Genomic DNA, 121,896 nt, shown 5'->3' on the forward strand with positions numbered 1-121,896 from the left:
AATAAATTCTTCTTTTTCTTCAAATCCTTCTCCCCACCCCAATGGTACATGGGGCACTGCATCATAAAAACACAGTGTTATATTGATAGATAAAACATGAAGGAAAGGTGACCTTCGCTGGGATTCGAATATGGGACCTCCGGGACGGTAGCAGAGCGTGATGACCGTTACACTATATATATATATATATATATATATATAGATATATATATATATATATATATATATATATATATATATATATATATATATATATATATATATATATATATATATATATATATATATATATATATATATATATATATATATATATATATATATATATATATAATATATATATATATATATATATATATATATATATATATATATATATATATATATAAATTATATATATATATATATATATATATATATAATATATATATATATATATATATATATATATATATATATATATATATATATATATATATATATATATATATATATATATATATATATATATATATATATATATATATATATATATATATATATATATATATATATATATATATATATATATATATATATATATATATATATATATATATATATATATATATATATATATATATATATATATATATATATATATATATATATATATATTTATATATAAATATATACATATATTTTCAGCTATGATGTAATAGTAGGAAATATTCCTTAAATTTTGCAGTACTGTGTACTGGTTTCACAATATCTATTTAGCTTTGATTATCGTACGTACGTACGTTATAATAATACCGGAGGTCACGGACTAAAAAACAGGTTATTGTTGTAAAATGTTAATCTCTCGCGGCGACCGCTCCGGAGATGTTCTCTCAATGTGTTGTTCTGATATTGTTATCTCTGTGTAGAAGTGTCTTCTTGCTAGATGAAGGTTAGTTTTAATATTTTTAATATTTTTATTTCTTCCTTTCCTTGCTACGAGATTTATCTCAATTCATTCCTATGAATGACCCAAAATTAATGCGGAATCTAAATAGATTTAGCATTTACACACATTTCACACACACATTTAATTACATATCCTCTAATTAGAGTCCTGTGTAATAGGTGACCCGATAACTTATTTTGCGAATTTAACTATGAAAAGGGATTTCAAAAGTTGCATTTCGGATTGCACATTACGTAAAAAATATTCCATACTACTTTTGGCCTTCAACCAGAACTCAAAGTTTTCGGAAAAGCCATTTTTCCGCTTTATCAGCTGTCATTTCGTATTTTAGCAACATAGGCAGTATAATTTAATGTTACGATATGTAATATACTTTTTTTATATTTTATACGTTATGTGCAATCCAAAATGCAACTTTCTTGATATCTAAAAAATATTTTTTTTCATACATCAACGGCCCACTCCATTGTGTAATCCTGTGATATGTTTATTCATCGCGTTTAACCTTTTCATAGCCGCAAATGAATTAAGCCTCAGGCGCAGGCCAAGTATTTTTTAGGAAAAATTAAAGGTTTTTTAAATGTTTTTCGCAGATACTTTGTGGCACATTTTATAAACTTTATAAAAATAAACAACTTTGTTTTTTTACCTTGTCGTCAGCAGGGTTTATTAAATACTATAAAATGTTCATAGTTTATAACATTCCCTTACCAAAAACTTCCACACACTCCGTACACCATATGATAATATAATTTCAAAATTACGTTTAGGAGTTTTTAAATCATATTTTTTTATAATATTTTTAAGTGTTTTAGAATTTAATAAACCCTGACGATGACAAGGTTCTTATCGAAACCGGTTGGTTAAAGTGTACTAATAATAAAAATGTGGTTAAAACAAAGTTGTTTTATTTTATAAAATTAAAAGTGTCTAAATTTGATGTGACAGAGCCGTGGTTTCAACAAGTTGGCGCAACATGCCACGCGGTGGGTGCCACCATCAATTTACTGCGGGATATTTGAATTTGAATACCTCTAAAAATATATCCTACTTCCGTTGATTTATTTTAATGAATACCGCAATTGAATTCAGTTTAATGCCGATATTTGGTAATATGATAAATATGTATTAACAAATATTGACATTAAACTGAACTGAACTAAATTGTATTCGTGTTTCAGGAGATAACTGCTCGCTAAAGCATGCGAATGAAAATGGAGTTTGCACACATATTAGCAATTGCCCTAGCGTATATGCAGAATTAAAAAAAGGCATACTTCCAAAACATGTAAGAAACTATTTTTTTTAAATGTTAATAATATTAGCAGGTGGTAGTGATAATATTTGTAAGAAACATTTATTTGATTTATTTTAACCAACTACAAACATAAGTCACATATCACTCACTTCTTTCAACAACGTCATATCGCTCACTCCTTTCAAGAACGTCATAAATCAAAATTCGTCAATTTTCAGTTGGGTATGTTTTCGGAATGCCCAGAAAATTTACTATATCCCAGCAGAAGCGGCATATTTTTAACGTAATATTTACCCGCCACAGGGCAGAAAGTGTTGTTTTTGCATTTTGAAGAAAATGTATTGTTTATTTATTTTTTTAAATAAACTAAATATTTTTTAAATGGAGAAAAAACCTTCAGGTTTTACTTAAAAAGATCTGTTGCACAGTAAAAAGTTCAGTAAGTGCCTTGATATTTATTTTTAATATATTGTATTATATTTTTAAACTTTAAAAACGTTCTCCTGAAAAATCGAGTTTTTTGATTTATGACGTTCTTGAAAGGAGTGAGCGATATATCAAAAATCGTAAATTTTCTGTTGCGCATGTTTTCGGAATGCCCTGAAAATGTATATATCCCAGCAAGAGTGGCATATTTTTAACTCAATATTTACCCGCTACAGGGCAGAAAGTGTTGGTTTTGCATTTTGAAGAAAAGGTGTTGCTTAATTATTTTTTTTAAATATACTTAATATTTTTCAAATGGAGAAAAAATATTCAGGCTTTACCTAAAAAGATCTGTTGCAAGCAAAAAGTTCAATAAGTGGCTTAATATGATTTTTATTACATTTTATTATATTTTTAAACTTTAAAAACGATCCCTTGAAAAAACATTTTTTATATATGACGTTGTTGAAAGGAGTGAGCGATATATGATATTCCGGATGAGTGATTTCCATTTCTTAGTTTTGGACATAGGATTAAGGTTAACAAGATGGAAACAGAAATAAGAAAGTTTATGAAAAAAAGATAAAAAATTAAACAATTCTTACACAAGACAAAATATTCATTTATAAACGCGTGTAGTAAATAAGCAATTAAAAGAACATAAGGTAAGAAGCTTGTTTAAAGGAAAAAATAAAGCAAATCACTGCCACAAATATATTTCCATGAAGTATTTTTAATTCAGTTAATTCGCCTATAACGGTCGTAAGCCCTGTATTTACGGGGCTGACGACCCAGATTATTTATTATTAAAAATAATTGTTGGTTTTAAAAACAGAAAAATGCAAATTGGCAAATGCCAAGACTTCCATATTTTTCTTCATCTATGTTGAGATGTCAAAAAATAGCCGTGTTTACATTGATAAACTCAAAAAAAAAATTAACGTATGATTTTTTTAAGATATGCAAATTTATGGGAACTATTGCCATAGTGTGTTGTGCAAACCCTTCTGTACGACCAACGCCTGCTCCAAAAAAGCGTAAGTATCTATTTATTTATTTAAATTTTAAAATAAAACAAAAATATAATTTTCAACCACTTTTATTTTTTGATATATTTTCTATTTTTTTCGAAAAGCACCTCATCATCTTCTTCTTCTTCTTTCTTCATCATGAGCTCTCTGACCTGCATTGCAGGATATAGGCCTCTTCCCCTTTTTTCCATTTCTGTTCCAGTTCTGTCGTCTGAATTAGACTTACAGACGACAGAACTACTGCTTGTATTATATTAAAAGCTACCAGCTATGAACCCGATATGAAAAAATTGGCATATATCATTCAACATAAAAAATCTCTTATTTAATTAATTTTTCGCTCAGCAAATACCACTATTTCTTCAAATTTACTGTGACACGTGTTTCGAAGCATTCCGCATCATTTTCAAACATCGATGCATTCATACCGAATTAATTAATGAAACAAAAATCTCACTAATTATGAATTTAAAGGGTTCTACTTTTTTTCAATTCTTTTATTTCGTCATTAACAATAACTTAATTTTTTTTCGATGTATTAATGCTTTGTTTATATTAAAAATCCGAAGTTATACAAACATTTGATGCATTTTATTTCTATGGCATGTGGCGTGCGACATATTATTATTTTGACAAAAAAAATGTCACTCAGGCTCAAAAAGGTTGGCCATTCCTGAATTGGGTTTTATTTTGGTACCTTGTTTCGGGTCACGTGTAATTTTTGGATGAACAGTACAGGAAAGGTTAATGGAAATTAAATAAATTTGTGATTTCAGGAAGACTGATCTGTTACTTCAGCAGTTGGTCCGTGTACAGGCCTGAAGGAGGAGCTTTCGATGTGGAAGACATCGACCCGACTCTATGCACCCATGTAGTATATGCCTTCGCCGGATTGAGCGATAATGCTGGAATTAGGGTTATAGATGAATGGAACGCCCTGAGTGATAATTATGGCAAAGGTATGTATGAGCTTAATTACTAAACACAATTCTCTGGTAAAAATGTTCACGTTCGGCCAGTTTCAAGTTACAACATTTTGAGTGTGTCCATATACTTGTTCACAATATCTGGATTATCTCCAATTACATGTGTTATTTTCATATTATTTTTTGACATCTCATCAAAGATGAAGAAGAATATGGAAGTCTGGGCATTTACGGGGCTGACGACCGTCATAGGCTGGTTTAAGTGATAACTTTACACACGTGTAACATTCACCAATTCTACCCATTGTTGACAACCACACTACTCAAATTTTTGGAAGTTCTATATATATGAACCAATTTAGAAACGTTGTTCTTGAATCACTAGAACTTCACTAGAGACATCTATTAAGAATATAATATAATATAAGAGTCTCTGCTTAATAAAAAGCTTATTTACATCTCAACAATAGATGTCAAAAAATAATAGTTTCAAATTAGCCCAATCAGTAAAAATGCGACTTAACGATGGTCATTTGGCGTTAATTCTTGCACGAGCTATATTTTATAGGCACGTAAGCCAAGATACTTTTGTAAAATGTTCCACGTAGTCGAAGAACAAAGGTTGACAAGTTGAGAACGACGACGAATCGACATTTCAGCGTCTTCTTTAACACTTAGCGCTACAGCAGGATTATTCTCTTCATATTATTTTTTTGACATCTCGTCAAAGATGAAGAAGAATATGGAAGTCTGGGCATTTACGGGGCTGACGACCGTCATAGGCTGGTTTAAGTGATCACCTTTCACACGTGTAACATTCACCAATTCTACCCATTATTGACAACCACACTACTCTAATTCTTGGATGTTCTATATATATGAACCACTTTAGAAACCTTGTTCTTGAATCACTAGAACTTCAGTAGAGACATCTATTGGTGAGATATAAAGAAGCTTTTTACTAAGCAGAAACTCTTATATTGAAAATAACTCCTGTAATTAGAGATAATCCAGATTTTATGAACAAGTATTTGGACACACTCAAAATGTTGTAAAAATGATTTTCTTCGTTACGCACATTTCTTTGTCTTGCTGGTTGAATCGAGAATTAAGTAAAATTAGTGCGAAAACAATCTATGACTGCACGAATTGCTTGCTCACTAGGTCGATTGTGTTGACCGTAAAAAAGACGAAGTGAACTATGAACTTAGGGAACAGATTTTTTTTCAGAAAATAATTTTCCACTGAGATATCGACAAAAAATATTTGTTATTATTTTTCGATGACCTGTATGTATAAGTTAATTTATTTTTCAGACGCGTACACTAGATTTGCTGACTTGAGAAACAGGGCTCCAGGAGTGAAAATCCTCATTGCTGTTGGGGGATGGGAGGAAGGCTCAGTCAAATTTTCGAGGGTAATGTACTCGTATCCATGACGTAAATATTTATCTTTCGAAGCACTAACTTGTGATATTTTTTTTAATATATAAATAAACACAAATTGTCTTTTTTATAAAATAACTATAGGTACATCTTATTAATTATAATTTCGAATGTACTCGTATGCATCACGTAAATATTCAACATATCGTTGTCATACAGGAGAAAGTGACCAAGTTCATTTTTTACAAAAACGTGATTATTGACTGCATGATATCTCACTAGCTCAATATTGCCCTAAAAAATCCCAAAGGATTTTAAACTTGGAAGTATAATATATTGACTTGTTGAAAATGACTAGTTGATGTTTATTTTCTTGCAAAGCAAGAGTGACTTAAATGGCCCTCCTGAACATTTTACGTTTTGTTAGTTGATCACTTTCTCCTGCACGACTACGATATATAAATATCGAAGCACAAACTTGTGGAATTTTTTTATTTATAAATAAACACAAAATGATTTTTTTATAAAATAACTTTAGGTACATCTTATGAATTATAATTTCTATCAGTTTCCATATATTCGATTTATGTTTCTAACATATTCTTCCTCAAAAATGAATAATACTCCCTTACATTTGTACAAGAAGGTGACATAAATGTGATGAGGCAAGTCATTTCGTAAATTGGAAAATGGAGTATCACGAAATTTACAACCTAAGTTTTCTGTTATAATGATAATAATAATTAAAATCACATGTAATCACTCGTATGTGATTATAATCCAGAATTCAGACCTCACATACTAATATAAGAATTTCTGATCAATAAAAAGGTTATTTTATTCTCAACAATAGATGTCTCTAGTGAAGTTCTAGTGATTCAAGAACGATGATTCGAAATTGGCTGTCAATAATGAGTAGAATTGGTAAATGTTACACGTGTGTAAATTGATCACTTACATATAAAGAAACTAGCGTATGACAGTCGTCAGCCCCGTAAATGCCCAGACTTCCATATTCTTCTTCATCTTTGAGGAGATGTCCAAAAATAATACGATATAATTACGACTTTATTTTTGGCTAGTATCGGAACAAACAACAACTAACCAGTATCTCAAAAATCAGACCTGATAGAAAAAATCTGGTGACATTTTTGAAATTAAAACACATTAAAAATCAGTTGTTTGATTTCCGGCACCAATTTTTTTTTTTAATTTTGGGTGGTGTAATCGGTTGTGTGATCCTTGTTTTCATTTCAACGCATTGCAGACCTTTCGGAACGTGACTCAGCGAGAAACCTTCGTGAAGAATGCGGTGGATTTCATCAAGTCACATGGATTCGATGGCATGGACTTGGATTGGGAGTATCCGGCCGAGAGGGGTGGTGCTGTAATAGACAAAGCGTCATATATACAAGTTCTTAAAGCCCTGAGGGAGGAATTCGACAAACACGGATATATACTGTCCGTCATCGTCTCACCCCTTAACTACTACATTTCTAAATCGTACAACATTCCGGCTATGATGGAGTGAGTACCCCATGAAACTTTATGATTAATTTTTACATATTGACATTTCAACATACATGGAGAAGAATTTGGATATAAAGGTATTTATTTATTTACAATACTTTGAGTGTGATACGAATAAAAGATTTTCTGTAATCAATAAAAAAGCATCTTTATCTCACCAAAAGATGTCTCTAGTAAAAATTTTAGTAATTCTAGTACAATGTTTCGAAATTGGATCACATACATATTTAAAACTTACAAGAATTTGAGAAGTGTGTTTTTCAATTATGGGTAGAATTGGTGGTAGAACAACTTTTAAATTAGACTTAGCTAATAGATTTATATTATCCACTGACACTTCGTGATGGAATTGCATTTTTAATTTATTATTAGATTAAAACCAATATTTTTAGCTTTTCCACTTTTTTATTTGACCAGCGACCGGGTTTCGTCGTTACCGACATCATCAGACTGGTGATGATGTCGGTAACCAGTCTGATGATGTCGGTAACGACGAAACCCGGTCGCTGGTCAAATAAAAAAGTGGAAAAGCTAAAAATATTGGTTTTAATCTAATAATAAATTAGACTTAGCTAGTTAGCTTGATGGTTAGTTAGTTTTTAGAATAAGTGTGAGTGTGTACAAATAAAAGAGTTTTTGATCAATAAAAAAGCATCTTCATCTCACCAAAAGATGTCTCTAGTAAAAATTCTAGTTATTCTAGTATAATGTTTCGAAATTGGATCATATACATTTATAGAACTTCCAAGAATTTGAGTAGCGTGGTTGTCAATTATGGGTAGAACAACTAAACTAAACTTTTGTCTAAAATTTGTTTTCTTGCGCCAACATTTATTTCCTAAAAATAATAATAAATCTAGCCAAAGAATGAATAATTTATAAGAAATCCCTTTTTGTAAATCCAGACTCGCGCAAAGGCACTCATTTTTCTTAGCTCCCAAGCTGTTAAATTTATTCTACAAAGACTATATGTTTGATGTTAATTACCTAAGTTTGTTTAGACTTAAAATTTTGCTTTGATTGTTTATTGAAGAGACAGATTTAAACTCCTTTTTCTTGTAGACGTATCACTCATGAAGTACAAGCTTGCTAACTTTTTATTTTTTCATCATTTTTGTTTTTAAGTTTTTTATTTTTTTATTTTTTTATTTTTTTGTTTTCTGATAGTCAAGTATTTTGTATTTTTTGTATTTTATATTAACACTTTTATTCTTGTTCTACTTCTTATAATATCTATTGTATTCTTGCCAGCGTCTTTTACTATGACCTAAATTATATTGTTTACCTACACACAGGCCATGCCTTTGTGGGATCTTTTTTGTATTTATATTTTGTTCATATTTTTTTGTATTAGAATATATTTCATGTTTGTGTAATGCATAAGAATTTAAAATAAAGAAAAAAAACTTTAAAATTTTGACTTGGCTTGTTAGCTTGATGGTTATTTAGTTTTTATAATTAACACGAAAAGAAGACTGATTTAATTTGAGAATTATCATTATCAACGGAAATTATTTCAATAATTAAAGAAAACACTTTGTTTTTTACCACTTGAGTTTTTATTAAAGACTACATGTTTCAGAAGTTTAACTTCCATCATTCAGGTCTGTATAATAACTTAAATATAAAATATAAAATATTTCTATAAATAAGGAGAGGGGAAAGTAAGGGGAAGGGGTTAGTCAAGGAACGGAGTTTGAAAACAAAGGAAAAATTTAAAGCAATGGCGAAGAATTTTGAAACAATATATTATTTAATAAATTATTATTAGAATTCAGGTTTTTTTGTATTTCTAAATTTTCAAGATAATTCATAATTTGGCCTTTATATGGAACAAGGTGTAATAATTTTAATTTATGAGAGTGAAATGAGTGATTAGTATCTATTATATGATTTGCAAATTCCGAAAATTATTTCACTGACTCATTGACTCTTATTACTCATCACCTTTATACGTAGTATGTAAAGTAAACCATGGTCTATCTTATCTACTTTTTTTAATAGTTTGGAACATTTATATACAATATTTATTTATAGAACATTTTTGTTGTAGGTATGTGGACTTTATTGATATGAAATCATTTGATTATCACGGAGCTTGGGACAATATGACTGGACACGTTACTCCACTTCATAGGGCACAAGATGAAGTTGGAACGCCGAAAGAAACATTCAATATTGTATGTGGGTCAAATAATTCATTAATAATTTAGTAGTAGACTCCCAACTCACATGGTCCGAACACATTTACTTTTCCCGTACTGATTACCCAAAAATTATACGGGATCTTAAAAGGGGTACTAAAAGATCCAAGTTCATATTTGTATTGAAATCGTATGTGGAGGGTCTCACCAAAAAATCACATTTCCAAAATTGCACAAAAAATCCCTTAAATGCATATCTGTTCTGTTTATTGTATTATATCGCTCACTCCTTTCAAGAACGTCATAAATCAAAATACTTGATTTTTCAGGAGAAAGTTTTTAAAGTTAAAAAATAAAATACAATGCATTAAAAATAAATATCAAGCCACTTACTGAACTTTTAACTGTGCAACAGATCTTTTTAAGTAAAACCTGAAGGTTTTTACTCCATTTGAAAAATATTTAGTTTATTTCAAAAAATAATTACAATACCTTTTCTTCAAAATGCAAAAACAACACTGTCTGCCCTGTAGCGGGTAAATATTTAGTTAAAAATATGTCTCTTTTGCTGGGATATAGTACATTTTCTGGGCATTCCGAAAACATGCACAACTGAAAATTGACGATTTTTGATTTATGACGTTCTTGAAAGGAGTGAGCGATATGGAAATCTTAATTAAACTTGCGACAAAATGTGACCGATTCGGTATTAAACCAATGATTGAAATCATTTAATCGCACCAAAACGTAACAATTTTACAAACCAGAATTTCTGATTAAATAAAATCATTCATATTAGAAATGTAACGTTTCGGTGAGGACCTCCACAATTGTCTCGCCCTCTCCTTATGACAATAGCAACTTCATTAGAGTAAATGAAATAACATGTCGCTAGCAGACAAAAATTAAAGTCTTTGTATATAAATACGTTAAACTAGCGATGCCGACTAATTGTAGTTTTAATCAAAAAATAAATTTTGAAACACTTAACAAAACATTTTGTTTGATTTGGTGTTCCCGAAGGCTCTCGTATATGGGTCCCGTCTAAGCTTGAATTCATTAAAAACAAAAAATATCCTCCATTTTAGCAAATAAATTGTTCAAATTAAAAAAAAAAGAAAAAAAATTTGGCATGTAAGATTGGTTTTAACGTTCTTTTTCATTTTAGGATGACAATATCAAGGCATGGTTGGATAACGGAGCGATTCCTGAAAAACTGAATCTTGGATTAAGCATGTATGGAAGGACATACACCGTGGCTTCCTCAGAGTGTAAAGTAGCTCGCTGTCCTATCAAAGGATATGGGACAGCTGGCGAATATACAAAAGTAGCAGGATTTTTAGGATACAACGAAGTAAGCCAAAAATGTTTTTTTCTTTTTAATCTATATTTAAATATTTGTGCTGGAAAAGAGTGTCAATCATTAAGCGGATTTTTGATCTTCTAACTAAATAAATATGTTTTTATTTGAATCTGTGTTAGGAACAGGAGGAATAATCTAGGGTGGTCTAGTGAGGAACTAAGCCTTTGCTTAAAGTTTAAACATTTGCTCATTGCTGAGAGGAAACCACATTACACTCCTATGGAGAAGGCGGACTGTTGACTGTCATCAGCAGACCTTCCGTTCCACTAGAAGAGTGTTCGGCATTTTGTGTCCTAGCTTGAATGTCAGTGCTGTTGGTCTTGTGATGAGTGTCCTGCGTGCGCGATTAACAGGATGCTAAAGTCCTATTGTCAGGAAGCAGGATGGAGGCGTAGTATTAACTAAGGCGTGGTATTTACTTACCGTGCCAAAAAATCCACGCGTTCCTGTGCTGTGTAGTCAATGCACATGTAAAAAAGAAAGATTTAAAATCTGAAAAAAATTGTGTTCTTAGATAATCACCTGAATTAATTATATTTTAGATCAAAAGTAATGTTTATTGAAGTTCGATTGTTTCGAATTGATTGATTGATTGTTTTTGATACTGCGTGGTTGTCAATCATGGGTAGAATTGGTGAATGTTACACGTGTGTAAAGTGATCACTTAAACCCAGGCTCCCATATTCTTCTTAATTATAATTATTTTATTGTAAAACCTTTCTACTATAAATTGTTATTGTATCTATTGTATATTATGTAAGAAATCTAGTAATTAAAAAATAAATATTTATATATATATATATATATATATATATATATATGTATATATATATATATACATATATATATATATATATATATATATATATATATATATATATATATATATATATATATATATATATATATATATATATATATATATATATATATATATATATATATATATATATATATATATATATATATATATATATATATATATATATATATATATATATATATATATATATATATATATATTTATATATATATTTAAAAAAAAAATAAAATACGAGTAGGTGTTGAAATAAAATAGTTACATTTTACTGTCGGTAAACTAAAAGTATTTTTTTAGATTTGCAAGTTGGAGCCTGAAGGCGATATCAAATATGATGACGAATCCCATGTACCGTTCTTGGTTAAAGACGACCAGTGGATTTCGTACGATAATACCAGATCTCTACAAGACAAGGTAAAAATATCTGAAAAAAAATCTTAACTTCAGCCCGTTCCCCGCAAAGGTTTGCAGAGACAATAGAACGCCACAGCCCTCTGTATTTGTAATCTTCGCTTTTTCCACATTCATTGGAAATATGTTCAAGCATAAGGCACGATGGAGCTGTGGTTTCAACAATATGGCGCAACATGCCACACGGCGGATGCCACCATCAAATTATTGCGGAAATTTAGAATTTGTATACCTCAAAAAAAACACTTTTAATTTTACACCTTTTTTAAGATATCGCTCACTCCTTTCAAGAACGTCATAAATCAAAAATCTTTAATTTTTAGTTGTGCATATTTTCGGAATGCCCAAAAAATGTACTATATTCCAGCAAAAGAGGCATATTTCCAACTTAATATTTACCCGCTACAGGGCAGAAAGTGTTGTTTTTGCATTTTAAAGAAAAGGTATTGTTTAACTTTTTTCTTAAATATACTAAATATTATTCTAATGGAGAAAAAACCTTCAGGTTTTACCTTAAAAGATCTGTTGCACAGTAAAACGTTCAAAAAGTGGCTTGATATTTATTTTTAATACATTGTATTATATTTTTCGACGTTAAAAACGTTCTCCTGAAAAATCAAGTTTTTTGATTAATGACGTTCTTGAAAGGAGTGAGCGATATATTGTGGACTTTCGGCTTTAACAGACACCTCCTCCTGCAATTAGTCCATTATATCGAGGTTTTACTGTAAAAATATTAATAATAACAATTATAGCAGATGGCTTTACTTCAACCAGCGCATAAATCTTCAATCTCTCACGCTACTTTATAATATTCTTCATAATGCGCCCAAATATCTTGCTGAAAATTTTATATACCTCTCAGATAATGGCCAATCACTTCATTCTTCTTGAGAAAGAACACTTTCCATTCCTCGCCATAACACATCATTCTTAAGTAATTCCTTTTCTGTCCAAGCGTCCAGACCATGGGGTAAATTACCTCTCCTTGTGAAAATGCACCTTCTCTAATAACTTTAAATAAAAGTTAAGGACATTACTATCTATTATTAGAATCCTAACTGTCCATCAAACTTCCTTTCTTAGTTTTTCCCTCTATCTCCTTCCCTAAATTCCCTTTTCCATTTGCTTTCCTCATTATCATCAATTTGTAATTTATTTATATTTTTTTAATGTTCAAGTACTCTCTACCCTCTGATTGCAAACAGCTATATATAGTCTTGTGAAGAAAAAAAACACAAATAACTCCATTTTAATATATGTATTAAATGTTAAATCAATCACTGCCTTTTTTGAGTATACATAGTTGTATTTTATTATTGAAAAAAAAAATTACATAAAAATCAGTTTTGTGACAATTTTTTCGCCTAGTTATGGCATTTTCATTTGTTTGAAAATGCCATAACTAGGAGAAACAATTGTCACAAAATTGATTTTTACGTGTTTTTTTTTACAATACAATACAATAAAATACATTTTGTAGACTCAAAAAAGGGCAGTGTTTGATTTAACATTCAATACATAAATTAAATTGGATTTCTACCAATTAAACGCTAAATTTATAAATTACCTGTATTTATATGGAATCAAACGTTTTAACCAATATCACTAGTCTGTTTTTGGTTAGTTGGAAGATATTGCGTTTTAGCAATAAGCCCACCAATGTACTTATTTATTTTTCTGTACATAAAGTTTAAATAAATAAAAAAATAAACAGAGATAACTGAGCTGAAAATCTTATTTTTCTTTGAGTGATTTTCTTAGGTAATAATTGGCGTGTTTCTTTTCACAGATTGACACTATTCAGAAACACGAGTTGGGAGGCGCTTTAGTGTGGACTGTGGATACAGATGACTTCAGCGGCGCATGTGGAAAAGGAAAATTTCCTCTTTTGACTTATTTAAAAAACAATTTGAATAAATAACAAAAATTAACTACTACTTTGAATGAAAAATAAATTAATAAATACCTTATAGCTATGACGCTGTTGTGTAGCTGCAAATTAAATACAGTGGAACCTCTTATGACGAGCATAATTCGTTACAGCATCTTACTCGTTAAGCGAAAGACTCGTTATGCGAAACACTCGTTATACCAAACACTCGTTAAGCGAAACACTAGTTAATCGAAACACTCGTTAAGCGAATCACTCGCAACGCAAACACTCGCAAAGCGAAACACTTGTTTATCGAAACACTCGCTAAGTGAAACACGTCATGAGAGGTTCCACTGTTCAGTCAAATCCATATGACCTTCAGATCGATTATATAAATGTCTACTTACCTAACCATTTTAAAGATAATAATCTGAAATGTGACAACAATAAAGTAACAAATTTAAGAGTTTCTGTTTAATAAAAGCTTCCCTTATCCCACCAGAGATATCTCTATTGAAGCCTCGCACACTGTGTTTCGAGTTTTATCAACATATCTAAATGTTTCAAGAATTTGAGAAGTGTGGTTGTCAATCATGGGAAGAATTGGTGAATTTTCCATGTTTGTAAAATGATTACTTAAACCAGCCTATGACGATTGTAAGCCCCGTAAATGCCCATTCTTCCATATTTTACTTCATATTTTTTGAGATGTTAAAAAAAAATTATCGTTACAGTTTGAGCATGTGAATTGAATGAGTCGAAAAAAATAATACAAAAAAAATATATAAGGCGAATCTATTTGGTAATCGAAGCAGAGGAAGACTAAAGAAAGCTTGGCGTGATCAAGTATTTCAAATACTTGAAACTAGTCAGGTCACGAGTCGGAATAAACGGCGGGTACTTATGAGAATGCATGCATGTGGATGAGGCGAGGAATGATTGCAAGGACAGAATTGTGTCGTTCTATTCTCTCTGCCTACCCTGCGGGCAAGCGAAGAAATGATTAGTTTGTAAGTTTTTAGAAGGACGTATTTTCAAAAATATTAATTTAATAAAAATATTAATAACATCCTACCCAAAGTCGAATCTTTCATTCATTATTTTGTATTTGTCTCTTAAGGCAGCGTATCCTTCTCTTATGGGGATATTCGCTAACACAGAATTCATTCCGCCGGAGACCACCGGAGAGGTCACATAATGAATAAAATACTCGCAATAATAAAAATAATAAGAAATAAAAAAACTTAAAATTGAATTTACTTTTAAAACCACTTGTATGTGACGTTTGAAACTACTAAGTGTATTTTATATATTGTTTCGGCATTAACTTTGTGGTAAGACAAGTTACAATGATTTAAAAAAAACACTTGTTTTTTAACCACTTGAGTATTATTGTAGACTACATGTTTCTGTATATGTTTCATGTATATGGTTCCATTCTCCTCACATAGGTGAGGAGAATGGAACCATCCACACTCTCCTAAATTGCACAGTATGGCCAACCCCAAAGTAGACGAGTACTGGGGAGACCACAAGGCTTACACCAAGCAGAAGAAGAAGAAGAAAAATAAGTTCCCACTTAAAGAATACTGGGTCTTATATCTCGTTTAGAATACCTCTAACCTTTTTGTACTTTTTGTAATATGACTGTGGAATTTGATTTTTTATTATTTTTATTATTGTGATATCGCTCACTCGTTTCAAGAACGTCATATATCAATTTTCAGTTGTGCATTTTTTCGGAATGCCCAGAAAATTTTCTATATCCCAGCAGAAACAGCATATTTTAACTTAATATTTACTCGCTACAGGGCAGAAAGTGCTGTTTTTGCATTTTGAAGAAAAGGTATTGTTTATTTTTTTTTTAATATCCTAAATATTTTTCTTTTGGCTTGGCCATGTGCTCGGCACTCCTGAGAGCCTTAATCAAGCTTGCCTCTTTTACAAGGCATCAGGTTCGCGCCGCCCAGGACGACCACTGCTGACAATTCGTCGGCAGTTCTCGTCAGAACTTCGGGACGCGGATCTGACTTGGGAGGATGCAAGGGAGCTGGCAGCCGACAGAAAAGCCTGGAGATAGTTTGTGGACTCCATATTCTCCACCTAGGGAGCGGATATGGTTATATAATATAATAATATAAATATTTTTCAAATGGAGAAAAAACTTTCAGGTTTTACCTTAAAAGATCTGTTGCACAGTAAAATGTTTAATAAGTGGCTCGATATTTATTTTTAATACATTTTATTATATTTTTAAACTTTAAAAACGATCTCTTGAAAAATCAAGTTTTTTGATATATTACGTTCTTGAAAGGAGTGAGCGATATATAATGGACTTTCGGCTTTAACAGACACCTCCTCCCGCAATTAGTCCATTATATCGAGGTTTTACTGTAAAAATATTAATAATAACAATTATAGCAGATGGCTTTACTTCAACCAGCGCATAAATCTTCAATCTTTCACGCTACTTTATAATATTCTTCATAATGCGCCCAAATATCTTGCTGAAAACTTTATATACCTCTCAGATAATAGTCAATCACTTCATTCTTCTTAAGAAAGAACACTTTCCATTCCTCGCCATAACACATCATTCTTCAGTAACCCATTCCAGTTCTTGTTCTACCCGTTTGGCTTACAATATGTTTAAATTTATACTATATATAATACCAATGGATCTTGGATTCGAAACAGGTTATTATAAGCCAAACTCTCGCTGCTACTGTTTCAAAGATGTTTTATCTGTGTCTTGTGTTAGTATTGTTGACATTGTTTAATGGTTCTTTGGCACTAGATGAAGGTAAGGCGTTAATTTTTGATGGATAAAACATATTTAAAAAATCAGTATGCTTTTTGCTGCGGTATTCCATATTGGAAGTGTGCAAATATGGCTTTTGTACCTGTCTGCAGTCGCTTTGGATGGCGACTTGGTGCCATAATGGAACTACTCTCTGTAGTTCGTAAACGTTTCTCCCCAAACTTGCAAGTTCTAAATTTGCTTTAATCTGTTTCTATTTACATATTTATATATTTATATTTTTTTTTAATTAGTGGAAGTTCATACAATAAATTGCTATTTTTAATAAAAGTTAATACCAAACTATCTACCAATTTCTAGATTTCAAGATTTCAAAGGCTCTATTCTTTACAAAACGCTCACTCCTTTCAAGAACGTCATAAATCAAAAATCGTCAATTTTCAGTTGTGCGTGTTTTCGGAATGCCCAGAAAATTAACTATATCCCAGCAACAGTGACATATTTTAAACTTAATATTTACCCGCTACAGGGCAGAAAGTGTTGTTTTTGCATTTTGAAGAAAAGGTATTGTTTAATTATATTTTTAAATATACTTAATATTTTTCAAATGGAGAAAAAATATTCAGGCTTTACCTAAAAAGATCTGTTGCAAGCAAAAAGTTCAATAAGTGGCTTAATATGATTTTTATTACATTTTATTATATTTTTAAACTTTAAAAACGATCCCTTGAAAAAACATTTTTTATATATGACGTTGTTGAAAGGAGTGAGCGATATATGATATTCCGGATGAGTGATTTCCATTTCTTAGTTTTGGACATAGGATTAAGGTTAACAAGATGGAAACAGAAATAAGAATACACTAAATATTTTTCAAATAGAGAAAAAACCTTCAGGTTTTACCTAAAAAGATCTGTTGTACAATAAAAAGTTCAATAAGTGGCTTGATATTTATTTTTAATACATTGTATTATATTATTGAACTTTAAAAACGTTCTCCTGAAAAATCAAGTTTTTTGATTTATGACGTTCTTGAAAGGAGTGGGCGAAATATTTATGGTATTATTTATTTTTAAATGTTATATTTCAATAGCATTCATATTTATCTAATTTCATTTTTCTTATTATGATATAATATTTAACATATTTAACGAGGAGACTAGTTTTTTCCTCTACTAAGTTTTCTCTATTTCTTTCCCCACTATTAATGGATTTTTTTAAATCTATAAAAGTTCAGTCAATAAATTACTATTTTTAATAAGGGAAATGCTAATTTCTACTTATTCATTTGATAAGTACCTAAGATTTGAGGCAAAACAAAGGATTTTTTCTTAACAAAATATCATTATAGTGCACTAGTTTTTTTTTGTTTTATTCCAGTTTTACTTGGTTATTACCACAAATTCTTTAAATCTATTATGACACATCTGTCGTATTTATAATCAATAAATCGCGCACTTACGAAAACTCATATACTGCGTCATTTTAAAAACAATAAAAAACACTTAAAATTAACGAAATAACTGTGACTTTAGCTTCCCTCCTATTGTCTTTGTTCCCACTGATAAAAAAATATTAAATAAATACGGAAAAATAAGAAACAGCTGCCCCCTTCATCCTTCATCAAGGACACAACTCAAAAAAAATCATTTAAACTTCACATACGATGAAAATGATAGGGAATGCTACACGTCTCATAATGGATTTTGGTATTTACCAAGTAAAACTTAAATTAAAAATAAAAAGATATTACCAAAAAGTGACTACCGACTCAATCAATATAATAGTTTTTAATTTTTAATTATACCTTAACAGCATTCATATCTATCCAGTCTTCTTTTTCTTTTGTTTATAGCAAAACAAGGATGAAAATGTTTGAATGGTGAAATAAGGAAATTCAACGTTTTTAGTGCGTCCAAATGCTTGTTCACAAATCTGGATTATCTCCAATTATAGGAGTTATTTTTCATATTATTAATAATATGAAAAATAACTCCTATAATTGGAGATAATCCAAATTTGTGAACAAGTATTTGGACACACCCAAAATGTTGTCAATAAATTAACTGTTCAAATTATAAGCTAAAATAATAAAAATGAAAATGATATTTTCTGGCGTTTCTCATGTGTGTGATTATAATCCAGGATTCGGACCTTACACACTAATATAAGAGTTTCTGCTTAGTTAAAAGCTTCTTTACATCACACCAATAGATGTCTCTAGTGAAGTTCTAGTGATTCAAGAACAAGGTTTCTAAATTGGTTCATATATATATGTATATATAGAATTTCCAAGAATTGGAGTAGTGTGGTTGTCAATAATAGGTAAAATTGGTGAATGTTACACGTGTGTAAAGTGACCAGCCTATGACGGTCGTCAGCCCCGTAAATGCCCAGACTTCCATATTCTTCTTCATCTTTGATAAGATGTTAAAAAAAGGAAATAACGCAAGTCGTATTATTGACGTGTTGGTTGGGCCTTATTTTATACAAATATTATTTATTTATACATACATAAAACCGGAATCTATTAATGAAATTAATATACTGGAACATTTTCTCTTTTTTTGGCCTTGGATTCGTTTGATTTATTATTTGAGTTATCAATAGTTGTATTGTGATGTTTTATTTTTTAGGAGATAACTGCTCGATCAAAGAAACGAATGAAAATGGAGTTTGCACACATATTAGCAGATGTCCCAGTGTGTACGCGGAATTAAAGAAAGGCGTCATTCCAAAACTCGTAAGATATATTTCGTTTTAGTTCTCCAAAAAACGTGTTTTTACCTGCGACATGTAAAAGCGACTGTCACGAGGGTATTTGAATGCTTTTGGTGTCAAGGTAACTTTAAGAGACTTGAGATATTGAATATTTATGTTTATTTATTTATTTATTTGGGTCAACAACAGCAACATATATAAAACAAAACAATAAATTAATATATCGTAGTTATACAGGAAAAAGTGACCAATTTCATTTTTTACAAAAACGTGATCATTGACTATTTGATATATTCTAGCTTAACATTGCCCTGAAAAAAATCCCAAAGTATTTTAAACTTGGAAGTACAATATATTGACTTGTTAGAAATGAATGACTGCATTGATGTTTATTTTCTTGCAAAGCAAAAGTGACTTAAATGGCCCTCCTGAACATTTTACGTTTTGTTAGTTGGTCGCCTTCCCCTGTACGACCACGATATATTAAACAAGCCAATTAAAGTTAACCACAGAAGCATAAAGATAAGTACAAAATATTTAGTATAGATCTAGCAAATGAACACATGTATCTATAAGAGAAAATGTTGCGTGTGTGAAGTGTGTAAGAGGGTGTGTGTGTGATGTTGTTCTAGTGGGGGGACATATATACAATGCAGAGAAGGATAGTTTTTAAAGATCCTTAGTTGATCCTGTACTGATTCATTGATATGGATTTTTTTTTTTTTTAAATTTAACTAAAATAAATTAAATTAGTTATGGATTTAAGTTTTGTACTGACATATCTCGGTGGATTTTTTTTTGTCCAACAACTCTTAGGATTCCTGAAAATTCTGTATGTAAAAAACCTGACATGAAGATCGGCAGCAAACCCATCATGACATATGAAATCAAAAGTTCATATAATTTGTTATACATATATATATATATATATATATATATATATATACATATATATATATATATATATATATATATATATATATATATATATATATATATATATATATATATATATATATATATATATTAATATATATATATATATATATATATATATATATATATATATATATATATATATATATATATATATATATATATATATATATATATATATATATATATATATATATATATATATATATATATATATATATATATATATATATATATATATATATATATATATATATATATATATATATATATATATATATATATATACATATATATATAAATATATATATATATATATATATATATATATATATATATATATATATATATATATATATATATATACATATATATATAAATATATATATATATATATATATATATATATATATATATATATATATATATATATATATATATATATATATATATATATATATATATATATATATATATAAATACCGAAATAAACCCGGAAACCCGGTCGCTGGTCAAATATAATTTCTGGAAAAAACTATTTATTCGAAAAAAATTTAATATACATATTCATGTTAATATTTATAACATTTTTATTTTTATGTTTCCGTTTTTTAGATATGTAAATTCAAGGGGACCGTTGCTGTAGTGTGTTGCGGAAACCCTTCTGTGCCGCCGACACCGCTGACACCGCCAAGAGTGCCCAAAAATCGTGAGTTTATAAAAAAAATAATGTTACCATTTTTATAAATAAATTTTGACTTTTATATTTTTTTACAAAAATGCTAGTTGTATTATGTAGTATATAACCACTCACCGAGATTTTTATGTCAACCGGTTTCGAGACCTACCCATTTCTTCATCAGGACAATACTTTAGCATGCATATTCTTCTACATCTATGATGAGATGTCAATTTCTTATTTATTTATTTATGTAGTTGTTTATAAAATTAACCAACTTTGTTTAAACCACTTTTTTATTATTATTACACTTCAACCTACCGGTTTCGACAAGAATCTTGTCATCGTCAGGGTTTACTTAATTCTAAAACATTAAAAACAATAAAATACACCTAATTAATTACATTCCCTTACCAAAAACTAAATCTTAAACGTTTTTGGGAATGTAATTAATTATGAGTATTTTGATGTTTTTAATGTTTTAGAATTTAATAAACCCTGATGATAACAAGGTTCTTTTCGAAACTGGTAGGTTAAAGTGTAATAATAATAAAAAAGTGTTTTAAACAAAGTTGGTTAATTTTATAATGTTTAAAATGTGCCACAAAGTATTTGCGGAAAACATTCAATAAATGATCGATAATCCACTTAATGATTTACACTCTTTGCCAGCACAAATATGAAAACATAAATTAAGAAAAAAAAACATGTTTTTTTGGCTTACTTCGTTATATCCTCAAAATCCTGCTACTTTTGTGTATTCGCCAGCTGTTCCATATCCTTTGAATGTTTATACTTATAAGTTTATAAAATGTGCCACAAAGTATCTGCGAAAAACATTCATGAAATATATAGTTCTTTTTTAACAATACGTGTAGGATTTAATTTAATCATGTGTACGGTGATAATTATTGTGTTTTTATGAAATTAACTGTGTTTTTTTTTTTAATTTTCAGATCGAATTGTTTGCTATTACAACAGGTCGTCCACTTACTCCCGCCCTGAAAGCGGCGCCTTCGACTTTGAAGACTTCGATCAATCTTTATGTACCCACATAATTTATCAACGTAAGTCAATGTCCGAGCTTCTTTTTACAGTCACGATGATGGTAACTGTGCCCAATTCAAACTACCTCAACCTTCGTCAGTTTTTACTGCGGAATGCGTGGCTTTAAAGAGAAACTCTTTCCTACATTATGACCAAAAAGTTTGAAAGGTGCTTCATTTTATCCGACTCTCTAAGCTCTCTTCAAAAAATTAGCAGCAATCCCTTCAAACAAGCCCAATCCCATTTAATATTCCAAATTCGGGAGAAATTATATTTACTCAAAGAAAAAAACGTTCAGGTTTCTCTCGCTTGGATTCCAAGCCACCATGGCATTCTGGGAAATGAAAAAGCCGACTCTCTAGCTAAGGAAGCCGTTTTAAATGGAAGTGCGAATTTCTCTAACTACCCATCTGATGACCTTTTGACAATTCCAAATATTGATGTGTCTTCCAGCTGGTCCCTCAAATGGAACACCTCCAAAATTTCAAAAGAAAAACATTACTCTCTCATTCAGCCTACTGTCCCGTCCCGTCTTTGGTTTAGGAAAATTTCGATGAACAAGAAAGATACATCCACCATTTGTCGAATGAGGATGGGACATTGCTGTACGAGAGAGCACCTTGCGAGGATTGGTGTCTTTGACTCCCCCATTTGCGAGTGTCGTTTTGAAGAGGAAGACCTCAACTCTGGCCCCGCTTATTCCCCTCCCTACAGATATCCATCTCATCCCGGCGAGCAGGAACCCAATTATGTACAGACTTTTAGTTGTTTTTTTTTAATTGAATGGAATACATTTATAGTTTAATAATAAGTCTATCATATTTTATATGTAAGAACAATATTCAATTAACTTGACATTGGCAAAAGCAATGTATTTCACGAGCAACGCCATTCTATGTATATTTAAAAAAAGTCAATGTCCGCCTCCGTAGTCTAATGGTCAGCACGCTCGGCTACCGCTCTGGAGGTCCCTGGATCCGTGCAGGAGGCAGAGAGAAATATTATCCATGTTAGATGGCGAGCGTGCCTTTGCTGTTGCGGGCCGACGGCGTGGAATGCTCTTCCACCAATGCATTGCAATGGTTAGAAATAGTGAGAGTGAGATGATCTTTAGAAAAAAAACTAAAAACACATTTGTTTGCTAAATCATTTCCACCATAACATTTTCCCCAATTCATTCACAGTGAAGCGCCCTTGAGGTATTATTTTACGAAAATGGCGCTATAGAAGTTATCCAAATTTATTTTTATTATTATTACATGCTTTAAAAATTGATTAACACAATTTTGAGTGTATCCAAATACTAGTTCACAAATCTGGATTATCTCCAATTATGTGAGTAATTTTTCATATTATTTTTTGACATCTCACCATAGATGAAGAATAATATGGAATCTCATCAATTGATTCAGCAGTCACTTTGCGGGAAAAATCTATCCATTATTAAATAAAGTTTTACATAGTAAATACCACTTTTTAATATTTATTTATTCAGTTGTGGTTGTCAATAATGGGTAGAATTGGTGAATTTTAGAATTGTAAAGTGATCGTTAAAACCAGCCTATGACAGTCGTCAGCCCCGTAAATGCCCAGACTTCCCATATCTTCTTCATCTTTGATGAAATGTCAAAAAATAATATGAAAAACAACTCCTATAATTGGAGATAATCCAGATTTGTGAACACACTCAGAATGTTGTAATCTTTTGACACTTTTTGAACTTTTTACTGTGCAACAGATCTTTTTAGGTAAAACCTGAAGGTTTTTTCTCTATTTGAAAAATATTTAGTATTTTTAAAAAAATAATTAAACAATACCTTTTTTTCAAAATGCAAAAACAACACTTTCTGCCCTGTAGCGGGTAAATATTAAGTTAAAAATATGCCTCTTTTGCTGGGATATAGTACATTTTCTAGGCATTCCGAAAACATACACAACTGAAAATTGACGATTTTTGATTCATAACGTTGTGTCATCGAAATGTCAGGCGTTTACTCTATTTTTGTGTGTTTCTAGCTATACACAGATGTACCAGAGAGGATACCACGTGCATGGGGTTTGAACAATTAAGGAAAAAACTGCCGAATGCGAAAATTCTTGTCACCATTGAAGCCGGAGGTGATTTTGATATAATGCAAGTATGTATATATGTACAACATTTTGAGTGTGTACAAATACTTGTTCACAAAATCTGGATTATCTCCAACTACAGGAGTTATTTTCATATTATTTTTTGACATCTCATCAAAGATGAAGAAGAATTTCTTCTTCTTAAATAAATTATCTGGTCAAATTATAAGCTTAAATAATAAAAATGAAAATGGTATTTTCTGGCGTTTCTCATATGTGTGATTGAGATCCAGGATTTGGACCTCACATACTAGTATAAGAGTTTCTGCTTAATTAAAAGCTTCTTTACATCACACCAATAGATGTCTTTAGCGAAGTTCTAGTGATTCAAGAACAAGGTTCTAAATTGGTTCATATATATATATATAGAACTTCCAAGAATTTTAGTAGTGTGGTTGTCAATAATGGGTAGAATTGGTGAATGTAACACGTGTGTAAAGTGATCACTTAAACCAGCCTTTGACGGTCGTCAGCCCCGTATATTCCCAGACTTTCATATTCTTCTTCATCTTTGATGAGATGTCAAAAAATAAAATGTATATATGTCATTATTTACAACATTTTGTCCTAATACTTATTTCTCGAATGTATGAATATAATTCAGGATTCGGACTTGGAATACAAATGAAAGAGTCTCTGCTTGATAAAAGCTTTCCTCATCCCACCATAGATGCCTTTAGTGAACTCTCTCATATTGTGTTTCGAGTTTGATCAATCTATAGTGTAATACAAGCAAACAAGGTGGCTTGGTGAGTCTCTGCAAAAAAAAAATTTTTTTTTTTTAAATAAAATAAAATAAAATAATAAAAATGGTCAGCCCGCTCGGCTACCATTCTGGGGGTCCCGGGTTCGATTCCCAGGAGGGGGGGTCAAATATTTATAAGTGTTTTTTTTTCACTCTAATATTTATTTAATATTACCTTGGACTGGTACCTGAAGCGGAAGGCTGATCATCTTTCCTTCATGTTTTAAGGATCAAGATAACATTGCGTTTATATGATGCAGTGCCCTATGCACGATTGGGGTGTGGATAAGGGTTTGAAAAATAATTTTTCATCTCACCAATAGATGTCTCTAGTGAAAGTCTATTGATTCATGTACAATGTTTCGAAATTGGATCATAAATATAGAACTTCCAAGAATTTGAGTAGTGTGGTTGTCAATCGTGGGTAGAATTTGTGATTGCTGCACGTGTGTAAAGTCACTTAAACCAGCCTATGACGGCCGTAAGCCCCATAAATGTCCAGACTTTAATATTCTTCTAAATTCATCTATGTTGAGATAATAAGTCAAAAATAATGTTACTATCATCATTGTTGTCAAATACCAATGGCTGGCTTAAGTGATCACTTTAGGCACATGTGTAAAGTCCAGCATTCTGTCCATTTTTTATGTCACTAACTTCAACCACATCCCGAATCGTTTGGCTTGCTGCTGGTTAGGGTTGTGGACGTCTGTTCCGGCCAACGTCGAGTCGGAATCGAATCTAGCTGACTAATCGAACTAAACGCTAACCCCTTTCACTGCCTACACTAGGGTACTTCTAGAAAATTTGGTGATGGACTTACAATCTTGTTTTTATTTAGATTGGCAGTGACAGGTATATTGAAAGCTTTTAAATGTAAATTCACAGTAAAATCGGGAGACAGTTTTATATCGTTTCACATTTTCAATAAATTTTGCAACTTTGTTTTAAAAAAATTGCTTACCAAGAGCAGATCTGTCAGGAAGTCTAGATGCTTCTGTATCAGATCTGGACATGCGGTGGGACAGCTTTCAATCCCGAACGTTTAATGATTGACTAATGAGTGACAACTCTAATATTTTCATAACATTCCAGGTGCTTCAAACTGAAGGAAAGTTAAAAGATTTTATGCAGAAAATGACAGAATTCATTAAAAAATTTGGGTTGGATGGGGTGGATGTGGATTGGAACTATGAAAATGGGTATACCATAGATGCTCAATCATTTACACGATTCCTTAAAGAAATAAGGGGAGAACTTGATAAACACGGATATATGTTGTCTGCCACCGTCTTGCCTAAGAACATACATATTCCGAAATACAATATATCAGCTATCATGCAGTGAGTATCCCTTTTACGTTCCGAAATGGTACAATATATCAGCTATCATGCAGTGAGTATCCCTTTTACGTTCCATAATGGTACAATATATCAGCTATCATGCAGTAAGTATCCCTTTTACGTTCATAAATGGTACAATATATCAGCTATCATGCAGTGAGTATCCCTTTTACGTTCCGAAATGGTACAATATATCAGCTATCATGCAGTGAGTATCCCTTTTACGTTCCATAATGGTACAATATATCAGCTATCATGCAGTAAGTATCCCTTTTACGTTCCTAAATGGTACAATATATCAACTATCATGCAGTGAGTATCCCTTTTACGTTCCAAAATGGTAAAATATATCAGCTATCATGCAGTGAGTATACCTTTTACGTTCCTAAATGGCACAATATATCAGCTATCATGCAGTGAGTATCCCTTTTACGTTCCATTATGGTACAATATATCATATATCGTGCAGTGAGTATCCCTTTTACGTTCCTAAATGGTACAATATATCAGCTATCATGCAGTGAGTATCCCTTTTACGTTCTAAAATAGTACAATATGTCAGCTGCAATGGAATTTTAAAATTAATTTTTTCAACCCTAATTTTCTTGATAATCTTTCAGTGAGATTCAAGTTTTGATGGTTGAATAAAAAAAAATCTATGGTATTTAAAGAATAATTTGTCAATTAATACATTTTTTTTGTACTTACTACTTGCTGTGGATAATGTACTTATTTTTTTTCTGTACATATAGTCTATTTATATATTATTTCTTACTGTAGATATGCGGACTTCGTGAATATGAAAACATTTAACTATCGCAAGGCCTCGAATAGAGAAACTGGACATGCTTCTCCGCTTTATAGAAAAGAAGATGAGGTTGGAACAGAAAAGGAAACGGATAACATTGTAAGTTATGTAATGAAGAGAAACTTAGAATCTAAGGGCTGTCAGAAATAACCTGTCGTGTAAAATTCAGTTGAATTTTCATTAACAATGTTTTCATTATTAAAGAAAACACTTTTTTTTACCAATTTAGTTTATTTATTATTTGAAAATAAAGGAAAAATGGAAAACAAATTCCGCCCCTTGGCAAACTCCCCCCCCCTCCCCTTAACGTACTTCTCCTTCTTTACAGAAAAATTATTTATTATGTTTTAGTTTACATTTAGACCTGAAGATGGAAGCTTAGTTTCCGAAACTATTTGTCTTTAATAAACTCAAGTGGTAAAAAAACAAGTGTTTTTTTTTAATAATTTCAACATGTCTTACCACAAAGTAAATGCAGAAACAATAAACAAAATACAATGTTTTCGATGAAAATTAAACCAGAAATTGAAATATGAAATAGATGTCGTTCGTACAATTTTCAATCAAATGAGAAAATTTACTAATATAATATTAATTTAATGAATTGAGCAGAAACTCTTTAATTTGTATGTGAGGTTCAAATCCTGGATAATAATCACATATCGCTCACTCCTTTCAAGAAGGTCATAAATCAAAAATCGACAATTTTCAGTTGTGCATGTTTTCGGAATGCCCAGAAAATGTACAATATCCCAGCAAAAGAGGCATATTTTTAACTTAATATTTACCTGCTACAGGGCAGAAGGTGTTGTTTTTGCATTTTGAAGAAAAGGTATTGTTTAATTATTTTTAAATGGAGAATAAACCTTCAGGTTTTACCTAAAAAGACCTGTTGCAAACAAAAAAGTTCAAAAAGTGGCTTGATATTTATTTTTAATGGATTGCATTATATTTTAAAACTTTAAAAACATTCTCCTGAAAAATCAAGTTTTTTGATTTATGACGTTCTTGAAAGGAGTGAGCGATATATGAGAAACACCAGAAGAAAAAAATCCATACCTCATCATACATACCTCATCCATACATACCTGCCAATCATTTTGACTCCTAACCTGACCGCTTTCAAGTATTTGGCATAAATGATTGTGCTAAGTTTTTCATGCAAAAATAATTTGTTAATCTTCTTCTTCTTGATCTGGTAGGCCTTGTGACTTGTTTTTAAGAGGGATTAGCCTCCTGGGTTGTCGATTCCCAGCTGTCAATATATCACTTTGGTGGTCTGCTTTGGGGTTGGCCGTGCAGTGCAATGTAGGGAAGTTTGGATGTATCCATTCTATTACCATTGTCTTCTTCACTGTCTTCCCCACCTAATGACATATTCCATCTCAAATTCCCAGACTTCCATATTCTTCTTCATCTATGTTGAGATGTCAAAAATAATATGAAAATTAACTCCTATAATTGGAGATAATCCAGATTTGTGGACAAGTATTTGGACACACTCAAAATGTTGTAAATTAATATTACTTTTTTTTCTAATATTTTTTTAGCAAGACAACATACAAGCATGGCTAGATAATGGAGCTATTCCTGAAAAACTGAATCTCGGGATAGGCACCTCCGGGAGGTCATATACCTTGGCATTTTCAAGGTGCAATGCAGCTCGGTGTTCCACTAAAGGACCCGGAGAAGCTGGTGACATCACAAAAGACGCTGGATTTCTGGGATACAACGAAGTAAGCGACATTTATTAAATAACAAAATAAATAGGATATTCTTCTAGACGTATACAAATATAAATATCTTGAATAAATTGATGATGGCACCTGCCGTGTGGCATGTTGGGCCATCTTGTTGAAACCACAGCTCTGTCGCATCAATGCCATTCAACTGAGGTACGAAGAAGTCAGTAATCATGGTTCTGCAGCGCTCTACATTTACCGTAACATTTTGACCGGCATCGTCTTTAAAAAAATATGGGAAAATGACTCCATCTGACTATAAAGCACACCAAAAAGTAACTTTTAATGGATCTAAGGGCCTCTCGACAAAGACTGGGTTTTTTCGACTCCAAATTTGGCAACTCTGCTAATTGACATAGCCATTTAACCAAAAATGTGCCTCATCGGTGAACAAAATTTAGCGTTGAAAAATAGGGTCAAGCTGAATGTTATTTTCAGGCCATTCACTGAACCTACGACGCTCATAGCGGTCATTCAGTCTATTCATGGTGAAATGGCAAAACGTGCTGACCACTGTCAAATTTATGTATGTCTGTCAAATCAAAACAAATCAACTGTATTTCTACAGACTGTATTTTTTTTTCAATAACCTAATAAATATTTATGACAGTGTAACGTACAAGTTTAAACCAAATTTTTGGTATTTGCGACTGGTCTCTTGCCAACAGTAAATGCTTTACACAGTACCAATACAGGTTAATTACTTTAAATTGGACATTTTACAAACCAAATTGGAAGCCCTACAAATCAAATTATATGTTATACAAAACAAATTCGAATTTTCATTGTATTTACTGAAATACTTATATGTTAATACAATTTTTTTTATTATTATTAGATTATATACATTACATACAATAGATACAATAACAATTTACAGTATAAGGGTTTTACAATAAAATAATTACGCCTGGACTTTAATTAATTAACTTTCTTAATTGTTCCTTCCAACGAGAATATACATATCGCTCACTCCTTTCAAGAACGTCTTAAATCAAAAAAACTCGATTTTTCAGGAGAATGTTTTTAAAGTTTAAAAATATAATACAATGTATTAAAAATAAATATCAAGCCTCTTACTGAACTTTATACTGTGCAACAGATCTTTTTAAGTAAAACCTGAAGGTTTTTTCTCCATTTGAAAAATATTTAGTTTATTTTAAAAAATAATTAAACAATACCTTTTCTTCAAAATGCAAAAACAACACTTTCTGCCCTGTAGCGGGTAAATATTAAGTTAAAAATATGCCACTTCTGCTGGGATATAGTAAATTTTCAGGGTATTCCGAAAACATGCACAACTGAAAATTGTGGAATTTCGATTTATGACGTTCTTGAAAGGAGTGAGCGATAAATAACTCGACACTGGCTATAACACCCAAGAATGGTGAAAAGCCATCAAAAAGAAGAAGAAGAGTGAGCGATATATAAAAAAGTATTTTTAGTTTTTTCAAACTTTTTTTTATCAGTTTTTTTACGCACAATATTTTAATGTAATTTCCATCATCACAGTAGATAGTAAATTATAATGTAAACTATGTTTTTTTTAAAAGATATGTAAACTGGAGTCGGACGCTGATATACAATTTGATGATGAAGCCCATGCACCGTACTTTGTTAAAGGAGACCAGTGGATTTCTTATGATAACACCAGATCTCTGCAAGACAAGGTAATCTCATGAAATATTATTTAAATATACAGGGTGTCCCATAATCCATCGTATTCCTTTTAAGTGGTGTTAGGCCAGCTTATAACTCACCAAAAAATGAAAAAATTAACTCAGTAAAAGTGCCTTATTTTTCCAGATATTTCCACTTTCATGAATTTTCCGAACATCTACGCCTTAGATCAGTTTTTGAGTGCCACTTCTTCAATTTTTCATATTTTAGGATTCAAATTTTTGTTTCATAATACTCTATAACAATTCTGTTGATTACAGTCCAAAATATTACAAATACTGGCTTGCCTTGGCGGAAAAAAAATATTAATACCCGGTCAATGATTTTAAAATAAATTTTTAGGTGACTTTGACTCTTCACCCTGAAAAATAAAATATATGTCGCTAACCTGGCAAGTTATATCAAAAGTTTGTTTAATTTATTTCATTTTGAAAATAGTAAAACAATTACTTTATTTATTTATTTATTTACTTTTTTTATTTTTTTATTAATTATTTTTTTGAAAATAGTAAAACAATTACTATATTTTGTCCGCCTCCGTAGTGTAATGGTCAGCACGCTCGGCTACCATTCTGGAGGTCCCGGGTTCGATTCCCAAGGGGGGTAAAATAAATATAAGTGATTTTTTCACTGTAATATTTATTCAATATTACCATGGACTGGTACCTGAAGCGGAGGGCTGATCACCTTTCCTTCATGTGTAAACGATCAAGATAACACTGCGTTTATATGACACAGTGCCCTATGCACCATTGGGGTGCGGATAAGGGTTAAAAAAAATTACTTTCTTTTACTTGAATAAAATACATTGCTCTTTTAATGCAAAATGAGCTGATTTTATAATTATTTCATTTATTAGGAATTCCGATGTAAGGAAGTGCTTTGTTTTATTAAAGTGAAAACTGTTTATGTTTAATTAAATAATTATTGTGTGTTATTGTGAAACAGTTATTTTTTTATATGGAATGGCGTTGCACATGAAATACATTGCATTTGCCAATGTCAAGTTAATTGAATTCTTAATTATAAAATATGATAGACTTATTATTAAACTATAAATTTATTCCATTCAATTTCAAAAAAACAACTTAAAGTCTGTACATAATTGGGTCTCTGCTCGCCAGGATGAGATGGATATCTGTAGGGAGGGGAATAAGCGGGGCCAGAGTTTTAAAAAATGTTGGCATTTGGTCATTTATTGGGCAAACAAAGAATATGTGGTTAAGGTCTTCCTCTTCAAAACGACACTCGCAAATGGGGGAGTCAAAAACACCAATCCTCGCAAGGTTCTCTCTTGTACAGCAATGTCCCATCCTCATTCGACAAATGGTGGATGTATCTTTCGTGTTCATCGAAATTTTCCTTAACCAAAGACGGGACGGGACAGTAGGCTGAATGAGAGAGTAATGTTTTCCCTTTGAAATTTTGGAGGTGTTCCATTAGAGGGACCAGCTGGAAGACATCGCTCACTCCATTCAAGAACGTCATAAATCAAAAATTGTCAATTTTCAGTTGTGCATGTTTTCGGAATGCCCAGAAAATGTACTATATCCCAGCAAAAGCTGCAACTCTTTTACTTAATATTTACCCGCTCCAGGGCTGAAAGTGTTGTTTTTGCATTTTGAAGAAAAGGTGTTGTTTAATTATTTTTTGAAATATACTAAATATTTTTCAAATGGAGAAAAAACCTTCAGGTTTTACCTAAAAAGATCTGTTGCACAGTAAAAAGTTCAATAAGTGGCTTGATATTTATTTTTAGTACATTGTGTTATATTTTTAAACTTTAAAAACGTTCTTCTGAAAAATCAAGTTTTTTGATTTATGACGTTCTTGAAAGGAGTGAGCGACATGTCAATATTTGGAATTGTCAAAAGGTCATCAGATGGGTAGTTAGAGAAATTCGTACTTCTATTTAAAACGGCTTCTTTAGCCAGAGAGGCGGCTTTTTCATTTCCCGGAACACCATGGTGGCTTGGAATCTAAGCGAGAGAAACCTGAACGTTTTTTTCTTTGAGTAAATATAATTTCTCCCGGATTTGGAATAGAAACATTAATGAAAATCCTAAAATATGAAAATTTTAAGAAATGGTACTAAAAAAACTGATTTAAGGATTTTTGGAAAATTCATATAAGTGGAAATATCTCGAAAACTAAGGCACTTTTAGTATATGTCATATTTTCATTTTTTGGTAAGTCATGAGGTGACCTAACACCCCTTAAAAGGAATATGGGACACCCTGTAGATATAAAGACACATTCTCACAAGTGGTATTCAACGTCAGGGGGCATGTTGTTTGCATGCTGCGTTAGTGATTGTCCTGGTGAAGAGACGGGTACGTCTCGAAACCGGTAGACATTAAAATCTCGGTGAGTGATTATGTACTAATATTACTAACATTTTAGTAAAAAATATAAAAGTAAAGCTAGCTTTAGTTTATTGTAATCGTGGTGTTAATTTTTTCAGATTGACTTTATTCACAAACACAAGTTGGGAGGCGCTTTTGTGTGGACTGTGGATACAGACGATTTCAATGGGGCTTGCGGAAAGGGAAAATTTCCTCTTTTGACTTATATAAATAAAAATATAAATAAATAATCTTAATAATATATTGCCTATAACATTTCTCTCTGTGTCAACTTTGAAATAATCATTAAATAATAAAACTTTATCTTAAAGAAAATCTACAACACTCTTTGATAAGCTGTGTATGTAAAAGATAACTCAATTAGATTAGATATGGAATAAAATATTTGAATAAAACCACTTCACTTTTTTTATCGATTCCAAAAATATATGCTGGGAACAAAGTGAATGGTGCACTGAAATCAGTTATAGCAAATAAAAACCTATCAGCGGAAGCTAAACTGGCAGTGCACAATGGAGTCCTGGTTTCAACTCTGATGTATGGAAGTGAAAAATGGAGTTGGCAAAAGAAGGATGAAAGTAGACAGAATGCAGTCGAAATGCGATCTCTCAGAAGAATGTGCGACAAAACGATGTATGATAGATGTACGAATAGTGAAATAAGGAAGGAATGCAAAGCTGAGATAAGCATTATCGATAAAATTAAGAAAGGTGTGTTGAGATGGTTTGGACATGTAGAACGAATGAGTGAGGAAAGAACGGTAAAACAAATTTATGAGGCGAATGTTAGCGGGAAAAGAAGCAGAGGAAGACCGAGAAAAACATGGCACGATCAGGTATGCCAAATACTTGTCAGATTAGGAGTCGTAACAATCGGCGGGTATGTATGAGGAGATGCATGAACGTGGAAGAGGCGAAGAATGTTTGCAAGGACAGAGTGGTGTGGCGCTCTATTCTCTCTGCCTACCTCTGCGGGGAAGCGGCGTGATGGTTAGTTAGTTTAGTTAGTTAGTTTTTAGTCCATTCGCCAGGAACTACACTTGGATGGGTTGACTCTGGCTAATGTCTGTACACGACGGATTCTCCAGTTCTTTGAGCACGTTGTGCGTGGCAAGAGGATAGCCTGGAACGACTGGTTATGATCGGTAGCCTGGGGGGAAGAGAGGGAGAGGAAGATCCCCACACGATGGACCGATCAAGTCAAGTAGGCACCTCGGTGGTTGGAGCGCTGCGTGCAGTGCAGTCAAGGGATAACTAGAGAGAATTCATGCTTCCACAAGGGTCATAACCCTCAGCAATGAGGAATAAGACAGAGAAGAAAAAAATTGATACAAATAAGAAACTTTATTGATCCTTTATAGCATTATACTTCATTATGAATTTATAAAATGATTAATTGCATGTAACTTTCTCAGGGAAGTTACAGACATTACGAACTGTGTCGAAAACTAATGTTCCACCACAAGTGAACGTGGTGTATTTGTATCCTCCTTTTCCGTTATTACTGCAATGGTAGAATATTTTACAGTTCACCGGATCTCTGATATATCCTAATCCAGTGCAGGGATTATTCGTAGGAGCGGCCGTTGTTGGGGCAGCAGTTGTTGGAGCAGCTGTTGTCGGAGCAGCGGTTGTTGAAGCGGCAGTTGTTGGTGCGGCAGTTGTTGGTGCAGCAGTTGTAGGAGCAGCAGTTGTAGGAGTAGCGGTTGTTGGGGCAGCAGTTGTCGGAGCAGCAGTTGTCGGGGCAGCAGTTGTCGGGGCAGCAGTTGTCGGGGCAGCAGTTGTTGGGGCAACAGTTGTCGGAGCAGCAGTTGTTGGTGCAGCAGTTGTTGGTGCGGCAGTTGTTGGAGCAGCAGTTGTCGGGGCAGCAGTTGTTGGAGCGGCAGTCGTTGGAGCGGCAGTTGTCGGAGCAGCAGTCGTCGGGGCAGCAGTTGTTGGAGCGGCAGTTGTTGGAGCGGCTGTCGGAGTGGTAGTCTAAAATAAAGAAAAAAAGTAAATTTATGTTGCTTTTAGATTCGTTTCAATTTTAGTAGTACAAAACTCTTCTATGAATATGCTTATGTTATCTGAGTAAAGATAAGGTACGTTGCTGATAGTATAAAAGTAATAATATGTTTTTATTTAAAACACCTAATTTGTGATTAACAAAATAATTCTAATGAAAATTTTCATTGGGTTTTTTGATAAGTTAGAGAATATATAATTATATACTCACTCCAGTGTTGATACCATATCTGACTCCAGTGCTCAATAAGCTGAGAAGAGGGAATCTTCCATTTCCACATTCTCCCTTGTGGTCATCAGTGTCCACACTCCAGACCATAGCTCCTCCCAAGTTGTTATCCAGGATATAATTAACCTAACAAAAAATCATAAAAATAATGCATATTCAAGAACAAATATATCAAAATAACACCGCAAACGCCTTGTAAAAATACCTTTATTTGAACTGATTTCAAGTTGTCATAGCCAACCCATTGATTTCCTTTGACAAGGTATGGAACTTGTGCTTCTTCATCGAATGTAACTACTGATGTAGGCTCCAATTTGCAAATCTAAAATATAACCAAAATAATATGTTAATGGATGAAATTTCATGAAATATTAAAGAATAAGATAGAGCTCTCGTCAAATATCAAGGTTTGTAAGATGTGAGACCTAGGCCATATGTGGAGGTCCTCAACAAAAAGTTACATTTCCAATGTTGCTCAAAAAGTCCTTTAAATGCAAATCTGTTCTGTTTACTGTATTCTATCGAAACCTTAATTAAAGTTGCGACAAAACGTGACCAATACCGTGTTAAACCAATATAAAATCATTAAATCGCACCAAAACGTAAAAATCTTACAAGGTAGAATTCCTGATTACTTAAAGTCATTTATAATGGAAATGTAACGATTCAGTAAGGACCTCCACATTTATTTCATAGAGAAAATTATCACATTTTACATTTTTGGGTAATATATCCAAAATTAAACAGGGTTATTGGATAAAATTCTTTTTTTATTTACTTACATCGCTCACTCCTTTCAACAACGTCATATATCAAAAAAATTGATTTTTCAGGAGATCGTTTTTAAAGTTTAAAAATATAATAAAATGTATTAAAAATAAATATCAAGCCACTAATTGAACTTTTTACTGTGCAACAGATCTTTTTAGGTAAAAACTGAATGTTTTTTCTCCATATGAAAAATATTTAGTTTATTTAAAAAAATTATTAAACGATACCTTTTCTTGACATGCAAAAACAACACTTTCTGCCCTGTAGCGGGTATATAATAAGTTGAAAAATATGTCGCTTTTGCTGGGATATAGTACATTTTCTGGGTATACCGAAAACATGTACAACTGAAAATTTACTATTTTTGATATATGACATTGTCAAAAGGAGTGAGCGATATATGATAATATGTGACGCGTTTCGTCTTATTAACACTGACACTCTAAAACACCTTATTTAACTTTGGATTTACTACCCAAAAATTTCAAATGGAATTCTACTAACTGTCTGCAGTTACAACAAACTACCTTTTACATTCAATGGGATGAGAAAGACAGAAGGACTATTAGGAGCTGGCAGAAATCAAATATCTTGATTGAACTGAGATAAGACGGGTAAAGGAGTTGTTCCGGATGATGCAGAACCGCAAAGCTTTCGGTAGGATGATCGCCAACATTGAAGGCAGATTGCAGATTTTATATGGAGGATAACGAAACGCCAATCCACATTCTCTACAATTGTGACGCACTCGCTCACAAACGAAGTCACATCCTTGGAGGACCTCTACTGCACTCCGAGAAGGTGAAGCTCCTACCACCAAGACAGGTCGTGAGTTACATGACTCATGAAGATCTTGGCAGTGAGCTGTGATACGGAGGGAGGTCACAACAGACCTAATATGGTCGCAGTGACATAAGGGATGCAAGATCCCTTGACTCAAAAAAAAACATGCAACAAGGAGAGAAATAATCCAATCGAAATTACCTCGCTGTATCCCATAATACCCTGTTCTCCGGTGGTAGGGCCAGCCCATCCGGGAGAAACCATAGCACAACGAGGTATAGTACAGGAAGTAGATGCCAATGTGAAGGATCTGCCATAGAGACCAACTCCCATGACCAGCTTGCTAGGGTCTGCTCCATATCTCAACCACGTCTTGATGCTGTCATCGATGTTCAGTCCTTCGTTCTCAGTGCCGACTTCAGCAGCAGCTCCATACAGAGGAGCGTTGTGTCCAGTCACCTTCTCCCAGGCTCCGTGGAAATCGTAGGTCATCACGTTGATGAAGTCCAGATACCTGATAAGGAATAAAATTAATTATTTTATGAGACATTTCATTATTTACTACTCAAATTCTTGAAACTTCTAGATATATTGATCAAACTCGAAACACAGTATGCGAGGGTTCACTAGAGACATCTGTGGTGGGATGAGGAAACTTTTATTAAGCAGAAACTCTTTCATTTAAAAAAAAAATATTATAATAATAATAATAAAACCCTTATCCGCACCCCAATGGTGCATAGGGGACTGCCTCATATAAACGAAGTGTTATCTTGATTGTTTACACATGAAGGAAAGGTGATCAGGTGCCCTCCGCTTCAGGTACCAGTCCAGGGTAATATTGAATAAATATTACGGTGAAAAAATCACTTTTATTTATTTGACCCCCCCTGGGAATCGAACCCGGGGCCTCCAGAACCGTAGCCGAGTGGTACCATTACACTACGGAGGCGGACAATAATAATAATAAAACTGAAATAATGAAAATAAAAAGATAATCCTTATTAGAGATAATCCAGATTTGTGAACAAATATTTGGACATACTTAAAATGTTTTAAATTTAATTCTTACTTAGATAAAGCCGGGACGTCGTAGGACTTTGACATGGAGAATTCCGCAGCTGCGACAGCGGCAGTCAGGAGATAGCCATGTTTGTCGAACTCTTCCCTCAGGGTCTTGATGAGTTCCGTGAAGGCCTCCTTGTCGGAAGCTGCTCCTCCTCTCTGTCCAGGGTATTCCCAATCCAAGTCCAGACCATCAAATCCATACTTTTTGATGAAAGCGACAGCGTTCAGTGCAAAGGTCTTTCTGTTACTAGCAGATGCAAAGGCCTAGAGATTTCGAAAATAAGAAAATTATACATTTAAATACCACAATTTATTAGATTTAAGTTTTGTACTGACATTTCTTGGTGGAACTGCGTTTTACAGAGTAAAATAACAACTTGGTATTTTTTCCACATTAATTTTATTTCACCAGCAACCAGGTTTCGTCGTAACCGACATCATTAGACTGGTGTGATGCTAGACAAAATTCTGTTATATACACAACAAGGCAGGAGTTAGAGAACATGATTTTATACAATGTATGTAAATATATATGCATATATATATATTGTATAAAGTCATTCCAACTCATGGTTTACAACTGTTGTGTATATATGTGACATTTTGTCTAACCTCACACCAGTCTGTTGATGTCAGTTCCGACGAAACCCAGTTGCTGGTCAAAAAAAATGAATTTGAAAAAAATTACATAGTCGTTATTTTATTTTGTACCACAATTTTATTTACGGAGTACTAAATTAGGAGAGACAGCTGGTCTTCCGCCTCCCAGGAGCGGACCGGAGAGTGACAGGACATAGACCTAACAAAAGAAGAAGAAGAAGATATATATTTTACCTGTGAATATTTGATGGAGCCTTCATTCCACCCTCCTATTGCTACCAAGGTTTTAAGTCCTGGTGACCGATTCCTCAAGTTCACAAATCTGGTGAAAGCACCTAAAAAGTTTAAATAATATTAACATCAAATATAAAAACCCCGACACTGCAGGGCGAGTGGTATGTTTGCCACAGCACGCCTACCACATTGGAATGGCCTGTTAAGGCACCGAGTGGCAGGCTTCCGGGAGAGGCTGATGAAGAGCTCCAACCTCATCATAAAGCGGCTTGTGAAGCACAGATGGGGGCTGGACATGTGGCGGCAGTGCTGCGTTTGCCAGCGAGCTAATGTTCATCTACATCTCTCCAATTTTTTTTTTCTTGACTGTTTCTTTTCATTATTTTAATTCTTATTTGTTTATTATTTTTAATTTTATTGTATACAAAAAAAATGTTGTAAAACATATATGGCTGACTAAGTATTGCACCCACTACTTAGTCAAGCTGGATGAAAGAGTTATTATTTTTATTATTATTATATGTTTTCTAGTATTATAAAGGAATATACAGTAGACACCGTTGGCACAAAAAACACGCTTAGCATCCACATGGTGCATAAGGCACTGCATCATATAAACGCAGTGATATCTTGATCATTAACATACGAAGGAAAAGTGATCAGCCTTCCGCTTCAGGTACCAGCCTAGAGAAGAAGAAAAAATATTGAATAAATATTAGAGTGAACAATCACTTATATTTATTTAACCTCCCTACTTGGAAATCCAACCCGGGACCTCCAGAACGGTAGCCGAGCGAGCTGATCATTACACTACGGAGGCAGATAAAATATAAAGCAATATAAATGGCAATTTTTGGATTCACTTTCTTGTAATAATTCAACTGTTGAGAAGATAAATTCAAAATATGTACATACCCTTTCCCCAATCGTCGTAAAGATCATTCCATGGATCGATGATCTGTATTCCCGGAGCACTGCTGAGTCCGACGAATCCATACATGAGATGGGTGCAAAGTGTGGGATCGATGTCTTCTACATCAAATTTACCTCCGTTCTGTCTGTACACTGACCAACTACCGAAATAGCAGACCATGCGCTCTGAAATACAAATAATGACACTTTTAGACCAAAAAAAAGTTTAAAAAACTCTCTAACCAACCATCACGTTACTTCCCTGAAGAGGTAGGCAGAGAGAATAGAACACCACACCACTCGGTCTTTGCAAAAACATTATTCGCCTCTTCTACATTCATGCATCTTCTCATACACACCCGCCGATTATTCTGACTCCTGACCCGGTCGCTTTCGAGTATTTGACATACCTGACTGCACCAAATTTTTCTCGGTCTTCCTCTGCTTCTTTCTCCAACAACATTTGTCTCATAAATTTGTTTTATTTGTTCTTTCCTCACTCATACGTTACATGTCGCTCACACCTTTCAACAACGTCATTTATCAAAAAACTTGATTTTTCAGGAGATCGTTTTTAATGTTTAAGAATATAATAAAATGTATTGAAAATAAATATCAAGCCACTTATTGAACTTTTTACTGTGCAGCAGATCTTTTTAGGTAAGAAGGTTTTTTCTCCATTTGAAAAATATTTAGTATATTTATTATAAAAAAATTATTAAACAATACCTTTTCTTCAAAATGCAAAAACAACACTTTCTGCCCTGTAGCGGGTAAATATTAAGTTAAAAATATGACGCTTTTGCTGAAATGTATACCATTTTCTGAGCGTTCCGAAAACATGCACAACTGAAAATTGACGATTTTTGTGATATGACATTGTTGAAAGGAGTGAACAATGTGTCCAAACCATTTCAACACACCTTTCTTAATTTTATTGATAATGCTTATCTCAGCTTTGCATTCTTTCCTTATTTCACCATTTGAACACCTATCATACATCGTATTATCACAAATTCATCTGAGGGATCGCATTTTGACTGCATTCAGTCTGCTTTCATCCTTTTTTTGACCACTCCATGCTTAACTTCCAAAAAACTTTATAGCAATAAATTAAATAACATTTCATTACTGTTTGTTGGTCCACTTCCAGAACTGCCAGGAGGAGGCTGTGGATCCACTGGAGAAGCTTCTTCTGGGATAATAGGTGTCGGATCAGGCTGAAAAGAAGAACATTTGTAACCAAGACAATATTCATTGTCGCAAGATATGTTTTTCGTTACATTTTTCTAAATTAAAGTCAGTTTCTTTTCTAAAGTTGTGGAGGTCCTCACCAAAACGTTACATTTCCATTATAAATAATTTTAAGTTATCAGAAAATCTAGCTTGTAAAATTGTTATATTTTGGTACGATTTAATGATTTCATATTGGTTCAACACAGGATTGGTCACATTCTGTCGTAACTTTAATTAAGATTTCGATAGAATACAGTAAACAGATTTGCATATAAAGGATTTTTTGTGCAATATTTGAAATGTTACATTTTGGTGAGGACCTCCACAGTTGTCTTTATACTTACTCCGGTACTAATTTCATATTTAACTCCGCCGCTTAGAAGGTTCAGAAGTGGGAATCTTCCATTTCCACATTCTCCCTTATAATCATCAGTATCCACACTCCAAACCATGGCGCCTCCCAAATTGTTATTGTTAATGAAGTTCACCTAAAAATTCGACAGTCAGAATAACAGAACTAAGTGGTAAAAGATGTTGTTAAAAGGATTGAGTGATTGAGGTGGGTGAAGGAAGGAAGTTTGTAAAATGAAGCATCAAAAACATTCACTTACAAGATTGATGGATGGAAAAGAAAAGAAGAAAGGATGGTATATAGAAGAATGAACAAAATAAAAATGAAACTAATAAGATATTACCTTTATTTGAACAGATTCCAAGTTATCGTAGCTGACCCATTGATTTCCCTTAACAAGGTATGGTACTTGGGCTTCAGTATCAAACGTTACTTTTGAAGTAGGCTCCATTTTGCAAATCTGTGATCAAAAACCAAAACAGAATCATTATATTTAATTTAATGTATATTACGCATACCCTGCTACTTCGCCTCATAAATTTGTTTTAGCGTTCTTTCCTCACTCATAAGTTCTACATGTCCAAACCATCTCAACACGCCTTTCTTAATTTTATCTATAATGCTCATCTCAGCCTTACATACTTGAAAGCGGTCGGGTTAGGAGTCGAAACAATCGGCGGGTATGTATGAGGAGATGCATGAAGGTGGAAGAGGTGAAAAATGTTTGCAAAGACAGAGTGGTGTGGCGTTCTATCCTCTCTGCTTACCCCTGCGGGGAAGCGGCGTAATGGTTAATTTATTAGTTAGTTTATTATTAAATATTATATTATCCGCCTCCGTAGTGTAATGGTCAGTATGCTCGGCTACCGTACTAGAGGTCCCGAGTTTGATTCCCAGGGGGATGATAATAAATATTTTTGGTTAAACGGTTAGTTAGTTAGTTAGTTAATATGTATTTTTTTTAGATGGGTATTGCATTTATTATTTTCCTTGCTTATTATGTACAAGGTTAATAGATCATTAAGAGGATTTTTGTTTCTTGTAAATAAAATTTGTTTTTATTTGAATCTGTGTTGGGAACAAGAGGAATAGTCTAGTGTGGGCCGATCAGGAACATCTTAGCATTTGCTCAATGCTGGGAGGAAACTACGTAAAACTTCTCAGGAGAAGGCGGACTGTTGACTGTTATCAGCAGACCTTCTGTTCCACTAGAAGAGGGTTCGGCATTTTGTGTCCTAGCTTGGTTTATTCCAGCATCCTACCCACTATTTAAAATCCATATTACATTAATTTTTGAGGTAGATTAATATTTTGAACTGACAATGATGTAAAAAAATAAGACTAGTTACCTCGCTATATCCCAGAATACCCTGTTCTCCAGTAGTAGGGCCAGCCCATCCGGGAGAAACCATAGCACAACGCGGCTTGGTACAAGACGTAGATGCTAGAGTGAAGGATCTGCCATAGAGACCCACTCCCATGACCAGTTTGCTAGGATCTGCTCCGTATTTCAACCAAGTATTGATACTGTCAACGATGTTCAGTCCTTCGTTATCAGTTCCGACTTCAGCAGCAGCTCCATACAGAGGAGCGTTGTGTCCAGTCACCTTCTCCCAGGCTCCGTGGAAATCGTAGGTCATCACGTTGATAAAGTCCAGATACCTAATAAGAAATGAAATGAATTTTTTTATGAGACATTGGATTATTTATCCTTTAGATCAGAGGTGTCAAACTCAAAAGGCAAAACCATGGGCCGCATAAGGTATTTTAGGTATGCCGGCGGGCCACATAGAAAATCTCATTTTCATTTTCATATAACTGTAAGTGAATAATTTACTATCAAAGAAAGTCACATGAGGTACAGTACGGCTGTCCAAACTCAAAACAGTGTAGATCCAACTTAATGATATTGTAAAAGAACATCATATGTTTGTCCGCCTCCGTAGTGTAATGGTCAGCACGCTCGACTACCATACTGGAGGTTCCGGGTTCGATTCCCAGGGGGGGTCAAATAAATATTAGTGATTTTTTCACTGTAATATTTATTCAATATAACCCTGGACTGGTACCTGAAGCGGAGGGCTGATCACCTTTCCTTCATGTGTTAATGATCAAGATAACACTGCGTTTATATGATGCAGTGCCCTATGCACCATAGGGCGCAGATAAGGGTTTGAATGACATCATATGTTCCAATACAAAAAAATGATTTCAATGAAGAAGTAAAATTAATGGAAAATATAACCGCGGGAATCCCCGGGCCGCAAAATAAATACTCGCGTGCGGGGGCCGCGAGTTTGACATGCTCGCTGTAGATGATACATCAATATGTATCCCAAAAAAACTCGATTTTTTTTTTCTTCAAATTTTACATGTATCTAAAAAATTTAAATGTCATTTCAGGCTCTCTCTCCTGGAAATTTAAGTGAACTATTGCGGAATGAATCTCACATATCGCTCACTCATTTCAAGAACGTCATAAATCAAAATACTTGATTTTTCAGGAGAGCGTTTTTAAAGTTTAAAAATAAAACACAATGTATTAAAAATAAATATCAAGCCACTTATTGAACTTTTAACTGTGTAACAGATCTTTTTAGGTAAAACCTGAAGGTTTTTTCTCCATTTGAAAAATATTAAGTTTATTTAAAAAAATATTCAATCAATACCTTTTCTTCAAAATGCAAAAACAACGTTTTCTGCCCTGTAGCGGGTAAATATTTAGTTAAAAATATGGCGCTTTTGCTGGGATATAGAACATTTTCTAGGCATTCCGAAAACATGCACAACTGAAAATTGACAATTTTTGATTTATGACGTTCTTGAAAGGAGTGAGCGATATGCTCAAATGGAGTAAGTCACAGGCTATGTGGAAATCGTAGGTCATTATGTTAATGAACTCCAGATATCTTTTGTGGACAAATATGCAAAAACCTATTTTACTAGATACAGCATTCAGTTGGTAATCAGAATATTGATATATTTATATAGTTCTTACGTGGATAAAGCTACGACATCGTAAGATTGCGACATGGAGAATTCCGCAGCGGCGACAGCAGCTGTCAGGAGGTATCCATGTTTATCAAACTCGGCCCTCAAGGTCTTGATGAGTTCAGTGTAAGCTTCCTTGTCGGAAGCTGCTCCTCCTCTCTGTGCAGGATATTCCCAATCCAGGTCCAAACCGTCAAATCCGTACTTCTTGATGAAAGCGACAGCATTCATTGCAAAGGTATGTCGTTGGCTAGCAGTTGCAAAGGCCTGGTAATCAAATAAACGTATTACAGGAATGGTAGCACTACTGTCTAACATTTTACATTGTCTAAACTGTATAATATTTTGGTTGAATTATTTTTATTGTAATAATTGTATTTTGTTAATTATGTTATTGTATAATATTTTAACGTTGAGTAATATTTTGGTTGAATTATTGTATTAAGCAAATGTCTCTAAAATTAAGTAATGTCTCTTCGAGATATGGAAGAGGAAAATATGTGGTAACTAATAGAGAAAGGTCCGCCTCTGTAGTGTAATGGTTAGCACGCTTGGCTACAGTTCTGGAGGTCCCGGGTTGGATTCCCAGGGGGGGTTAAATAAATATAAGTGATTTTACACTGTAATATTTATTCAATATTACCCTGGACTGATACCCGAAGCAGAGGGCTGATCACCTTTCCTTCATGTGTTAACTATCAAGATAACACTGCGTTTATATGATGCAGTGCCCTATGCACCATTGGGGTGGGGATAAGGGTTTGAATGAAATTAATGAAATACAAATTTTACTTGGTAAATATGACTTTATCTTAAAATGTATTGTAACACATCTTCGATGCATTCCGCACCATTTTCAAACACCGTATGATGCGGAATGCATCAAAATACGTGTCACAATAGATTTTAAGGATCAGTAGTATCTTCCAAGTAAAATTTAGATTTCAATGGATAGATATTACCACAAAGTGACCGCCAAATCAAGTAATGAAATCAATTTTAAATAGCTGTTTACCTGAGAGTATTTGATGGACCCCTCGTTCCATCCGCCAATAGCTACCAAAGTCTTTAGACCGGGTGCTCTATTTTTAAGGTTCACAAATCTAGTAAAGGCACCTAAAAGTTACAAATTTATTTATTACTGTTTAAAATGAGATTTGATGAGTTATTTGAACAAAAGTAAAAGAAAACTCATGTACCCTTTCCCCAATCATCATATAGGTCGTTCCAAGGATCGATGATTTGTATTCCCGGGGCAGAACTCAGTCCAACAAATCCATACATCAAATGGGTGCAGAGTGTTGGGTCAATGTCTTCCACGTCGAACTTGCCTCCATTTTGCCTGTACACAGACCAACTACCGAAGTAACATACCATGCGCTCTAAAAATCAAAAAAAAAAAATCAAAAAAGATTGACAATGATGAAAACCAATTAAGGTTTTCCTCCCTCCTGTTCCTCTTCCAGGTATGTTTATTAAATTACATATCACTCACTCCTTCCAACAACGTTATTTATCAAAAATCAATGATTTTCAGTTGTGGATATTTTCGGAATGCCCAGAAAATGTACTATATCCCAGCAAAAGCGGCATATTTTTAACTTAATATTTACCCACTACAGGGGGGAAAGTGTAGTTTTTGCATTTTGAAGAAAAGGTATTGTTTTATTATTTTTTTAAATAAACTAAATATTTTTCATTCGGAGAAAAAACATTCAGTTTTTACCTAAAAAGATCTGTTGCATAGTAAAAAGTTCAATGAGTGGCTTGATATTTATTTTTAATACATTTTATTATATTTTTAAACTTTAAAAACGGTCTCCTGAAAAATCAAGTTTTTTGATATTTGACGTTGTTGAAAGGAGTGAGCGATATGTAAAATTTTGTAACTGGAATGTTACAAATACCTGTATTTTGTTACTCATTTATGTAAATGTAATTAATGTAACTGTTCAGTGAAATTTCCAAATAAAATGAAATTTAAAAGAATATCTATAACTTACTCGCTGCAGATACTTCTGAAGCAAATGCACTGAAAAGTGCAATGCACACAAATATCCCTAGAAACTTTCCCATCTGATGAAGATTCTTGAATTGTCAGAAGAAGAGAGATATAATTTTTTTTGAAAAACTCACTGTTTTTATAGCAAAAAGGAAGCCGTAAATGGTAGCTATCTTTTCTGTTTTTATTGATATCATAAAATTCACACCCACTAGAAGTTTTTTGACTTAGCATACTGATTAGACGATTAACATTTTTATTGTCAATTGAGCCATTTCATTATTAACTGAAATAAGGGACCTATCAATAAAAACTGTTCATATTTTTATTACATTACCTGATAAGGAAATTATAATAGGTTTCAGTGATCACTTTACACATGTGTAACATTCACCAATTCTACCCATTATTGACAACCACACTACTCAAATTCTTAAAAGTTCTATATATATATATATATATATATATATATATATATATATATATATATATATATATATATATATATATATATATATATATATATATATATATATATATATATTAACCAATTTTAGAAGCCTTGTTCTTGAATCACTAGAACTTCACTAGAGACATCCTCATCCAGATTTTTGAACAAGTATTTGGACACACTCAAAATGATGTAAATAAATTAACTGGTCAAATTATAAGCTAAAATAAGAGAAATGAAAATGATATTTTCTGGCGTTTCTCATGCATGTGATTATAATCCAGGATTCGGACCTCACATACTAATATAAGAGTTTCTGCTCAGCAAAAAAGCTAATTTTCATCACCCGCTTCTTTTTTCCGCTCTTTATCCGGCATTTAGCTATAAAGGCCATCTTCAATTAAGGCAGGTTTTCCATTTACGGCCTAAAATATTTCGATATAACGACAAAATAAACTTTTTTAGGATATTGATATATCTACATGTTACCAATCTTGTGCAAGCGCAATCTAATATCAAAAAACTTGTCGAAAGCTTTTTCTTATCTCAAACAAGGAATAAACATCCTCCTTGAAAACAATCCTGACGTCAAATGTAGAGCTAAAGTTTCTCAAGAAATTAACTTAGCCATTAGCTGTTATAAATCACTGACAAACGAAATAGACAAGAAGGCAAGAGACAAACAACGTTGGAATATTTTTTAAAGCCAGGCCAATTCTTACCAGCGAAAAATGATAACGACAGTGATCTGCTGGTTTGCATTTCTTCATTGCTTCAGATTAAAGCCATTTAAAAAAAATATGTATGTCTACATACACATATTTTATGAAACATGAAGTTGTTTTATTTTTGTTTAAAGATTATTGTTGGTTTTTGGAGTCTGTTATTATTTTATGTACAAATGTATGTATTTGTTATAAATACACGAGGACATAACAAAATACATGTGGAGCCGATAAACACTACTAAATTTTGAGTGAGGTCCTTAAAATATATTGCCTATACCCAAATTAACCAGCTGCCTGACATGTATAAAATAGAACCCATTCGGGTATCCAAAATAAATGATTTGAAAAAATACTTTATGGAAAAATGTAGTGATTAATCATATTTTCTTATTTTGTTTTTACCTTATGTTTTTTCTATTTTCTCATTTGTTTATTTTAAATATGCTTCTTACCTTATGTTTTTCTCATTTATTTCTATTAAATATGCTTCTTATGCCTATTTATTATACTTGTTTATTGTTTTTGTATGTTGCCTAGTTTTGGTTATTTAAAAAATCTTTTTTGTAACTTTATTATAAGTGTTCCAGTCTTGTTAACCTTAATCCCATGTCCCAAAATGAGAAAAAGACATCACTCATCGGGAATATTATATATATACGACTTACGTATGTAATATGTTTTGAAAAATAAATACCTAAATGTATTTTTGATTTAAATGAAATTAAAAGATAAAATACATTTTGAATGATAAACCATGTTACATATTTAACAAATTTGAAACCGATCCAATTGAATTTGTATGGATTTGTATTAGAATAATTGATTCCTTACACGGCTTTTCACTTTGCGGCCAGGTTTCGTGGAATATATCTACGCCGTAAAGCGAGGTATGGGCGTTTGTGAAGTCAATCATAGAGCGTCGTGAGATTGATCATATAGAATGGTGAAAGGTACATGTCGCTCACTCTTTTCAACAACGTCATTTATCAAAAAACTTGATTTTTCAGGAGATCGTTTTTAAAGCTTAAGAATATAATAAAATGTATTAAAAATATTTATTTATTTATTAATTGAAGGCTGAAGCCTTTAAGATAATACATATAATACATATATACAGTATCTAATATAAAAATTTAAAAAATATCAAGCCACTTATTGAACTTTTCACTGTGCAACAGATCTTCTTAGGTAGAGCCTAAAGTTTTTTTCTTCATTTGCAAAATATTTAGTATATTTAAAAAAATTATAAAACAATACATTTTCTTCAAAATGCAAAAATAACACTTTCTGCCCTGTAGCGGGTAAATATTAAGTTAAAAATATGCTGCTTTTGCTGGGATACAGTACATTTTCTAGGCATTCCGAAAACATGCACAACTGAAAATTGTCGATTTTTGATTTATGATGTTGTTGAAAGGAGTGAGCGACGTGTGTAAAGTGATTATCTTACCAACCTACAACAGATCGTAAGCCCTGTGAATACCCATACTTCCATCTTCTTCTTCATCTAAGTTGAGATGTCAAAATAATCTCAAAGGGGCTTGAGAACGTCATTTTCAAAGATTTAAGTATTGTGAAGTAATTTACGATCGATTAATTTTAAATTACGAGTAGATTAGATAGAGTGGTTTGTTTGTCAATATGTTTTACAACCATGTCATATAAAACAATTATGATATTGCAATATTGTCATTAAAAGCACATAGTAATATTTATGACGATAAATTGCCTTCTGAACAATAACAAAGGCGGGTGTGTTTGACAAATAAGCACTTACATATTATCTCTACTCCGCCATAAATAACTCATCATTGAAATAAGTAGTGTCATTTTATTACGTTTTTGGATTTTTCGTTTCTTTTTCTTTTTCTTTTAGGAGCAGTCCAAATTTCATATGTATTTTAACGGTGTGTTACCTAATATTTATTCAATATTACCCTGGACTGGTACCTGAAGCGGAAGGCTGATCACCTTTCCTTCGTGTGATAACGATCAAGATAACACTGTGTTTATAATGCAGTGCCCTATGCACCATTGGGGTGCGGAAAAGGGTTTGAATATTGAATGAATATCTTGATTGGTACTTATATAGAGGCAAGGTAATCCCTCCTGCGCTTTAGGGACCAGTCCAGGTTAGTATCAAATAAATATTAGTTTCCCACCGTTTTTCGTCGGTCTCCGTGGTGCAATGGTTAGCGTGTTTAGCTACCTTCCTGAAGGTTCCGGGTTCGATTCCCAGGAGTGTTGAAAATAAATATTAGAGATTTTACACTCTAATATTTATTTAATATTACCCTGGACTGGTCCCTGAAGCGCAGGAGTGATCACCTTGCCTTTATGCAAGTAACGATCAAGATAAGACTGCGTCAATATGATGCAGTGCCCTATGCACCATTAGGTGCGGATAAGGGTAAGAAAAAGAAGAATATTGGTTTTAAATTAAGAAAGGTGTGTAAAGATGGTTTGGACATGTGGAACGAATGAGTGAGGAAAGAACGATAAAACAAATTTATGAGGCGAATGTAGTTGGAAAAAGGAGCAGAAGAAGACCGAGAAAACCTTGGCATGATCAGGTATGTCAAAAACTTGGAAAAGCGTTGAAATAATATGTATGAGATTTATGAATGTGGAAGAGACGAAGAATGTTTGCAAAGACAGAGTAGTGAAGCATTCTATTCGTACCCCTGCGGAGAAGCAGCGTGATGGATATTAGAGTTTAAAATCACTAATATTTATTATCCGCCTCCATAGTGTAATGGTTAGCATGCACGGCTACCGTACTGGAGGTCCCGGGTTCGATTCCCTGGGGGGGGGTGAAATAAATATTAGTGATTTTTTCACTTCAATATTTATTCAATATTACCCTGGACTGGTACCTGAAGCGGAGGGCTGATCCCCTTTCCTTCATGTGTTAATGATCATGATAACGCTGCGTTTGTAATGCAGTGCCCTATGCACCATAGTTTGGATGAAAAAAAAAGTTATTATCATCCCCCTGGAATCAAACTGGGGACCTCCAGTACGGTAGCCAAGGATACTGACAATAACACTAGGGAGGCTGACAATATAATATTTAATAATAAACTACCCATCATGCCGCTTCTCCGCAGGGGTAGGCAGAGAGAATAGAATGCCACGCCAATCTGTCTTTGCAAACATTATTCGCCTCTTCCACATTCATGCATCTCCTCATACATACCCCCCGATTGTTTCAACTCTTAACCTGACCGCTTTTATTTAGCATACCTGATTGTGCCAAGTTTTTCTCGGTCTTCCTCTCCTCCTTTTTCCAATTACATTCGCCTCATAAATTTGTTTTACCGTTCTTTCCTCACCCATTCATTCTACATGTCCAAACCAACTAACACACCTTTCTTAATTTTATCGATAATGCTTATCTCGGCTTTGCATTCCTTCCTTATTTCACTATTCCAACATCTATCATACATCGTTTTGTCGCACATTTTTCTGGGGGATTGCATTTCAACTGCATTCAGTCCACTTTCATCCTTCTTTTGCCAACTCCATGTTTCACTTCCATATACTAGGGCCGGAACCAGGAACCGTTAGGAACTCCTCTCCAAACTTGGCAATTCTGCTTATTGACATAGCCATTTAACAAAAAACGTGCCTCATCGGTGATTGAAATTTTGCATTGTAAAAAAGGATCAAGCTGATTATTGTTTTCGGCCCATTACTGAACCTACGACGCGCATAACGGTCATTCAGTCCACAGACTAACTATTTTATATAAAGACCGCCAACTACCTCGATTTTTTATGGCTGGAAGTGATATTCGCCAGCGGCCGGAAGTGACGTAAACGGCTAGAAGTACTAAGCTCCCGGCTGGGCGTGACTTCGCCGCGGCTGAATGTCAAATCCACCCGCCGAAATATTTATCATTCATTTTTCAGGTTAAATGGTATTTATATTGAAATTTGTTGTATGACATATTTTCAAAATTATACTATTAATATTACAAAGAAGATATTTCACTATCTAAATTTATTTATTTCAGTGTAAACAAAAATAGAAAGGTCACGGCTAAAACGCGACATTTATAAAAAGAGTTCAGGCGATTAATAATGGTTACTCAACTCAGCCTTACAATGGTAAATGGTAATGGTAACTTTTTTGAAATTATTATCCCAAACTATGTATAAATATAAGGCTTTTCAACAAAAACAAAAACGATAGAATTTTCAAATTACTATATTATATTTAAAATTCTAGAAAATACAATATTTTAGAAGGGCGGAAGGAGTGCCCACCACTTTCTGAAGTTATGTTTCTTAACGGGGGTGCCAGCGCCCCTTTGTGGGCGTTTTGGAAGTCTGGCTAGGCGTTTTTAAATTTTTTGCATTTGGGGGGTGCTGCAGAAGTTCAAGGGAGCGTTGTGTTAAGTAAGAAAAACTACACTTTCATACGCAAAATTTAACTTTAACTTTGGCATAATACTCAATATTATGAAGTTCTTCATAGACGGATTTCTATTTTTTCTATCGATAATTGTCTATAACCATAGTCTGTCTATATTTATTTGAAATATTTGAACAACTTGTTGGTATCTCGTATTTTTCGTTCCCGTTTTGGTGTTTTTGTTAGTGTATTAGTGTGTCTCGTCATTTTCTGGTCGTTTTTTGAACAATCTGACGTTTACGAGTCGACCCCCCCTGATTCAGTCTATTCATGGTGAAATGGCAAAAGCACAGACTAACTATTTATATAAAGACCGCCAACTACCTCGATTTTTTATGGCTGGAAGTGATATTCGCCAGCGGCCGGAAGTGACGTAAAAGGCTACTAGTACTAAGCTCCCGGCTGGGCGTGACTTCGCCGCGGCTGAATGTCGAATCCACCCGCCGAAATATTTATCATTAATTTTTCAGGTTAAATGGTATTGATATTGAAATTTGTTGTATTACATATTTTCAAAATTATAATATTAATATTACAAAGAAGATATTTCACTATCTAAATTTATTTATTTCAGTGTAAACAAAAATAGAAAGGTCACGGCTAAAACGCGACATTTATAAAAAGAGTTTAGGCGTTTAGTTGAGTTCAAAAGTTCAGTTTAATAATGGTTACTCAACTCAGCCGTACAACGGTAAATGGTAATGGTAATTTTTTTGACTTACTATAATATACAATATATAAAATTCCAGAAAACACAATATTTTAAAAGGACAGAAGGAGTGTCCACCACTTCCTGAAGTTATGTTTCTTATCGGGGGTGCCAGCGCCCCTTTCTGGACGTTTTGGAAGTCTGGCTAGGCGTTTTTAAAATTTTCGCATTTGGGGGGTGCTGCAGAAGGGAGCGGGAGGTTCAAGGGAACGTTGTGTCAATAAAGAAAAACTACACTTTCATACGCAAAATTTAACTTTAACTTTGGCATAATACTCAATATTATCAAGTTCTTCATATAAAACAAGGGCCCATTAAAAAAGACATATAGTATCATAGCCACATTAATGCCCTTATCGAAGATATGATAATACGGTTCAAAGACTAACAGGAACTTTTGATATCAGCTTGGTTAATCAATCCATTTTTATCAGACGTAGAAAGTGTTAGTCCAAATTTAAAAGAGTAATTTATTGATCTGCAAAATGACTGTGAAGCCAAAATAATATTTTATGTATTAATTTTAAATCAAACACAGATTTTTTGAGTCTACTAAGTTGTATTTTATTAATAAAAAACACATAAAAAATTATACTGTGACAATTGTTTCGCCTTGTTAGGGCATTATCAAACGAATGATAATTCATGGATAACGAATGGTCATTCGTTTGATAATGCCCTAACAAGGCGAAACAATTGTCACAGTATAATTTTTTATGTGTTTTTTATTAATAAAATACAACTTAGTAGACTCAAAAAATCTGTTTGATTTAAAATTAATACATAAATTAAAATGGAGTTCTACAAATTAAACGCCAAGTCAATAAATAAACCAAAATAATATGTAATCAATGTGTTTATATTGATTTTTGGGTACGTTTTCGTCATCAATACCTAATTCTGTGGGAAGAATTGAAATTACCTATAATAGCCTTTCTATCTTCATATTTAGAAGAGAAGGGTTTTAGTGCAGTAATGCATATATTTAAAAAAAAACGCGAATTTGATTACAAATAACCCGAAGAGGAGATAAACTTTAACCAAATAAAACGAAATTGGCGCAATCTCATGACGCTCAAGGATCTCTTTAATTTTTTTAAGTAAGAAAAAAAAAATTTAAATACATGTTTTATTTAAAATTAAAAAAGGTGTTTTATTGTGTATTTCGCAATAATTTTTATTTGTAGAAGGAAATCCATCGCATAAATACTTACAGGTAAGTAGGTAGTGGGTACGTAAATACATACATAGAGAAAAGTGTAGTGTAGTGTTAAAAATTTATAAAAGCATATGCAGACACGGATCAATAATTTTATCTTTAAAAAATCCTAATGAATTCCGGCAGACCGAAAAAGATTAATAAAGATGTTTAAGGCATTGAAAATAAAAATAGACGTATAAAACATATAAAAATAGAAAATAAAAATTAATCAAAGCAGATGTATGTAGAGGAATAGAGCAAATCTCAAAGCGAAATCGATTTCCTAACAATATCATGGCAACAGTAAATATAAAAAAATATTGCAAGCAACATAATAAAACCGTAATCGATGCTCCCGGCTGAAGGTACTTAGCTCCCGGCTGGGCGCGGCCGGATCCACCCGGCGAAATTTTTACCATTAATTTTTCAGGCCAAATGATATTTATATTAAAATTTGTTTTATTACATATTAACATAATTATAATATCAATATTAAAAAAAGGAATTTTATAACCAACATTTATTTATTTCATTGTAAACAAAAATATAGAGGTCACGGCTAAAACGCGACATTTATGAAAAGAGTTCAGGCAATTAGTAGTTTCTAAACTCAGCCGCTGAATGATAAATTACATTCGAACCCTTTTTACTTATTCGTCACTCGCCGAATTGCTAAAATATTTTTCTTTTTTTTTATTCTACGGTCTTTCTTATTGAGGCTTCTGTTCAAATAATCAGACTTATTAACTTTTTTGAATGTAAAATAATATATATTTATATATATATATATATATATATATATATATATATATATATATATATATATATATATATATATATATATATATATATATATATATATATATATATATATATATATATATATATATATATATATATATATATATATATATATATATATATATATATATATATATATATATATATATATATATATATATATATATATATATATATATATATATATATATATATATATATATATATATATATATATATATATATATATATATATATATATATATATATATATATATATATATATATATATATATATATATATATATATATATATATATATATATATATATATATATATATATATATATAAATATTTTATATAAACATATATACATTTATACATATTTTTTTATATATTCACTAAATATTACACACTCAAACTTGTGTGATACATCGTTTTTTTGAATTACCTAACGTCCAAGTGACTCTGAAATCTAGCTACGGCTTATGCAACACCGTTTATCATGTCCCTACTCAGGCTTCAACTTAAAAGTTTCATAGCCTATGCCTACTTGTGAGTGGATTTACTCTTTATGTTTAAAGTTACTATAATTTCATGTAATTCATGAGTGAAAATTCTAGGCAAAAACACTCGCAATGTGTGATACATCGCAATCGATACAATGCTTTTAAATAAAAACAAAAAAGGGAATTTTCAAATGACTATATTTCAGACAAAAATTCCAGAAAAACACACAATTTATGTTCCTTCTGCCCTTTTAAACAAAAAATATATAACAATTTACAAACAAGTATATTACAGATACAATTGTACAATTCTCTAAAAACAACTTATTGGTATCTCGTATTGGTTTCTCAAACAACTTGTTGGTATCTCGTATTTTTCGTTCCCGTTTCGGTGTTTTTGTTAGTGTATTAGCGTGTCTCGTCATTTCTGGTCGTTTTTTGAACAATCTGACGTTTACGAGTCGACCCCCCCTGGGCAAAAGGTACTGACTAAAAATCAACTGTCAACTGCCAAATTGACAGTATGTAGAAAAAATGTTGCCAGTTTAAAAACCAAACCTCTAAAAAAACACCTTTATAATTTTATGTAATAATAAATGTCTTCTTCAGCCATGTTTTTAAAATGTTTTCCTCCAAATGTTTTTCTTTAAAATCTTTTTCAGATTTCCTGGAATTTTGGATTTTCACCGTATGTTAAATTAGCAAGGTAAATTACTAAGGTGAATACCATCAAAACTTGTGTAGACACTACTTAATTTTAATATATCGCTCACTCCTTTCAACAACGTCATATATCAAAAATCCTCAACTTACAGTTGTGCATGTTTTCGGAATGCCCAGAAAATGTACTATATCCCAGCAAATGCGGCATATTTTTTGCTTAATATTTACCTGCTACAGGGCGGAAAGTGTTGTTTTTGCATTTTAAAGAAAAGGTATTGTTTAAATTTTTTTTTAAATGTAGGTACTAAATATTTTTCAAATGGAGAAAAAACATTACCTAAAAAGATCTGTTGTACAGTAAAAAGTTCAATAAGTGGCTTGATATTTATTTTTAATACATTTTATTATATTGTTAAACTTTAAATACAATCTCCTGAAAAATCGAGTTTTTTTTATATTTGACATTGTTGAAAGGAGTGAGCAATATATGTATTTTCAATATTTAAAGCATTAACTTTGTGGATCATTGTAATATATTTTGGAGAAAATAAACACCTTGTTTTTTTAACAAACAAATAAAACAAACCCTGAAGAGGGCAACAGGTTGTTGCGAAAAAAAATGTGAGTGGATCAAAAAACAAAGTGTTTTATTTCTCAAAAATATAATACATGTGTTTACAAAAAAACATTCAATCAAAATATCTGACATGACATTCTTGAGGTGACACTAGATAAAGAGCACATCAATAAAACTTATTTAAACATCAATAAAACACTTATAAATTTTACATCTAAAATGAATAGTGCATGCAATAAATAAAATAACTCAAATTGACGTTATCTTATCAAAAGGAAAGTAAATTTTAAATGTCAAAAATACACGAGAAAAATTTACTAGATAAAAAATATCTATTTTTAAATGTGTTTTTTTTTAAGAGGTATATAAATTCAAATTTCCCACAGTAAATTGGTGGTAGCACCCGCCATGTGGCATATTGCGCCATCTTGTTGAAACCACAGCTCTGTCACAACAATGCCATTCAACTGAGGTAATTTTATTATTTTTTTAATTAAAGAGTATTTTTTTAAGAGGTAGGAAGAAGTCAACAATTATGGTTCTGTAGCGCTCTACATTGACCGTAACATTCTGTACATAATAGCCTTTTGAACAGTGGTCCTTATGCGGTTTAAAATAGTTTTTTTTTCTCCCATTTTCAGCATATGTACACACAGTGATTAATTGAAATAGAACCTTGCCTTCATACAATTAATGACCAAGATAACACTGCGTCGATAAATGCAGTGCCCTATGCACCGTTGGGTGCGGAAAGGGGTAATAAGAAAAGTAGGAAGATAAACAATAATTATGGTAGGTTTCTATGGAAGTTCACTGATTTTGTGAATTTTCTACAATGATTTCCATATTACACCCTAAGGACGGGTATTTTTTACGCATGGAGAGCGGTGGCGACGGGATTCGATAATTGTGTACATATAGTTAAGACTTTAGCAAAGAAATTGGTACATAATGTTGATTTAAAAACTTAAATAATGCCTTCTTTTCTGACTTAGAAATGAGGCCGGCGCAGAAGGTAAAAAATACCCTTCCCGTCCTTAAGCATCAATCGACCGAACGGGTAAAAATACCTTTCCCGTCCGAAGTGTGTTAATACCATTGTCATTTGAAAAATAGGTTAGTCACATTTTTACTTAAAAGTTTTCAGAAGATGATGTATATGGAATAGCTTATACATATATATTTTTTTTTATGTAATATAATGATGAGAATTGTGATGTACTTAAAAGAAAATAAATAAATAAATGACAAATGACGCTCCTGTCACACCTTCATTACCAAAATTTTCCAAGTAGAGCTGATTCAATTATTAGTACATGCGTACTATAGAGCACTCTATCGTATATAAGTAGTAATGTGTACTATCTACTTTTTTATATTATTTATTGATTCAGCATCGACTTTGTGGAATGACATCAAATTACTTTTTTATCACTAAATTATTATCTAACATTATCGCTAGATGTCAGCGCATTACGATGTAGGTTTGAATCTTGGTAATTTCTCCCCCAGTTTTTCAACTTTCAGTACCTACTAAAATGACAGGTTTGACAAAATGGAAGAAGCCATGATTTTATTTCCATATCAGGTACATGTGAGGTACTGGCAAAGGGTCAAAATATTAACCTGTCTGGGAGTGAGTTTCTGCAGACAAAACTGTATCTGGGGAGTGAGTTTTTTTCTGCAAATTTTTTAACACCATTAATTTTTTTATCATAGTCGATGCTATAAGCAACACTTTTCTTGAATAAAAAAAATGTTTACAACTGTAAACATGTATTTTATCAAAATCATTGATGTTATATTTCATGGGTTTTCTTTGAAAGTATCATTACGATGACATCACACAAATTCTATTTTAAGTTGAATGTTCTGGGTAAAAGAGAAAAAATAATGTGACATGTGGTTTTAGTGTTCAAATACAACCACAGATGGCAGTACAAGTGTCATTTTAGAAATAAATGTAACCGGGCTTTTGTTATAAGCGTGCGCGTTCATGTACGCCCATACTTCTTAGAGGAAAGTTTTGTTTGGATGACCATGTACGGTCACACTCCCAGACAAGTTAAAGAATAACCTGCAAAGCCCCTAAATTTACAGGATTATCTGCAGGTAGAATAGTAAGGACAAAAAAGAAATTGTTTTTTTAATATTATATTTCTATTTTTTTTTTAATGCAAACTAAACATCTACATATTATACAAAATTTATGCTACGGGTGCTTTATTTAAAGGATCAATCTTCAAATCATCCGAGTCTTTACTAATCCCAAACAGTTTCTTCACTGCGTTTTTGTATTTATTCATTTGATAATCATTCTCTCCAATGTTCATGATCTCCGAAACAGCCTCCTTCAATTCTTCCCCTCCGACGACTGATCTTTCATCAAAATTCAAGACAAAATCTTTGTCAAATTCGTCGTGACTTTTTCCAAAATGCGCATATTTCACAAGGGCCGCTTTTGACGCATTTTTCTTCCAGTTATATTCCTCCATATCCGATTCTTCCTTTTCCGTCTCCCAGTGTTCCAGGTTCCAAGCCTCGTGGTATATGGCCGTGAGAAGGTAGTTGGCGTAGTCCAGGTTCTGCTTTCTCATGGGACAGCGATCCGTTACGATGGTCAGATAGTCTGTTTCCGGGTCGTAACGCTCGCCAACGAGGCGGAGTAGCTTGTCCTTGGCGTGCTTGTCCAGACAGATCTTGGAGAGCTTGATTCTGATTGACACAATACGGCACAGAGGATCTCGGATGGAAGGATTGCTGTGGCAATAATCCGATGTGATCACCTGAAACCAACAATTTATATACTTAAGAAAAAAATTAAAGCTCATTATATTAAATTTTGAAAAAATATACAAAAAAAAATACATTATACCATTTGTTATATAACATTAAACCATGAGTGTAAGTCCCTCTCCAAGCACAAGAGCTCAGTCTCTTTTTTGGAGAGGGACAGCGAATTGAAATATAAAAGTTTTCCATATGTATAAATGTTTCAAATGCATTATGTTATAAATTAAAATGTAAATATATTAAATAAAAAATAATAAATATTAATAAAAAATAATATTTTTTGACATCTCATCAAAGATGAAGAAGAATATGGAAGTCTGGGCATTTACGGGGCTGACGACCGTCATAGGCTGGTTCAAGTCATCACTTTACACATGTGTAACTTTCACCAATTCTACCCATTATTGACAACCACACTACTCAAATTCTTAGAAGTACTATATATACGAACCAATTTAGAAACCTTGTTCTTGAATCACTAGAACTTCACTAGAGACATCTATTGGTGAGATGTAACAATTTAATCTAACAGAGCTCTAAAGGATTCAGATGACATATCGTTCATTGCTGCAACGATATATTTACAATACTTTGAGTGTCTCCAAATACTAGTCCACAAATCTGGATGGTCTCCAATTAGCAGTTATTTCAAAATTATTTTTCATCACTTCAAACTAAGCCTATGACGGTCGTAAGCCCTGTAAGTACCCAGACTTCTGTAAATTACATTTTCTTCTTCATCGATGTTGATATATCAACCTTACAGATACTTACCAGAGCTACCGTTACAAAATTGTTACATTTAAAATTAAACATTTAAACTATGGTCAATAGAAGCAACATTTAAGATTATTGACATTTTTCCTGTTTTTAAACCAAATTTTCATATGGTGTACAAAATACATCCGTAGTGTAATGGTCAGCACGCTCGGCTGCCGTACAGGAGGTCCCGGGTTCGATTCCCAGGGGGGATCAAATAAATATAAATGATTTTTTCACTCCTATATTTATTCAATAGTACCGGAAGCAGAGGGCTGATCACCTTTCCTTCATGTGTTAACGATCAAGATAACACTGCGTTTATATGATGCAGTGCCCTATGCACCATTTGGGTGCGGATAAGGGTTTTTTTTAATATGGAATGGCGTTGCACATGTAATACAATGCATTTGCCAATTTCAAGTTTATTGAATTCTTAATTATAAAATATGATAGACTAAAAATTATAAAGATAAACTATAAATTTACTTAATTTAATTTCAGAAAAACAACTAACAGTCTGTAGGGAGGGGAATAAGCGGGGCCAGAGATTTGAAAAAAATTGGCATTTGGTAATTTATTGGGCAAACAAAGAATATATGGTTAAGGTCTTCCTCTTCGAAACGACACTCGCAAATGGGGGAGTCAAAGACACCAATCCTCGCAAGGTGCTCTCTCGTACAGCAATGACCCGATAAGGGTTCGAATGAAATAAAAAATGTACATAATACGTATCACCGGTGCACGCGGAAGTTTTTAGCACCGTAAGGGAAGGATTTCTCACTGATTTTAGTTGATATTTCAATCAAAAGGATAATTCTATCATTACAGGGACATCTTTGGTCAAGTGTCGTCAATAAATTTGTATTAAAATTATAAGAAATAATGCATTACAAAAAGCTTTCTTTACTGATTTGTAGTTATCACACGAAAGTATCTTTATATTGTTTTTTGACATCTCATCATAGATAAGAAGAATATGGAAGTCTGGGCATTTACGGGGCTTACGACCGTCATAGGCTGGTTTAAGTGATCACTTTACACACGTGTAACATTCACCAATTCTACCCATTATTGACAACCACACTACTCAAATTCTTGGAAGTTCTATATATATGAACCAATTTAAAAACCTTGTTCATGAATCACTAGAACTTCACTAGAGACATCTATTATATATATAGAACTTCCAAGAATTTGAGTAGTGTGGTTGTCAATAATGGGTAGAATTGGTGAATGTTACGCGTGTGTAAAGTGATCACTTAAACCAGCCTATGACGGTCGTAAGCCCCGTAAATGCCCAGACTTCCATATTCTTCTTCATCTATGATGAGATGTCAAAAAATAATATGAAAATAACTCCTGTAATTGGAGATAATCCAGATTTTGTGAACAAGTATTTGGACACACTCAAAATGTTGTAAAGTATTTTTATATGAACTACCACGAATGGGCGCGTGGCTTAAACGGCGGCTGATTTGCAAATGTCAAAACATACCTACCGCTTACGGTTGGCGGCTGATAGGCCGATGGGTTAAAAGTTTAAAAAAATAATAATAAAATATACCTCCAACGGGAAGGCTTCCTCGCACTTTTCGTCGGTAAGGCCCCGGGGCCAAGGAGTGCAGAACCGGGCCAGGGCGGCCGTGTGCGCGGCCACCGCGGGCGGTGTCAGGTGCAGGAAGTTGGGGATCTTCATGAGCTCCGCGTTGCTCTCGGCCCCGGGCGGCGCCTCCCCGAGCGGCACGTAGCCCTGCCGCAGCGGCAGCGGCACGCACGCCGGGTGGAAGGTGCGCGCCCCCGGCCACACGGACGCCCACTTCTGCGGACACAAATGTAACAATTCAATTCAATTTATTTAATTATTTTTAGTTAACGTACACATTACAAACTTAAATTAAAACTGCATACATTAACAAAAATAGGAAATAAGCTAAAATACTATTGCTAAAGGTGTAGAAGAATACCGCTTCGGAAAACTCCTTCAGACACATGGAATAGATCAATATCCAAGAGATATTGTTCAACATAGCGGTAGCTCTTCCTATCGGCATAACCATTGGCAGGTTGGTCCTGTGTATAGGAATATGAAACAATCTATGTCGACGCTGTCTTAGGTAACTATCAGGACTGTGTATAGGAATGTGAAACAAACAATCTTTGTCGACGCTGTCTTAGGTAACTATCGGGAACATACAGACCAATGCTCTGGATAATTTCAGGATTTTCGATCATCCCGCGCAACAATCGATAAAAATGCGAAATCAAATACACATTCCTTCTAGTCTCTAAACTATCGTAGCCAAGCATACCCTGGAGAAACTGGGTCGGGTAGAGCCGAGGATAATAGCCGTACTCTCTCACGTAGAGATACCTCAGAAACTTCTTTTGGACTTTCTCTACGATAAGAGAGTACTTAAGCTCGTGTGGCCCCCAAATCATCGAGCCACTCTCGAGTCTACTTCGCACCAAGGAGTTATAAAGAGTTCTCAGCACGCGGGTATTTTGGAAAACCCTGGCAGTACGCAGAACAAATCCAAGCATTTTCAATGCATTACCACTGACTGCCTCTATGTGATGGTGAAATGCAACACAAGCTTGAGTAGGCACTTTATTATGATAGAAAGTCACAGATAAGTTTCTGAGGTCTCTCTCTATGAGGGAATAGCTCTTCATGACTCCGATGTGCACTGCCTGTTTAGCTTTCGGGGAAAAGTTTTTTCGGTGCACCATTCACTCTGTTCCCAGCATTCACTCTCCTTTCTATATCTTTATCAGTATTTCCATCCCTAGAAAACATACTTTCCAAGTATACAAAATCATCTGAGTGAATAGTAGACTGAGTAAATGATAAATCAGTTGCAGCAAATAAAAGTCTAACAGTGGAAGCTAAATTGGCAGTACACTACGTCCCGGTACTTATCCTAATGTATGGAAATGAAGCATAGAGTTGGAAAAAGAAGGATAAAGTAATAAAGTAGTAAGTAATGCTTACCTGATCCACCCGCATTTGTAAAGCCCTGGGAGGGGCAACGGGCGCCTTTTTGAACTCCTTTCTTTGGAGTTTCTCCCGTTTAGCGGTGAAATTCAACACACGAAACTCGTCATCGTCCTGCAACTTTGGCTTCTCCGATACAAGAGAATACGCTCTGCGCGCATTGTACGATGCCCCCTTGGACACACTGTTAGGGGACAGCAACAATGAACCTATACGAGACATATTTCACACAATTATTTTGATTTCTTGCACATTCAACTGACAGAAAATCCCACGGAACCCCGGATCAGAAATACATTTTTGAGGTTATGTTTTATGTCATTTTCACAGCGTAAGGCTACCAGCGAAGGCGCGTTTATTCGATGGTGCGTTTATCTCTTTCGGAATTCGAAATGCTTTTATCCTTTATTAATATGTACATATACCTAGCATGTGTATCTAGACCTATGTTACAAATCAGAACATAGTATTTTTTCCATGCAAATAGCAGTAAATCTCCTGCGATTGGAATTTTTAAATAAGATTAAACATTCGGAATTCCGAAAGACGAAAATTCAGCCGACAAAGGCCCCGTAAAAGCGCGCTTGCTGGCTGCCTAAAATAGCTATTGCATAAAATTAATTAAAATGTAACAACCATATAAAATATCAGAAAGAGTGCGTCCTCTAATTTGGATAAAAATCAAAAAGGATCCTTCGAGGAGTATATTTATTGAAATATTTTCTTTATAATAATAAGTAATCCATCTTTCTTTATTATTATTGAAATTACGCGAGCGGGCATGCTGCCATCATTCATTATGGATTCGAAATATAGAAGCAATAAGTACAGTGAAACCTCTTATAACGGGTATAAATCCTTCCAACGTCTTACTCGTTAAGCGAAACATTTTTCCTAAAACCATGAATTTGTGACAAATAATCAATATTTTTCAACTAGAAAACTAGAAAGATATTTTTTTGCCCACGCTTCAAAATTCGACGGTGAAAATATGTCACAGCATTATCATTGAATAAATTCGTCGCACAAATAGCCACTTTCTTATTAGGGTACTTCTTAATGTACGATATAACAGTTTTCATGCGTTCTGCATTTCTCTTATTGCGCTAGAAGATTCTTGCTTTGCTATTTCCTCCTCCTCCATTTGTTGGTGTTGTTACCTCTCCTCCATAATTTCTTGCTGTGAAACACGATGCAACTCCATAAGCTCTTCGGTGGTCAGCTCTTGGCTGTGCTCTTTCACAAGCTCTTCAATATCGTTGTTATCCACCTCGAATCCCATGATATTGGCCAATAACACAATTTCGTGGACTCCACAGGTATTGTTTCTAAATCACATTCGACAACACTCTTTGGTCAATGTTTTTTCCAAGCAGAAGTGAGAGTCCTCTTGGTAACTCCTTCCCGAGCCGCGGAAGTCCCGCCTCACAAGTGAATGTCATTAAAAAGGGGATTTGCCCTTTCTCTGTAACTCGTTATGCGAAATGTCTCTCGTTAAGGGAGCAACTTTTTCAATTTTTTTTGCTCTTTATGCGAATTACTCGTTATGGGAGGTTCTACTGTATTTGTGGATATTGGGCTTATCTCAGTTGAAGATAGAGAAAGGAAAAATATACGTTCCATAATCTGGGATTAACTTTTTTCACTTGGCTTAAAATTTTGTTCAATAGTCTCCCTAACTCGAGAGCATGTGTGACTTGATGTATGGATGTAGAGGAAAATACAAGTGTATGACAGACAAATGTGGCGTTCCATCCTCTCTGCTTACCCCTGCAGAAATGTAGTAGGCGTGATGGTAGTAAAAGTAGTTTAGGTAATAAAAAATAGATATGTATTTTTATTATTTAACGATTTAAATATTGCCTCTTCTTCTTTTATTATTGGGGCCTTTCACCGTTCTAGAGTGTTTTAGTCGGTGCAAAATGATTTTTTTATTTACACTTATTACATTTGAATATTGCCTCATGTGGTTGATCTGTTTTGATATAAGATAGAAGATTTAATATACTAGTGACATCTGTGTAAACATAATCAAACTAAAATATAATGGAAAATATTCGAATTTTGGTGGGAAATGTAGAAGCGCTAAAATGACGTCTCATCATGTAATTTTCATTCGCAGATTGAGGTTAGTTGAGTTTTTAGTATATAAATTAGCGGGGTCGACTCGTAAACGTCAGATTGTTCAAAAAACGACCAGAAAATGACGAGACACACTAATACACTAACCAAAACACCAAAACGGGAACGAAATATACGAGATACCAACAAGTTGTTCAAATATTTCAAATAAATATAGACAGACTATGATTATAGACAATTATCGATAGAAAAATAGAAATCCGTATATGAGGAACTTGATAATATTGAGTATTATGCCAAAGTAAAAGTTAAATTTTGCGTATGAAAGTGTAGTTTTTCTTACTTAACACAACGCTCCCTTGAATTTCTGCAGCACCCCCCAAATGCAAAAAATTTAAAAACGCCCAGCCAGACTTCCAAAACGCCCACAAAGGGGCGCTGGCACCCCCGTTAAGAAACATAACTTCAGGAAGTGGTGGGCACTCCTTCCGCCCTTTTAAAATATTGTTTTTTCTAGAATTTTAAATATAATATAGTAATTTGAAAATTCTATCGTTTTTGTTTTTGTTGAAAAGCCTTATATTTATACAAAGTTTGAGATAATTATTTCAAAAAAGTTACCATTGCCATTTACCATTGTAAGGCTGAGTTGAGTAACCATTATTAATCGCCTGAACTCTTTTTATAAATGTCGCGTTTTAGCCGTGACCTTTCTATTTTTGTTTACACTGAAATAAATAAATTTAGATAGTGAAATGTCTTCTTTGTAATATTAATATTATAATTTTGAAAATATGTAATACAACAAATTTCAATATAAATACCATTTAACCTGAAAAATGAATGATAAATATTTCGGCGGGTGGATTCGATATTCAGCCGCGGCGAAGTCACGCCCAGCCGGGAGCTTAGTACTTCTAGCCGTTTACGTCACTTCCGGCCGCTGGCGAATATCACTTCCAGCCATAAATAATCGAGGCAGTTGGCGGTCTTTATATAAATTAGTTAGTCTGTGTAAATTAGTTAGTCTGTGGTTTTTAGGTCAAGCATTTTGAACGAGCAGTTTTCTGGCATTTCCTTCTCGACATTGATCTCTTTCTACAAATTAGTTAGTCTTTGATCTCTTGTGAATGGTCCCACTGATCACTAAGCCTAGAATTTATTTATATTTATGATTGTTATAACCTGTTAATGTGAAATAAAAAATTAAAAAATTATATTTTATTTATGAGCGATGCCTACATAATGTGTAGAAAACTCTGTGCATTATTTTTATTTGATATTTTATTTTAAACAGCTAAAGCCTTTAACAAGATTAATAAAAATACAATATCTAATAAAGAATACACTAACAAAAATACTTGATGATTAATTTAAGTTTCCACCGTATAACACATATCGCTCACTCCTTTCAACAATGTCATTTATCAAAAATTGTCAATTTTCAGTTGTGCATGTTTTCGGAATGCCCAGAAAATGTACAATATCCCAGAAAAAGCGACATATTTTTAATTTAATATTTAACCGCTACAGGGCAGAAAGTGTTGTTTGTGCATTTTGAAGAAATGGTATTGTTTAATTTTTTTTTAATATTAAATATTTTTCAAATGCAGAAAAAACATTCAGGTTGTACCTAAAAATATCTGTTGCACAGTAAAAAGTTCAATAAGTGGCTTGATATTTATTTTTAATACATTGCATTATATGTTTAAACATTAAAAACGATCTCCAGAAAAATGATGTTTTTTTATATTTGACGTTAAAAGGAGTGAGCAATATGGTGTTTGAAAAGGATGCGGAATGCATCGAAACACATGTCACAGTAGATTTTAAGAAAAAATGGTAATTTCAAAGTATAACTTAAATAAAAAATGGATAGATTTTACCACAAAGTGACTGCCGAATCAATTAAGGAAAAAGACTTTAAATAATATAACAAATTGTAACCTTTTGTCACAAGCACTGATAAATACATGTCTCCTATAATAGAACGAAGATTAAAACACTCTGCTTGTCATTCATCATTCACTTTGTGTGATACTTAAAAAACAAAATATTACACAAAGTGAAGCATGAATGATAAGGAGAGTGTTATATTATTCTACCTCTTCAAACCCTTATCCGCACCCAACGTTGCACAGGGCACTGCATCATATAAATGCAGTATTATCGTGATCGTTAACACATGAAGAAAAGGTGATCAGCCCTGCGCTTTAGGTACCAGTCCAGGGTAATATTAAATAAATATTACAGTGAAAAAAATCAGTTATATTACCTTACCATAAAGTCAACAATGATTTTAATATACAAAATAGAATGAATATTGATAATGGAGAGTAGTGGTGTGGCATTCTATCCTGTCTGCCAAGCCCTGCAAGCGTTGTGATGGTGAGAAGGTTAGAAAGTAAATATAGCTTGAATTGGCACACACCAATTCAGTGATCGCCCGACACATCTAACATAAAGTTTTATTGAGAGATATAATTTATTGATAAGATATGTTTCCTTTATTTTTTGTTATGCCGAGGATCTGCAATGTTAATCCGGATTAGCGTTGTTACGCAAGTGCAATCAAACCAAATTAGTTTGTGTTTAACTATAGTGCTCCTGTACCCTGGCCTCTTCTTGGGGCCATAAAATGTTATCAAACGTGTATTATAATACATGGTTAACTCCTTTATGAGGCTAGGATAATCCAGTTATGAATCAACATTGCAACATCAATTAGTCGGATAAGGTTCATTGGTGAATTGTTGTAAGTCCACGAATGCCAGGACAGGGTTATACTTCAACAAACTTATTGACACAATTCCTGGAGGTGCCACTGACTTACTAACTAATGTCTTTGCACACATTCTCCGCCTTTTCCAGGTTCATGCATCTCATACATACCCACCGATTATTTCGACTTCTAACCTGATTGCTTTCAAGTATTTGGCATACATGATCGTGCTAAGTTTTTTATACAAAAATAATTTATTCTTCTTCTTGGTCTGGTAGGTCTTGTGGCCTGTTTTTATGAGGGATTAGCCTTCTGGGTTGTCGATTCCCAGCTGTCAATCTATCACTTTGGTGGTCTGCTTTGTGGTCGGCTTTGGGGTTGGCATCACCATTGTCTTCTTCACTGTCTTCCCCACCTAACGACATATTCCATCTCAAATTCTCAGACTTCCATATTCTTCTTCATCTATGTTGAGATGTCCAAAAAATTATAAGAAAAATAACTCCTATAACTAGAGATAATCCAGATTTGTGAACATGTATATATTTGGACATACTCAAAATGTTGTTAATACATATTACAGTTACACTTTTTGACCTCTGAATCCAGAAAAAATTAATACCCAAGCCATAAAATCATAAATGATTTTCTCAGACAAAACACAGAGATACCTTTTGACATATTTTATTTTAATCTGAATAACATGTGTATTTGGCTCATATTGCATCAGCTTTATTTATTAAATGGAAAGTTTTCGCAACTTTTGCTGTTTTAACATGACCAATGCAGTCTTTAGAGAAAGTGAAGCCTGGTCTTAGGACTTTATGGGGCCCACAAACAAAATATAAAACGGCTTCTCCATAGAATTAAAGAAAAATTTTCCAAAATTTCCTGGCAACCAAAGATCCCTCAAAGAACCTGGATCTCTTTTTCTCCTTTATAAATTTGGCCCTGACTATAAAAAACACCTTGTCGTCTTTACTGTGAATGTTTTTACACTGCTTCGTATCTGTCTGCTATGCTGGTCAAGGTTGTGGAGGCTTTCAATTCAATTAAATTTATTTACAATTAACATACACATTACAAACATAAAATTTAAAGCGTATACATTAAAATATATTAAAATCGAAAATATGAAAGAATACTATTGCTAAAAGTGTAGAAGAATCCGGCTTCGGGAAACTCCTTCAGACACATGGAACAGATCAATATCCAATGAGATATTGTTCAACTTAACGATAGCTCTTCCTACAGACAAAACCATCGGCAGGTAGGTCCTGTATATAGGAATGTGAAACAATCTATGCCGACGCTGTCTTCGGTAACTATCGGGAAAATACAGACCAATGCTTAGGATAATTTCAAGATCATCGATCATACACGCTTCTGCATACCAGCCACCGTTATTTAGATGAATTGTAACGATAACTTTGAAAACTATTAAATTATCTTCTTCTTCAAAGCCTTATCGACACCCCAATGGTGCATAGGGCACTGCATCATATAAACGTATTGTCATCTGATCGTTAACAAATTAAGGAAAGGTGATCACCCCTCCGCTTCAGGTACCAATCCAGGGCAATATTGAATAAATATGTGAGTGAAAAAATCATTTATATTTATTCAACCATCCCTGGGAATCGAACCCTATATCTCCAGAATGGTAGCCGAGCGTGCTGACCATTGCACTACGGAGGCGTACGTTAATTTTTCAATTATTTTACATTGATATGACCAGCTTTGCATGTTAGAATTTCAAGTTGATTAGGTAAACTTGATCCGATTTCTGACGGATTTTGACAAAATTCTCAACATTTGTTAGCTTTGAACTGTTTTCAAAATAGGCAGTGGTGGGATTCAGCTGATACGCACGGGTTCGCTAGAACTGGTGCCTAAAAGCATTAGAGTTCTCCGAACTGGTCCTTAACCCTTTGTTGTGCCACAATATTCCGATTGAGATCATACAGGAGAAAATGACCAAGTGCATTTTTTTAATACTGTAATCATTGACTCTTTGATATCTGACTACCTTAATATTGCCTTGAAAAAATCCCAAAGGATTTCAAACTTGGAAGTATAATATATTGACTTGTAAAAAATGACTAATTGCATTGATGTTTATTTTCTTACCAAGCAAAAGTGACTTAAATGGCCCTCCTGAACATTTTACGTTTGGGTAGTTGGTCACTTTCTCCTGTACGACTACGATATGTTATCTTGGTCTGCCACGTTGTAAAAATATTTGAACCAGAAAAAATATTTGAAGACGAAGAGAAAAAAATATTGATTTAATAGGTGTCCCATTAGATATCTGGGACCCATTAGATATCTATATATATATATATATATATATATATATATATATATATATATATATATATATATATATATATATATATATATATATATATATATATATATATATATTGTTTGCTTTGAATAATAAAATAAATTTGTTTTACGGCCCGGTAGGAAATCTCATTTCTAAAATCTGGCCCAACTGAAAATGTTGGCCACCCATGTTCTACAACATTGTTTCATTACTTTAAATTGACTTTTAAATTTGTTCCTACCATTATATTTGGGGAATTCTCAGTTGTAATGTGAATAATCTGTTTATGTGCAGAATAAAAAAACAAATAAATAAATTTATAAAAAACTTTTTAAATGGGGGGAGGGGTAGTACCTTAAGGGCAAACCGGTTCTTGAATTTTTGAATCCCATCACTGAATAAAGGTATGAATTTTTTATTATTATTGATATGTGACTCATGTGTATTCATTAAAGTATACATACATTCATTAAAGGAAACTAATTCATTGATAAATGAAATTTAACTGAAATGTTTTATTACCAAAATATTATCTAGAATATACATGGAACTTGAACCGGTAAGATCATTTTGAAAGCAGTATTAAAACACAATTGAAATATATGATCCGTTATAAAATTAAATCATCTTTAATTAAAGTCTTTTACTGGATATAGCCTTTGCCCAGGAAGGATTCTGTGTCGAAAGGTTAGTATTATTATTTGAAATTTTATTAATACAATGGTTCTCAAACATTTGCAAACAGAGCAATTTGAAAACATTCAACGAAAATGCAGCAAAAAATTACACAAGTTAAAAAAGTTCTTTATGTTTATTTATTTGGCCACCCAGTGAAAGGATGTTTCTGCCAGTTTTCGCCAACATTCAAGCTGAAATCCAATTCAAACCACGGTATTGGAACTTATCTTTGTCTACATATTCCATCTCGATGTTATGTCGCCTGAGGTCTGGGCACTGCTCACTGCCGTGCATCTCTATAAGATAAAGTGCGTTACCACCATATTGTGAATGTGGAAAAGATATAGGGGGTGCAAACCATACGTTTTTTCAGTGTCCGCTCACAACGGAGAAGGAGAACTTTCTAAAAAGCTTAATCCTACTCCCCACCCAAGTATCCACCATTCTTTCCAAACCTAATTCTAAAATTGCTGTCATAATTTCTAAAATGATAAAGCTAAACGCATTTAAACTGTGAAATTTTTATTTTTATTATATTAATTGTTATAAACATATTCTTTTATTATTTTGTTTGTAAATTTACGTAACACATTTATCAGATCTTATTATTTTTCTTAAACTCTTGTTTAGGAAGAAAGATGTCCTTTATAAGTGAAGAGTATATTAATTTACTTTTGTGATTTTTTTCATGCCACGGAGAAAATCTATCAGCCTGTCATTAGGAAGCAGTGTAATGACATTACACTGCATTTTAATGTCATGTGTAATGTCATTTTGAATCAAACCCGGGACCTCTTGTATGGTAGCCAAATGTGCTAATCACTACTCTATGGAAGCCGAGAAATATATATTTATGTAACTCTAATAATAATAATAATAAAACCCTTATCCGCACCCCAATGGTGCATAGGGCACTGCGTCATATAAACGCAGTGTTATCTTGATAACTATAATAAATAGGCATATAAAAAAAAACACATGGTAAGAAGCATGTTTAAAAGAAACAAATGAGAAAATTTAACTGATGATACAAATAAGAAAATAAAACAAATGAAAATGATATGATGATGATAAAAAATGTCCCAAGAAAAGATCTTATAACTAATGTTTCAGGATTTTTTTTAACGTTATTGGAACGAAGAGATATTATAAAGACAAGGATAATAGTTTGGGATTCACTGGATATTAAAACCTTATCTGATTGATTTACAGCAGCCCTAGAAAATAAGTATACCACTTCAGTTTCGTCAACATCTTAGTACAGTGCTTCCTTGTGTTTTGAAGGACCACCACTTTGTGGCGGGTAATACTTTTATATTATTTTAAATATTTTTTTATTATTTTTTATTTGGGTTAACAACAGCAACATATGTAAAACAAAACAATTAAAGATGTACATTAAACAAGCCAATTATAGTTAACCACAGAAACATAAAGATCAGTACAAAATATTTAGTGTAGATCTAGAAAATAATTGAATATGTGTGTGTGTGAGTGACGGGTACGGTAGCCGGGTACATTATACGTTATTTCGGAAGTCAAAACCGGACTATCGATACTTCCACTTATTTATTTATTGAATTATTTGTATGAACTTTAATAATGTTCACAGACTAAAATGGCGGAAGACAGGAAGAAAGATAAAAAAATTGACATAGAAGAGAAGGAGGAAGAAGTGGACTACACACTGTCATCAGCATGGCCATTTATTTTGCTGGCCATCGGTGTTGTCACATTCTATTTTGTGTACAGATTTGATGGAGAACTTCCTACAGTCGTAACAGAATATGAAGCGGTAGGTACTACAAACACACAGAGAATACAACGTCAAACCATTTCATCTTTGCAAATAATCTTCGTCTTTTCAACCTTCATGAATCTCATCATACATACCCACCGATTATTCCAACTCCTGACCTGACCACGTATTAAAGATACTTAATCATGCCAAAGTTTTCCTTTATTTTCCTCTGCTCCTTTTTCCAACTACATTCGCCCCATAAATTTGTTTTCCCATTCTCTCCTTACCAATTTGTTACATGTGTCCAAACCATCTCAACACACCTTTCTTAACCTTTCCAGGAGTACAATAATTGATGTCCGACTTTCTCTGGAGAGTGGGTTTTTTTTTAACATTAAATATGTTTTTTTTTTAAATAATATCTTTGTATTATGAAGATAGAAGTTATATAAAAAAATTAAGCTCACCGTCTCTAGGTTTTATTTTATGACAAAGTTAAATACAACTATCCACAGATGTCATTACTATGCAAATTACATCGTACCAACTGACAGATAGACTTCGGCGTTGATTAATGTCGATATTCCTTTGAGGAAAATTCGCACCGACATTCATATACGTCCATACTCCCGGAAAGGTTTATTTTAATGCAAATACTTATCTCTAGCTCGCGTTCTTTCCTTATTTCGCCATTTGAACATCTATCATACACCGTTTTGCCGTATATTCTCCTGAAACATCGCATTTCGACTGCATTCAATCTACTTTCATCATTCTTTTGCCAACTTCATGCTTCACTTCCATACATTAGGGTTGGAACCAGCAATATTCATGTTTGAAATATTCATAATTTGAAAATGCTTATATATAAAGTAATTAGCCAGACTTGCTAAAAACTGACGTTATATTATATCTGGCAGTCAAGGCCGTTAAAACCGAGTTACACTATATTTTTTTGCAACATGTTTATAAATTGAAACATATTTTATTGTTTAATGACTTTATGGATAATGAAGGCAGGTTGTACAACTTTATTGCATATTATTCAAAGTTTCTTTAATAAAAAAGTAATGTGTTCGATATTGTTTGATGTGTTACTGTGTTTTAAAATAATAATAAATGGCTAAACTGATAAGCTAAATTTCTGGGCGATTCCAGGCTCCAAGCGGGGGCTTTTTGCGCCCGTTTGCTAATCCGCCACTGCATTTGTTGTATTTTTAAATGATTAAATTAATACCACATAATCTAAGGGGGATTAAATATACATTGAGTGGGCAATATAAAAATATTATTTCAGGAATTGATTAAAAGATCTTAGATTAAAGGAAATTAACCATAAATCAAAAATGGATTAATCCAATCTGTCAGTTTTTAATGATATTGTACTAGGTACAGTTTCTCCATATCTTATTATTTTTGATGGAGAATGTTATTTTGTTATGGTAACAGATATGTGTATAATTTAACATTTTTTCGACATCTCTATACAGATGAAGAAGAATATAGAAGTCTAGATATTTATTTATAATTTTTTATAAAGAAATAACCCACAAAGCCTCTTTTTTAAAGGGTTTGTATTCAGGTAGAATAGTAAGGATAGGGAAGGTAAATGTGAAAAATACATCACAGACGTGTCGGGCCGTGGTCCCGTGGTTAGTGTCGCGGACTCTTAAGTCAGAGTTTCTCGGTTTGAACCCACTCTACCACAATTTGATACCTATTTCTAATAATGAGCCACTTAGGCTCACAAAAATTGTATGAAATTGAAATATTTGTGTAAATACTAAAATCACAAAATTTCTTATAGATTAAACGATAGATTTCGATTTTTTTTTTCAAATAAAGGAATATCTTATAACCTGGCTAAAGTGATCACTTTACACACTTGTTTAACATTCACCATTCTATCCATTATTGAACATCCATATTGCTCTAATTTTTAAACTTGTAAATATGCAATGGTCTTGGATCATTTTCACATATAGGTACTGACTGTGGCGCCATCAGTTGAGAAATTAGTGAAGTAAACCAGCGATACTTCAAAATCTATTGAATTGTACCCACATTGTAATAGGGAGTACATTCTATATTATTCCCATGTACTAGAAGTAAATTAGGATACATTTCGGTACATTTCTAGAAATTAATTAAGTAAACCAGCTATACTTCAAAATCTATTGAATTGTACCCACATGTAATACGGAGTACATTCTATATTATTCCCATGTAATAGAAGAAATTTGGAATACATTCGGGTACATTTCAGTATTACAATTTTGTGAATTAATGATTTCTTAAATTCGTTTTCTAGGAGCAAGACCTGTCATTATTCAGCGGAGAGAGATCCAAAAACTTCTTGGCTAGATTGACGAGTATGGGCCCGCGAGTGGTCGGTACCAGACAGAATGAAATCCTAGCAGTCAATATCATCATAAACGAACTAATACTGCTTCAGAACAAATCAAACGAAGCGCAATCACTGATATACACGGTAATAAATTACATTAAATTTTTTTTTTATAAAGATCACAAAAAAATTGCCTCAATTTGCACAAACGATTATCAAAATATGGAGTGAAATGTTGTTTTACTAGGATTTTAAATTCAATGAGTTGTCCATATTTGGAATTCGGGGAAGTATAACGTCATATATCAAAAATCGACAATTTTCAGTTGTGCATGTTATCGGAATGCCCAGATAATGTACTATATCCCAGCAAAAGCGACATATTTTTAACTTAATATTTACTCGCTACAGGGCGACAGTGTTGTTTTTGCATTTTGAAGAAAAGGTATTGTTTATTTTTTTTTATTTAACTAAATATTTTTCAAATGGAGACATAACATTCAGGTTTTACCTAAAAAGATCTGTTGCACAGTTAAGAGTTCAATAAGTGGCTTTATATTTATTTTTAATACATTGTATTTATTTTTAACACAAAAATGATTTCTTGAATAATAAAGTTTTTAGGTTTATGACGTTGTTAAAAGGAGTGAGCGATATGTACAGAGTTTCGGTTTATTTTAATATTTAAATATTTTATAGATCCAAAAGGGGAGTGGAGCATACACGTTGGAGTATAAGCCGCGATTTACCAATGTGTATGTGGATATACAAAATGTCATTGCTAAATTAGAAGGTTCTAGCGATGAACACAGTATTTTATTGAACTGTCATTATGATTCGGTTCCTACAAGTGATGGTAAGTTTTTTTTTACTATGGATAGGTAAATTACAATGTTTCAGGAAAAAAACAAAGTATAGGATCACATGGCAAAACTCAAATGGCAATGAGCAGGACATATTGCAAGACAGGACCCCACATAAAAAAACCTCAATAAAAAGCTTAATTTCATATCACCAATAGATGTCTCTAGTGAAGTTCTAGTGATTCAAGAACAAGGTTTCTTAATTGGTTCATATATTTAGAACCTCCAAGAATTTGAGTGGTATGGTAGTCAATAATGGGTAGAATTGGTGAATGTTACACGTGTCTAAAGTGATCAGTTAAACCAGCCTATGACGGTTGTCAGCCCCATAAATGCCCAGACTTCCAAAAAATAATATGAATAAATTTTAGTAATCATTAAAAAAACGTGTTAATTCACAGCAAAATAAAAAAAATACCTGTTGTTTGTGGCAATTTTGGGATGCTTTGTTAAAAAAAAATATTGATCGCGACAGCAAATTAATATTTAAAATCTTTTCAATATAAAGTCTACATGGTTTAACAAAAATTTTACAGATCACTATAAACCGTAAACATTGCAATATAATAAACATCATTATGATTGCAGTCTCTCACTACAGAGGAAAAAATGTTGGTAGTTGTAATAACAAACTGAGGACTGTAAAACTCGCCTCTTACATGAGATGTGTTAAGATAAACAGGAAACAATTCTTATACATTTATCTATTTATTTTTTCCAAAGGGGCTTCTGACGATGCCATTACTTGTGCCGTGATGATGGAGCTGATCAGAGTCCTCTCTAAATCGCCTCGCCGCCTAAAGCACAGCCTCGTCTTCCTGTTCAATGGTGCTGAAGAAACTGCTTTGCAGGTAATTCCTCAACAATACCTAGTTTATTATCAGTTACAAGCTAGGACACAAAATGCCGAACCCTGTTCTAGTGGAATGGAAGGTTTGCTGATGACAGTCGACAGTCCGGCTTCTTCTGAGGAGTTTGACATAGTTTTCTCCCAGCAATGAGCAAATGCTGAGAAGTTCTTTATTGGCCCACAGTAGATTATTCCTCCTGTTCCCAACACAGATTCAAATAAAACATCTTTATTTAGTTAAAGAAACAAAAATCCACTTAACAATCTTAACCTTATACATAATAAGCAAGGCAAATAATAAATGCAATTCCCATCTAAAAAAAAATTGAAAATTTGTTTTACCATTCCTTCCTCAGTCATTCATTCCACATGCCAAAACCATCTCAACACACTTTTCCTTATATATTTATTTCATATTTTTTTAGGAGAACACTGATAACCTCACCGTTTATTTTGACTTCCTTGTCTTATTTGTTAATTGTCTGATTTATTAAACTTGTACATAATAACCGAGTAAAATAGTAAATGCAACTTCCATCTAAAAAAAACAAAATATCAGTTAACCTGTTCCTTTCTGATCATTCTAAAATAACACGTGATCTGAAGACCCCAGTTCATATTGGTATGGAAATCGTAGTACGCAGTTCTCAGCAAATACCAACTCGCCGCCAACTGAGTCATAGGGACACCGCGTCCGTGCCAACGCGTCGTCATGCGGTGACTGAGTGCGGTTAGCGGGACACTAGATCAAACGAAAGCCAAGTAATATAATTGCCTCGCTCTCTCTCTGTGATAATACCAAATTTATCAGAGTGAAAGAAATAACATGTCGCTAGAAGACAAAAAAATGATCATCCTGATATACAAGTTTGTAAATAGAACTCGCTTTTATCAAAAACAATATTTTATTTTTGATAAAAGGCAACAATCAGTTTAACAACTATTTAAATAAAAAAAATAAAAATATTCTTTGATATTATTTAAATGATTTAAAAAAAATATGTTGTAAGTAGCACTTATAATACTAAATTACTCTAAAACTATTATTTTTTGACATCTCATCGAAGATGAAGAAGAATATGGAAGTCTGGGCATTTACGGGGCTGACGACCGTCATAGGCTGGTTTAAGTGATCACTTTACACACGTGTAACATTCACCAATTCTACCCATTATTGACAACCACACTACTCAAATTCTTGGAAGTTCTATATATGGTCAAATTATAAGCTTAATAATAAAAATGAAAATGGTATTTTCTGGCGTTGTAAAGTGTGTAAAGTGATCACTTAAACCAGCCTATGACGGTCGTCAGCCCCGTAAATGCCCAGACTTCCATATTCTTCTTCATCTTCGATGAGATGTCAAAAAATAATATGAAAATAACTCCTGTAATTGGAGATAATCCAGATTTTGTGAACAAGTATTTGGACACACTCAAAACGTTACTCTAAAACTCATATTTGGGGGATTTCAATCCTTTTTTGAAATGTTTTTATTATTTACAAAAATACTTAAATTTCATACTATTTTTGTGAGCCTAAGCTATTATTAAAAATAAGTATCAAATAGTGGTAGAGTGGGTTCAAACCCAGAAACTCTGACTCAAGAGTCCGCGACACTAACCACGGGACCACAAACCGACACATTTATCTTTTTTCTTCAGCATCTATCAATATCAAACATAATGATATGTGTTTTAATCTGGTATCATTTTCTTTTAAAGGGGTCCCATATGTTCCTGAAACACGAATGGGCTCAAAAGTGCCGAGTCTTTATCAACATGGAAGCTGCTGGTCTAGGAGGCAAGTCAATGCTGTTTCAAGCTGGACCAAATAATTCCTGGCTACTTGATGTTTGTATTGTTTAACTCACTTATAATATAGTGTAAAAATGTCCTTTAAAATTTAAGTTTTACTAAGTAAATACCAATTTTTTTTAAATGTATTGTGACACGTGTTTCGATATTGATATATAAATATATTTTTTTAAAGTACTACACCAAAACGGCTCCCCATCCCCATGGGCAAATTATTGGCGAGGAAATTTTCCAAACTGGACTTCTCCCTTCCGATACGGACTTCAGAATCTTCAGAGACTTTGGGCATATTCCAGGTAAAGAAATGTTTTGTTATAATATCATGATTCCTTTTCTGTGAGTGGATCACTTAAGTGAGGCAGGTCTACTGATATAGATCTTTTGAATGATCGGATCTTACCCATTTACCAAGAAGAATATCTGAATAGATCTTCTTCCTGGCTCCATCCCAACTTATTATGTTTTAGACTGTTGAGGTCAGCTCTCCTCGTCCTCAGGTTTTAGGTCCTTCTGTCATGGGCAACATCTCAAGTGCATTTGAATCAAGTTTTCTTTCTGCAATATCCATGAATTCTTTGGTCTTCGAGGAAGATCCATGGCAATTGCCTGGTTCACAACATGTCCAAGTTCTCTGCGTCCTGCGTGCCCATGTCATCTCAACTGCTTTTCCTCTACCTTACTTTTGATGTCTGTTACATCCAGACTTCCATGAATGCGTGAACTTTTTATTTTATCTATAAAAGACACTCCAACTGACCCTCTATGCATTTGGATTTCAGTAGTTTTCTTAGTCCGCCTCTGTAGTGTAATGGTCAGCATGCTTGGCTACCATCCTGGAAGTCCCGGGTTCGATTCCCAAGGGGGGTAAAATAAATATAAGGGATTTTTTCACTGTAATATTTATTTAATATTACCCTGGATTGGTACTTGAAGCGGAGGGCTGATCACCTTTCCGTCATGTGTTAACGATCAAGATAACACTGCACGACGCAGTGCCCTATGCACAATTGGGGTGCGGATAAGGATTAAAAGTTTTCTAGGTGTCTTAGTCAATGACAAAGTATTTTGATTTGACAGGTCTGGATTTCGCCTACTACCGAAACGGATTTCTGTACCACACGGTGTACGACGCAGAAATCTACATTCCTGCAGGAAGTCACCAGCATTTGGGGGATAATATCCTCGCCCTACTCAGGCCACTTGGAAATGCACCGGAGGTCGAGCATGTAGATGTGAGTTAAAACATATTCCAACTTAATGTGTATTCCTTAATTTAAAAAAATACCTGGTTATGTATAGTTTCGGTGCTATACATTACCAGGTATGAATGACTAGATTCGATAGGCTAATCTTCAGGTCTAAATATACACTAAAACTGTTTATATTTAGACCTGAAGACGGAAGCATAGCTTTCGAAACTAGTCGTTATAATAAAATAAACCCAAGTGGTAATATACAAGTGTTTTTCTTTTACAGTTTCATGTATTTCCTCATTAATACCCGCCGATTATTCCGGCTTCTGACCTGACCAGTTTCAAGTATTTAACAAACTTAATCATGCCAAGTTTTTCTCAGTCTTTTACTGCTCCCATTTCCAACTACATTCAACTCATAAATTTGTTTCACCGTTCTTTCCTCACTCATTCATTCCACTTGACAAACCACCTTTCCTTATATATTTGTTATATTATTTTTTTTTAGGAGAACACTGATAACCTTACCGTTTATTTTGACTTCCTTGGCTTGTACATGTTTGCGTATCCTGAAGATGTTGGAGAATATATCAACTATACTGTTTTTACGCTATCAGTTTTCAGTATAATCGTTTTCATCATTCGTATGTCTGCCTGTAAGTATCAAACTTGAATTTTTTTATTATCAACAAATTTTTAAATAACAAAGCTTTGGGCGCAAAAAATACTTTAAAATTTTTGATTCACTTGGGAAATACCACTGTTTCTTCAAATCTATTCTCACACGTGTTTCGATGCACTCTGCATCATTTTTAACCACCATATAGGAATCGAAACATGATAAGGAATATATTGAAACACTTGTCACTTGATTTTAAGTATTTGCCAATTGAAATTTAAGCAAAAATGGAAAGATATTAACACAAAGTGACTGTCGAATCAATTGTTTCATTTCAAGCATTAAAAATATTTAAAATCTTCGAAACAACCAATCTATCCAAAACATTGAAAATGTGTTAAACAATTGACAGCAGCTGTCCGCCACAGGGATATTTAATATTGCATTAATTGTGACTTTCAACAAATGGCGCTGCCATTGTGGTAAAAAAACTCTTTAAAAAAAACATTATATGTCCTTAAAAATAAGACTTACAAAACACTCTCCTTACCATCCAATGTTTACTTTGTGTAATACCACTTTTATTTTTGTTTTTTTAAAAGTGGTATTACACAAAGTAAACAATGGATGCTAAGAAGAGTGTTTTATTAACCATAAAGTTATCAATGCTTTTAATATACAAAATATAAGATTTATAATTTTATTCATATAAAAAATAATGTGCATATTGAAATGCAAAGTTATGTTAAATTTTTTAAGTAATCTGTGGTTAGCTTGAGGAGATTTGACATTTTGAACAAACTAATACAGTAAAACCTCGATGTAACAGACCTCTTTTTAATGAACTTTGGATATAACGGACTAAACATCTAATCAAATGTAAAAAAAATTCAAACGTCCAGTTCTATTTTACCATAAACTATATTATACGCATTTTCGTAATTTTAGATAGTTGGTTATGAACAAATTTTTACATTTTTATTTTTATAGGCAAAACACATATCGCTCACTCCTTTCAAAAACGTCATAAATCAAAAAATTTGATTTTTCAGGAGAACGTTTTTAAAGTTTAAAAATATAACACAATGTATTAAAAATATATATCAAGCCACTTATTGAACTTTTTGATGTGCAACAGATCTTTTTAGATAAAACTTGAAGGTTTTTTCTCCATTTGAAAAATATTTGAAACATTTAAAAAAATAATTAAACAATACTTTTCTTCAAAATGAAAAAACAATATTTTCTGCCAATATGCCTCTTTTGCTGGGATATAGTACATTTTCTGGGCATTCCAAAAACATGCACAACTAAAAATTGACGATTTTTGATTTATGACCTTCTTGAAAGGAGTGAGCGATATGTGTCGCCTACTTTCAAAATCCGCCAGATCCATGTAAGTCGATTTTACAAAAAATGCAAAATTCTCCGGGTAACATTTATGTTTAAAAGATTTGCCTTTCTTTAGATAAAATATTATGATATAGAGAATTCTCCCGTTTTCCCATTTTTTAAGAAAATTTTCAGTATTAAAAAAACACGAGACACAAACCGAATGACGTCATCTTAATTTTTGACCTGTTCTCTATTGGCCGATATGGGTCAGAAGAAAAGGATTTGAGATACAACGCTGTTATTAAGTATTTTTTGGCAGGTTTTTCAAGTATATAAATATTTCAAACAATAAAACCCACAATTGGCAGTCCGATAGAGTATTTATTTTTAAATCTTATAAAATTGGATCTGGCGGATTTTGACACTAGTACACATTGAGTATATTTTGTGTATTTTTTTTACTAAGAAACTCATCCTCTAATATATATTTTTCTTTCATGTACTTTCTGCAATAACAGATGACGGCTCAACAAAAGGTATAAATTATTTATAATTTATTTAATTAATATTTTTCATAATTGATTATATGTATGACTGAGTTCATAATTAACATCATTTGCGCTGCTGAGTTTTTTTAACCTTTCCGGGAGTATGGACGTAAATGAACGTCGGTGCAAATTCTCCTTAAAGGAGTATGGACGTTAATGAACGTCAAAGTCCGTCTGTCAGTTGGTATAATGTAACTTGTATAGCAATGACATCTGTGGATATTTATATGTAATTTTCTCATAAAATAAAACCTAGAGTGGTGAGTCTTATTTCTATCTTCAACATTTTGAGTGTGTCCAAATACTTGTTCACAAATCAGGATTATCTCCAATTATAGGAATTATTTTTCATATTATTTTTTGACATCTCAACATAGATACTGTCCGTTCATATTTATTTTACCTTTGATTTATTTCATATTTATTTTATTTTGTTTTATTTATGCTCATATTTATTTTACCTTTGATTTTTATTTACAAAAAACAACTTTACAACTAGAGGTAAAATAACTATAGATTCACTGTAGATAGATGTCTCTAGTGAAATTCTAGTGACTCAAGTACAATGTTTCGAAATTGGATCATATATATAGAACTTTTATTCATTTGAGTAGAGTGGTTGTAAATCATGGGTAGAATTAGTGAATGTTACATGTGTGTAAAGTGATCATTTAAACAAGCCTATGACAGTCATAAGCCCCGTAAATGCCAGCACTTCCATATTCTTCTTCATCTACGTTGAGATGTCAGAATATAATAAAATTTCTTTCTTATTAATATACATAGATTTCATAAAAACATTTTTTATCATGTTTAAAGAACACGCTCCGCAGAGAAAGTCAGACATCAATTATTGTATTCCTGGATAGGTTTAAAATCCGTATTGTTCTTGCACTTTCTCCCTAATGACAATCTGATCACGAGACGAGCAATTCATGAGTGCTAAAATATTTTATCATTTTCTTTAAAATCCAATACATTTATTTTATTTTATGTATATTTTTATTAGGGAATTATACAGCTTTACAATAATTAAGCCAATTAAATAATTCCATATTTATCTTATAATTAGTCGAAAATAAAGAGATAAAAAAGAAAAGAGAGGGTGGGTGTGTGCATGTTTTATAAATAACCAATAAAATCTCACAACAGAGAAGGAGAACTTTCTAAATAGCTTGACGCAGGCAGGAATCCAACTCCCCACCCAAGTATCTTCCCTTCTTTCTGAACCTAATTCTGGAATTGCAGAATTGCAGAACACATTTAAAACTATGAAATTTTGTATTAGTTGTTATTATAAAATAATACTTCACACTGACAGAAACATCCTTTCACTGGTTGACAGCCAAATATTTTCTTTTAAAAAAAATAATAAAATAATAATAATATATATTTTAAATATATAAATAAAAATTCAAAATTATTTTAAAAACACCCAGTTTTCGGTAATCATTTAAATTAAATTAAATAATGCATATTTTTCACATCACACGCTAATTCTCGCTAGTACTCGTGAACTTTCTCAACAACCGCCTCTCCAAACCCAATTTATTTTAACGACCACCTCTCCAAACCCAAATTATTTGAATAACCAGCTTGGCATAGCCAATACAAACTTATAGCACCACATTTCTGATAATAAAGTAAATGTAAATTGTTGACAGGTCTCGGATTTGCGTTGATCGAGGTACTATTTTCGATAATGGCCCGGTTGGGCGGAACGCTTTTGGGCGTAGCTGCGTGTCTCCTGGTCGGGTACCTCATAGACACCATGGCCACGCTGACCATGCCGTGGTACTCCACATCCTGGCTCGTATTCCCCATCTTCTGGTGCCCTTGCCTCGCCGGCAGCGGACTGATGACCATCCTGGTTAGTCGCTGCAGAGAAGACAACGTAAGGAAATTCATTTATTTATTTTTCATCAAATACGTCATATAATATAATATGATCGATGATCCTGAAATTATCCGGAACATTGGTCTGTATGTTCCCGATAGTTACCTAAGACAGCGTCAACATAGATTGTTTCACATTCCTATACACAGGACCAACCTGCCAATGGTTATGCCGGTAAGAAGAGCTACCGCTATGTTGAACAATATCACATTGTATATTGATCTGTTCCATGTGTCCGAAGGAGTTTTCCGAAGCGGGATTCTTCTACACCTTTTAAGTCTTCTTGCTTACTTTTTATATATATGCCTCGAATATTGTTTATGTATATATTAATTTTTTATTGTTGAAATAAATTGAAATTGAAATAGGACGCAGAGAACCCGAGAACTTCGTAAACCAGGCAATAGCAATAGCAATGGATCTTCCTCGAAAGATATCTAGTGGAAAACCAAAAAATTCATGAATTGCCCAAAAACTGTTTGGAAACATAGATAGGACCGTAAAATCCAAACACAGAAATTTATCAAAATGTAACAAATACCTCTTTTCAAATCATTTGGATCCATCTTGGTTTTAATTTCAAATAGGGAAATAGTTTAAATATACTTTTAATATTACCATATTATATTCTTAAATAGCACTAACAAGAACATGTTATTTTTCAGCGTGGAATCCCTTTGAACTTAGTGACCCAAATGAACATGGCCGCATCCCAGATCCCGTTTGCTCTCATCCTGCTATTCCTCACCAAGGCCGGCTACCGTTCGGCATCTCTGTTTATGATATCCGTTCTATCCTCTGCTGTGGCCAACCTGATCATCAATTTGACTCCTCTGGCACGCACGGGTAAGGACTTTTGACAATTTTGAAAAATAAAAAAAACTCGAATGTTGGCACATTTTATAAACTTTATAAAATAAAACTTTGTACTTTGTTTTTAACCACTTTTCATTGGTACTTCTCTCTAACCGGTTTCGACAAGAACCTTGTCATCATCAGGGTTAAACATGTACATGTTTAACCTCGATGATGACAAGGTTCTTGTCAAAACCGTTTGGAGAGAAATACTAATGAAAAGTGGCCAAAAACAAGGTAATTTAATTTTTGAATTTTTTCATTAATTTATTTAATTTGGTTACAATAGTTTATTTTTTAAATTAATTAATATTTTAGAAATTTCTACATTGGAATTCTTAAATTAATTATGCTGTTTTCTCCAATAAAGAGAGGGATTTACAGTTGTTGTTTATTGTTTATGTTTAATTTCTAATGTCTTTGTATTCTGCTGATTTTAATTTTTGGTTTATTTCTTTATTTCCAGTTCACGCATACATATATGTGTACCTGATAATCCATATCCCGAACATTCTGTATCAGATGTCTATAGTCCTGATTCTCTATGTGTTCCTGATCCCCATACAAGGACGTTCGGGAATTATCAACGGGGATCTACGCATGGCAGCAATGTCGGCCCTCTTCTCTCTCTTCATGTTTACATTTGCTGTAAGTATCGCAATGGAAGGTGCAATGTAACGTTCCATGTTTACATTTACCGTAAGTTTCACAATGGAGGATGCAGTGTAACATTCCACGTTTCCATTTACTGTGAATTTCACAATGGTGGGTACAGTGTAATATTCCATGTTTGCATCTACTGTATCGCAACGGTAGATGCAGTGTAACATTTTATGTTTACATTTACTATAAGTTTCACAATGAATTATCAACGGGGATCTACGCATGGCAGCAATGTCGGCCCTCTTCTCTCTCTTCATGTTTACATTTGCTGTAAGTATCGCAATGGAAGGTGCAATGTAACGTTCCATGTTTACATTTACCGTAAGTTTCACAATGGAGGATGTAGTGTAACATTCCATGTTTACATTTACTGTGAATTTCACAATGGTGGGTGCAGTGTAATATTCCATGTTTGCATCTACTGTATCGCAACGGTAGATGCAGTGTAACATTTTATGTTTACATTTACTATAAGTTTCACAATGGAGGATACAGTGTAACATTCCATTTTTACATTTGCTGTAAATATCACAACAGTGGATGCAGTGTAACATTCCATGTTTGCTTTTCTGTGTCTTAATGGGGGAGCAGTGCAACATTCCATGTTTGCATTTACTGTATCGCAATGGTAGATGCAGTGCAAAATTCCATCCTTGCATTTACTGCATCGCAATGGTAGATGCAGTGTAACATTCCATGTTTGCATTTACTGTTACGCAAAGGGAAATAAAGTGTTACATTCCATGTTTACATTTACTGTAAGTTTCACAATTGTGGATGTAGCGTTACATTCCATGTTTGCTTTTACTGTAATTATCGTAATGGAAGATGCAATATAACATTTCATCTTTACATTTCTTGAAAGTATCCCCCAGGAGGCATGCGAAGGCATGTGAAGAATCATCACCTTTTCTTGACCACAGAATATTTTTATTACAGTTTGCTGGTAATTTAGTTGACACCTCTTTTTTAGATTCCTCTAATGACCTTGGTAAAGAAGTCGGAGCTGGTGTCCATATTACTTCTGATGTTGGCTCTCGGTACCGGCTTTGTATCAGTCACAACTTCCCTCGGGCAACCCTACAGAGGGGGAGATGTGAACCCGGCGCCACAGAGATACTGGATTATGGTGAGCAAAATATCCGTATGACTTGACCAAAGATGTTCTTTAACGAAATAATTATTCTTTTGATTAAAATATCATCTAAAATTAGTTAAAATTCAAAACTTTACATCCCAGGCGTAACATTTTACAGAGTTTTTCTTTCAAGTTTTCTTTTCAATTTATCATATACCTGATCTAGACAATCAATAAAATACGCGTGTAAAAGTTATGTGTTTTTTTTTATTAACAAAATACATATTTAAATAATACATAATAGTTGGTAAATATACAATACATTTCAAATATAACGTTTCTACCTCTCTAATAAAGTAGATACTTGTGTTTAGAGAGGGAGTTCGTTTTATATTTGTAAAACAGTAATAGTTATAATTTTATGACACAGTTTATTTTTATAACTCGGTTGAATTTGAAAGCCTTTGACGCTTCAAAACTATGAGTCATTATGATTTATTATGATTTGTTGGACTGATTTATACCACGAAAATCAATACGTTTAATGCGTGCTACTTTTTTCTGCATTTAAAAATTATGTGTATGTCTCGTTTTATTAAGTGCAAAATACTAGTGTGTGGTTGTTTGACAAACCATGTCACCTCCCCTCCGGATGGGGCAACAACTTTCGGGGATACTTATGGGGATGGGTTGATTGTTTCTAGTAAACAGTTACTACTTTCTTAACAAGATTTTATTGTTCCTATTAAAAAAACAGTAACTTATTTTTAAGCCATATTAAATTGGCATATAATAATAAGTTAAGAAGTCATTTAGATGGAAATGAGGAATTTTGGGTATTCACAGAGCTTATAAGCTGTCATTGGCTAGTTTGGGCGATAACTTCTTTTAAGTGAGACTGTCTTTTTGCTCATTTTCCTCAAATTGTCGGGTTGTGGTCCCGTGGTCAGTGTCGCGGACTCTTAAGTCAGAGTTTCTCAGTTCGAACCCACTGTACTAAAATTTGATACCTATTTCTAATAATGAGCTGCTTAGGCTCACAGAAATAGTATGAAATAGAAATATTTGTGTAAATAATAAAAACACAAACATTTATCTTTTTTTATATTAAAAATTAAAAATTATAGATTAAGAAATCTTTTGAGATGGCAATGTGGAATTCTGGGTATTCACAGAGCTTGTAAGCTGTCATTAGCTAGTTTACGTGATCACTTATTTTAAGTGGGACTGTATTTTTCTGAAATTAATAATTCCTCGACAATCTGACGATGAAGAGAATCTTACACCTGACATAATGAGGTGAGGTATGCACTTCGAAATGATTTTCATAAGATTTTTGTGCCTTGCAGCATTCTGATCGCCAATTCTTCAACGAGAGCCAGATGCTGAGGAGGCGCGAGACCGGATTCTTCGTGCTGAATCTGGACAGGAACAGCCCCCGGACGATCCCACTGGGAAACAGGAATATATCCTTCCTGGCTCCTGACTGCGAGAAGGAGTTGTACTGCGGACTTCCCTTGTACTTGGGTAGGATGGTCCCATGGAGGTAAGCCTACTCTCTAACTATCTTACTATCAAGCCGCTTCCCCGCAGGAGAATAGAATGCCATACCACTCTTTGCAAACATCCTTGCCTTTTCCATATTCATACATCTCCTCATACATACCTGCCGAATATTCCGACTCCTGACCCGACCGCTTTCGAGTATTTGAAATATTTGATGATACAAAGCTTTCATTGGTCTTCCTCTGCCTCTATTACCAACCACATTCACTACATTAATTTGTTTTACTGTTCTTTTTTTCCACTCATTCACTCCAAATGGCCAAACTATCTCATACACATTTGTTAATTTTATGATATTTTCTTATTATGGTTCGGATTCTTTCTTTTTATCACCATTCGAACATTTAACATATGACAAAATGCCAGACCCTCTTCTACTTATACTTATATGCTTGTAGTGGAACGGAAGGTCTGTTGATGACAGTCAACAGTCCGACTTCTCCTGAGGAGTGCAACGTGGTTTCCTCCCAGCAATGAGTAAATGTTGAGAAGTTCCTGATTGGCCTACACTAAATTATCCCTCCTGTTCCCAACAGAGATTTAAATAAAATATCTTTATTTAGTTAGAAGAAACTAAATTTCTCTTAATGATCTATAAACCTTGTACGTAATAAGCAAAGTAAATAATAAATGCAATTCCTATCTAAGAAAAAGACTCTTGATCTGAGCACTTTTAAGTTTCCTGGCCTGACAACATTAAAACACTAAATCCTTTGTCAGGCCGCGTGGTGTAGTCTTCCTTGGTCTTCCTCCGCTTCTCTTACCAACTACATTCACCTCGTAAATTTGTTTCCCCATTCTTTCTTCACTCATCTATGGCCAGTAAATGAATAAATAACATTATGACTTATTTTCAACAGCGCCGAGAGCAGTTGGATTCCGGCGGGAGCTCCAGAGCTGCCAAACCCGCCCAAGATGACCATGAACCAGACTTGCACCACCTCTCCTGTGGTCTGCACCCTCAATTTCCTCTTCAATGGTAAGTACCATACTTATTTCTGAGTGATTGATATTATTGATTATTGCTTTGATATTGTTGACATGATATTATAGTAAAACCTCAATATAACAAATCTCTTTTCAATGGACTTCAGATGCAACAGACAAAAAATCCAGTCAAATATAAAACAATTAAAAACGTCCCGTTAATATTATATATGCTTAAATTCGAGATCGAGATCGTCAGAGATAGTATGAAGCCACATGCGCATGTACATAAAGTGCGGCACGCAGGCATACTCTGAGAAACGGTGTATTGGTGATACTATCCCAAATTTTTTTAAATTGTTTTTTTTTCCGTTGCTGAAAATTAATGTTTTTATTATAATACTTTAATGTAAATTGTAAAAGTATTACGGAGGAATACAAAAATTCTGAACCCTTATCTATAATAATTTATATTGATATTCTCATTTTTTAAGTAAGCTGTAGTAAATATATATAACATCATTGGGAGGGGAAGGTTAAGAAGAATATGAAAGTCTGGGCATTTAAAGGGGAAACAAGCTGTCATAGGCTGTTTTTTTTAATATTCAATACTTGCCTAAAAAATTATTCCTGTCATGAATTTATAGTAAATTTAGTTTATATCATAAACATTATTAAGAAAAAATCTCAGCACTAAAACAGTAAAGACGCAATTATGTATTCACATTTTTGTAAAGACATTATTGTTTTATGGATATTTATTTATTGTTTTTTCTTCCCATAGGTCCTGACAGATTGACAGTGACATTTGCTCCGAGGGAAGGAGTGTCCGTAAAGGGCTGGAGTCTGCCTACTGAGCCCAAGGAATCCGGAGACTGGAAAGGCCGGCCGGCCTACTTGATACACATAGTCCGGGATAACAACACGGATGACTTCCCATTCACCTTGGAACTCAATGTAACCCAACAAATTTATTGCTATTTTTTCCTACTCTTGTCTCTTTCTCTGCATTATAATCGTCTCCACTAGAATCAACATCACACACACAAACACACCCTCTTACTTACGTCACACATGCACATATGCCATCTCAAAGATATGCATTAATTTGCTAGATTTGCACTAAATATTTTGTACTAATCTTTTTGTGTTTCTGTAGATAACTATAATTGGCATTATTAAATGCACAAAATTTTGAGTGTGTCCAAATACCAATAGATGTCTCTAGTGAAGTTCTAGTGATCCAAGAATAATGTTTCAAAATTGGTTCATATACATATATATATATATAGAACTTCCAAGAACTTGAGTAGTGTGGTTGTCAATAATGGGTAGAATTGGTGAATGTTAATAATTATAATAATAAAACCCTTATCTGCACCCCAATGGTGCATAGGGCACTGCTTCATATGAACACAGTGTTATCTTGATCGTTTACACACGAAGGAAAGGTGATCAGCCCTCCGCTTCAGGTACCAGTCCAGGGTAATATTGAATAAATATGAAACATATGGTGAATTTTACAGATGTGTAAAGTGATCACTTAAACCAGCCTATGACGGTCGTCGGCCCCGTAAAGGCCCAGACTTCCATATTCTTCTTCATCTTTGATGAGATGTCAAAAAAATTATATTATTTAATGTATATTCTTTTAATGTTTTATTTTAAATATGTTGCTGCTGTTAACCCAAATAAATAAATAAATAATAGTAATAAAATATGTTTGCCAGCCTCCATAGTGCAGTGGTTAGAATTTCTTCTCCTAACCCCTATCCGCACCCAATGGTGTATAGGGCACTGCGTCATATTGACACAGCGTTGTATTGATCGTTACTTACACACTCCTGCGAATCAGGGACCTTCCTTCACCTTCTAACCCTTATTCGCGCCCGATGGTGCACAAGCCACTGCATTGTATTGACGCCTTGTTATCGTAATTGTTGTTTACATGAAGGCAAGGTGATCACTCCTGCGATTCAGGGACCAGTCGGGGGTAATATTAAATAAATATTAGAGTGTTAAATCACTAATATTTATTTTTATCCCCGCCCCTCGGAATTGAACCCAAGACCTCCAGCACAGTAGCTAAACATGCTAACCATTACACCACAGAGACAGTCAATTGATACACTATTGATGTCTGATATAGACAAAACTAAATAAAATAAAAAAATTGTATTTTAAATATTAAATCAAACACTGATTTTTTGAGTCCACTAACTTGTATTTTATTTTTAAAAAAAACACAAAAATCAATTTTGTGAAAATTGTTTTGCCTAGTTATGGCATTTTCAAATGAATGTTTGATATTTGTTTGAAAATGCCATCACTAGGCGAAAGAATTGTCACAAATTTGATGTTATGTGTTTTTTTAACAAAAAAAATACAACTTAGTAGACTCAAAAAATCAGTGTTTGATTTAGCATTTAATACATGAATTTAAACAGAGTTCTACAAATTAAATGCCAAATCTATAAATAAATATACTAAAATATTGTGTTGCTATTCTATAGGTGCCATCTGAAAAGACCTATCCCATTGTGGACCTCGGTCTTGCTGGGAACCATATTCACCACGAGGACCAAAGGACTAGAGAGTTTGAGAACTTCCTTGCTGATTTTCCATCATGGACTCAGATGACTGGCTGGATCAGTTCTTACTCCGGATATGTCTTTTAATTGGAAGACGTTATTCTAATCCATCTACAAACAGCAGACAATTATCTAATCCATCTATAATCAGCAGACAATAATCTAATCCATCTATAAGTAGCAGAAGATAATCTAATCCATCTATAATCGGGATATATTAAATTTATCATTCTATAATCAGTATACATTAAACTTATCCTCCTATAATCGCTAGACATTAAATTTATCCTTCTATAATCAGCAGACATTAAACTTTTCCTTCTTTGATCAACAGATATTAATTTATCCCTCCATGCGTAGCGAGTAAACATTAAAAATAATTCTCTGTCATCAATAGAAATTAAACTTTTTCTCTGTAACTTGTCTTTATTTAACACTCTCCTTATCACTCATTGTTCACATTGTGTAATACCACTTTTAAACATCGTTTACTTTGGTATTACACAAAGTGAACAATGAATTAATAAGGAGAGTGTTATATTACCATACCACAAATTTAACAATGCTTTTTTTAATATACAAAATACATTATCTTTCTTGAATCAGTAGATATTAATCCAACACTTTTTGGTGTCAATGTGTTGTACGCAGAATTTTGCTATGCGTGAATTAGATACGATTTAACTCAGAGAATATTTGAATGTTTAGTACATATCGCTCACTCCTTTCAAGAACGTCATAAATCAAAAATCGACAATTTTCAGTTATGCATGTTTTCGGAATGCCCAGAAAATGTACTATATCCCAGCAAAAGCGGCATATTTTTAACTTAATATTTACCCGCTACAGGGCAGAAAGTGTTGTTTTTGCATTTTGAATAAAAGGTACCGTTTAATTATTTTTTTAAATATACTATATATTTTTCAAATGCAGAAAAAACCTTCAGGTTTTACCTAAAAGATCTGTTGCACAGTAAAAAGTTCAATAAGTCGCTTGGAGCTTATTTTTAATACATTGTATTATATTTTTAAGCTTTAAAAACGTTCTCCTGAAAAATCAAGTTTTTTGATTTATGACGTTCTTGAAAGGAGTGGGCGATATGTACCTACTTACATATAGCTTATAGTATAACAAACAGTTTAGACCAGTAATTTTTAAGGAACTCTCCACGATACTACTTTTATTACATTTATACCCAAAACAATACAAGTGCAATGCCTTCTCTATTATTTTGTCTGTATTCCGAATGTATCATTAAAAATTTCAGACATATTACCAATAGAAAATGATATAACTGTTAACAATTGTTGAACTATGTATATTAATATTGTATAAAAATATTTTAAATAAAATAAATATATACAGCATTACTTTGAGATTAATTATTGTTGACCTTTCTATAAATCTAACGCGGGACCTCCAATACGGTAGCCAAACAAGCTGACCACTGCACAACTAATCTGGAAATAAATAAATATAAGTGAATTTTCACTATAATATTTTTTTACATTACATTGAAAGAGGCGAAGATTGTTTGCAAAGATAACAGACATTGGTGTGGCGTTTTGTTCTCTCTGCCTACCCCTGGGGAAGTGGCGTGATGGTTAGTTAGTTACCCTGGACTGGTACTTGAAGCGCAGGGCTGATCACCTTTCATTCATCTATTTAACGATTATATCAACTATTAAGATATACTTTGCAGTGCCCTTTACACCATTGGGATAGGGGTTGGAAGAAAAAAAACATTATTTTAAGATATCTTAATAGAATTTAAGCAAATTTTCAAACAAAATGAATTGGGAAGTCTGAGTTTTAAAAGGGTTTGTGATGATATGAGATGTTTCATCACAAGTTATGATACCTATAATATTGACATATCGTAGTCGTACAGGAGAAAGTGACCAACTACCAAAACGTAAAATGTTCAGGAGGGCCATTTAAGTCACTTTTGCTTGGCAAGAAAATAAACATCAATGCAGTTAGTCATTTTTAACAAGTTAATATATTATCCGCCTCTGTAGTGTAATGGTCAGCACGCTCGGCTACCGTTTTGGAGGTCCCGGGTTCGATTCCCAAGGGGGGTAAAATAAATATAAGTGATTTTTTCACTGTCATATTTATTCAATATTACCCTGGACTGGTACCTGAAGCGGAGGGCTGATCACCTTTCCTTCATGTGTAAACGATCAAGATAACACTGCGTTTATATGACGCAGTGCCCTATGCACCATTGGGGTGCGGATAAGGATTTTATTATTATTATTATTAATATATTATACTTACAAGTTTAAAATCCTTTGGGATGTTTTCAGGGCAATATTAAGCTAGTAAGATATCAAATAGTCAATGATTACGGTTTTGTAAAAAAATGCACTTGGTCACTTTCTCCTGTATGACTACGATTATCCGTAGAGTGAATAAATAATAAATAAAGAAACATGTTGAATATTCAATTATTTATTAAAAAGCATCATATATAAAAAAAACTATTAGATACACCTTACAAATAATAAAAAGATAAACTTTTATAAAAAAAATACACAATATTAACACGTTGACTGCCAACTACGAAATAACTCTGTAGATGATTAAAGAAAACACTTCGTTTTTTACCACTTGAGTTTTATTATAGACTACATGTTTCAGAAGTTAAACTTCCATCATTCAGGTCTGTATAATAACTAAAATATAAAATATAAAATTGTTCTATAAATAAGGAGAGGGGAAAGTAAGGGGAAAGGGTTATTTTTAAATGGTTTAGTCAAGGGACGGAGTTTAAAAACAAAGGAAAAATGGAAAGCAATGGTCAAAATATTGTTTCAAAATTTTTCACCATTGCTTTCCATTTTTCCTTTGTTTTCAAACTCCGTCCCTTGACTAACCCCTTCCCCTTACTTTCCCCTCTCCTTATTAATAGAACAATTTTATATTTTATATTTAAGTTATTATACAGACCTGAATGATGGAAGTTTAACTTCTGAAACATGTAGTCTATAATAAAACTCAAGTGGTAAAAAACGAAGTGTTTTCTTTAATCATTGTAACATGTCTTACCACAAAGTTAATGCCAAAACATTAAATAAAACTCTGTAGATAACTAGAAGATTGCCTTCTTTGAAAGGACGCTGACTAGGAGTTATCTCGTTCTTTGTTTATTTACCATATTCGATAAAATTCCTAGTATATTGCTAATATGGATAGATGGCTCTTAGGAAGAGAATAAATGAATGCTGACTGACATGAACAGAAAATTTATTAATGAATAAACAGTATAATTATGTACCATGTATACATAATTGGCTACCGTTCAGGAGGTCCCGGGTTCGATTCCCAGGGGGATCAAATAAATATAAGTGATTTTTTTACTCTAATATTTATTCAATATTACCCTGGACAGGTACCTGAAGCTGAGGGCTGATCACCTTTCCTTCATGTGTTAACGATCAAGATAACACTGGGTTTATATGATGCAGTGCCCTATGCACCATTGGGTGCGGATAAGGGTTTTTTTTTTATACATAATTGGCTACCGTTCAGGAGGTCTCGGGTTCGATTCCCAGGGGGGATCAAATAAATATAAGTGATTTTTTTACTCTAATATTTATTCAATATTACCCTGGACTGGTACCTGAAGCTGAGGGCTGATCACCTTTCCTTCATGTATTAGCGATCAAGATAACACTGTGTTTATATGATGCAGGGCCCTATGCACCATTGGGTGCGGATAAGGGTTTGAAGAAAAATTTATAATCAGAGTATTAAATGAAATTGGCTTTTTAGACCGGAATTTTGAAAATTGCCGTGGCAGTCAACGTGTTAAATTTGTTAATTGAGTCAGTACGTATTTTCATAAAATGAATAAACACCAACCCAATGTTTCCTTTAAAATACAAAACTAGAGAAGGAATTGGTCCATTGTATTATGAAGGTCCAGTCCGGGAAGCTGCTAAGGAAATATTTAAAGTCAGACGTTCTAGGGAATTCGTCACCAATATAGTTTCCTGCTAAACCGAGATCCACTATAGGTTTTGATAGATCACCAGTAGTAACCTTTAAAAAAAAAACAGAAAAATAACGTTTTAGTAAGGAATAATTCACAAGGAACTTAGAATGAGTTATAAATTACATTGCAAATTAGCTGTGTACAAATACTAGGCATCTTTGAATTATTATTTTAAACACTAATTAAAAGTTATCTTGAGTACAATAATTTTTTTATTTCATTAACATAAATGTAAGTAAGTTACAAATCATTGATCGGTAGTTCTTAACCTGGGTTACATCGAACCCTAGGGGTTTGGTGAATCAGTCTTCCGGTTTCGGCGGAGGTCAAAACACACACCCGACGTATTGTACGATATTTTGAAAAATTATATGACTTACGATATATATTTATTTATCTGATAGATCTAGTATATTATTTGAAAGAAATACATCAATCAAGCAATATTATTTTTCAATTAAGGGTTCGGTGATTGCGCATATAAAACTGTTGGGGTTTGGCACCTCCAACACGGTTTAGAACCACTGATTAGATGCTATTCTTAAAAAAATGACCCTTAAAAAATCACTACATATTTTATAACCATTATTTTAACATACTTATTTTTTTTTAATGTTTATCATACACTGTGTTTGAACTTACATTGAAGGTGATAGACAGTGAGAAGTCTGTTGTGATTTCTCCCCTCACGATGTGCAGGAAGTAGGCAGGACGCCCCCTCCACTCCGCCGCTGCTATCGGTTCCGTGGGCAAACTCCAGTCAGCTATGTAGACCCCCAACCGAGGGGAGAATGTCACCGTCAACCTATTGGGACCTGCAAGTGCACACACGTTACTCTAGACTGATCACCACACTGTAAGACTGTTTTACTATGACCTCACTTAGGGAGAAGCATGGTAGACAAGCAAGCACCACAAAGCTAACAATGCTTTTAATTTATAAAAAAAAATGAAACAATACTATTCTTTTTCTTTTTAAAGTGACTCAACTTGAAACATGTGTATGGAAGTTTGAGCATCCCAGGACTTACGACCTGGCATTTGGCTGGCTGAAGCGATCACTTTATACACATCGCTCACTCCTTTCAAGAACGTCATAAATCAAAATACTTGATTTTTCAGGAGGACGTTTTTAAAGTTAAAAAATATAATACAATGTATGAAAAATAAATATCAAGCCACTTACTGAACTTTTTACTGTGCAACAGATCTTTTTAGGTAAAACCTGAAGGTTTTTTCTCCATTTGAAAAATATTTAGTATATTCAAAAAAATTATTAAACAATACCTTTTCTTCAAAATGCAAAAACAATACTTTCTGCCCTGTAGCGGGTAAATATTAAGTTAAAAATATGCCGCTTTTGCTGGGATATAGTACGTTTTCTGGGCATTCCGAAAACATGCACAACTGAAAATTGACAATTTTTGATTTATGACGTTCTTGAAAGGAGTGAGCGACATGTGTAACGCTTGCCATTCTGCCAATATTTAAACATCCATATTACACTAATTCTTGAAACTTGTATTTATGCAATGATCTTAGGTCCTACCGCATACAGCTGTATTAAGTGATCGCTTAAGCCAGCCAAATGCCAGATCATAAGTTCTGGGATGCTCAGACTTCCATATAAAGTGGAATCTCTCATAACGGGATAATTCATTAGGCAGAAATAGGTAGAAAAGCAATGCCTCTCCTAACTTGCCCAAGTGACATATAAAAACGCAACCAGTACCTACCCTACCTTTTTTTTTTAAGTCAAGGGATCTTGCACCCCTTATGTCATCGCGACCATATTAAGTCTATTGTGACCTCCCTCTGTATTACAGCTAGCTCCCGAGACCTACGTGAGTCATGTAACTCTCGACCTGTCTTGGTGGTAGGAGCTTCACCTTCTTGGAGTCCAGTAGAGGTCCTCCAAGGATGTGACTTCGTTTGCGAGCGAGTGCGTCACAATTATAGAGAATGTGGATTGACATTTCGTTATCCTCCATACAAAATCTGCATACTGAGGAGTCATGAAGTCCAATTTTTGTCATGTGTTTCCTCAGTCTGCAGTGTCCTGTCAAGGTCCTGGTTAGGATCCTTATTTGTTTTTTGCTAAGCTTTAGAGCTTCTGTGGTGAATTTCCGCGTGTACCCCATGATCAGTTCCTTACCTACCTACCCTACCTTACTAAATAGTACCAGCTTACTTTACTACCTACCTCTGCTGCCTATCCTAGCAAGTAGTATCTAGCTTACCTTACTACCTACCTCTACTGCCTACCCTAGTAAGTAGTAGCTAGCTTACCTTACTACCTAATTATACTGCCTACCCTAATTAATTCTCGGTGCACACCACTGATCATCATAGGGATGAGGTAGAAAAGAAGGGGGACAAATCGCTCACTCCTTTCAAGAACGTCATAAATCAAAAAACTCGATTTTTCAGGAGAACGTTTTTAAAGTTTAAAAATATAATACAATGTATTAAAAATAAATATCAAGCCACTTACTGAACTTTTTACTGTGCAACAGATATTTTTAAGTAAAACCTGAAGATTTATATTATCCACTGACACTTCGTGATGGAATTGCATTTTTAATTTATTATTAGATTAAAACCAATATTTTTAGCTTTTCCACTTTTTTTTTTTTTTTTTTTTTTTTTTTGAAAAAAGTGGAAAAGCTAAAAATATTGGTTTTAATCTAATAATAAAACCTGAAGGTTTTTTTTCCATTTAAAAAAGATTTAGTTTATTAAAAAAATAATAAAACGTTAGTTTTTCTTCAAAATGCAAAATCAACACTTTCTGCCCTGTGGCGGGTAAATATTACGTTAAAAATATGCCGCTTCTGCTGGGATATAGTAAATTTTCTGGGCATTCTGAAAACATGCCCAACTGAAAATTGACGAATTTTGATTTATGACATTCTTGAAAGGAGTGAGCGAAATGTGCAAATACTATATCACCTTTTAGGAGAAGCTTGATAGTGCACTGTGCAGGACTGGTGGTGCAAGTTCGCTCTTGTAGAGTGAGTTCCGTCGGATAGGGGAAGAGAGGAGCTTCAGCTGAAATCCAGTTGCTTTTCAGGCTGAAAGCAAACCACACACAACTTTTATCAATAACTAGCTGTATGCACCCACGCGTCGGGTCAAATGGAAATATTTTTTTGAGATTGCCTGGTTTACAATATGCTCAGGTTCTCTACATCCTATGTGCTCATATCATTTATTGCCTATCCTCTACCTTACTATTGATGTCAGTCACACCCAGGCTTCTACGAATACTTGAACTCTTTATTTTGTATCTCAGCAAATATAATATGATACATCTTTGTTGACAGTTGCTAATATACAATAAATATAAGGTATATAATATATTAGCAACTGTCGAGAAACATACTCTCCGCCAAGAGCAATGTTTAGTATTGCGTTTGTTGCTGTTACGTTCAACAGATGGCGCTGCCATTGCTGTCATAAGAAAAAATTGTGCTTACCTGTCACAGGTGAACATAAAACATGGGCATATTCGAATATAACATTGTGTTGAAATTATTTTATTTTTTCGAAACTCTTATATTTGTATGTGAGGTCCGAATCCTGGATTATAATCATAAATAATATGAAAAATAACTCCTATAATTGGAGATAATTCAGATTTATGTGTCTCAAAGTGTTGCTATTAGTTTTCATCATGTAACAATTTTAATATTTTACCTGAGAGGAACCATTCTTCCAACATACAAGGGTAATCCGCAGTACATTTCTTCGTCACAATCGCTCTTTAGGGAATACATAGAGCGTCCCCGGAGTGGAACAGTTCGAGGGCAATTCCTGTCCATATTAAGCACAAAGTATCCCGTCTCTTGCCTTCTCAGAAGATTGCTTTCATTGTACATCTTGCGGTCAGAATGCTGAAACAAAACATTAAAAAACACTCAATTGTCACTCGATTGCGAATTTTATTCTTTTCTTTCTTGGTGTAAGCCTTGTGGCCTGTTTTTCAATTCCATTTATTTATTTATAATTAACATACACATAACAAACTAAAATATAAGGCGTATAGATTAACAAAAATCTAAAATAAGCAAGAATGCTATTGCTAAAGATGTAGAAGAATCCCGCTTCGGAATACTCCTTCAGACACATGGACCAGATCATTATCCAGCGTGATATTGTTCAGCATAGCGGTAGCTCAGGCATAACCATCGGCAGGTTGGTCCTGTATATAAGAATGTGAAACAATCTATGCCGACGCTGTCTTAGGTAACTATCAGGAAAATACAGACCAATGCTCTGGATAATTTCAGGATTTTGGATCGTACCGCGCAACAATTGATAAAAATGGGTAGTCAAATACACATTCTTTCTAGTCTCTAAACTATTGTAGCCAAGCATACCCTGGAGAAATCCTTCTTTAGAGAGATAGTCTCCTGCGATGTCGGTTCCCAGCTGTCAATCCATCTCTTTGTTGGTTTGCCTTGGAGTCGCCTACCTTGGGGTTGGCCATTTATCCCTGTGGTGAGCGGTGAGCTAGTTTTAAGCAAGCAAAAATGTAGACAACATTATGCTTCATGTGATATTAACATACCATAACCCAATATCTTTGGGGTGCAGGATTAGCAGGCCCGGCTCTATACGGCTGTCCCACAGATGTAGTGAAGGACACGGGCAGCATAACCAGCGCAAAGGCTGTCAAGATTACCAACACCATCCATGGACGTCTCACCAAACTCAGAAGGGAAATCTAGGGTAATTAAAAAGATTCCATAAATTTATTTATTTATTTTTATCATACACATAATTACTAGTAACAATTTACAAGCGGAGGGCTGATCACCCTTCCTTTATGTGTTAATGATCAAGATAACACTGTGTTTATATGATGCAGTATCCTATGCACTAACGGGTGCTGATAAGGGTTTAATAAAAATAGTCAGAGTTTCTTGGTTCGAACCCCTTTACCGTAATTTGATACCTATTTCTTAAAATGAGCCGCTTAGGCTCACAGAAACAGTATGAAATTGAAATATTTGTGAAAGTAATAAAAACACAAATATTTCTCTTTTATTTAACCGGTTAACTGCCAAAAATTTTCTGTGAACGAAGCGCCGCTCATACAAAAATTACGTCTTAAGACGCGCCGTTTTAAATGGGATTTTACTAAAGAAAATCAATGATTTATAATGTACAAATATATTGAACGCATAGTGACATCTATTGAGAATATCTTTGCAAACATAGAATTAAAACAGAATTTGTTTTTACCACTTTAAACGTAAATTAAAGAGAGCTTTGTCATCGGAACAACTAATAGAGCTCAGGGTTGTCCAATAATCCCCGCGTTGCCGTCACTGCCGAATCTGATGACACTGATTTTAGTGTCAATTCTGATGATTTTTAATATTTATTTTTTTTAAATCATAGTGTGTGTGTTTACTTTTGATATTAAACTAAGATAAACAATTACTTTTGACATATAATTTAGTTTTAATATTTTCTATGACAAATTTTGTGACAACCCTGCACCATGAACAATTAATTTTATGATTATGGATAAATGACTGCACAAATGGCGCGCTCTTCATTCATTTAGTAAGTTTTATAAATAAACGTTATTACACTTTCAATAACGATATGTTTAGATGGTTTTATTTTTGTCGTAAAGTTCGCGGCGTGCTGGGTACCGCCATACATGTACCTACCGGCAGTCAAAAGGTTAAAAAAAATAAAGGAATAAAAAAATACTACTTACATAGAAAGTGATGAAGTAGATTACAAACACGGAAGATACCACTGAGATATACAGGTCCGAGTTGATGACTCCGGATCGGCCCATGATGGGAATGAATACAGAGTACAACAAGAGGATGTTGTACATCTGGAATATGATTGAAGGAAGCTGGACTATCAGATAGACCCAAACCCATTTCTGGACTGTAAAAGAGAAACGTTAAAAATTAGATATAATATTTTTAACTTAAAACAACTACTATGGAGTTTGTTTCGATTTTTTTTTTTTACTATTGACCGGGTTTCGTGTTATATACTTATGTATAGGAACATACTGAAGGCAGGTGTAGCAAATGATTTTATAAACAAAATTAATTTCAATTCAATGAATTGAAGCATTGAAATATAAGAATAATTGCATATAGGTATGGTAAGGTTTTGAAGTATAATCTTATGTAAATTAACCCCGGGTGAATACATTAATGCTTACAACGTTTTGAGTGTGTTCAAATACTTGTTCACAAATCTGGACTATTTTCAATTCAGAGTTGTTTTTTTCATTATTTTTGGCATCATGAAGAAGAGTATGGAAATCTGGGCAGGGCTTACGACCCTCATAATCTGGTTTAAGTGATCACTTTACACACATGTGATATTCACCAATTCTACCCATGATTGACAACCACACTATTCAAATACTTGGAACTTCTAGATATATTTATGAAACTTGATTGACTTCACTAGGGACATCTATGGTGGGATGAGGCGTGAAAAAATATTTCGCTTAACAAGTAAGATTCTGGACCGAATTATGCATGTTAGGAGAGCATACAAGCAGTTCCACTCTATATGCACACATATGCATGGGATGCACATATTTAATTTTATTATCATCATCCCACCAGTTTGTATGTAAAAATGAGTGGTTTTATTTTGATATTAGCAAATTCAAATGTTAAATTTTGGTGCCTTTTTTTAATTAAGGAGATTTGACAATAATTATACTAACCAGTCAGATATAAAGGAGTGAGATAAATGATGAGGTTGGCCAGCGTCGAGAAGAGGATGGGAATAGTGATTATTACTGCGGACCTGATCTCCAAACAAGTGGCTACAAAGAGTAGTATGGCCCAGAGTATTTGGCTGGCCACGAGATTCATTTGAGCTGTCATGGAAACAGAAAGCTTCCGCTAAAAAAAGAAAGCATTGCATTATTACTGATATAACTAATCATTCCTCATCTCTGCTTTTCCTTGCTTCATCACAATTTATCATCTTAACTAAACTAACTAATGCCAAACATTCTTTGCCTTTTTCACGTTCATGCATCTCCTCATACATACCCGCCGATTATTACGACTCCTAACCTGACCACTTTCAAGTATTTGGCATACCTGATCGTGCCATGTTTTTCTCGGTCTTCCTCTGCTCATTTTCCAATTACATTCACATCCTCATTTACATTTTCAATTATAGTCAGCTCTTCTCGTCCTCAAGTTGTAGGTCCTTCTATCATATATAACATCACCTTGGTCATGCCTTTGAATCATGTTGTCTTACAGTACCATCCATGAATTTTTTGGTCTTCCTGGAGATGTCTTTCGAGGAAGATCCATGGCGATCGCCTGGTTTACAATGTGTTCAGGTTCTCTACGTCCTATGTGCACATACCATCTCAATTGCCTTTCCTCTACCTTACTATTGATATCAGTTACAGCCAGGCTTCCACGAATGTGTGAACTGTTTATTATATCTCTAAGGGACACTCCTGCTGACCATCTAAGCATTCGCATTTTAGCAATTTCTAGTTGCCTAGAGTAGGTGTTATACATCGTCCAGCATTCAGAGCCATTGAAGAGTGCAGATCTGATAATTCATATTATCATTCAACTTGTCATTCTTTACCTGAAGTATCTAAAAATTATGCGTCCTCTAAAGGTGGTAACATAAAAACAGAATTTGCGACAAATGGCGTGTTTTTTAAACTTATTTTCTTATGCTCTTTTTAACTTATTTTTGTTATTCAATGACTTTATGGATAATGGAAGCAGGTTTCATAACTTTAAATCAAATATAAATAATCAAAGTTCTTTTGACCAGCAAAAAGGTGTGGTTTTGTTAAATGTTTTTCTGTGAGTTTGCTTGGAGCGCTTTGTTTTTTTGAGATCAAAGTTTGATTAAGTCAGGCTTATATGTCATTATTTTTAACATATTTTTAGGTTCTCATCAATAAAACGATTTCTCAGTTTGCTTTTAATAAGGTTTATGCTTCAAAAAGATTGTTCATGGGAATATGTAGAGTTGAAGAGCCTTCCCGCGGATATTTGTGCCGGAGCCGCACTTAAAAGGTCAAAGAGCCTTATACGGCTCCCGAGCCACACTTTAATAGTCAAAGAGCCTAATGTGACTCCCCAACCATACTTTGCTGACCTATGAGTTAGACAAACGTTAGGCAAAACGGTGTAAGATAGGTGTTTGAATTTTGAATGGCGAAATAAAGATATAATCTTCTTCTTCTTATTTTTATATATCTTGGGGATCTGTGCCGCCGCCTGTTGCTCTTGAGATGTTGACTACCAGCTATCTCTCCATCTTTTCGAGGGTTTGCCTGGGATTTACGTCCTTCAGGGTTTCCTTGAAGGGCGATACGTGAATGTCTGTCTTCTGACATTCTGTTTACATGCTCATTCCAGTATCGCCTTTGTTGTTATCTCCACCTGACAATATCTTCCATCTTACACATACTCCAGATATCAGTGTTTCTTATGCGGTCACGCAACACGTTTCCGGTTATAGATCACAGAGTTTTCATTTCAAAGGTTCAAAATGTTAATCTTGAAATTCCATAAATTCCAAAGAAAGAATGCAAGGCTAAAATAGGTATTATCCATTAAATTAAGAATGGTGTGTTGAGATGGTTTATGTACAGACCTTTGGTCTTCTCCACTTATCGACCAAGATAAGGACCAGTGCGTATGCAGAGAGACACGGGCACCAAAAGAAGGGGAAGATGAGCCAGATGTTGGAGAACCAGGGCATGGCGAGGGGAGCTACTCCATCGATGAAGGCCCCCATAGCTAGGTTGGCTACCACTCCGCATACCATACCTCCTAGGTGGGCCAGAACTGCAAATCCCAGCTCCATCCAGGCTGTCCCTAAAACCGATAAAAAACGCATAATAAAATAAAAGATAAATTAATTTAGAAAATAAGAATGATAAGTTAAGTATATTTTTCATTGATTTGGCATTAGCTTGTTTTAAATTATATTTAAAAAAAATTAAAGCTTGTTTCAGCTTGGTATAATAAAAGTGATTTTTTCACTATAAGATTTATTCAATATTACCCCGAAGTGCAGGGCTGATCACCTTACCTTCATGTGTTAATGATCAAGATAATACTGCATTTATATGCAGTGCCCTATGCACCATCGGGTGCGGACAAGGGTTTGAATGAAATAAAAAAATTCTTCTAGCTTGCTTGATTGTTAATTAGAGTGTAAAAATCACTTTTTTTTTTTCACCATCCTCTCCTGGGAATCGAGCCCAGAACCTCCAGTACGGGAGCTAAGCACGCTAACTATTACACTATGGAGGCGGACAATGATGAAATTAGCTTGTATTGAATTATATTTTATAAAATTAAAGCTTGGTATTACACAAAGTGAAGGATGAATGATGAGTATAGTGTTAATAAGCGTCGTTAGAAACAATGAGAGTGAGATAATCTTTAGAAAAAAACTAGAAGCACATTTGTTTGCTAAATCATTTTTACCATCTTCTTTTCCCCAATTTATTCACAGTAAAGTGCCCTTGAGGTAGTATTTTACGAAAATGGCGCCATATAAATTATCGAAATTTATTATTTGTAAAATAAGCTATAGCAAACAACACTAAGATAAAATTGAATAAAAATAAGTAAAATGCATTACTGTGATATTGAGCATATTTGGAGTGCATGACATCTTGGGGTTTTTCTGTTTCACTCTCCATTGGTTTTGGGTTTCCATTTTGGTTGACACAATCTGTTAGTAATATTGTTAATATATGATAATAAAAAATGTTAGTAATAGAAAAAATGCAATATTTAAACCAAACACACAAAAGATCAAGGATATTTTGTTAGAATAATTAGTTAGTTTATTGCAATATGTCAGTACCTTCTTGACTGTGAAATATTCAACATGCATTAAAATTTTGCTAACTCAGTTAAAAAAATAAGTTGGTAAGACTTTTCTAAATTTAGTGAACAGAGTATTTAATATTTATTTGATTAAATCATATTCGCTCCTTATGTGGAGCATATGGAGTCCACAAACTGTCCTCAGTTGTGAACAAAATCTGTTGCGTGTTGCACATTATCTCTTCATTCCTCACAAAGTCAAACCACAGCACGCCTAAAATTATTCGCAGACACCTATTCTCAAAGCTGAATACACGGCTGCTCTGGGCCCTTGTAAGGTGCCATGTTTCACAGCCATACAAGAGAATAGGAGCAGTGCTGGCATTGTATAGACGGCATTTGATCTTCGATCTCCAAACAGCCTTCATACTGTTAAATGCGAACCCTGCGAGTCCTAAACACATTTCCAGTTCCTTTTGAAGGCTACCATTGTCAGTCACGTACCCTCCCAAGTACGTGAAACTCTCAACCCTTTCGATGAGCTGGTTACTCAGCATCAACGGTTGGTGGGCATCTAGGCATGTGTTGTTGCACAACACAAGGGTTTTTGCAGCATTTATTGTAAATTCCATGTGCGTATAATACCTTTTACCCTGCCGACAATTAATTGAAGACCCTCGACCGAGTCATCAACTACAACAGCATCATCTGCATACTCTAGGTCGCAGAGATTCTGGGAGGGGGAGATAATTAAACCTCAGTCAGATGGACTTCTGAAGAATGAAATCCATGAGGATGATAAAGAGGAATGGATCAAGGTATTTAATACGGAAGGCAGAAATAAAGTATTGTTTACCTACTTTCATTATTGGCCGCAGAATTCAAATCAGTATTTTTAGAGGAATCATCCTTCTTGCTAGAAGAATTAAATTTCTTATCCCAAGCATTTCCAAACGGCTGTAATTTTTTTCCTAAGAGTCCCCAACTTTGAGGAAGCCATCTCCCTGTAAAAATATCACTGTAATAATAATTTAAGCTCATATCATTCAAAATTTTAATTATTACTTTTTTAATGAGGAATACCCTTTTCATAAAAATAATACTTACATTGTGACAGGCGGCCAGTGTAAATTGTAACGCTGAAGACAAACGCCAAGAAGATAATAATGTTGATTGCTATTCCAGCTCCGTGTGAGTAGCTGACCATGAACCAACCCAGGTAGTCAAAGTATACTACTCGGCTGCCAAAATGGTCCTAAAAAGATATTAATATGTTATTATAATAATATCACCAACATATTACCAACAATATTTAGGTGATTTAAAAGGTATAAAATACAGTATGTTTATATGAGAGAGCAGTCTAGTGGTAGTTTATTTATTTTATCAAACACATAATTACAAAAAAACAGCATGACAGTAATTTGCTCTCACTGAGATTTTTCCCGCAATTTTCCAATATTTATTAAAATTAATTTAAAAATTATAATTTGTTATTTAAAAGCATTATTAACTTGGTGGTACAGTAATATAACACTCTCCTTTTCATTCATCATTCACTTTGTGTAATGCCACTTTAAAACACTACTTCATGACTACCATGAAGTAGTGTTTTAAAATGGTATTCCACAATGTAAAAATGAATGATGAATGGTAAGGAGAGAGTTAAAAATAATAATTTAAGAAAATTGTTTATGTTATCAAATATGCCATGACTGAATGATACGGAAATGGGCAGGTCTGTTTGAGATCAGCCTATTTCCATTATCCGCTTATGAATATCACTTTTATATTTAATTTATTATTAATCTCTTTACTTATAATAATAATAAATAATAAAACCCTTATCCGCACCCCGCATGGTGCATAGGGCACTGTATCATATTAACGCAGTGTTATCGCAATCGTTTACACATGAAGGAAAGGTGATCAGCCCTCCGCTTCAGGTACCAGTCCATGGTAATATTAAATAAATATTACAGTGAAAAAATCACTTATATTTATTTTACCCCCCTTGGGAATCGAACCCGGGACCTCCAGAATGGTAGCCGAGCGTGCTGACCATTACACTACGGAGGCCGACAATACTTATAGTAAATATTATGTTTGTAATACACTACTTAGTTAATTATCATATTTGGTCAGAAGAGTCCTGCTCCTAAAACCTTGCTCCTAAAATATATAACAACACATCTTTTGCTACAAAAGTAAGTAAAAATGTTGATCAATTTGAATTACTCATTAAAAAAATAGTAGTTGATTTGGGCACTGAGAACTTGTTGAGAACTGAGAAATATTTACCCCACTAAAGCAACAGACAAACACCATAAGTACCTATAATTTAAATCATGTAAATGAATGCCTGGATAGGGTTCATTAACCCATAGGTTATCCCAAAAAAGAATAAATATAAAACATGAAAATAAATAAATATGAAATGTAATAACCCTGGGCAAAGTATTATTAAAATACTCATATCGTAGTCGTACAGGAGAAAGTGACCAACTACCAAAACGTAAAATGTTCAGGAGGGCCATTTAAGTCACTTTTGCTTGGCAAGAAAATAAACATCAATGCAGTTAGTCATTTTCATCAAGTCAATATATTATACTTCCAAGCTTAAAATCGTTTGGGATTTTTTCAGGACAATATTAAGCTAGTAAGATAGCAAATAGTCAGCGATCACGTTTTTGTTAAACAATGCACTTGGTCACTTTCTCCTGTATGACTACGATATACATATCAATTTTTTTTAAATGAAATAACACAAACCTTGACATTTTCCACCTCCGGAGCATTCCCAAAAGCCCTGATCAAGGCAAGACCGTTGTCTCCCATGTGTTGGTGACTCCCCAGAGGCAGATAGTCTTGAATATCATACTCGGTATGGTACACATATCCGTTACGACTGAATGCTATATCTAAACCTGAAAAATAAACAGTTAAAAGTTATGCATGTTATGGGTCATTCCAAATTAAACAATTTATTCATATTATTTTATGACATCTCAGCATAGGTGAAGAAGAATATGAAAGTCTGGATATTCACGGGGCTCACGACTGTCATAGGCTGATTTAAGTGAACACTTGGACATTTCTAACGCTAAAATGTTGACAATTAGGATACCATTTTTGGAATAAAGAGTTCATTTTTTGTGTTGTGGCCCTTTGGCATTTAACCAGCGATATACAAGATGACGTTGCTAATGTATACTGTTATTTCTTTTAATCATTTACATTTTTTTTTTCATTGTGTTTTAAACATATCGCCCACTTCTTTAAAGAACGTCTTAAATAAAAAAAAATTGATTTTTCAGGAGAATGTTTTTAAAGTTTAAAAATATAATACAATGTATTAAAAATAAATATAATATCAACCCATTTATTGAACTTTTTACTGTGCAACAGGTCTTTTGAGGTAAATCCTGAAGGTTTTTTCTCCATTTGAAAAATATTTAGTATATTTAAAAAATAATTATACAATACCTTTTCTTCAAAATGCAAAAACAATACTTTCTGCCCTGTAGCAGGTAAATATTAAGTTAATAATATGCCCCTTTTGCTAGGATATAGTAGGTTTCTGGACATTTCGAAAACATGCACAACTAAAAATTTACGATTTTTTATTTATGACGTTCTTGAAAGGAGTGAGCGATATATGTAATACAAATAGCATATGAACCTTAGACGCTAGAGCACTTCATCTAAAGCTTTGGAACAAAGATAAAAATAAAAATAAGCTATTTTACTCCGTTTTGTTAAAATATTTATATGCTACAAAGATTACAATAAACTTTATTAAATTACCTGGAATGTTTCCATAATCCCGAAATATCCTGAAATCTGAGTCGGAAGGAATTAATCCATATTGAAATATTTCTTCAGCTACAATGATTCCATGCGGATGTGGAGCATGCTTAGTGTAGTACTGAAAACAAATCAATACATAGGTTTTGAGATAGAGAGATATGGCGTTCTATAATATCTCTACCTTTTTTTTTAAAGAAATATTTGTGTTTTTATTATTTACACAAATATTTCAATTTCGTACTATTTCTGTGAGCCTTAGCGGTTCATTATTAGAAACAGGTATCAAATTGTAATAGAGTGGGTTCGAACCGAGAAACTCTGACTTAAGAGTCCGCAACACTAACCACGGGACCACAACCCGACACATTCCCATGCTTAGAAGCGGTGTGATGGTTAGCTAATTATTTAGTTAGATTTTAATACATTTATAAATAAATATGAATTAAGTATTGATAATAATGCAGTGTTTACATCAAGAAGCCAGGAATGATATGGTCCAGCCTGGAAGATGGCCGCTCTGCCTCCTATACCTCCTGCTTCTAAATTGAGGAACATCCTTGCAGAAGAAGCCCATCTGTGTTGCAAGTAGAAATGCGAACCCTAGAAAACAAAATATTTCACATACTTTCCTCAAATTTCCAGATAAAATCATTGTATCTCAGTGCTTTTTTCTTTTCTATTGGTCAATTAGTGATTTGATTTTCTTGACTAAACCTTCATTTTTCTGTCAAAATGTGAGGTTATGATATGCTAAATCTTTTAAGCTCAATATATCATAAATTGCAATTAAATTTTCTTTTATTTTAATATTATAAGGATAAAATAGTTTTAAACAGCATTGTCATAAATGTGTTACTAGAAATAAGGATAAAATAAGACTGCCATTGAAAAAATTGAAAAAAACCGAGTCACAAAATTGTTTAATGTATAAGGGTTTGAAAATGTATGATGAGATGCCTGAATGTATGAAGAATGAAAAGAGTCTGAAAGAATTTAAAAATAAGTATTTTGTTTACTGTAAAGAGATACAAATATAGATTATGTAAATTAGGTGTAAATAACTAAACGAACTAACTAACCATCACGCCGCTTCTCCGCAGGGGTAGGCAGAGAGAATAGAGCGCCACACCACTCTGTCCTTGCAAACATTCTTCGCCTCTTCCACGTTCATGCATCTCCTCATACATACCCGCCGATTGTTACGACTCCTTACCTGACCACTTTCAAGTATTTGGCATACCTGATCGTGCCATGTTTTTCTCGGTCCTCCTCTGCTTCTTTTCCTACTAACATTCGCCTCATAAATTTGTTTTATCGTTCTTTCCTCACTCATTCGTTCTACATGTCCAAATCATCTCAACACACCTTTCTTAATTTTACCGATAATGCTTATCTCAGCTTTGCATTCCTTCCTTATTTCACTATTCGCACATCTATCATACATAGTTTTGTCGCACATTCTTCTGAGAGATCGCATTTCGACTGCATTCAGTCTACTTTCATCCTTCTTTCAATTAGGTGTAAATAATAGTTTAAATTAGTTTTAATAATAACTTGAAATAAAATAAAAAACCTAGGTAGCATTTCTGACACGTATGTCAGTGGATAGATGGATGAAAAAAGCGTTTGACTGGAGGCCTAGAACAGGATGCAGAAGCGTGGGTAGGCCCCAGACAAGATGGTCCGATGACATTAAAAAAGTGGCGGGCCTATGCTCCACCTAGGAAGCGAACATGGAAAGAAGAAGAAGAGAAGAGTAACAGAACCTGTTAACTATCAATATACCTGCAACGATGTCTCCTCAGCACCATTGAATAGAAAAATTACATTATGTCTGAGGCGTTTCTCAGACTGCGAGAGAACCCTTATAAGTTCTAACATTATAGCGCAACATACACCTGCATCAGAAACCCCTGAAAATATAAAAAATTATTTACATTTTGTTTTTATTTTTTACCAAAATTTTGCGTCCAGGAAGGATTCTATACATATTTAGTACAAAATAATGCTTTGTAAACTATAATAAAGTAATAATAAAACCCTTGGTGCATGTTTAACCTCGGCTCGTAACGCATGTCTGAAACCTTTAGTGCATGTTGGTCTTCAGGTCGACCAAAAATCGCATGTGTTAAACATTTAGTGTAGTTTTAAGTGTGTAAATAGTGCTATGGTGGTGAAGGGTGGTATTGTTTGCATGCTGTGGTAGTGATTGTCCTGACGAAGACGGTATACATAAAAATCTCAGTGAGTGTTTATATACTTTTATTATTAACATTTTTAAAAATAAATAAATAAATAAAACCCTTATCCGCACCCCAATGGTGCATAGGGCACTGCTTCATATAAGCGCAGTATTATCTTGATCGTTTACACATGAAGGAAAGGTGATCAGCCCTTCGCTTCAGGTACCAGTCCAGGGTAATATTGAATAAATATTACAGTAAAAAAATCACTTATATTTATTTGACCCCCCCCCTGGGAATCGAATCCGGGACCTCCAGAACGGTAGCCGAGCGTGCTGACCATTACACTATGGATGCGGATTCTTTATATTTAGTACAAAATAATACTTTGTAGAATATTTATTTAATTATTTATTTTTCAAAACATATTACATACATAAGTCATATATATAATATTCCCGATGAGTAATTTCTATTTCTCATTTTGGGACATGGTGTTAAGGTTCACAAGACTGGAACACAAATAATAAAGTTACAAAAAAGATTTTTGAAAAAACAACCAAAACTAATACATGGCAAAATATAAAAATAATAAACAGGTATAATAAATAGGCATAAAAAGCATATTTAAAAGAAATAAATGAGAAAATAAAAAAAAATGAGAAAAAAAAGTAAGGTAAAAACAAAACAAGAAAATATGACTAAACACTATATTTATATATATATATATATATATATATATATATATATATATATATATATATATATATATATATATATATATATATATATATATATATATATATATATATATGTATATATATACATATATATATATATATATATATATATATATATATATATATATATATATATATATATATATATATATATATAAATATATATATATATATATACATATATATATATATAAATATATATATATATACATATATATATATATATATATATATATATATATATATATACATATTTATTTCGTCCGCCTCTGTAGTGTAATGGTCAGCACGCTTGGCTACCGTTCTGGAGGTCCCGGGTTCGATTCCCAGGGGGAGTTAAATAAATATAAGTGATTTTTTCACTGTAATATTATTTATTCTATTATTTAATATATAAATTTATTCAATATTACCCTGGACTGGTACCTGAAGCGGCACCTTTCCTTCCTGTGTAAAACGATCAAGATAACACTGTATTTATATGAAGCAATGCCCTATGCACCATTGGGGTGCGGATAAGGGTTTTATTATATTTAAAATATATATATATATATATATATATATATATATATATATATATATATATATATATATATATATATATATATATATATATATATATATATATATATATATATATATATATATATATATATATATATATATATATATAAATATATATATACATATATATATATATATATCTTTCCATAAAGTATTTTTTCAGATTTTTGAATTCAGTATTTTGAATCCCGAATGGGTTCTATTTTATATACGTATGTCAGGCAGCTGGTTAATTTGGGTGTAGGCAATATATTTTAAGGACCTTACTCCAAATTTGGTAGTGTTTATCGGCTCCACATGTATTTTTTTATATCCTCGTGTATTATGATTATGAATTTCTGTGTTAAAAATTGGTACGGTGTTGCTGTAAGTCGTTTTAATCATTATTTGAATTTAATTATTAAACCATATCCGCTCCCTATGTGGAGCATAGGAGTCCACAAACTGTCTCCAGGCCTTTCTGTTGGCTGCCAGCTCCCTTGCATCCTCCCAAGTCAGATCCGCGACCCAAAGTTCTGACGAGAACTGCCGACGAATTGTCAGCAGCGGTCGTCCCGGGCGGCGCGAACCTGGTGCCTTGTAAAAGAGGCAAGCTTGATTAAGGTTCTCAGGAGGCATGCGGAGTACATGGCCAAGCCAACTGAATCACCTTTTCTTGACGACAGTCGTGACCAAGATTTGCTACGTCCTACGCCTTATTTCTCATTCCTCACAAAGTTAAACCATCACACGCCTAAAATTCTCCGCAGACACCTATTCTCAAAGCTTAGTACACGGCTGCTCTGGGCCCTTGTAAGGTGCCACGTTTCACAGCCGTATAAGAGAACAGGAGCAATGCAGGCATTGAAAATAAAATTGAATAAATAAATGAAATAAATACCCGGACTCCCCGTAAATGTATCAAAGTGAGAGTTGACTAGAATACTGTGCTCCTTGTTGGAACCTTCCAGCATGACAACAATATTTTGAATGTTTTCATAAACACTTGTAAAGCGAGGTTTGTACTCTAACGTAAAGGCACCACTCCCCTTTTGAACCTGAAAAATCGTAGGTTAATATTAACTGATATATTGAAACAGAACATCATCTTAACAGAAAATAATATCTCCATCATAATTTTTCATTTAATCCTGTGAACGTCTTAAGCAAAAAATAAAGTTGATTTTAAAAAAATGCTAATTCTCAATAAAAAATAAAGTATTCTACAAAACTCCTATTTTCCCGTGCCGAATCTACTAATTTTTCAGACCGAGAAAAACATGGCACGATCAGGTATGCCAAATATTTGAAAGTGGTCAGGTTAGAAGTCGTAATAATCTGCGGGTATGTATGAGGAGATGCATGAACGTGGAAGAGGCGAAGAATGTTTGCAAAGACAGAGTGGTGTGGTGTTCTATTCCCTCTGCCTACCCCTGCGGGGAAGCGGCGTGATGGTTAGTTAGTTAGTTTGTTGGTTTAATTTTTCATAAATACTATTTATGTGAAATCAAATATGTAAAAAATGCATATATTTATTTATATTTATTTTTCGTATAACCTGACTAAGTCACAGCAACGTATGGCCGGGTACAGCTATCTAACCCTTATGTACCCAATGGTGCAAAGGACACTGCATCGTATTGACACAGTATTATCTTGATCATTACTTACATGAAGGTAAGGTGACCACTCTTGCGCTTCAGGGACCAGTCCAGGGTAGAATTAAATAAATATTAGAGTGTAAAATCACCAATATTTATTTTCACCCAGCCAGGGAATTGAACCCAGGACCTCCAGCACGGTAGCTAAACACGTTAACCATTACAATACGGAGGGGAAGGGTACAGCTTGCATGATAATAAACATAATCTTGGGTTTTTTAACAAGAAAAGTAACAATTGTGTGCCTATAGTATTTAATAATACATTAATCCGAAGATAGCATGTTTGCATTATGCAAAAGATAATAAAAAAATAGCGGTTTAGTAAAAATTATTGCTGGTAATAATATTTATAACCCAAGTTATAAAGATAATAACAAAAACAATCGACTGCTAGTAAAAATAAATATATACACAGAAATTAATACACCTAGCGTATGTAAACCCATTTAGATAATATTGTAACATGCAAATCTTTTCAGTGCTTCTCTATGGCATCTAGAACCAACGGCGAATTATTACCAGAGCTATCACAAAGAAGATTGAAGCATTGGAAATGTGGTGTTTTTTTTCCCCTTTATTAATGGCTGTAGCCAATTTGTACATAATATATTACATGTTGTATACTTTATGATAAATAAAATATGTTTTCTCTTCTTAAGTATGTACATTATTGGATCGAAAATTACTTATCTAATCAAGGATGAAAAAAAAGGAATTATGCATTAGCCTGAAATATTGTAATTGTTTACAACATTTTGAGTGTGTCCAAATACTTGTTCACAAAATCTGGATTATCTCCAATTACAGGAGTTATTTTCATATTATTTTTTTGACATCTCATCAAAGATGAAGAAGAATATGGAAGTCTGGAAAAAAAAAAAAAAAAAAAAAAAAAAAAAAAAAAAAATATATATATATATATATATATATATATATATATATATATATATATATATATATATATATATATATATATATATATATATATATATATATATATGTATATATATATATAATTTGAAAATAACTCCTGTAATTGGAGATAATCCAGATTTTGTGAACAAGTATTTGGACACACTCAAAATGTTGTAAATAAATTATCTGGTCAAATTATAAGCTTAATAATAAAAATGAAAATGGTATTTTCTGGCGTTTCTCATGTGTGTGATTATAATCCAGGATTCGGACATCACATACTAATATAAGAGTTTCTGCTTAGTAAAAAGCTTCTTTACATCTCACCAATAGATGTCTCTAGTGAAGTTCTAGTGATTCATGAACAAGGTTTCTAAATTGGTTCATATATATATATATATATATAGAACTTCCAAGAATTTGAGTAGTGTGGTTGTCAATAATGGGTAGAATTGGTGAATGTTACACGTGTATAAAGTGATCACTTAAACCAGCCTATGACGGTCGTAAGCCCCGTAAATGCCCAGACTTCCATATTCTTCTTCATCTTTGATGAGATGTCAAAAAAATAATTGTAATTGTTATTGCTTTATAGTTAGGAAGTGGTATATTCCAATATCGATTTGGTCCGCAAAATCATTGCCAAGGTTTTGCATTCGGTGTATAGGAGTATTGAATCCAGACACTGTCCGGCTGTCATGACAATAAAATATACGACGGTTTCTGGTTGGGGCGTAAATATTTTTCATTTGCAATAACAAGGGTCGGTCTAAAATATTATTTAAAAAAATTTATAAATTAATCAGATCAAATAGTTTTCTCCCATCGCTTAATTTTATTTAATTTAGTAAAAAAGCGATTGATTATAATGCAAATAATGCAATGTGTTATAGGAGAATGCTCAAAATATTATGGTTTGAGAGAGTTCAAAACTCTCTCAAAACAAAAAGATTTAAATAGCCAACTAACTTACCATCTCGGCACCTTTCTGCAGAGGAAGGCAGAGAGAATAGAATGCCACATTCATGCATCTCCTCAAACATACATACCCACCGATTATCTTGGCTCCTAATCTACCACATTCAAGTAATAGAAATTATTGATCATGCTAAGTTTTCTTTGGTTTTTCTCTGCTCCTATTTCCAAATACATTTACCTTATAAATTTGTTTTAATGTTCTTCCTTCACTCATTTATTCCACATGCCTCAACACACCTCCATACTCCATAATATATGACTATAATATACACGAGTAGGAGGAGTACGAAACGTCGAGCACATTCAGCTACATCATAACATAATATGGTAAAATGGGTTTAAGCTATTTTTTGCTGGGTTTGCCCATACCAGGTATATGAAAATCCACAACAACCCATTTTTTGCCGTATGTGGTATAGGCAAGGGGTAAAACAAGTGTTTTATTTTCATAATTTGATTATCATGTTATTTCACAAAGTTAATTTATTATAAATCAATAAATTATTTAAATTATCACCTCATAAAGTAAGGACTGCGAGGGATGTGCCTTGAGTTGCGCATCCCTGAGTTCTTGAAGGATAACACCAATGGCCAACACCTCATTCCCCTCAAACCCCACAAGCTTGGGTCCAATCATCGCTAGCTTCGTTAGGGTCTGGGCAGATCTCTCCGCACAGAATATTTGACTATTATTCTCCTGGAAAAAAGACATAAATATTGTGTGATAAATTACTTAATACTCGGTACTCGGCGTATTCAGCATTTTTTTTTATTTTTTTTTTTATTTAAATACTTCATACTCGGCCGCATAACTGTTTAAATAACTAGTATACTCGGTTTAACTAAAGAAATATAATGTTTTGGGAAATCCTATGAAAACGGGAGGATTAAAAAGTTGCGTTAATTCAAATTTAATTTAACTCTTTCAATGCCTGAAGGAATTAATATGGTCGTACTCAGCAGGCCGTGATTTTTTCAACAAAAATGTGCAAGCTTTTAAAAATATGATTATAATTTTGATAATATCGATAAATTATAATATTTAAATATATCTTGATCTTCCTATTAGTAGATGTCTCTATATATTCTAATTAAAAAGTATTGCAATAAGCTAATCTTGTATGGCCGACCTGGCGAGCACGGAATTGGAGAGCGCGTTAACACGCTCGTGGCAGTGAACCGGTTAAACAATTAATATTTAAAATTTAGCAAGGGCAAGTTGCGATGTAAGAAAACAAGGCTGTCCGCACATTCTGGTAACAGTTTTTTCCTTTTTTTCTTTATTGACGTTACTTACTTCTGAAAATATACGCTGGCATACTGCAGATCTGCAGGTCCACATAAAAACACTCTTGTTAAATATTCTATCTCTGGATATCTTGTTTTATGTCTTGCCCATCGCTAGAAAGGACTCTTATTTTTTGACAACGATCCTTCGTTTACATATCGATCCAACTCTAGAGCGATAGGGCTTTTAGGATCGTCGCAAGAATCGTCGATCGAAGCAAGTTCTTCCAAGCAATTCCAAATTGATGCATGAGCATCTTGTGATTGTCTTAATTGGTCAAGGTTAGAATTAGATTAGTTTTCTTCACTGCTACTGGCACTCTCTGCAACGTCGGTTCTTTCAATGGATTCTAAAAGTAGGATCTTCCTGATCAATTCCAATTTCTCTGGATTAATAATTCTCATTCTAAATCTGGGGTCCAGTAAAGAAGATAAAAGTATTTGATTGATTGAACCGAGTACTTGGTTTGGCAAACATCAAACCGAGTAAAACTCATGTTCAGTAACTCAGTAAAACTTGTACTCGCATCTCTAGTTATTTCTTATAATAAATATCTTATGATAAATAATCCAAAGATAATAGCACTTGACGTGACAATTAGTGTCAAAATGTAGTGTCATGTATATTATAATCCTACATCAATTATTATTAATTATTAATAAGACATAAGTGCTAATAATTACATATAACTGTTACACCTTGAATTTTTATTGATAACACTTCATACGGATTAATTTTAATTAAAGTCAACACATCGATAATAAGAGAAAGTTTGTCATTGTTTTTTTTTTTAATAACATAAAATATTAACAGACTGGTGTCCCTTTGGACCCCATTTGCTTTTTTTCATCAATTCTTATTGTTTGAAAATCTCCTTTACTTTGTGTTACAATTTTTCCCTTTTTAACGTATTGTATACTTGCAATGTTTGTTTTGTATTTTTATCTTTAGAGAAATGAAATTTTATCAGTATTGCATCTTTCTGGACCCCGGTCCGCCTTTTAAGTTACAAAATTTAAAACGTATTCACTCTATAGTGTCAGGGAATCATGCTTATTCGTGGTACTTTACAAATTCTGGGATTCCCTGTTCTCTGGGTGTGTTGAGAAAATCTCACTTAAATACAACATTTGCTTTTTTAACCATTTGGCGAAGTTAATTAAAAGTTCGCCATAACCAATGTGTTAATACCTTCTTCTTTTTTTGGTGTAGGCCTTGTGGCCTATTTTTAAGAGAAATAAGCTTCCAAAGATGTTGATTCCCAAATGTCAATTCATCTCTTTTGTGGTCTGTCTGGGAGTCAACATTTAAATATACCTTGGGATTGGCTGTGCAATACAATGTGGAGGAGTCTAGATGGTTCCAATCTCCTTACATGCATATACCATTGTCTTCTTCGTTGCCTTCCCCACCTAACGATATCTTCGATCTTGCATATTTCTCTAATCCTGGTGTTCCTCGTTCTATCTCGTAGACTCTTGCCACATATATTCTTTCATTTCTGACACTCTTTATTTTATTTTTTTCTTTCTGCGGTGTCCGCTCTGCATCAATCCCATATGTCATGATGGATCGCACACAAGTTTTATACATTTTTATTTTGCTACCAATCATGTCAGAGTTTTTCCATAAAATACAAAAATGGAAACGATTATGGAAAAGACAAAACATTGTAATATTGGCATACTGGAATATTATATCAAGGAACAAAAGAGATCAAAAAGTTATAAATGAATACAACAACCATAATATGTATTGACATATACATATATTGACAGGCACCGTGGCATAGTTGGGTAGATGCTCGGCTGAGAAACTGGCATCGCGGGTTCGATTCCCGCCAATTGCAAAATACATTCAAGAAATATTTATTTTCAATTGGTTTTTGTGTTTGTGATGTATTTTTCACATTAATCTTCCCTATCTTTACTGTCCTACCTGTAGACAAGACTCTAATAGAGACCTTGCGGGTTATTGTTTAAATAAAATAAAAAATATATAATTATTATATTTGTGGAGTGACAGAAACCAAAAAAAGTGTTAAAACTATCATCTTTCAATCAAGAATAAAGCAGGTTCCACCTTTAGGAGATTCATTTAATTCTACAAAGGTACTCACCGCTTCATATATTGAGATGGGCCTTGGGAGGTGATGGTCTATGAGATGCACAATGTAGTAGGTCAGGCAACCGATCATGAGGAACAGCAAGGGCCATCTCCAGGAGACGGAATGAGCGCTGTACTGGACCGGAGGGTTCATCTTCTTTTTCTTGGACTGCTCTCTCAAGGGAATGGGTTCCAGACCCAAACGGTCTTCCACCGGGTCATGATGCGACATGTCTACAGAATACACATTCTCTCATTGAACATTACACTCAATTTAACCCTTCTTCTTCTAGCCCTTAACCCTTATTATTGAATAAGACAAATAAATGAGCTATAACGGATCTTGATTGATGGATATATCGCTCGCTCCTTTCAAGATCGTCATAAATCGAAAATTGTCAATTTTCAGTTGTGCATGTTTTCGGAATGCCCAAAATATGTACTATATCTCAGCAAAAGCGGCATATTTTTAACTTAATATTTACCCACTATAGGGGGGAAAGTGTAGTTTTTACATTTTGAAGAAAAGGAATTGTTCAATTATTTTTTAAAATAAACTTTTTATTTTTCATATGGAAAAAAACTTTCAGGTTTTACCTAAAAAGATCTGTTGCACAGTAAAAAGTTCAATAAGTAGCTTGATATTTATTTTTAATACATTGTATCATATTTTTAAACTTTAAAAACGTTCTCCTGAAAAATCAAGTTTTTTTGAAATATGATGTTGTTGAAAGGAGTGAGCGACATGTAATCTAAATATGCTATAAATCCTTGTTCATAATAAGCAAGGAGAGTTTTCTAAGGCAACTAACATATACATAATAATAATAAAAAAAACCCTTACCCATACCTAATGGTGCATAGGGCACTGCCTCATATTGACACAGTGTTATTTTGATCATTAGTTACATGAGGGCAAGGTGATGGCGCTCCTGTGCTTCAGTGGCCAGTCCAGGGTAGTATTAAATTAATGTTAGAGTGTAAAATCACTGTAATTAATTTAACCCCCCCCCCCGGAGGCGGAATATTAAACCCTAGATTACTAAACTATCCTACTAGTGACGTTGTTACTAAACATTTGTCATAGAAACAAAACGGGAATAATTAAGATAATCAAAAACTTTTATTATTTTTGAAGTAATAGTATTTTGAAACATTGTTTTTTCCAGGAATCGTCATTTTGTCATTGTAATTTTTACGATAGTTTAGCATTCTAGAGGTAAAACAAATAAGTATCCACTACAAAATTTGGTAGGAAAATAAATTTGTTCAGTTGGGTTTTCACATTCATGAGTGTACAGTAACGGTAGATATATGGTACTGCACTTGCCTAGCATGCTGGTTGCCTGGGTTCGATTCTCAGAGGGGTCAAAATAAATCAAACAGGTTTTTCACTCTAGTATTTATTTAACATCACCTTAGACTGATACCTGAAGGGGATGATTGCATCAATATGATGCAGTGCCCTATGCACCATTGGATGCTGACGAGGGTAAGAAGAGGAAGAGGGAATGGTGTATAAGATCCGGTTATTGAGAAGATTTGTATCAATGGATTTAAATAATAATAATAATTCAGAAGTTTTTGTTAAAAACGTTTTTGCTAAAAAAAATCGTATGGGCATTTTAGAATTTATGTACTTGACAATTTACATTTGTATATATTAATCAATTATATATTATATGAACAAAGATAGATAGATACACAATACAATCAATGTATACGGTTAAAAGTGAAAAAGAAATTTTTGATTAAATGAAGACTAAAACGCCATCAAATTTAATGGTTTTTTAGTAATATTTGTTTTCATTCCTGTAAACTAATTGATCATATGAATTTTAAATTTACCTCAAAATAATTTTAAAGTCATCCGAAGTTTGCACTTTTAACAAATATATAATTAGTTTATTTCACTATCTTTATAACTTCTCACTACAGTTCAGAAAAAATATATAAAATGTACAAAAACATAAACATTGTTTTATCTTTTCTGCGACCTTTTTAACCTAATAAAGTTTGGAGCATAAATCAAGTAAGCAGTGGCGGATTTACCTAGTAAGAATTATTACCTGTAATTGTATATATAATATTAAATTAAAATGGAAATTACAAAGGTTCAAAGATATTTCGACGTGCCCTACGTAAGGTTCTCTAACTGCATTTTTGTCAATTTTGAGATATTTGGTGTATGTTGTCAACTGACTGTTAGCTACAAATATAAACAAACAAAAAATATAAATAAAATAAATTACGCCTAGTTTTCAGGCGTATTAGACACTA

At 33.3% G+C, this 121,896-nt stretch overlaps 7 protein-coding genes across 8 annotated transcripts; 4 read left to right on the forward strand and 3 right to left on the reverse strand.

The window, feature by feature from the left end:
* The first annotated feature begins 838 nt into the window (after positions 1–838).
* LOC148302078 (chitinase-3-like protein 1) lies at positions 839–14,585 on the forward strand. Its single transcript, XM_088272174.1, has 10 exons — positions 839–931; positions 2,131–2,237; positions 3,592–3,670; positions 4,441–4,623; positions 5,907–6,007; positions 7,243–7,502; positions 9,559–9,685; positions 10,818–11,003; positions 12,130–12,246; positions 14,036–14,585. Exons 1-10 carry the CDS (start codon positions 865–867, stop codon positions 14,165–14,167), a joined length of 1,359 nt encoding a protein of 452 aa, XP_088128300.1. The 5' UTR covers positions 839–864; the 3' UTR covers positions 14,168–14,585.
* Positions 14,586–16,822: 2,237 nt separating this feature from the next.
* LOC148302079 (chitinase-3-like protein 1) lies at positions 16,823–33,459 on the forward strand. The gene is made up of 10 exons (XM_088272175.1): positions 16,823–16,922; positions 19,517–19,623; positions 21,153–21,246; positions 22,173–22,283; positions 24,280–24,401; positions 26,234–26,481; positions 27,262–27,388; positions 28,840–29,025; positions 30,585–30,701; positions 33,176–33,459. The coding sequence occupies exons 1-10, from the start codon at positions 16,856–16,858 to the stop codon at positions 33,305–33,307; spliced, it is 1,311 nt and encodes a 436-aa protein (XP_088128301.1). The 5' UTR covers positions 16,823–16,855; the 3' UTR covers positions 33,308–33,459.
* Positions 33,460–34,468: 1,009 nt separating this feature from the next.
* Positions 34,469–45,633, reverse strand: LOC148302080 (putative chitinase 10). Its single transcript, XM_088272179.1, has 14 exons — positions 45,474–45,633; positions 45,272–45,378; positions 44,264–44,523; positions 42,615–42,927; positions 41,609–41,725; positions 41,258–41,401; positions 40,810–40,897; positions 39,681–39,863; positions 38,766–38,866; positions 37,936–38,195; positions 37,065–37,377; positions 35,515–35,631; positions 35,293–35,435; positions 34,469–34,862 (listed from the first exon to the last, which is right to left on the reverse strand). The coding sequence occupies exons 1-14, from the start codon at positions 45,631–45,633 to the stop codon at positions 34,469–34,471; spliced, it is 2,700 nt and encodes an 899-aa protein (XP_088128305.1).
* A 12,801-nt stretch (positions 45,634–58,434) lies between these two features.
* Positions 58,435–63,154, reverse strand: mRpS35 (mitochondrial ribosomal protein S35). Its single transcript, XM_088272185.1, has 3 exons — positions 62,844–63,154; positions 61,416–61,670; positions 58,435–59,082 (listed from the first exon to the last, which is right to left on the reverse strand). The coding sequence occupies exons 1-3, from the start codon at positions 63,066–63,068 to the stop codon at positions 58,504–58,506; spliced, it is 1,059 nt and encodes a 352-aa protein (XP_088128311.1). The 5' UTR covers positions 63,069–63,154; the 3' UTR covers positions 58,435–58,503.
* Positions 63,155–71,764: 8,610 nt separating this feature from the next.
* Positions 71,765–76,581, forward strand: LOC148302082 (endoplasmic reticulum metallopeptidase 1-like). Its single transcript, XM_088272180.1, has 6 exons — positions 71,765–71,963; positions 72,273–72,455; positions 74,713–74,892; positions 75,448–75,604; positions 76,335–76,462; positions 76,534–76,581. The coding sequence occupies exons 2-6, from the start codon at positions 72,279–72,281 to the stop codon at positions 76,579–76,581; spliced, it is 690 nt and encodes a 229-aa protein (XP_088128306.1). The 5' UTR covers positions 71,765–71,963; positions 72,273–72,278.
* A 1,662-nt stretch (positions 76,582–78,243) lies between these two features.
* Positions 78,244–92,806, forward strand: LOC148302083 (endoplasmic reticulum metallopeptidase 1-like). The gene is made up of 13 exons (XM_088272181.1): positions 78,244–78,315; positions 78,455–78,575; positions 79,357–79,511; positions 79,981–80,128; positions 81,945–81,962; positions 83,639–83,868; positions 84,537–84,717; positions 85,193–85,374; positions 86,363–86,518; positions 87,817–88,013; positions 88,894–89,012; positions 89,745–89,917; positions 91,474–92,806. Exons 1-13 carry the CDS (start codon positions 78,244–78,246, stop codon positions 91,636–91,638), a joined length of 1,917 nt encoding a protein of 638 aa, XP_088128307.1. The 3' UTR covers positions 91,639–92,806.
* Positions 92,807–95,254: 2,448 nt separating this feature from the next.
* LOC148302084 (endoplasmic reticulum metallopeptidase 1-like) lies at positions 95,255–121,557 on the reverse strand. Of its 2 annotated transcripts, XM_088272194.1 has the most exons (19): positions 121,465–121,549; positions 119,630–119,850; positions 116,740–116,919; positions 113,568–113,724; positions 110,986–111,113; positions 109,672–109,800; positions 109,198–109,318; positions 108,163–108,317; positions 106,498–106,645; positions 106,251–106,394; positions 105,200–105,292; positions 104,201–104,424; positions 102,279–102,459; positions 101,292–101,473; positions 100,128–100,283; positions 99,254–99,450; positions 98,507–98,628; positions 96,197–96,369; positions 95,297–95,601 (listed from the first exon to the last, which is right to left on the reverse strand). In XM_088272194.1, exons 2-19 carry the CDS (start codon positions 119,846–119,848, stop codon positions 95,434–95,436), a joined length of 2,877 nt encoding a protein of 958 aa, XP_088128320.1. In that variant the 5' UTR covers positions 119,849–119,850; positions 121,465–121,549; the 3' UTR covers positions 95,297–95,433. The 2 variants fall into 2 exon arrangements, with proteins under 2 accessions (XP_088128321.1, XP_088128320.1); XM_088272195.1 differs by lacking the exon at positions 105,200–105,292 and having other exon boundaries at positions 95,255–95,601; positions 121,465–121,557.
* Positions 121,558–121,896: the final 339 nt, after the last annotated feature.

The sequence above is a fragment of the Brachycentrus maculatus genome, unplaced genomic scaffold, assembly GCF_059751285.1.
Source record: "Brachycentrus maculatus isolate JH-2025_06_01 unplaced genomic scaffold, ASM5975128v1 h1tg000482l, whole genome shotgun sequence".
Classification (NCBI taxonomy): domain Eukaryota; kingdom Metazoa; phylum Arthropoda; class Insecta; order Trichoptera; family Brachycentridae; genus Brachycentrus; species Brachycentrus maculatus.

Bases quoted from the DNA above. Each gene is read 5' to 3' on its own strand.
- LOC148302078 (XM_088272174.1), top strand. From the start codon at position 865: ATGTTCTCTCAATGTGTTGTTCTGATATTGTTATCTCTGTGTAGAAGT. The intron at 3,671-4,440 runs GTAAGTATCTAT...TTGTGATTTCAG, and splicing joins AACGCCTGCTCCAAAAAAGC to GAAGACTGATCTGTTACTTC. The intron at 4,624-5,906 runs GTATGTATGAGC...TTTATTTTTCAG, and splicing joins GAGTGATAATTATGGCAAAG to ACGCGTACACTAGATTTGCT.
- LOC148302079 (XM_088272175.1), top strand. From the start codon at position 16,856: ATGTTTTATCTGTGTCTTGTGTTAGTATTGTTGACATTGTTTAATGGT. The intron at 27,389-28,839 runs GTAAGTTATGTA...ATATTTTTTTAG, and splicing joins AAAAGGAAACGGATAACATT to CAAGACAACATACAAGCATG. The intron at 30,702-33,175 runs GTAATCTCATGA...TAATTTTTTCAG, and splicing joins CCAGATCTCTGCAAGACAAG to ATTGACTTTATTCACAAACA.
- LOC148302080 (XM_088272179.1), bottom strand. From the start codon at position 45,633: ATGGTATGTTACTTCGGTAGTTGGTCTGTGTACAGGCAAAATGGAGGC. The intron at 35,436-35,514 runs GTATTTTTACAA...ATTTTTTGTTAG, and splicing joins TGAAATCAGTTCAAATAAAG to GTTAATTATATCCTGGATAA. The intron at 34,863-35,292 runs AGTGAGTATATA...AACTGTTGCCCC, and splicing joins AGATATGGTATCAACACTGG to AACAACTGCTGCCCCGACAA.
- mRpS35 (XM_088272185.1), bottom strand. From the start codon at position 63,068: ATGTCTCGTATAGGTTCATTGTTGCTGTCCCCTAACAGTGTGTCCAAG. The intron at 61,671-62,843 runs GTAAGCATTACT...TTGTGTCCGCAG, and splicing joins TACAAATGCGGGTGGATCAG to AAGTGGGCGTCCGTGTGGCC. The intron at 59,083-61,415 runs GTATATTTTATT...TGTTGGTTTCAG, and splicing joins AGGAAGCCTTCCCGTTGGAG to GTGATCACATCGGATTATTG.
- LOC148302082 (XM_088272180.1), top strand. From the start codon at position 72,279: ATGGCGGAAGACAGGAAGAAAGATAAAAAAATTGACATAGAAGAGAAG. The intron at 72,456-74,712 runs GTAGGTACTACA...TTCGTTTTCTAG, and splicing joins TCGTAACAGAATATGAAGCG to GAGCAAGACCTGTCATTATT. The intron at 74,893-75,447 runs GTAATAAATTAC...AATATTTTATAG, and splicing joins CGCAATCACTGATATACACG to ATCCAAAAGGGGAGTGGAGC.
- LOC148302083 (XM_088272181.1), top strand. From the start codon at position 78,244: ATGGAAGCTGCTGGTCTAGGAGGCAAGTCAATGCTGTTTCAAGCTGGA. The intron at 78,316-78,454 runs GTTTGTATTGTT...ATTTTTTTAAAG, and splicing joins ATAATTCCTGGCTACTTGAT to TACTACACCAAAACGGCTCC. The intron at 86,519-87,816 runs GTGAGCAAAATA...TGTGCCTTGCAG, and splicing joins CACAGAGATACTGGATTATG to CATTCTGATCGCCAATTCTT.
- LOC148302084 (XM_088272194.1), bottom strand. From the start codon at position 119,848: ATGTCGCATCATGACCCGGTGGAAGACCGTTTGGGTCTGGAACCCATT. The intron at 100,284-101,291 runs GTAAGTAGTATT...TAATTACCCTAG, and splicing joins TCTACTTCATCACTTTCTAT to ATTTCCCTTCTGAGTTTGGT. The intron at 99,451-100,127 runs GTATGTTAATAT...GTTTTGTTTCAG, and splicing joins CCCAAAGATATTGGGTTATG to CATTCTGACCGCAAGATGTA.